Below are 144179 nucleotides of genomic sequence, written 5' to 3'. Positions count from 1 at the left end.
CATTGAATTTTCTCCAGTCTAATTTTTACCTAAATGTTAGTAAGGATGAAAGCAGCAAGGCATCCTCTCTTCTTTGGCTAAAATGTGAAAGTGCACAATGATGTGAACAACTCATTTTGGTGTTTATAAAGTCACTAGAATAAGGGGAAACAGTTAGCCTGGAAATCCAGACCCTGATATCTTGAACGATAGAGGGTCTGGCCACGATCAATAGTAATTTCCAACTCAAGGGGCGGCTCCTACTCGTACATTTCAAATGCCACTGCACGAAGTTGGATAGCACTACAACCAATCACAGCGATGCACAAGGTGACGTAAGCCCCGTTCGTTTAGCAAACAGCTGTTAAACTGTTAAATTAAACGTTTGCCGTTGTCAGTCGGCAAAACAGAACATTCCACTTACTTGCTAATGAAAGATTTGAGTGCCGTCTTCCAAATCGTAAAGGGTCGAGGCCAAAGCAGTCTCAAACTCACACAACATATCCGCAGCCATCTTTGATGTTTACTATCACGGCTTCAACGTCGCATGCACGTCACTGTCGTCATCCGGTTACGTCCGCCCCAGAGCACCATACAAAGGCCTCTGGGCCGCCCATATTAGATAGAACCAATTGAAACGTGAGCCCAGATGTCTGGTCTTTTTGAAAAAGCTTCAACGGAGAGTGTCCAGACCAACAGGTGCGGCAAATTTAATTTGCCAGCGCCTAGTGGCAGGTCTGGGAATGCCAGGCTAGGAAACAGTGTCTTTGAAGCTACATTTTTTATAGGGGATGGATCCCCAGAACCCCCTTTTAATTGTAGGGGAGAGTGGCCTAAGTTGTGCATTTTGGAAGTTGTGCCACCCCTTGTTTCTAGAAAACCGTGGAAGAAATTGGAAATGTGACCACATATTTAAGAAGAGCCATCCATTTGACTCATCCTGTAAAGAAGAGAGACACAAGGAATAAGATATAAGCACATTTAAGCTCAAAAAACTGTGTTTTGCCTTTCAAAGTAAAATTTCCATGATCAAGGTTTTTTGATTATTGTGTCTGAACAATTATAGACAAGTTTGAAAACATTTGACACATGTTTTAGTGCTTTGGTATGCTACATTTTGAGTCTATACAGTTAGCACGATGTCAGCCCTAAATTGCTGCATCATGCTTATTATCCAAATTTCTGGGATTGGGGTGATTTGTGCCAAAGGGCCTGGGTGAGTTATAAGTAAGTAAGTAAGTAAAATGTATTTATAAAAGCACATTTATGACAGTTTGCACTGTCCAAAGTGCTGTACATAGTGCATTCAGTAGGTAAACAATGAAGGTAAAATAACAATAACCAAAATAAAAGACGTAAAGCCCATACATCCACATAAACACAGATAGTAGTGCAGAGGTAAGATAGTTAATGGGGAGGAAACACCAGGGTGTACATATGGGTTTTGAGCCTTGATTTAAAGGCAGAAATGTAGGGGAATCACATTTGTCAGGTGGCAGTTGGTTCCACAAGCACGGAGCAACTAGTGCAAAGTACATTTCTGAGAGTTGTGCCAGTGGCATGGCTGTATACGCTGGTCACCAAAAAAAAGTGATTGTCTACAGTAGCTCAGAAGAGAGTGACATCTCCATTCCACTTAACGACACCACTGATGAGAGTTCAGATGGCCAGAAAAATGATTATGGTGACTTTGTCATTGTGAGCTTTGCAGGTAAAACCATTAGATCTGCTAGGCCTTGTTTAAGAAAATTGTCCTTCAATCTTTGTCAACTATTTACTTTATTTACTTTAAATACACCTTAAATAAGTGATTGTCTAATGGATTTGTCTTGCATTACAGTTTATGAGATATATAGCAATGGCACAATTGACCCCATGGTATTCTCTCCAACCGCACAACTTACACCACACCGGGGGCAAGTTGTGCATCAAGATAACTTTTTTCTGAAAGCTATATTTCTTCAATAGTTTATTCCAGATCCAAAGTTTTTATTGCCAGGGATGCACAACACCCTGAAATATATGTACATATTTGAGTTGGAGACTTTACTGTCAAGGCCTCACTTTAAAGTCACTTTGAGTGAAAAGTTGCACAACTTAGGCCACTCTCCCCTATGACCCCAACCGTTTTTTTTTTAAATCTACAAACACAGTGTTTGGTGTTTGGTTACATTACATTTCATTTAGCTGACGCTTTTATCCAAAGCGACTTCCATTAAGTGCATTCAACCATGAAGGTACAAACTCAGAACAACAAGAATCACGTAAGTACATAGCTGCAAATAAACCAAACTACAAAGTGCCATAAGTAACTGCTACATGGAGATGTTACAAGTGCCCCGAACAGGGCCTTCACAGCAGCGCTTGCTAAGGTAAGGGGATAGGGCCTTCCAGGCAGCACTGCCTTTAAGGCTCCGTTGGGGGAACTAAACACCATTGAGTTAGAAAAGCCACTGTGCGCTGGTGGGGCCCCATGTTGTCCAGAATGTGCCCTTTTTATTTTTTCGCCCCTGTCTGAGTCCGCCACTGCAATGAGTTGTGTAAAAATGTGATCTGCATATCCAGACCATGACATAATACAGTAATGTCCCTGTCATGACGTTTTTTACAGGAGACATATGGTCATGAAAAGGAAAGAGTTTAAGTCAGTGGGTCTTATGGTGATTTGACTTCATGGCAATTGATTATGGTTACACACAAATTATTAATTTTAAATTAATAGGAATATTTTCAATGTGATATTCAATCATTAAAAGATGTTATTTTGTCTCCTTTAAGCGTTCCTAATTGTACATTATCAATCTTACAGCGACACAGGGCCATTGGGTATGTGTGTAGGGGATTTCTGTTCTTCCTGGCAAGTTGATGAACCAGTTATATTGGGGTTTTAACAATGCTCTTTTTCTTTCTTTCTTCCTCATCAAAGGACTGATTTTGTCGGGAATGTGACATATACATGTTAGATCCTTTGACCTCTCCGTGGCTTCCTACCACATCATCTGATAATCTGAAGTGTGTGTGTATTTGTGTTTGCATGCTGCCGTCTTTCAGAGTAATGTTTAGAAAATGGAATGTGCTTACTAAAGGGTGTATTGTAAGGATATGGTGCTGTGTGTGTGTGTGTGTGTGTGTGTGTGTGTGTGTGTGTGTGTGTGTGTGTTTGTGTGTGTGTGTGTGTGAGTGTGTGTGTGTGTGTGTGTGTGTGTGTTCTCCAGCTGGAGACATTAGAGTGTCTATGCTTGTCTATAAGTGTTTATGAGGCAGGGTGTAGCATTTGGATGTAAATGTTGTTGAGGAGACGTTAAGGGCCCTAGAGAACAAGTGTCCTCTTTTTTGTCTGTTAGATGTTTAACTGCTCCAGGGCTCATGATGGTGCGGCCACTTGTAAAGTTCATGGATGTGACCCTCGTGACCTCCTCACCAGCTCTTTCGTGTCTTTCAATTCAACTTTAAGATTATATTCTGCGTGGCCTCTATTTCAAGGAATCCTGTGTTCCGTTCAGGTTTATGGCAGTCAGTGAATATAAATGTCACTTTTTTAGAACATTCATTTGTATAAAGTGCAGTCAAGCCCGAAATTATTCATACCCCTGGCAAATTTTTACTTAAAGTTAATTTTATGAAACCAGCAAGCTTTTTCTTGATTGGAAATGACACAGGCTTCTCCCAAAAGATAATTAGACGATGTACACATGAGGCATCATTGTGGGGAAAACAAATTCAGCTTTTATTTACATTTGAACAAAAAGTGGCATGTCCAAAATTATTCATACCCTTCTCAATAGTCAATAGAAAAGCCTTTATTGGCTATTACAGCAATCAAATGCTTCCTATAATTGCTGACTAGCTTTTTGCATTCCTCCACTGGCTTTTTGACCATTCATCTTCAATGAGCTCCAACTCTTTCAGTTTGGAGGGTCTCACTGCCGTCACCCTGATCTTTAGCTCCCTCCACAGATTCTCAACTGGATCCAAGTCAGGTCTCTGGCTGGGCCACTGTAAAACATTCATGTGTTTGTCCGTTAACCTTTTCGTCACCACTTTTGCTGTGTGTTTTGGGTTGTTTTTGTATTACTAAAAAATACAAGACGTTACGCATGGTGGGAAATCTCAGAGGACGTGTTCGGAAGCCAAAAGTTACACCTGTACTGGCCAGGAGGATAGTGAGAGTTGAAAAATAATCCTAGGATCACCACCTATACATATAGCTGCCAAAATAATTGGTCTCCCCATACCCACACTGTCAGAGCTGAATCTCAAGGCCATCTCACGCATTGCATGCACAATAGCACAGGACAACTCACACCCACTCAACTGCCACTTCACCATTATGCCCTCTGGACGCAGGTACAGGTCCCTGTTGTGCAGGAGGGCTCGCTATGGCAAAAGCCTGGTACCTGCAGCCATAGCAGCCCTCAACAAAAGGCCAAGATAAATCACCCCAGTCCCACCCTGTTTATATATTCTGTATGCGTGTTATTTGTTTCTGTCTATTGTCTGTCGGCGTGCGGCTCATAAATGTACTGTACCTGTGGCGTGAAGAAGAATTTCCCCTTGGGGACAATAAAGTCTAAAGTCACCAAGGCCATCCTGGTTAATCTTGGCTCTGCTGGAGGCAACGTCTCATGGCAGACAATCCAACGGACACTGCACACTGCTGGGTTCCACAGGTGCAGACCAAGGAGGATACCACTTCTCCAGATAGGCACACAAATGCCTGCTTGGACTTTGCAAATGCCCATCTGGACAAAGAATAAGACTTCAGGGGCCTCATTTATAAAGCTTTGCGTAGGATTCACGTGGAAGCTGGCGTACGGAAGAAATTTAGGATATACGTCCGAACAAAAATATTTGGATTTGTAAAACAGTGCGCACTCATGTCCTACGCCTGTTTCCCTTTATAGATCACAATCAACTCTAAATGTGGCGCAGCCTTTGCGGGCTTCACGTAACGCCCATATTTACCCATACATAGTCATTGACACGCCCAAATATATATCATTTACTGAGTGCATGAAGGCGGTAGTGGCAATCACCGACTGAAAGGGAAATGGAAAAATAGACTCCACACGGTGTGGATCACTGCGGTCACGCCGAAGTACCCGTTGGAGAAGTGGCGACCAAGGAAAATATAGTTTGGTGGCACAGTGTGAGCGTAAAGGCGTCAGAGTGCAGCCTGTGGCGATCTCTGTGAACGCTGTAGCCGAAATAAAAAGAAACGATCCAACATAAAAGTGGACGCAAAAAAGTGCATATCCTCACACAGCAGTGATTGTGCCACGAGCGGGGGACACTGAGACCCCCCATGAGATACAGATTCGGAGAATTCATCCCGTTGCAGTGACGGGCGGGAGAGGGTTAATAATACACTTCACAGTCCCTTTCAAAACACAGTTACGACGTGCTTAAACACAAAGAAAACACATAGATAAAACGGACTAAAAGCCGCGAAAAATTATCACAGTATGTGATGTACAGTAGGCCTATGATTAGTGTATGAAACAGTGCACTCCTGTCTGCCTGACTGAGGCATCGAGAACAGCGTCAGTGTAAAAGTAATAGACTGTATTCCACCTCAATATTATTAGAATGAATTCAATAAAATGCAGATAGGTTATTCTTTAATAACATAGAGCTTATTCAAACGTTGCTGTTTTTTAATTTGCACTCATATATCTCCGTTTGTAGGCTATTTAAGATCCTAATTCGTTTTGTTTTGTTGGTATCACTCCATGGAAAAATCCGTGGAGGCATTTTTTTTATTAGTTGTAAAAATGGCTTCATCTGTTTTGCAAAGGAACTCCCAATATATGATAGGCCTACATGGCTTATAATAGGCCTATCTGGATTCATTTTACACAAACACATTCATTCTCGCACTTCATACATGTGCCGACGGAGTCGCCGTTTCTTCTTTCTCCACTTTCTGTTCGTACGCATGGGTCAGAGTTTGCGTGGAGGACCGCACATCTTCCCGTCAAGTTTGGTTTTTATAAATCCCAATGTTTGCGTAGAAATTGGCGTGCGCCCTCTCCATAAATCAGGCCCCTGGTCTTCTGTTTTATGGTCAGATAAAGCAAAATTTAATTGCTTGGCCACAATAACGTATAGTAGTAAGTAAGTAAGTAAGCTTTATTTATATAGCGCCCTTCACAGACCAGGGTCACAAGGCGCTTTACATATTTTTACATTTCATACACACACTCAAACACCGATGGCAGTAGCTGCCATGCAAGGCGCTTTCTGAACCATCGGGAGCAATTTGGGGTTCAGTGTCTTGCCCAGGGACACTTCGACATGTGGCGGGTATGCGAGGAATCGAACCTCCGACCCTGTACTCCAGAGGCAATCTTCCTACCCACTTCGCCACTGCCGCCCGTATCCTTCATTTGGCATTAAAAAGGCCAAGCCTTCAACCCTAAAAACACCATCCCCACTGTCAAACATGGTGGTGAGAACCTAATGCTTGGGGGGTGTTTTTCAGCCAATGGAAAACACACGTAGACCGGATGAGCATACTCCCAAGCCCCCTCTAGGATCCTTGCGAGAGTGAAAAGCTGGTATGTTGTTCCATGGCAGGACGGAATCCGCATTGTTCCTCTTCAATCCGAGTTTTGACTATCGTCCGAACCTTCCTTCCCTGCACCTCGGAGTAGACTTTGCTAGAGAGGCTGAGAAGTGTCATACCCCGGTAGTTGGTACACAATCTCTGGTCCTCCTTTTTGAAGAGAGAAACCACCACCCCGGTCTGCCACTCCCTCGGCACTGTACCCTACTTCCACGCAATGTTGACGAGACGTATTATCCAAGACAGCCTGTCAACACCCATTGCTTTCAGCATTTCTGGATGGATCTCATCAACCCCTGGGGCTTTGCCACTGTGGAGTTGTTTGACTACCTCAGTGACTTCCACCAGGGAAATTGACGATGATCCCCCATCAGCCTCAAGACAGCCTAAACTGTAGTGGAAAAAAGTTTCCCAGATGAGATAACCTGCGCATATAATCCGTGCTCCGGGAAGTTATGGTCCAGGCAGGGAGCCTATGTAGTCATGCACCTGCTCCTGGGTGATGAATCACTTCTTGGAGCCACTGTGGCAAACCTGTAGAGTAGCGGGGAAAAGCATTGCACACAATATCCCAAGATCTTGCAACCGCTGCTTCACCGCATTGTAGGCCCTGCATTTCTCCATCACCGTCGAGGAGAAGTCGCTGTAGAATGAGAGTCGGGCTCCTTTGTGCTTTAGATCGCCGTCTTGACTGGCATCCATCACCCTCTGTTTATCTCTGAACGATTGGAGTCGCAGCAGCAGTGACCTGGGGCTAGCCACTCACCAGTGGTGTGGAGCTAATCAGCAAACTTGTTAATAGTTTCGGTCAGTGCCCGGTTATAAGCAGGATAAACAAAGCAGCGCAGAACTCTCGTTTACATGTCTGCTCACCTCGCCGCCATCACTTGACCGCCAAAACTTATGAGAAACTTACTCTTCCAATAAGGCAGACAAGATATTCAAATTCAAAGTGCTAGTAAATAGTGAATCTAGCAGAAGCTTTACTCCACATAAGGAAGTATTTGTACCTTATCTCTACACTTGTCATCTGCACTTGTCCTTGCATTACTTTTGTGTTTATTTGTGTCTCGGATGTTGCTATCTTCACTTGGTTTTTTTCTTCTATCTTGCATTGTTGAGAGCAGCCTGAGGCATAAGAATTTAATTGTCAATGACTTTTGCTGTAATTGTTGTGGATAGGGGAGAACGGGGGAATGTGAGGCATCGGGTAATGTGAGACACCCCCTGTATCTAGGCAATGGAACACATTTTTGTTCATGTGAGATATATGTTTTCAAGCCCCTCTCATTTCCACTCGGCCATCAAAGAGAGGACCTCATGCTTACAACATGTAAGCATGTTTTTTTTCACAAAAATTAATTTTTTTATGTAAAAGTACATTTTCTTGCTGTCAACTTAATCGATTGTTGTGCCAAAGCAAATTGATTTGGGTAGAAAAACTTCTATCATATATGTTAATGAACTACCAACATATGAAACCATGTGATGATGATAACTGAAGATTAGGCTGATTTGCTGAGAGAGGTTGTTTTTTCTCAAATTGTGGCAGTGGGGTAAAGTGAGACAAATGCTGTGGGGTAAAGTGAGACAGTGTCTGTGCCCTCTTTTGGAATGAATCCATTATATTTGAGGTAGCAAGGAGACTAGTTTGAATATGACAAAAGACAATGTGGGCTGGAGGTGGGGGTTGATGGTTGAAGGGGTGTCAGCAAGGGCATGGTTTGGCACGTATGTATGTCGGGGACAGGAGAGTGACCTTTAACATCAATAGACTAAGTAATATGTCTTTATTTAATGAATGATCCCAATAAAACAAATGCAGAAAAAATATTAATCAAAGATGAAAAGATGGAAAATGACAGTTGGGTCTAGTCCTGTGTTCTGAGTCCCAGGCTGTTCTAGCTGGTTCTGATTGTTCTTTGCTCTGACCCCCAGACACTAGCTGGCTCTAAGGGTCCTGTGTTCTGACCCCCAGACTTTGTTTTAATCTAACTGGTTCTATCTGTCATTTGAATGTTAATTATTGAATATGAATTATATCTTGTATTTTATCAGTTACTTTCAAGTTAGAAAAATGTTTTGCTTAATTGACCAAACCCCATGATTCTGTTACTAGTCCGACATTAGTTTTGGAATATTTGGTTTTGAAGCTAGCTGTCAGGATTGTAACTGTTACAATGAGGTGGAATAATGAGATATTACCGTGGCCGAGTGGGCCATTGATTCCACGACATTTGATACTAGGAAGGAGACACCTCAGCAGGCAAGGGAAACGCGGAGAGCAGAGGATCAGGTCTCAAACAGGTTCACTTTATTAAAGGTTGACATCAAGGTTACAAGCTAGTAGACATAGCTCCTTCTCTCCACACAGATGTTACCTACATTACAAGAGCTAGGCTCTTGTTCAGATCTCATCCTATCTTACATACCTAGCCTATTTTTTAACTCTGAAAAAGGGGAACCCCAACAGCAGCCATCTTTCTCGGGCGAGTGAGCGCGCTTAGTGGCAAAGCACTATAGAGACAGTGCATGAAATAGGCCACGCCCATCGTGGGGGAAAACATTGAACAGCGCTCCATCCACTTTGTATTGAAGGAGACCTGTCTTCTGCAAACAAACTTAATTAAAATGTAATCAAACATCCATTTAAGAAAAAAACGTTACTTTCTTGAAAGCCACGACTCTTGTTTGTCTATATGAGCTGTTTTTGTGAAAAATAATTGAGTAGTTTTCAATATTGAGGTGTTTTTGTCCGGTCGGACCGGGTCGGACCCATCGTGGGGGAAACCGTTGAAAACCGTTCCATTCACTTTGTATTGAAGGAGATATGTCTTCTGCAAACAAACTTAATTAAAACGTAATCGAACATCCATTTAACAAAAAAACTTTACTTTCTTTAAAGCCACGACTCTTGTCTGTCCATACGAGCTGTTTTTGTGAAAAATTATTGAGTAATTTTCAATATTGAGGTGTTTTTTCCCGTCCGTGAGGGTTAGCCTATGGTTAGCCTACAGCAGAAGGCTAACATTAGCCTAGCATTCAGCATACATTAGTTAAGAGTTTTGTCTCGATATTGAAAATTACTCAATACTTTTTCACCAAAACAGCTCGTATAGACAGACAAGAGTTGTGGCTTTAAAGAAAGTAACGTGTATTTGTGAAAGGCATGTCGTATTACGTTTTTATTAAGTTTGTTTGCCGAATACGGGTGTCATTCAATATAAAGTGAATGGAGCGCTGTGTATTGTTTTCCCCCACGATGGGCGTGGCCTCCGATTATGACGCGTTCCGCACTGTCTCTATGGCTTATATCAGGCAGTTGGGTGTGTGTGTCTGTGTGCATGTGTCTACCAGTGTGTGAGTGAGAGTGTGCATGTGTGTATGTGTGTGTGTAACATATTAGAACCTAGCTGCTTCTAATAGATTATAGTCTATTCGTAGCAAGATGTTGCAATAGTGTTTCTATCTTTCTGCTGTGATTGCAACAGCTGTTGTTGTTGCAGTTTGTGGGCTAAGGTTATTCTGGCCTGTGTGGCTTCTCTGCTTGTCTCAAAACTTACTAACTTCTTTTAAAATGATAACATAAATGTTGCAAATTCCTTACAACAACATGTGTTGTTATGTTAGTTTTAGAGAGGAAAAAGTAAGTGGATCAGTTTACCCCACAGCTGGGGTAAAGTGAGACACAAGACAATTTTTTTTTAAACAATCATATTTTCACTGCCCTTTGTCTTGAATACATTCTGCTAATGCCCATTTCTAGGAGACATCCTGAATTAATGGGAAATGTGTAAATTTGACTGATAAATCATTTTAGCTCGCTTAGAGGGGAACAAATGTAAAAAGTGTCTCCCATTACCCCGTTCTCCCCAATGACAGTTAGTTAATCACTAAAGGGCTCATTCAGTGTTTAATCATTCTGTACGTGAGGAAGTTTCTGACTGATCAAAACATGTATTAGTGACTGTTTAAAGACTCAATTAAGGGATCACTGTGTATTAATATGATTAATACAAGTATCTCATAAAGATACAACTACCTGGGTGTTTATTACATCTCTCTCTCTGTTTGTGTCTCTGTGTGTGTGTGTGTCTCTCTCTCTCACACACACACACACACACACACACACACACACACACACACACACACACACACAATTATTTCGTAATTTGGTTGTTGTGCCGTACTTTTGAACCTCAGCTGAAATTATTCTGGTAGTGTTTATACACAGCCTAGGCTCTGTAAACAAGCATGTTGCTAGCTTTGGTGGCCCCTTTGTTTAAGTACCAGTTTATCAAGCCTAGGACAGGTTTTAGGGGTAGGGGTTAGGGATTTTGGGGCACAGGCAGGGCGCTCCCATGGCATGGTGGGTGAGCCCATACCATATAAATTCAGTCCTTGTCGCAGGTTGCATGGTCGCAGATTGCATGTCCTCCCCCTCTTTCCTCCATTCCCACTCTGCACTCTCAACTCTTCATCTGTCAAATAAAGTGTCAAAGTGTTCTAAAATAAAGGATGTCGTTGCTGTTGTAAAAAAGTGTGCTGCCAAAAATAAGTTCATTGTGATTTTTACACTGAGTATTCATTCAGCAGAAATAGGCACTGGAGGAACTACTGTGTGTGCCTGCGTTATCGCTGCCTCCTGGATGACCTCTTGCCTAAGTCGTTAGTGTCCACCCTAACCTTGGCTTTAAATTGTAACTCCCCTGGTATTCTAAGTATTCCCTGAACTCTACTGAGTATAGCTGTCATTCGGAGAAATAACTATCTCAGAAGAAAAGAGTCCCTTGCTGAGTTCAGAGCTGTGCTGAACTTTTGAACTTGGTAAAGTACGTTTGAGGGCAATAGACATCCAGGAAAAGCAGCACACTGTAATCCCTGTGGACTTTGACAGCAGTGACATAGATATAGGATTTCCCCATCTGAGAACAAGAGAACTTGTCCTGTTCCACTGAGCTCCCAGCACAATGTGGTGTAAATGTCTCAAAGCTTACTCACTACAAACCATGCCAGTGCCAATGGAATACTTAGATAATTGACACAACTGCTGTATATACTGTATAAAAAACAATACCGAAATAAAAGCAAAGTATAGTGTTTGCCACAAGAAATGCAAACAAAACCATGTGTTGTTTGTAGCCTGATATAATTTGGTTCACATATTTTAAAAGTGTGAAAACGTATAATGTGGTTTATGGTGGGCTCACAGTTGGAAAGTAACTAGGCTAACTGAAAAATCTTCAAATTCTGTAGAATGTTATTTGGTCAAATGCTCCAGGGGCATTTTAATACTACACGATCGCCCATGAAGTTGGAATAAAATATAGTTGACCTCTTCTCATGAAATGATTGTGATATGTGAATTATTATTAAATAGATAAAGTTTATTTCCATGGCGTGAGATTTCTTGCATAAGTTTCACGCGCAGAAAAATGCATCAGCGAGTGGAAAAGCTTCACCGTGAGTGCACATAAACTGCGAGGGAGCTTTTCAGCAATGCGAGCGTGGACCTTTTAAAAGGAGCATTTTGAATTAAAACATGGCGCCCATTCATTCCTATGAAAGTTGCTCATTGGTAGCCTGGAAATCCAGACCCTGATATCTTGAACGATAGAGGGTCTGGCCACGATCAATAGTAATTTCCAACTCAAGGGGCGGCTCCTACTCGTGCATTTCAAATGCCACTGCACGCAGTTGGATAGCACTACAACCAATCAGAGCGATGCACAAGGCGACGTAAGCCCCTTTCGTTTAGCGAACAGCTGTTAAACTGTTAAATTAAACGTTTGCCGTTGTTGGTCGGCAAAATAGAACATTCCACTTACTTGCTAATGAAAGATTTGAGTGCCGTCTTCCAAATCGTTAAGGGTCGAGGCCAAAGCAGTCTCAAACTCACACAACATATCCGCAGCCATCTTTGATGTTTACTATCACGGCTTCGACGTCGCATGCACGTCACTGTCGTCATCCGGTTACGTCCTCCCCAGAGTACCATATAAAGGGCTCTGGCGCACCATAGCCAGATTTCTGGCTTTCTTGATAAAGCTTCAACGGAGCGTGTCCAGACCAACACGCGCAGCAAATTTAATTTGCCAGCGCCTAGTGGCAGGTCTGGGAATGCCAGGCTAGCTCATTGGTGCAGAGCGGATAGAATTCTGAATGTTTTCTTCCCCGTCAAGGGGCCCTACAAGACATGCGCAGTGACAGCGAGCGCAAGTGAGTCCGCACGCGAGCAACTTAATATAGTTGAAAATGCTTCACTGTGTGTTTTTATTGCCAGATAATAAACTATTGTAATCTTAACCAGGGTTTGGAACAATTGCAATATAGATGAATTACAATTTTCTGCACACTGGTGCCCTTTATAATGCTTTTCACTCCTGGATGAATATAGCTATAATTATCTGATACAAATTCAAATGAGCAGTTTACCATGCATGTGTGGCCAATGTGACTGTCGTCCATGGAATTGGATATTCCAGTGGAGCCTGAACCCTCTTACCAGCCAATCAAGTTCCTGACATTGCTATTTACAATAGGTTATACAATTTCTTGAGAACCTATTATACTACTTTTCTGGTCTTAATTTCTTGTTTTACACTGCTATAGAGCAACCTGACACGAATCACATCACAAAAAACTATGTAGATTTTCGGGAAGCTCTTTCTCTTATTTTGGCGATCCAGCATGCCCTGTAAACACTTTGCTTTTGACATTTCCGGCCCCTCCCCTCTCTTCCTGAAAACCCAACTTCGTTGTGATTGGTTACCTTCCTTCCGGAACACTTTCAGTGGCGGGAGGTGCGAGCATGGACCTATAAGGGCGCGTGGCAGACGCGAGTAGGAAAGTGGCAGCATTACCATACATGGAAACATCCGCGTGGTGACGACACCAAGTTACATGCGACGTCACGATGTTACAAAGCGTCAAGCCGCTTTGAACACGTGACTTCTCGACTGGCTAGAATAGTGTCTAGTGCTCTGCACAGACACCCCAGACGGTAAGCAGGGAATAAGTCGAAATGCATGTACGTCATTATTTGATAATCTAGTATGGTTAAACATGACTATAAATCATCATAACAATGTTTATAGGTCATAAAAGTCAAAAAGTATCATAGGTCCGCTTAAAGAACACCTTCTACAACATAAACCAACCGGTCCAGTTGCAACATACTTGATTTGATATCCCCTCTTCTCAGACCCGCACAGCACTCCCATTGGCATTGGTCATCTCCAGTTCCTACAATCATACCAACAGGCCCTATCACCCCAGAAGAGCTAATGCCACTTAAGAGGGCTATCTGCTCTCAAATCTATGTAAGGTCACTTTGTTATAAATTATTCTGCTAAAAATTTTAACTTTTTTGGGTAACTCATGCATGGTCGACTCTATCTGGCTCCACTGCCTTTATACAAGAATTATTCAAAGGTCCTCTTATTATATACTCTCTCTTGTTACAGGACCTGTTACATTGATTTGTATTCTTGTTTATGGACCTTCCAGGTACACTCCTTTTATTGCAGAATTTTCTGAACTTTTGTCTATTATTCAATGAGTACTTACATCTAGTGGGGTAATTCAATCTTTTTACATACTACTTGCTACTACTACTGGACTTTTTATATCTGTGGATGTCTTTTTATACATATTGTAGAGCAGTGTTGGAGAAAGCCTGATAACTAAGCATTTCATTGCCATCAATTGCTTCACTTTAATTGTTGTGCATGTGAAAAATAAAGACTTTGAACATTTAATAACACAAGAAGCACCTATTTTTACAACCCCACTGCTCGCATGTCAGGTGATACATGGACTGATAGATATTCAGGGTGTTCAGATAGAAAGAGTATTTGGAGTTTCTAAACACCAGTTTGAAGATCAAGGAGGGGCGAGGTGAAGGCTAATTCATACACCTGAGCGCAGAGGGTGGCTCTGTGTGTCATCATTGTTGAAATAAACGCATGGTACACCACTGCTTCAAGCCTCCTGTGCTACTAAAATGTTATCTTAAATACTTTCCAATATGATGGTGAGATTTAGATAAAGAGACTTCTACAAAGAAACAGTGTTCTGCTGTTTACGATCAGAAAAACAAACCCTTTCTATCTGGCTTTACAGTTCTCATATCTTTGTTGAAACCTGACCTGTGGATTTCTTAGAAAGTGTACTTAGATTTATTGCTAGCTAATGGTTGCCTAAATTACATCAATTCTAGTGCCAGTTACACTGTATATCTGTGAGAAGAGCGCTACTTCCTATCATTAACTTTTCAAAATGATAATTTTGAAACTAACAGTTTGAAAATGTTCCATGTACGGTTGGTGCATTTATGGCAAATGTGACACACAAAGATTTACAAGAACATAAGCGTTAGCTGTTTAAAAGCATTGCATTTAAAGGTCAGGGAATCTGGAGTCACAGCCTAGGCCCTGTAAATGGGTATGTTCACAAAGAGTATGAAAACAAAGTGGCCGGACCATAGCTAGCAACATGGCTGGTTACAGGGCCTAGGATGTGTATTGACACCAAATGTTTTTTGTTTTTTTCAGAGCACACACAGGACATACAGGTAGTGGATTGTGAGGAGATATTCAGTGATTTTCACCAAAAGGGATTTTGACAACAAGCGTTCTCCAGAACCGCTTCATTTAATACAATGTCCAAACCATCGACAGGGGCACTCAGCTCATTATGGGGAGTTCAACATGGTGTCATGAAGCTGTGGCAACATTTAAACAAAATATAAACCTATTCTAACCAGAAAAAGATTTTCAGGGGAAAGCCAATAAAAACTAAGGGCCATTTCACAAAGAATGGACTGTGCCCTCTAATAGCACATTGATTTGTAGAATGTAGTCTCGCTCAAACAGGAATGTAGTGCCTTAAGGTTTTTAAAAACTTTAAGCGTTTAGACCTCAGTGATTTGTATACGCTCCACATGCACACCAATCCGCAGAAATCCCTTAATAGCTGTAGTACACATGCCAGGCCAGTAGTTGGTGGTGACACTTTGTAGTGGATAGCCCTTCTGGTGCAATTTGGCGCATGAAAATAATCTGTCTCCGATGATCACAGTAAATGGGGCAACACATCTGCACTCTGTTGTCAGAGCATTGATATCCGTATCAAAACAAACACAGCTCGGTAATCCACAGTTCGGTTATTCACTGATGCATTTGGTTATCGTCTAACTCTCCCCCAATAAAATGTATTTCTCTTCAGTAAGTTGATGGTCTACAGTCATGATAAATTATCCACTTTAACATTTAAAAACAGATTCACCTCGACTATAAAGAATGTTGATGTGATAAGCACCTCTCTTCCCATGGTGCTGAACTCCATGTGACCTGCTGAATTTGTCAACAGTCTCTCTGATTGTGAATAATTACAGTGAGCTACCAACAGCCATGCTAATGACTCCATTAGCATCCTTTATTGGGCTTAACAGCAGGGGCTGATGGGCCAGCAGACCAAGTGCAAACGCAGGTTGGGGAATTAACGCTCCTATTGACTTACATTTACTTCTTCAACCAATTGACTATCAATGACCTTGGCCATTAGACCAAATGACTGCCCATTGAAGTCAGTGCATCTTCACTGTGCCTGATCAAGAACACATGATAGCATTAAGAACTGGCTCTTATAGTATTTGAAAAGATACATTTCTTTTCTGTTGGCCATTTGTATGATGGCCACAGTTTTTTTTATCCTGATCAGAGTTTATACTGTTACAAGGACTTTTCTTTGTAACTGGGGTAGGATTTGACCTCTAGTTCCATGTTGATTTCACCAGTAGATGGCATCACCACATGTGTTTTATGTTAAGACGTGTAGTCCTCACGAAGAGGTTTTCTTTATCTGCAGCATAGCACAGCTGGCTCTGAAGCTATGTTGTATTCTTTCCATCCATCAGTATTGGCTCTTTCATGAAGAGGCATGTGTCGGAAAGCATTGCAGTTAGAAGATTAAAAAAGAAAGAAAATAATATAGATACGCTCTGCGCTTGCGCGGGACGTAATGTCTCCATAACAGCAGTCGGCGCTAATCTGTATTGTGGCCCAAAAAAATACGGAAGCCGGAAATGATGGGACAGCTCTCTAGACCATAAACATAGATAGAAATACGTATTTATATTTATGGACCATAAAGAGCACCATTTTTAGCAGAGAGTGTCGAGCATGGTGTCGAGCAGTCAACAAGGGTTGATGCATGTGAGTACTCGCTGAACGAAACAAACAAACACATTAAAACAATGGCTAGCTGTTGTTAGCTGTTTGTGCTACCCGCCTCACTTCCGGACTTCACTGATTCGCTAGCCCTCCACCAATCAAATTGCTCCGACTGAAAGACTGCCCGACGCCGAAAAGAAGCCTGACGACATCTACGACGGCCGACGTCACCGAACACAGATTTGTGTCCCGGCCCCCTCCAGACTCTCTGACCATGTCCCGTGGCCGATTATCGGGCCGGTGTGTCCTGGTCTTAACAGGGACATTAGTCTTGCAACCGAATACAGACCCAACCTTAAAAGCAGGCTAGAGTTTGTATACCTTTTCACCTCTCCTTTCATTTCTGTGGTTGTGTGATGGTGTATAATGGACGGTTGGTGGCAAAGTGCTGCCTTCCATAACACTAGTTCTGTAGCTATTCTAATGATTTACCTTTGACCATGTTCTGGCCCAAGGATCTAATTGAAAGCAAGCTGGATTCAAACCTCTTTCAACATTGCTGTAAATTCACTGCAATGGTCACACATTTGGACCAAAATGGCCTTGGCTGTGCAGCGTGGTGTCTAGGCTGGGCGAGGGGGAACAATGGAGGGAAGCAGACGCTCTTTAGAACCAGGAGAAGGAGGCAAAGTTCAGAAAAGTTCATTCACATGGTTGGAGGGCTGGACCGGCAGGGATAGGATGGCCCGACATTAAGGTGTCAGCTGCAATTTACTATTACAATTCATGCCATTAAGCTGAAACTGTTATCAACGGTGAATTACAATAAGTGCAACAGTTCAGCATTTGTGGATCCAATAATCCCAAGTAGAGCACAGTAATAAACAAGGACCGGGGACAACAGCACAATGCTATGAAGTTGAGGTGGAGGGAGGGAGGCTTGTTGTAAATCAGAAGGGCACCAGAGAGAGAAACAACTTGTGAAAGAGGCCCGGGCACATCTGCCCTTAAAGCTACCATTGCACTGCAGAAAGCAAAGACCTTTAGTGGAACAAATACATGCCATCAAAATGTTTGACTCTGCAGAATAGACTGGAAACACTTTCACTGTCAATATTTACTGTGACATGCACTTCAGTTACCAGGTTACTGTGATCTGCTTATACATGGAACAGACCAGTATCTAACAATCTCCTCTATAGCTGCTAATTTGAAGACCTACTTTACTGGTGGAAATATGAAGGTGTATTGAACTCTGAGATCCTATGTAGTATAAATGTGCAAACATTTTAGAAATTGGTTCATCCTAGCCTGAGAGAAGGCAGAAAGAGTGTTTTATGGTCTCACTGTCTAACCCTACATTTTACTAGTGACATCACACTAGTAAAAATGTAGGGTTAGGATTAACAGGACAGCTGGACAAAGGGAAGACTGAGGAAAGGGTTTTTTACAATAGCGATTTTATAATGATAGAACGCCGGTTCCGTATGGGTGAAGTAATCCTTGAAAGTAGCTATGAAGAACTTTGAGTTTCTGTTGATTCCAAAAGCAGTAGGTTTTATATTATTCATATTTATATGTGAATTTGTCAGATCAATAATGATAGTATGAGGATGGTGAAACAGATATTAGATAGGGGGGAGGGGGGGGGGTTGAGATTTGCCACTTTTTACTGAAAGTGATTTTAAAGTGAGGCCTTGACAGTAAAGTCTCCAACTCTCATATGTACATATATTTCAGGGTGTTGTGCATCCCTGGCAATACAAACTTTAGATCTGGAATAAACTGTTTAAGAAATATAGTTTTCGGGAAAAGAATTGTCTTGTGGCACAACTTGCCCCCAGTGTGGTGTAAGTTGTGCCACAAGAGAGAATACCATGGCGTAAATTGTGCCAGTGATATGTATCTCATAAACTGTAATGCAAGACAAATCCATAAGACAATCACTTATTTAAGGAGTATTTAAAGTAAATATTTTACAAAGATTGAAGGTCAATTTTCTTAAACAAGGCCTAGCAGATCTAGGTGGTTTTACCTACAAAGCTCACAATTGGCGCTTTTCCACCGCACATGTAGCTCGACTCGACTCGACTCGGTTCAACTTGGTTTGGTAGCAGCACGGGTCGTTTTCCACCGCAAATAGTACCTCCTGAACGTGGGCGGGGTTGTCGTAAGGGGCTGAAAGCCTACTCCGGAGCAAAGTAGCAAAGCAGAAATTACGAGCAGTTGTTGCACTATTAACTGAACCAACCGCCAAAACCACGAATGAAAAATGTTTAAGAAATACCCCCCTTGTATCTGTTTGCTAAAAGAAGTAGAAGAATATTGCTACGGGCCATTACAAGGGATGGTTGTTGTCCCGATGTGTGACTCAGCCACACAGTCAGCTGTAGGGATGCGTCACGTACATCCCTATGCACGTAAACACGGGCATGATAAAGTTGACTGTTTAGTGCTTGTTTCAGGATACGTGTTTTCAAATGCAAGCCATGTCTCAGCCTGAATATTTTATTGAGGTAATCAGTTCAGTCCGAGGCTTGTAATGTAATCGCTCGCTATCATGTCTGTCCCAGCTGGCTACTATCTATTTAGCCTAGCTGCTAGCTGCCCTACATGTCTCCTCTCGTATGTTAAAAGTAACTTCCCCAACAACCAACACTGGGTGAGCTTAGCGAATATATGGAAAAAAAAATCAGATCTGTGATGCAAATCAAATGAAAGAGAGCCAGAGAAGGCTGCACGCTGCGTAAATACACTCAAAAGTCCCGTAGAGTTGGGGAGAATAAACAACAGAATGAAGCCGGTAGTCTCTGGCCAATCAGAAGCGTCGGCAGACGGCCGGCCACTGATTGGCCAGACAATAGTCTCTGGCCAATCAGTGGCCGGCCATCTGCCGACGTCACCTTTTAGCATCGGCTCAGCTCGCTTGGAACCTAGAGCGAGGCGATACCAAAAAAGCAGCCGCTACCAGGTACCAGGTACCATGAAATTGCGGTGGAAACGCCAAAAATGCGAGTTGAGTCGAGTCGAGTTGAGCTGATACCATGCGGTGGAAAAGCGCCAAATGACAAAGTCACCATCATCATCTTCCTGGCCATCTGAACTCTCATCAGTGGTGTCGTTAAGTGGAATGGAGATGTCAGTAGACGATCACTTTCTTTTTGATGACCAGCGTATATAGCCATGCCACTGGCACAACTCTCAGAAATTTACTTTGCACTATTACTACTATTTGCTCCATGCTTGTGGAACCAACTGCCACCTGACAAATGTGATTCCCCCTCTATTTCTGCCTTTAAATCAAGGCTGAAAACCCATCTGTACACCCTGGTTTTTCCTCCGCATTAACTATCTTACCTCTGCACTACTATCTTTGTTTATATTTGTGGATGTATGTGGATTATATTATGTCTTTTATTTTTGTTATCGTTATTTTACTTTTATTGTTTACCTACTGAATGAACTATGTACAGCACTTTGGACAGTGCAAACTGTCATAAATGTGCTTTTATAAATACATTTAACTTACTTACTTACTTATAACTCACCTAGGCCCTTTGGCACAAATCACCCCAACCCCAGAATTTTGGATAATTAGCATGATGCAGCAGTTTAGGGTTGACATCGTGCTAACTGTATAGACTCAAAGTGTAGCATACTAAAGCACTAAAACCTGTGTCAAATGTTTTCAAACTTGTCTATAATTGTTCAGACACAATAATCAAAAAAACATTGATCATGGAAATTTTACTTTGAAAGGCAAAACACAGTTTTTTTTTTAGCTTAAATGTGCTTATATCTTATTCCATGTTTCTCCCTTCTTTACAGGATGAGTCAAATGGATGGCTCTTCTTAAATATGTGGTCACATTTCCAATTTCTTCCACGGTTTTCTAGAAACAAGGGGTGGCACAACTTCCCCACCGGCACAACTCAGGCCACTCTCCCCTACTAAGATTTAATATTATATTGCATTAATATAAAAATAGGATTATTTTCACTGATGGTTTGGTTTGCTGTTCCAGGTCATTTTTGATCATCAGAGGAAAAATTTGACTGTTTAATTAACATTTAAAAGTTCATTGTAGAAGGTTTAGGTACTTGTTATGCAATTATTGTTCCAATAACATGGCGGTTTACAGCAGGTAAAGAAAATATGGTGTTTATGATTTTAAATGCAAAAAGGCTTCTCTAACCAATTAAATGAGATGGGATAGTAACCAAGATGTCCCCAGCATGACTTAGCATAAAGAGTGGAAGCAAGGGGAAATTAAGATACACAAAATAATATCTCTAAAGTTAACAAATGAACAGTATCATATGTTGAACATGTATGAGTTGTAACAAAAGCTGGGGGAAGTGACCATGTTATGATTCCTTAAGGCCTCTTGTCACATTGAGGTTTGGTAGTAATTGTTTCAGTATGCTTTAACCAGATTGTCTACCAGTATATAAACCCTTTTCCCCTCAGCTAAACTGGGGTGAAATTAGCCTTTCTTTATTTTATTTTTATTAATAGTTTGAAGCAACCACTTTTTGAACTTTCAACATTCATTTTAATTCTTGGTAGATGAGTGAAACAGTAGGATGAGACACTCAAAACAGCTTCTGCCTAAAGCTATGTTGTTTGACTGAACACTGCAACATAAAGCTGTTACAGTAATCCATGAACTGTTTGCCCATTATTTATGTATGAAGCTAATCTTATCTGTTATGGTGCAGTAAACGGCTATCCATGCTACTGGCATAGTTCCACTGTTCCAAGCCCAGGTCTTTACTGGTTCAGTGGCTTGAAATTGAACTGATCACTATGAACTCTGTTTCACCCTGTGGAACACTCATCTGCCAGGGTCATCAGCCCGTTGCTTTCCCTCTGTCTATGCTTTCCACATTTCTCTCTCCTATTTTTTCATTTTCTCTTCACGACGTATTGATTGTGTAAGGAATGTGTGTTTGAAGACCACCCACTTTGTGTGTGTACAAAGTAAATACATGAACTGTCAATGTCAAACTTCACCGCATGTTTTTCAAGTAATCCATAGAGAGCTGTGGACTACACAACACAAATGGCTATCTGGATGTTTGATCATTTTCTGATGATTATCTGTTTGTTCAATCATTTCTCTGATCAATATTCTCAGCCCTCTTAACGTGCTTGTAACACATTGTGTACGTGAACTCATTCTTTCAGTTGCACCCCTTTTGATTTATCTGTGATGCTGAGAATGGTTCCAAGGCAACCGTGCATTTGATTGCAAACATTACATTTTGTCAGCCTCATAGCATAATTGCCTAAATCATATTTACTTTACTTTTACTCTATTCTACCCTACATCTACTTTTGGTTAGCCTAATAGCATAATTGTTTAAGTCATATTGTAAGGGTTATAGAGTAGGGTAAAGTAGATGTAGAATAGAGTAAAAGTAGAGTAGAGCAAATATGATTTAGGCAATTATGCTATGAGGCTAACGATATGCACTTGTGTGGATTCAGGGCTGACTCCATTTCTCATTAGATCAATCTTGATCATTTCCACTCACTTTTATATAAATGGCTTATTAGTGTGTTTCTCAAACAGTTCTCAGACATATTCCCTTTATACTTTACAGTTTGACCCTTTCATTTAAATAAAATGACAAATACATTGACTGTTCTCAAAACCATTTTATTAAATAAAAAGTCCATACAATACATCACTTAAATAGGTTGGGGTACGATACAAAAGTTATATAAACAGACTGTACATTATATATTTACATAATTCTATACATACACCTCTGAGCTGATTAAAGTGTTCCTGTCTGTGTATAGTGCCTCTTGTTCGTTTTCTTCACAAAAGAAAAATAAAGATATATATATAAATATATACACACAAATCCAATGTTTTACATTATATTATAAAATGTAGAAACTGTTCTTAAGCCATCTACAATATGTAAAGTTTATGTCATGCTAAAAATATCAACATTGACACAGGTCCAAAACTACGATCATATATCCGCTCCAATAGCTTCCCTGTGGACATGGTTTAAAACACACATGGTGAAACTTTTGGGAGCCACACATTTCACTCTAAACTGCTTTTAGGACACACTACCCCTCTTCAGTTTAATTTTGTGCATAGCTGGAAAACTTGGTTGGCAGATTGTCCACAGGGTAAACAGTAGGTCCTGTTTTCATGGTGGGTGGCCCATTCAAAAGAGTCCAGTGACACTTTGTGACCACTTCTATCAGGAAGATCTTCAGCAGGACCTTAGCGAACTCCTTCCCCACACACATCCTGGAGCCCCCTCCAAACGGGATGTACTGGAACCTGGAGGAGTCACTGGAGGGCGGGCTCAGGAAGCGCTCTGGCTGGAAGCACTCCTTGTTGGGGAAGATCTCTGCCACGTCATGGGTGTCACAGATGCTGTAAATTACGTTCCAGCCTTTGGGGATTTGGTAACCCTGAAGAGTGAAGGGGTGAAATGATAATTAAGAAGACAGTTTGATACTTGAAGTTGTGAATCTGCAAATCTCCTGCATAGAGATGTGTTTAGTTCTTTATTCATTTGTTAACTTACATTGAGTTCAAAAGTCTTGAGGGCCACTCTGAAGCCTCCAGGAACAGGAGGGTTGATCCTTAGAGTCTCTTTGATGACACAGCCTGTGTATTTCAGCTGTTCCAGGGTCTGGATGGTGGGATTCTGGAGGTCCAGCCCCTGCTCCTGCTGAAGTCAGATACACAAAGTCCTTGAGATGTGGTTGAAAGCCCACAAAAAGCTAAAAGTAGAGTCTGAATAAGGGCCTTTTTTTTGCAAGGCCAAGAATGGCCTTTTTATACGGATTGTTCATTGCAATTTGAATAAATGAAATTTTCACATGATTGAGAGATTTATTTGAAATTATACCACACCTGTTAGTGTAAACACTAAAACATTGCAGCCTCTATTTACAAAAAAAAGGTACTGGAACTTGAATTTACAAAATGAAAACTTGTACTGTGTGTTTACCTTGTCCATCAGTTCCTTCCTCAGTTTATCCACAACTTGTGGATTGAGCCCCAGGAACATGAGCAGAGAGGTGGCTGTGCTGGCCGTGGTCTCATGGCCTCCAAACAACAGTTCTGTAGCAGACTCCTTAAGGGCCTGAAAAAAGAGTCATGTTTGGTTAAGACCCTGACCAAAGCAACCACTTCTAAAGAAAGGTATTAGACCGTTGAGATGTTTGGTTTGTGTGCGGTGTGGGAGAGTGAATGTACCTGCATGCTGAAGGCTTCTCCATTGTCCCTGCTGCTGTCTATCAGCTGCTGCAGAGCATCCCTGTGTTGGTGCACCTTGTCTGAGTCCTGGACCTTCTTCCTGATGTTCTCCTCGATCTTAGAATGGATGAGGTTCCTGGCCTTCAGACCCTGGAGAAACAGAATGATGGATGGTGAATGGAAGGGAGATGGAGATAAGGAGGGAACCAACAATAAAAGGCAAAAGGAGAACAGCAGACTAAGATGATGACCCCTGTATTCAAAGATACTGTATACTGTTTGTACACACAGACGGATTAATTCATCAACTATTTCACTTTACCGCTTGCCTCATGTAATGCCTTTCATTCAAAAAAAGTCTCTCTCTTACCCTGTAGAGTCCACTGAAGGGCACGTCTATGGGCAGGGAGAAGAGGTTCTTGGTCATCTCCTCAAAGGCTTCCACCAGCTCCTGCTCGTGGGTCTTGATCTGCTCCGGCTCAAAGCCCAGGAGGATCCTCATGGAGATGCGGAACATGAGGCGCTTCATCTCGGGGTAGACCAGCACACAGGAGTCCTTCTGCAGCCACTCCTCCACCGCACAGCGCACCTCCTCCTGGATGACTGGGATGTACTGCTCCAGAGCCTCCCTGGAGAACGCTCGCATGATGGCCTGATGGACAAGCACAACCAGGGTCTACGTGTTATTTTACAACCCAAACACACTTTAAAAACAAATCTTCTAGAAAACAGCACATACAGAATTTGTCACTTTTTTTTAGGAACCCATATCACAAACTATTATGGCTACTTAATCAGTTTGATTAATAGCCAGACACAGTAATGATAAGAATGTGTATTTAAGTAATTCAAAAACAAAGATTTAAGTTCCACTTTATGAAGCAAGCAACATCACGGTTGCAAGAGAAGGAAATAATGATTCAATATGTTCACCTCATTGAACATATAAATATATCAGCTCGGGCAGCTCCGTTTAGAATGGACATCATGCATAACAGGTTATTTGAAAAGTTAAACGTTTTGAACTGTAGGCCACTGAGCAACTCAAACGTATGCCACGAGGCTTCTCATCCATTTAAACTAAAGCAAGGACGATTTAATAGATACATAATGAAATTTACCTTTTTCTTGTTCTTGTGTTGGGATCCGTGGACGTTGGAGAGTGTGTCCGAACCCAGGATGGTGCGCACAGAAGCGGGCCACTGCACAGACACGAGCCGGTGCTCCCCCAGCAGAATGCTCCGAACGTTCTCCGCTCCGGTCACGCGCACCGTGGGGTTACCGAAGAGGTGCGTCCGGTAGATGTAACCGTACTTCTCCCTCTTCATCCGCAGAAACTTTCTCCTCTGCACACGCACACCAACGCAAAGCAATGATGAATAAACTAACACTAATACAGCAACTCGCAGCCCACCATACACACCAAGCAAAAAGTGAATGATATATTTAAGAAAATATATAGGCAACCGACATTAAATAATTTGACAACAATGATAGAGCCACAGATAAACTATGCCTATACATTTTGAAAACTGAATTAAGCCGTCTTATGATTGAATCCTAACTGTAAGCCTATGTTTTCATGTGAAAGTAGCAGTCAGCAGCTGTGTCTACCTGGAGGATGAGTTGCAGCGTCTCTCCAATGAAGGGTAAGCCCATGGAGCCGGGGGGCAGCGGGCTGGAGCAGGACGGGTCTCTGCCTCGGATCATGTAAACCTCCCAAAGCTTCACCGCCACCAGGAAGAGCAGCACGGGCAGCACGATGGTGCACAGGAGGGTGGCCAGCAGTGTACTGAGAGCCATGTCTGCAGCGGGCAACAGGGACAAAGCAAGCAGCCTCTGGTTGGAGTTCAGGTGAAGTTCTGTCAGCTCTGCGCTGCTCCTCCAGCCTTTTATAGGCTGCCAGGACTGCGGGCAAGCCTGTTACCTTCTCCTCCCTCAGATCATTTAGTTCACTCAAAGTTCATCTTTAATTGTGGGTGTCGTTCGGCCCCGCCTCCGGCCTGTACTGGCCGACTTGTCTCACCATTTGTTCCAAAGGGCCGCATCTTTAATCCCTACCTCCCGTTGCACGCAGACAATCCGCGGCGGATTTCACTGAGAAAAGGTGGAGGCTCGTCCCAAGACGCCTTTTGTTAGCAATAAGGCAGCTAGTTTACACACTCATTACCTTGGCTTAAACCCTCGCTTGTCGGATCAGTAATCATGCCTGCAGGGCGGCCTGCATTCAAGAGCAAAAAGCTTTTAAGCAGCACATTTTCAAGTGCTTCAGAAAATGGAAAAGAGGCTGGAAGGTTGAAGAATGTCTTAATCCCTTTCTCCGGGTCTTACTGGTGCCATTCAAAGCTCACCTTGGCTACTTCTGAGTGTGTGTGTGTGTGTGTGTGTGTGTGTGTGTGTGTGTGTGTGTGTGTGTGTGTGTGTGTGTGTGTGTGTGTGTGCGCGCGCGTGTGTGTTTTAGTTATTTTCGGAAGATATGCCTGCAAACAATCCCACTTTTTATAATTGGATTTTGATGCACCTTGTGTTTGTGACATGTTGTATTCAACAGACGTCAGAATGTGTGTGTAATTCTTTAAACCTTGCCTCCATGATGTATCAGTGTAACTATGCAGCAGGGAGCTGACTAAGGAACCTCACCTCACTGGAAAACAGCTCTGTCCTCTGCTTGACTCACACTCTACTATCAATCTGCTTTCAGGTTGAACATCATCCTAATCTAGAAGAAGACTTTAACCTGCTCTCTCTCTCTCTCTCTCTCTCTCTCTCTCTCTCTCTCTCTCTCTCTCTCTCTCTCTCTCTCTCTCTCTCTCTCTCTCTCTCTCTATCTCTCTCTCCGGATGTGTGTGTCATAAAAATGATATCTCCCTCGGTGGGTTCAAACTTGGGTCAGAGGCGACAGGCGTGGGACACACACACACACACACACACACACACACACACATACACATTCACTCTAAGTTATCCCCATGCTACACTTCATGCAGTGTAAACACAGAGCAGAGAAGGCCTCCTCTCCCCACATCCTCACACTGCATTTGTTCTTTACGACCTGCCATAACTTCAGGACGTGTGTGTGCGTGTGTTTATGCAGTAGCATTGGGTCAGTCAGAGGGAGACAGCTTGGCTGCTGCTTTTACAAGGACACATTACATGGATGGATATCTGTGCTCTGGCTGACTGTGTGTGTTTTTAAAGAGGGCGCCCTGAGGTTGACCCCAGTGTGAAGGCACGGCCACTATCATTTTTACAGTCACACAAAACCTGGACATGCAGTCTGATCTCCCATCATGATCATCTGCTGAGGACAATGGGGACCTGTACTGTATTTATTTTTCTTAATCTAGGGGGAGGTGCCTCCATTCTAATTTGAATATTCCCAACACCAACACCAAAAATGAGACAAGTCAAGTCTAAATTCACCTGCTATAGGTCAAGAAAGAGCTACTAGCTCTTAGCCTGACTGACTCCCACTTCCTCAAATGCTCTGTGCAATGAAGTTCATTTTAGACCTAGTACAATAAATGATAAAGTAACATTGATCAGCGTCTCCCTGGCTTCCATACTGCTCTCTGCTGTTTACTACACTCTTTCACGACATCACCAATGTCATGACGTCAAACGTGACACATCACATGGTCTGCCGGCCATCAGACCTGGGTCTGTTTGCAGTGAGAAACTCTTAAGAGGTTAAACCCATATTTTACCTGCATCTACACACTCCTTTTGGTGTGAACATTGTATTTGTAATATGTGAGGAGCTCAGTATTTGTAAAATCCTGGCCATGGCTCTGCTTTCATTCCAGCGGGGTATCTAATGTGATGGTCATTTCTTAAACTACCAGATTTTTCCTGGCTGGGGCATTATGGGCCTGAAAGACAGGAGAGCGTTAACCACTCTTAAAGGCTAATGATAACATGCCATGTTTTAAGACATTACTGTATATTCCAAAACAGTAAGCCTATATACGTCACTAAACACCATCAGCTATAATAACAATGTACAAATGCTTGTTTACTGTTGAGACAGGGGGAAGCATGTTGAGGGTGAATGGGTTTCCAGCTGCCCATGCTGTAGCTGCTAAGTTTTTCTCATCACAATGTGAATGTGTGAAATAGGATTCTGCTGTTCAGGTGTGATAAAACAGGGAGGAGGAGGGGTGAGTGGGTGAAGTGAAGTTCAAGACCAAAGAATGATTATTGGTCTATAGATTGTATTATCAATATTTTTGTATTTGAATGATTTAACCGTGTGATGTATTCTTTTTGTCTGTTTCGGGGCATAATATACACACGATTAAGTATCAGTAAACCAGTAGTGGAACGAATTCTAATATCGTTTACTCAAGTAAAAGTAAAAGTAGAAAAAAAATAAGATTCATAGGAGGTGGTTGAGTGGGGAGCACTAGAATACATACAATAAAAACACTGATGATAAAGTCACTTAGACATCCGTTAATGTGTTCACTGTTGTTACTGACTGAACGAGCCAAACCTCGCAGTTCGATAAAACACACACACAGGCACACATACACACGCACGCACACGCACGCACGCACACACACACACACGCACGCACACACGCACACACACACACACACACAGGCAAACACACACAGAGTGTGTTTGTATCTCTCCTCCCTCTGACCTGCTTGTGACCCTGACATCTCGGTGAACTCTCGTGCGCACAACCAAGTTCACTGGCCATCAAACAGAGGGAGAGGGAGAGGGAGAGAGACAGAGAGAAAGATAGAGAGTGAGAGAGAGTGAGAGAGGGAGGGAGAGAGCGAGAAAGAGAGGGAAACGGATATCACTTCACAATAGGAACACATGAAATAGAAAACTGTTTAGTTACGTATATAATTATTAAGGCATGGAAATAAGTTCCACTGGATGTTTTCAATCCAGCAGCCATATGCCTGAGAGAGAAAGCACGCAGGGCTCTTTATGCAATCAAAAGACAAATATAACTCCAAACTAATTGGGCTCAGCAATGAATCAAAGCCCTGCAAAGCCAAGATATAAAGCACCTCACTCAGACCACAGGCCAGCCTGAGAACAGATCAACCAAAGTCTACTCAGTTATAAAACATCAAAAACAAAACTACCCCACCTATTGGAACACTCCTAAATATACGCCTGTATATATGTATATACGAGGGGTGGGGGGGGGGGGGGGGGGGGGGTGATTGGACATTTATTATTTGTAATATATGTTATGCTTTGGGCAACACTGTTTCCGATAATAGTCATGCCAGTAAAGTTTTTTTAATTTAATTGATAGGGAGTTAGAGAGACGGGAGGCCTTTAGATATTATTCAACCTGTATATAAATGAACTTGCAGAGCATTTGGAGCATTCCGCCTCACACTCTTTAGACCATCCGGATACAGTTCTGCCAGAAGGGGGCCTTGGATAAAGTACATGTTGGAGGGCTGGATGTTTTATCATTTCCTGGTGATTTTCTGTTTGATCGATCATTTATCTGATCAATATTCTCAGCCCTTGTATCGTTCGCATGTCACATCGCAGACATACTCTATCCCTCTATCTATTGAATTTGATTTCAACTTTGATCACTTTGATCGCTGAAGAACATGGATTTGGTTAAATGAGTCAGACTCTTCAATGAATATGGTTGTTATTGGTCTGATGATAAAGTATTTCAGGAGTTCCCCGTATTAAAGGAGCAACAGCCTGTTTACTTTACATTATTTAAGAACACAGTGGAGCCCAATAATTTTTAAAATTATTTAAAAATTAAAAGCGCCATATTACATTATATTTTTTAAATGTGCCACGGGCCAATCAATCAGTGTTTGACACCCCTGCACTAGTGGGTTAACTAAGAAATGCAAAAAAAATAAAAAAATTCAAAGGGCCATATTACATTATATTTTTAAAATCGGCCGCGGGCCAATAAAAAGCGGGCGGCCCGCGGGCCGTAGTTTGGGGACCCCTGCCTTACAGTATGTAGCCTAACTGTTTAATGCTTTTCTCTCTACGAAACACTTTTATTTAGAATAGGGGTGACGTCTACAGTCACCTGCTGACACCATGACAGTTATTTATTTTTTAACAATATTTGTATTTCTTTTTTAAACAAGATGTATTTTAGACAAGACAAGACATACCTTACATAGACCTACACATAACAAGACAGAGGCAACAAAACAACCACACAACAATAAACAGAACATTTGTAAGTTAAATAATAAACAGTTGGGCAGGAGCAACATTCCCTGTGTTCCAATTCCCATACTTCCATACTATTTAGTATGCCAGAAAAAGATTTAGGACGACATGCACGTCAATTGTGGTATGATGAAAATACATAAATGCCCCACTAACTCCAATAGCATTTTGGAGTATTCTTCTTGACATTTCTCGACATAATGAAAAAGAAAACTTCCTTATCTGATTTTTTTTTCTGATTTTCTCTCTACTGTGGCTCTAAAATTCTTCTGTACTTTAGTATGTAGTGAAGAAAATGTTTAAAGTATGTGATTTGGAACCCAGGAATGATCTTTATTATCAGGTCACATTAATTATCTGTATATCCTGCAGAGGGCAGACATAGAACCAATGATCATGTGTGATAGTCTTCTAGTTAACCAGAACTATCCACAAGTCCTCTGACAGTTATTAACGTGTATTCATCACAAGCTAAGCCTGCCCACTACATACGTAGTTCCCACAATGCCGTTTGGCGGCCGTCATCAATAACTACCAAAACACACTTTATTTCTCAATATAGGGGTCGTGAGTTGAAGGAGGATGGTCCTGTTTAATTATGTTCTCTTATTCAAAAGACGGTTATTTTAGAGTAGGGATGACGTCTGCCAAAATCTATACTGGGTGAAGTAGGGGGACTTTGCCATATAAAAAGAATACTCTTTTGGCTAAAATATTTTAAATAAAAGAACGTAGGGGAGAATGGGGTAATCTGAGCCACTTTTTACATTTGCTCCCCTCTAAGCGAGCTAAAATTATTTATCACTCAAATTTACACATTTCCCATTAATTGGGGCCGAAATTATTCCTGCTTTACATAAATGATATATGTAAAGTTTCAAAGGTCTTAAAGTTAATTTTATTTGCTGACGACACAAACATCTTCTATTCGGGGAAAGATCTGAATAATATGGTTGAGATTGTAAACATTGAATTGACTAAGTTACATGGGTGGTTAAACCGAAATAAGTTATCACTAAATTTAGAAAAAAATTAATTTATGATGTTTGGTAGGAGAGCAGCAGATGTTTCCGTGAAAATCCAGGTAAATGGGATAGATATTGAAAGGGTCAAGCAACACAAAGTCCTAGGGGTAATAATTGATGATAAGTTAAGTTGGAAACCACAAGTTAGCCATTTTAGGGGCAAAATAGCCAGGAGTATTTCAATACTTTGGAAATCACAAATTTGTTTCAATCAAAAGGCCTTACTTGTATTATACTGGAGTTTAGTTTCCCCACATCTGCATTACTGTGCCGAGGTGTGGGGAAACACTTACAAAGGTAAATTGCACCCCTTGGAGATTCTTCAAAAAAAGGGCACACACTAATAACTTCTTTATTGAAGGTAGAATTCTCAAATTACGTGACGTGGTAAATTACCACACCGTACAAATGATTTACAAGGCTTCAAAAAAAAGCCTTCCTGTCAGTTTACAAGTAATGTTTGAAGAAAGAGGAGTTCACATGATTTAAGAAGAAAAAGAAAATTCACTGAGAAAAATATACGGACCACACTTAAATAATTTTTCGATTTCTGTAAAGGGTATTAAATTATGGAATAAACTTGATGAAGATGTCACAGGGAGTTGCAGTTTGCGCAATTTCAAAAAAAATTATGTCTAAAAAATTATGGAAAATTACAGGCTGAAAGCTGAGCACATTGGGCTTACTAATAAACTGAGCACAAGGTGAATGTCACTATCATAACATTATTGTAACGAATAATAGAGGTCAGCAGACAGACTTGTATGGGTTTGAATACTTTTGCAGATGAGTTTAGACTACCAGATAAGAAATTGAACAGGCCACAATACAAGGGCAAAACAAACTCTGCATTGTCACAGAAAATCAGAACTGAGCAGAACGGATCTTAAAAGCTGAAGCAAGTAGATTGGTCATGGAACTGCTAAATTGGTCTCTAAATGCCATTGACCGCATGTTTTCAACCAGAAGAGCAGGAGCTGGAGAGGTACTGTGTCCAGATGGCACCTTCCTGTCCAGTTACGCACAGGATAGCTGGAAAGAATGGAAAGTGGTTTGCCTGGCTGCATTGGACATTGAGGATGTTGAAGATGTATACATTTTCACTGGCATGACGGTGGGGATGCTTGCTTTGGGATTTGCTTTGTATGTTCTGTATCGCAAACTGAAGAAACTCATTGTTGCACAAGTGGAAGGGAGAGATGGAAGATGTACAGCGTCGAAAGATATGGATGGAACAAAACAGGCTATTACTGCTGTTCGGGAGGGGATAGCAAAAATTGTATCCGGTATTGCATCTATCAAAGGAGAAATCGCTGGAATCGCTGATATCAAAGGATGTATGATGTGAAAGAGATAATTGTGTATTATGTGGAATTGTCCAAAAGAATAATAATAAATAAATAAATAAAAATTCAGGATGTTTCCTAGAAATGGGAATTAGCAGAATTTTTTAAAGACAAAGGGCAGTGAAAATATGATTGTTTAAAAAAAAGTTGTCATGTGGCTCACTTTACCCCAGCTGTGGGGTAAACTGATCCACTTACTTTTTCCACTCTGAAACTACCATAACAACACATATTGTAACAGTTAGAATCCTGAAAGATATCCACACATTCCAGAACTAATGTCAGACTAGTAAAAGAATGATGGGGTTTGGTCAATTAAGCAAAGCACATTTTCTAAACACATTTTGTTCAGAGTTACTTAACTCTGAACAAAATCAAATACAACATATTATAATTCAAAAGGTTTTAATAAGATTCAAATGAAAGATAGAACCAGTTAGATTAGAACACAGTCTGGGGGTCAGAACACAGGACCCTTAGAGCCAGCTAGTGTCTGGGGGTCAAAGCATAGGAAAATCAGAACCAGCGAGAACAGCCTGGGACTCAGAACACAGGAGAAGACCCAACTGGATTATAACATCAGCCTGTCATACTCTACAACTAGGCCTACTCTACATTCCAGCCCTGAAGGTTACAGGGAAAGATGAGAAGGTGCTCTTTCTGTGTGGTTGCCCCAGGTCGTCTTCGTGGTGTATTTCCTTGGCACGATGGCTTTTCTACAATGTGTATGACATTAAAATAAAACATATGTCATGTAATATTACATTAAAATATGTTTAAGACTAAACTTAACTTGTGCCTCATGGTGGGCATTTGGCTCACTTTCCCCCACCACCACAATTTGAGAAAAAACTACCTCTCTTAGCATTTCAGGCTAATCTTCAGTTATCAGCATCACATGGTTCCATATGTTGGTAGTTCATCAACACGTTTATAGAAGTTTTTCTACGTGAATACTTTTGCTTTGGCACAACAGTTGATTAAGTTGACAGCAAGAACATTTACTTTTACATGCAAAATACCTATTTTGGTGAAAAAAACATGCTTACCACAGCACCATGAGGTCCTCTCTTTCAGGGACATGGGGAAATGAGAGGGGCTTGAAAACATATATCTCACATGACCACAAATGTTTTCCGTTGCCTAGATACAGGGGGTGTCTCGCATTACCCGATGCCTCAGATTCCCCCGTTCTCCCCTATTTACATTTTCTTCATAGAAATCATCACCATGGAGTACGATTACTAATTCGGCTGCACTAGACCTATGCTATAGGCCTTTATGTAATAAATATATTTATATCTCTACTTTGCAAATAAGAAGAACAACTAAGACAAATACTCTATTTCTAGATTTATAGCTTAAAGAGGACCTATGATGCTTTTTGACTTTTATGACCTATAAACGTTGTTATGATGATTCATAGTCATGCTTAACCATACTAAATTATCAAATAATGACTTACATGCATTTCGACGTATTCCCTGCTGACCGTCTGGGGTGTCTGTGCCGAGCACTAAACACTATTCTAGCCAGTCGAGAAGTCACGTGTTCAAAGCGGTCTACCCTTTGTAACTTTGTGACGTCGCATGTAACTTTGTGAAGTCACCACGCGGATGTTTCCATGTATGGTAATGCTGTCACTTCCCTGTTCGCGTCTGCCTCGCGTCTGCCTCGCACCCTTATAGGTCCATGCTCGCGCTTCCCGCCACTGAAAGTGTTCCGGAAGGAAGGTAACCAATCACAACGGAGTGGGGTTTGCAGGAGGGGGGGAGGGTAGCGGAGATGGCCGATGCACAGGCGGAGGGAGCGGAGATTGCCGAAGCACACACACTCAAGTGTTGACAGGACGTGCTGGATCGCCAAAATAAGAGAAAGAGCTTCCCGAAAATCTACATAGTTTTTTGTGATGTGATTTGTGTCAGGTTGCTCTATAGCAGTGTAAAACAAGAAATTAAGACCAGAAAAGTAGTATAATAGGTCCTCTTTAAATCTTAATTATTTTAAAGACTTTTTTTTTAAATACAAATAATATTGATTCGGTGTCATAAGGCTGTAGGCCTAGAACTTAGGCTGTTTCATATATGTAGTACATCTTTTGAAACCCCAGTTTGCCATCTTGGAAAACTATTATTGTGGTGAATTGGACTTTACTTATATAGTGCATTTTAGCTGATATTCTCAGACCCAAAGCGCTTTACATTGCTTACCACATTGTTATTATAACAATATATATTGGGGCGACCGTGGCTCAGGTGGCAGAGCGAGTTGGTCAATGATCCAAGGGTTGGCGGTTCGATACCCGCTCTGCCACCTGTGTCATGGTTGTTGTGTCGTTGGGCAAGACACTTCTTGCCTGGTGTGAATGTGTATGACTGCTGTATGTTGAGCTTCTGTCAGCTTTGGCTACTATTGTAGTTTACCACCACCAGTATGACTGCGTGAATAAAGGGAACCTGGAACCCTGTAAAGTGCCTTGAAAAGCGCTATATAAACCCAATCCATTAATCTATTATATGGAATACAAGTTCAGGGACTATTGAGGGATGTGAAATGGAAAGGCAAGTTTGATAACCTGGTCTTCAGTCCGTTGATATGCCATGTTATAAGATGTGATGCATGCACACACACACACACACTTTGACACCCATACAGTAGACATACTGATATACAGTATATACAGTCATATGAAAAAGTTTGGGACCCCCTTCTAATTTTGGGGATTTTTGTTCATCATTAGCTGGGATTTCAAAGAAGCAAATTCCTTCTCATATATGACATACCTTAGGGAAACAGAAGCAATTCAGCAGTGTCATTTTATTTATTGGAATAATAGAAAATATGCAATAGGTATCATAACAAAATTTGACTGGTGCATAAATTTGGGCACCCCAAAAGAAAAATGACATCAGTACTTAGTTGAGCCTCCTTTTGCAAAAACAACAGCCTCTAGACACCTCTGGTAGCCTGTGATGAGTGTCTGAATCCTGGATGGAGGTATTTTGAACATTCTTGCATACTAAAGCGATCCAGTTCAGTTAAATGTGATGGCTGCCGAGCATGGAAAGCCCGCTTCAAATCATCCCATAGATTTTCGATGATATTCAAGTCATTGGACTGCAACGGCCATATCAGAACATTGTACTTTTCCCTCTGCAGGAATTTGAGTTAAGAGTCATTGTCTTGTTGGAATATCCAACCCCTGGGCAACTTCAACTTTGTGACTGATGCTTGAACATTATCCTGAATAATCTGTTGAAACTGGGTTGAATTCATCCGACTATCCACTTTAACCAGGGCCCCAGTCCCTGAAGTGGCCACAGCATGACCAAATTTGACAGCAGGTAGCAGGTGTTTTTCTTGGAATGCAGTGTTCTTCTTTCGCCATGCAAAGCGCTTTTTATAAAGACCAAATAACCAAATTTTTGTCTCATCAGTCCAAAGCATTTTCTTCCAATATGAATCTGGCTTGTCTAAATTAGCTTTTGCATACTCCATGCAACTGTATCTGTGGCATGGGCGCAGAAAGGGCTTCCTTCTCATCACCCGGCCATACAGATGTTTTGGTGCAAATTGCGCTGAATTGTTGAACGATATACAGATACACCATCTGCAGCCAGATGTTCTTGCAGGTCTTTGGAGGTGATCTGTGGGTTGTGTGCAACCATTCTCACAATCCTCCACCTATGCCGCTCCTGTTTTTTTCTTGGTCTGCCAGACCTGGGTTTAACTGCCACTGTGCCTGTGTCCTTCCATTTCCTGACAACGTTCCCTACAGTGGAAATTGACAATTGAAGCCTTTGGGAAAGCTTCTTGTAGCCTTCCCCTAAACCATGACAATGAATAATCTTTGTTTTTCAGATCTTTTGGGAGCTGCTTTGATGATCCCATTCTGTCTCACTTCAGCAGAGAGTCAAAGAGAAGAGCAACTTGCATTTAGGCACCTAAAATACCTTTTCTCATGATTAAACAGACATTGCTATGAGGTTCAAGGCTTAACAACATAATCCAACCAATTTTGTGTTTAAAGTCATCAGTTTTACATGCTGTTACAGGCAGTAAAATCAACAAAACCACAAGGGTTCCTATATTTTTGCACAGCCAGTTTTTCACATTTTATTTTATTTCATACAACCGAATACTGCTTTTCAAAAAATCTTTGTTTGGAAAACATCCCAGTACTTAGCTGTCCCTGGAAAATTAAAGACATACCACTTTTATATTTTTTTTTGTGAAAGCAGAGTCAATTATAATGCCGGCTGAGAGGGGTTCCCAAACTTTTTCATATGACTGTACTGGTATAAGAAGAGATGTTTGTATATCCAGTGTCTCCTTCTTGTCTTATTTCTTTCTTTTCAATGTTCACCTGAAAGCAATAGATGATACGGCTACATGTGCAAAACTCTAACTACAGTCTGCACAGCAGCAGTTCATGTGGACTACCAACATATGAAACCATGTGATGATGATAACTGATGATTAGCCTGAATTGCTGAGAAAGGTAGTTTTTTTCTCAAATTGTGGCAGTGGGGTAAAGTGAGACAAATGCTGTGGGGTAAAGTGAGACAGTGTCTGTGCCCTCTTTTAATGAATCCATTATATTTGAGGTAGCAAGGAGACTAGTTTGAAAAGACAAAAGACAATGTGGGCTGGAGGTGGGGGTTGATGATTGAAGGTGTGTCAGCAAGGGCATGGTTTGGCGCATATGCATGTGGGGGACAGGAGAGTGACTTTTAACATCAACAGACTCTAAGAAACATGTCTTTATTCAATGAATGATCCCAATAAAACAAATGCAGAAAAAAAAGACTCAAAAGATGGAAAATGACAGCTGGGTCTAGTCCTGTTCTGAGTCCCAGACTGTTCTGGTTCTGACTGTCCTTTGCTCTGACCCCCAGACACTAGCTGGCTCTAGGGGTCCTGTGTTCTGATCCCCAGACTGTGTTTTAATCTAACTGGTTCTATCTGTCATTTGAATGTTAATTATTGAATATGAATTATATGTTTTCTTATACACGCCTTTTGGCATTGTATGAAAGTGAACAAAGGTTGGAATGAAATCCAAGAATGGATATCAACCATTTGTAAAACAAAAATGCAGTTCTCAGCTCAGCTGTGCATTTTTCAGAACCCTGAGGGTGTGAGGTACCCTACGGGATGGCAAATTATGTTTTCTTCCCTTGTTTACAAGAAACTAATTTTAAAATACTGGAAAGATGCAGAGGCTCCTACATTAAAGAACTGGAAAGAACTTATGAAATATTATCTGACCATAGAAAATACATTATCCGAAGACAACAACAAAACAAATCAATTTAATGAAGTATGGAAACACATCTATGAGGCACTATGAGAAATAAAGCTTGTAGCATTGCTAAGAAGGGAGGGGGGAACTACAGTGGAGATCACAGGACATGGATTTTTCTTTTTGTGTCTTTAAATGTTACGTGTGTGTGTGTGTGTGTGTGTGTGTGTGTGTGTGTGTGTGTGTGTGTGTGTGTGTGTGTGTGTGCACGTGTGCGTGCAAAGGGATGTCACATATAGATAGCAGAGTAGATGAATGGATGATGACGTCTTGCAAGACTGATGTTCGTTGAAAAGTGAAGTATAGTTGAAGTCTCTGTGTGGCTTTGCTTGCTGTGTGTCTGTTTCCTCTGCCTCACACTGTACATGAATAGCAGCCTATAGCAAGATAGCACTGAATCTACTACAGGCAGGAGATCAGTATACGCTTCAACATGACAATGGGAATGAGTCTATTTGGAGTCTCTACATGTTCTCTGTACATGAGAATGTCCAAGATGAAGGTGAAAATCATGTTGCCTCTCAAATGATTTGCTCTTTTTTTGTATGCACACACAGGACGGAAAACACAACACTTTAAATAATGACATCTTTTTACAACAACTCAGTTGTATGCATTGCAGGTCAGTGCAGGTTGTTGTACTGGATTGTATTTGATTATTAAGGTAGACACATTGTAGAGCAAAAGCTGCCAAGGAGCTGATGAGGATTTTGGCTTGGAGTGGTATACTGACCACTGAATGAAGCACTCCATATGGGACTTTGCATATGATGTCACCATCCCAGAAATTGACTACAGTCGTCGAAAATTGACACTTTGTAGCATGTATTTAACAACATGTATCTGGATATGTTTGGTATAACATATCCAACACACAGTGAATGTGCACATCATTATCTATATTCAGATGACATGCTTATACCAGGTAGAAATCATGCAATAATGAACAACATACACATTTGTCCTTTTTCTTATTTTTATTTTTTTCTCTCTTTTCTTAGTTTGTATGTATTGTCTGGTGTTGTTTGTTTGTTTGTTTGATTATTGTTACAAAAAAAAAAAAAAATAATAATTATATGTTTTCTTTGATCAGAGTTACTTTACTAAGTGTTTAGAAAAATGTTTTGCTTAATTGACCAAACCCCATGATTCTGTTACTAGTCCAACATTAGTTTTGTAGTATTTGGTTTTCAAGCTAGCTGTCAGGATTCTAACTGTTACAATTTGTGTTGTTATGGTAGTTTCAGAGTGTAAAAAGTAAGTGGTTCAGTTTACCCCCTTGATTTTTCTGGTCCCTTTTACACAGCCAGTGAAAGCCGGGAATATGCCGGAATTTCGGCCCTCCGCCCTGCTGTATAAATGCGACCGTTGCGGAACGGGGGAAGAAAGGTGCGAGAGGTTGTTCCGGGAATTTTACTACCTCGGGGGGTAGTAAGATTGCCGACACAATCAGTTCCGCCTCTCTTTATAAATGCGGCCAGCTTGTTGTTGCGGAACAGGGGGGCGTTTGACGTTCCATAGCCTACGTTCTAAACATGCGACCATGTTAGCAGTTGAAGGACGTGTGTTTAACATTAACCACGGCGGCCTGATGTCCCGTAAAAATCACCAAATAAAAGGAATGGCATATAATCTAGCTGGTCATAAGGGCCGCTGCCCGGGGGAAGTTGTACAATGGGAAAGCTAGGCTAGGCTAAGCTAGGCTGCGACTGGATCGCCGCCGCTATTATTATCCTAAGTCTGAGCGTATATCCACACTTTATTTCTGTCTACAGTAACGTGACTTCACACACTGTGTGTATGTGTATGTGTATGTCAGATTGGCAGATCGCTGCCCTCACAAAGAGACTCGCTCACAGCCAACCTGTCACACAAACACACACACACACAGACACACAGGTGAAGCAGTGAGCGGAGTGATTTTGTCAGTTTGGTTAACAGTCCCAGTGATGTTGGACTCAGCGCGTAGCGAGATCAACCGGCACATCGTGGGGACAGTAAAATACGACCCTCTTACTGCAAGCTCCAGCACTTCTGCTCTCAATTCACCGGTCAGTGTTGTTGTTGTAAAGCAGCTGACCGGTGCAGCGCTAAATGTTTACGTCACACCTGACACTGTTTACAAGCACCTCTTTCATTCCGGAACGCTGTGTAAAAGGGGCTACTGATGCGCCAGCAGGCCGGCGTTGCTTGGTTCTGTGTAAAAAAAAAAAAAAAAAAAAAAAAAAGAAGGGGTGGTAGAGGTCCTAGAGGAAAAGGTGGCCGACCAGTAACCATGAGGTCGCTGGTTCGATCCCCGGCACCGGACAGGAGGGTGTTAGTTGTAAAACTAGCAGAGGCTGGTATTGCGTCTACGGTGCCCACCATCTCTACCATTGTGTCCTTGAGCAAGACACTTAACCCCAAAACTGCTCCAGGGGCGCTGTACTGCGGCTGACCCTGCGCTCTGACCCCCTCCGAAGTGTGGTAACTTGAGAGGGGATATGCGAAAAGACGAATTTCAATGTGCCTCGTGTACAACTGACAAATAAAGATAACTTAACTTAACTTAACACAGAAGCAAGCAAAGCCGGCATATTGGAGTGATGTTGTTCCGTCAATATGCCGCAATCTCTGTGTAAAAGGGGCCTCAGTTTACCCCACAGCTGGGGTAAAGTGAGACACATGACATCTTTTTTTTTTTAAATCATATTTTCACTGCCCTTTGTCTTGAAAAAATTCTGCTAATGCCCATTTCTAGGAAACATCCTGAATTAATGGGAAATGTATAAATTTGAGTAATAAATCATTTTCGCTTAGAGTTGGGCAAATATAAAAAGTGTCTCAGATTACCCTGTTCTCCACTATATACATTATATAGGGAAAGCTCAAAAAAACTTTTTTTTTGGAAATGGACCAATGAAGACAGGTTTTTGGAGGGAGAAAATGGCAGTGAGAGTGTGAATGCTTGGAGGAAGACCTAGTAGACATAGAGCTGTAATGTCTGATGAAATATAGTCATGGCTACACTGATAGACCCTGTTGTGAATCATGGTCTCTCATTGAGAGAGGCAGGGTTGAGGGTGCAACCCAATCCGCGAAATCTAAAGTTGCATCTGTAATGGAAGTTTTCCACTGAACAAACAGGTGAGAGTGTCATCCTTACAGTAAATGACAACATTACAGGAATTGATTTCTACAATTATAGAATATTTACACAAATATTTACTAACAGTTTGACTGTAAATCATATATGTACAATTGGATCCAAAGGCTGACCCAAACAGGAGGAAGAGGAAGGATATTTTCAGATGAACATTCGCAGGGAAATGCTATTGATGACATGGTTGTTGGCAACAATGCAATAAAACTGCAAGAGATGTAAAGATAGAGTGGTGACTGATTATGATATATTTGGAAATGTTATAGATAAAATATACAATAAAAATATATATCTATTGTAGCAAACTGCTGATTTCCATTCCTTTTTATTCAAGTCACTCATATAATTCAAACTGTAAAGATTACAAGTTTGTCATTTGTGTATTGGTGATTGATGCTAGGAGTGTTTATACTCTGAGTGAAAGTGTGTGTTTGTGTTTTGAGACTGTGTGAAGACTGTGTTGCTCTGAATGAGTTTTGCAGATGATGTAGGATGGCCTAGAGCAGTGGTTTTCAAACTGTGGGGGGGGGGGGGGGGGGCGCGGGGTTATGGCAGGGGGGGCGCGGATGAATATGTTTTTTGTATTAAGATCACGGCATAGCTGGACAAGAGTTCTTCTGCTTCGTTCCTCTCACTGCATTTAAATTCATTCACTATATTACAGAGAAATAGGTCTCGTTATAGAAAAAGAGCACCAAGCCCAACCCAGAGGACCCTGCATACATTTTTTTATTTTAAATTTTAAAAATCCATGTGTCTTTCTTCAATAGCTTCTAATTCATCAGACCCAGTGTCTCCAAATTATTTGTTCACACAAAATTCCTCATATTTAGCCTCTTAATTTTCCTCTCAAAGTGCACCAGGTTCATGCATTTCACTTTGAAAAGGTGAAAAAAAATCTCACAGGGGGGCATGCCCCCGGACCCCCCTAGGAGGGTCTGGTTCTCCGCTGGCTACTATTTTCCTCCAGCAGGACATTGGAGGCACTAGCGAAAAAACACTGGGTGTGTGAATGACATTTAACTAGTCAATCATTTGGGCAAGTCTGTCTGCCTATCTTTCTCACTCCGCTGCACACTCAGTCACTACTATCCGTTCTTAAAGGAAGCAGGATTAAAACACTGGATTAAGATGTTAAAATGTATTAAAAAATGTGTTTAAAAACGCACACAAATGTTTAGAATGTTTAAAAAATATGTTTAAATTTGTAAAATAATTAAAAGATCTTTCACTCTCTCACACTTTGAAAACCCCTGTCCTAGAGGAAAGGTGGCCGACTAGTATCTACAAGGTCCCCGGCACCGGACAGGAGGGTGTTACTTGTAAAACTGGTGTTGGCTGGTATTACATGTATGGTGCCCAGTGCCCACCATCTCTACCATTGTGTCCTTGAACAAGGCACTTAACCCCAGAACTGCTCTAGGTGCGCTGTACTACAGCTGAACCTGCGATCTGACCCCCTCCGAAGTGTGGGCACTTGAGAGGGGAAAGACGAAAAGACAAATTTCAATGTGCTCTTTGTACATTTGACTAATAAAGATAACTTAACTTTTGCCCATTGTCGTTCAGCAATTGAAAAAAAAATGTATGGCGAGACACTGCAGGTGAATAGGGTAAAAAAAATGAACTTATAGATAGGATATCATCAAGCAACTTTGCCAGTTGATAACTGACATTAAAACATTTCATTTCTGTAATCATTTTCGTTTGAATGAACAAGTTTGGTAATATCTAACTAACAATGTGTACATTTGCATTTCTTTAAAAATCTAAAAATCTTCTATGGTTTAGTTTACATTTTTATTTAATTTATACAACATATTAGTGTCCACAGTTTTTACAGAACATATTTTGGATACAGCCTTTTCTTCATTTAAAAATGATCTTCCAGGGGAAAAAAGTGTGTGCTCACTGTGGAAGTGTTACTTGGACATGTATTTCATCACCGGGTCTGTCAAACAGTAAAGATGTATGATGAAAGGGGATGTGATTCTGTACTGCACTTCCAGAGCGGGGAAAGAAAAGACAGAAGAAAGCACCTATTGCCGAGATATCCTGACGCCAGTCTTTAGTGCCAGTTTCTGGATCCTACAGTTTCCATAGTGACTGCTATTCAAAGACCATACCTCACATTTTTAACACAGGATTTTCAAACATTAACAATCCTAAGGAATATAAACGCACACTTTGGAAAGCTCCAGAGCAAGCCACGGACAATATGATACCGGCAGAAATGTACTGACCTTTTGACCAAGTCCATTTAAACTTGTGTGTAATTGGTGGAGTTTCCCTATATTTCTATTTCTCAATAAATAGAGTGGAGAACTTGCAACCGAAGAGATGAGACTTCTGTAGTGTAAAACAATATTAATATTTAGGAGGAATAATGTTTGCTAGCTTTGAGATGATAAGACTAGCTAATGTGACTATACTGCCAAAGTGTGTTAGGAGGGCGGGGCATGGGAAAGTGTTCCTGGGTCAGTGGAGGTAGCGTCTCCTGGGCCTCTGCTGTCTGCCTGTTGTATTGTTGAGGTGAATGTAAAAGCTGTGAACGGCCTCGTTAAAGTCTTTGATCCCTGCACTAAAACACGCCTCACTCCTGTTGACATGCAGGAAGGAAACAGTGGCTCCCCTCCCTCACTGCATTGACACAGGAATGCAATATCTGCTGCATTCTGCCACACACACACACACACACACACACACACAATTAGTTAAGAGTGCAGTGAGGTTGTTTTTTTGAAAATTAAAGTTTAAAATACAGCATCTCAAAAGCCCACAAATAAATTGTGCTTAGAGCGAACCTAGGAATATAAACACTAAGTGAAAAAGCTTCTGACTTTCAGTATCAGAGGGACTACCTTGGAGAGGTTGTATGTGCAAATAAGTTACTCTAGAAGGCTGTACAATAAATAAAAAAGTCAAGGTATTTTAACATTGAAATGGTAAATAACATATAGGGGAGAGTGGGGTGAGTTGTGCCAGTGGGGAAGTTGTGCCACCCCTTGTTTCTAGAAAACCATAGAAGAAATTGGAAATGTGACCACATATTTAAGAAGAGCCATCCATTTGACTCATCCTGTAAAGAAGGGAGAAACATGGAATACGATATAAGCACATTTAAAGGGACACTGTGTAACATTTTAAGTAATTTATTTGCTAAAATCAATATCCTCATTCATAAATATATCCTCATTGGTGTAAAATCACCTCTGCCAATAATCTGAATTATCCTCCTGAGCGGAGAGTTACAAATATTAATATTACATTTTGTACATTGAGCAGGCAAGTCTTATGGAGGCATCCATGTTTTTGGAATGTCATCAGGTGCATTGCTTAGAATTTAGAATTGTTCTTGTCCTTGAAGGCCAATGCAGCTTCTGTTATTATTCAAAAGGGGTGGGGTTACCCAGGGAGTGTTGCATTCTAGAACTTTCTTCATGAAGTCATATTACACAGTGCCCCTTTAAGCTAAAAAAAACGTTTTTTTTGCCTTTCAAAGTAAAATTTCCATGATCAAGGTTTTTTGATTGTGTCTGAACAATTATAGACACGTTTGAAAACATTTGACACATTTGAAAACATGTTTTAGTGCTTTAGTATGCTACACTTTGTGTCTAAATAGTTAGCACGATGTCAGCCCTAAATTGCTGCATCATGCTTATTATCCAAAATTCTGGGGTTGGGGTGATTTGTGCCAGAGGGCCTGGGGTGAGGTATAAGTAAGTAAGTAAGTCAAATGTATTTATAAAAGCACATTTATAACAGTTTGGACTGTCCACAGTGCTGTACATAGTGCATTCAGTAGCTAAACAATGAAGGTAAAATAACAATAATAAAAATAAAAGACATAAAGCCCATACATCCACATATAAACAAAGATAGTAGTGCAGAGGTAAGATAGTTAATGGGGAGGAAAAACCAGGGTGTACAGATGGGTTTTGAGCCTTGATTTAAAGGCAGAAATGGAGGGGGAATTGCATATGCCAGGTGGCAGTTGGTTCTACAAGGGCGGAGCAGCTAGTGCAAAGTAAATTTCTGAGAGTTGTGCCATTGGCATGGCTGTATATGCTGGTCACCAAAAGAAAGTGATTGTCTACAGTAGCTCAGAAGAGACTGACATCTCCATTCCACTTAACGACACCACTGATTAGAGTTCAGATGGCCAGAAAGATGATGATGGTGACTTTATCATTGTGAGCTTTGCATGTAAAACCATTAGATCTGCTAGGCCTTGTTTAAGAAAATTGTCCTTCAGTCTTTATACAAAATATTTACTTTAAATAAACCTTAAATAAGTAATTGTCTTATGGATTTGTCTTGCATTACAGTGTATGAAATACATATCAACTTACACCACACCGGGGGCAAGTTGTGCCACAAGACAACTTTTTTCCGAAAGCTATATTTCTTAAACAGTTTATTTCAGATCCAAAGTTATTGTTGCCGGGGATGCACAACACCCTGAAATACATGTACATATTTGAGTTGGAGACTTTACTGTCAAGGCCTCACTTTGAGTAAAAAGTGGCACATCTCACCCCACTATCCCCTATTGCTCAACTCGCACAGATCACACTGTTTTATCACATCTATAACAGTTCTGCATCTTGCCAATATATCGCAATATAGCAAAAGCATGGGAGATGTGGCTGTGCACCTCTGATTCATAGGGTTCCATCTTTCTACTGTTTAGAACCACATTTCTATATTTCATACATTTTATATGAATAATTGGTTTATGTTCCGAAGTAAAATTGTCCAGTAATTTACAACAAAGAAATCCGGGATTTAATAGAAGGTATGAAAAAATAAGCACATAAGAAACACAGTTATGTTGTTCAGTCACCCACTGTTGTAAAATACACAATATATAGTATATCTTATCGAGTCACTTACACCATCTATACATTTAAATAAACCAAACAATTTCTCAAATGCAGGAGGAACTGTTGGAGGCAGAGCTTGAGGCCACAATGGCAAAGCCCCAGAGATTGATGAGAGAGTAATGCTGAAAGCTCAGGGTGTGAAGAGGCTATCTTGGATGAAACATCTCTTTTACATTATGTGGAAATCGGGGACAGTGCCAAAGGAGTGGCAAACCGGGGTGGTGGTTCCCCTGTTCAGAAAGGGGGATCAGAGAGTGTGTGCCAACTACTGGGGTATCCCACTTCTCATCCTCCCTCGCACAGTCTCAAGGTTGTGGAAAGGAAGGTCAGCCGATAGTCGAGCCTCGGATTAAAAAGGAACTGTGGATTCTGTCCTGGATCAACAGACCAGCTCTTCACTCTCTCAAGGACCCTGGAGGGGGCCTGGTTGTATGCTCATCTGGTCTACATGTGGTTTGTGGATCTAGAGAAGACGTATGACCAGGTTACCCGGAAAATACTGTGGGAGTATGGGGTGAGGTGGTCCCTTCTCAGGGCCATCCAACCTCTGTATGCTCAAAGCAAGAGCTGTGTCCGGGTTCTCGGCCATTGGAAAGGGCATTGGTCATGTATTAGACTATTAGGTGAAATACCTGAGCAGGAACCCTTGTGTTGGTCACCAAAAACACAGGTACAGACGACTGCCGCGTACCTTTCGTCCCATGGCAATATTAAAAAGAAAATGTGTGGCCACGACATAATGATCTTGTTCCCACACATGCTGCAACCAAGCAATATTGTTTTTTCCCCCAAATGTTACCATGACAATGTATAGGATACATATGGATATTTGCAGGGCTGTACGCTTATTTTTTTAGGTGGTAGCACTGGTGCTAGCAAGCAAAAAAAATTCAGTAGCACAAAAATAAATTTGGTAGCACACAAAGTATGATCGAAAACTTGCATAACCTTAACCCTTGCATTTCGCTCTAATTACCTTTTGAGCATGTTATCTTGGTCTCATTTGAGATTCTCAATTAATATTATATCCTAGTGTGTGCAGTAATAATTATGGAAAAATTAATAGGGTTGCACTGATTGCAATTTAGACAAAAGAATCTAACCTGCCAATTGCAATTTTTTGCTGATTCAGAATGATTATTATTATAATGTCCTTCTGTTAATTAAAACCAAACATTAAACATAGCCTATTAAATAAATAAGTATACATATTGGTACAATTTAGGATAAATTAAATAGGTTGTTGTGAATGTGTTGGGAGTAGCTTTTCAGTGGCTTATTTAAAACTTTGTTTAAATAGACTAGGCTACTGTTGACTGCTCTCTGCAGCTGAATGAGTTGCCTTTCAAGCTAGAAAAAAGCGCTAACTTCCTGTTCTTACCGGCTTCAAAATAAAAGTCAACTCACATTTGGCTAGTAACAGGCTTTTAATGTGAAGGCGCACAGGAAATGTTGTTTGTACAAGCGCTAACTTAACTGCGGTAATGTGCCATCTCCTTCCGGTAATTACCGTTGGTGAAGTTTTTATACCTAGAATCGCTGCACGAGCACAGATCCCGAGGACACATATCTTTCACCAGCCAAAGTGGAGGTGGACTCAATAACTTACTTGCCTAACGGCCCCCACACACATCCTACCTCTACTGCGCGTCTACCTCGCGTCTGCGTCTGACTTTTTGTCACTGACCGTGTAATCAACCTAGAGCGGGCACACATCCAACCTCAGACGCACTGCTGAGGCGCGTCGGAGGCACGTCTGCAGCGACGCTCCCCTTCACCTCAGGAGGCTCGCCTATTTTTTTCTGAGAGCCGCGCGTCTCTTTCGGGTCTCTGTGCTTTAACTGATAGAGAAATACTCTGCTGACAGTCATACCCAGAGCCGGCCCAAGCCTTCAGGGGGCCCTAAGCGAAATATGATTAGGGGGCCCCTCTCCAATGTTAGCGCTGCTGAAACTATAGATCTTTGTTAAATATCATTCACACACCCAGTGTTTTCCGCTAGTGCCTCCACTGTGCGGCTGTGCAAAAATATTAGACAGCCGAGATTCAGACCCTCCTAGGGGGGTCCGGGGGTATGCCCCCCCGGGAGATTTTTTTAACCTTTTTAAAGTGAAATGCATGAATCTGGTGCACTTTGAGAGGAAAATTAAGAGGCTAAATCTGAGAAATTTTGTGTGAACAAATAATTTGGAGACACTGGGTCAAATGAATTAGAAGCTATTGAAGAAGGACACATGGATTTTCCATAAAAATATTAATATAAAATAAAATATTATGGGTTGGGCTTGGAGCTCTTTTTCTTTTACGGGACATATTTCTCTGTAATATAGTGAATGCATTTAAATGCAGTGTGAGGAACGAAGCAGAAGAACTCTGTTGTCCAGCTACTGTATCTTTTTTTCCACAGACAAGGCTGACATAGGCTATAGACTATACACAGTGCATGGGCAACTGAGGGCAGCCCCATTTCCAATGTTTTTTAAATAAACTCAATACACACTGTGCATGGATGTGAACGTGACATGATCAGATAATTTCGGATTTCCTCCCAGATGAACTGATTACATTTTTAGGCTATTAATTATCTACACCAAAACATTTTATTCCTTTTTTTGTATGATAACTCACATTTGCATAGTATGATGTTAATATCAAACACACAAACTAAAAAAAAAAAAAAAAAAAAAAAAATTATTATTATTTTTTTTAGGGGGCCCCCCAGGCAGTCGGGGGCCCTAAGCGGCCGCTTAGTTCGCTTATGCCTCGGGCCGGCTCTGGTCATACCAACAGCATTCACTCTAGTTACACGATTTCCCGGTGTGTTTCTTTCAAAATAAAACATCCCTGTCTTATACGCAAATAATCCCTTTATTTCACGATTTAATTGTGCAATCGGCTGTTGGCGCAACTGGTCTATCTATTTCCTCTTGAGTGCTTTTATTATGAAGGGGCAGAACGTAAGTGTCAGCCGTGTAAATGTGTCTGACTAAAAGTTTGATGTTGTGAGCGAGAATAAAGTGCAGTTCAGTGAATGGGGTTCCCGTATCTTTATTTCTACAATGACAAAGTAGGACACACTATACACCCTCGGTTACAATGTGAACGAGAATAATCAAAGGGAAACAACAGAGAAAGACAGTGATTTTGAAGCAGCGCTGCAGCAGCAGCAGTAGTAGTAGTAGCAGCAGTTGAGACGTTCCATGTGTGTCCGAGAAAAGTCCGAGAGACGCAGCAGTAAGGTAAGGCGACGCGCTCCAGAGGTAGACGCAGGACGTGTGTGGAGGCCGTTAGACTACATTTACCCCCATTTGGAGTGTTAATGTAGAGCCCTCTAAGCAGTGTTGTGCAGCGCTCCTCTGTGTTTCAAAGACAGCCTCTCCTCATTAGCAGCCTGTCGCACGAGTGCGAATGGATTTGTATTCATCATCGCACACACGTGATCAATTTCAGTAGCAAATGCGATCAAAACTGTCACACTGTACAGCCCTGATTTGTAATATACCTTATATTGTAAATATGTCCACTTCCAGTGAAGATATCCACTTGGCTCAGGTTCCAATGTCCCTTAGATGTCAGGATAAGGAGATAACCGATAATCTACAATAATGCAAATTAAAAATCCAAGATACTGACCTAAATGTGTGCCAATGATCAACTGTGCCAATTCTTCTGCAGCTATCCCAAATATCACCACAGACAAGAGTCATTCACTCAATTCAAAAAGTTGACAAAATACTTTTACTCAAATTGACCTTGATGTATGCTTTGAGGCGTCCAAGCAAACAGGTGAGTGCTGAGAAATGAGTCCATCTTCACTTTGTAGATGGAATGGTCACAGTGGTAAAGAATGTTGTCAGAATGTAAAGATAGCAGAGGAGCAAGTGCACAGTAACCCTGAGAAAAAACAACCGTGTGTGTGTGTTTGTGTGTGTTAACAGGGTGGCTGCTCCCCAGTGATAATAGAGCGTTCCAAATGTCTCTCGCCTCATTACATCTGCGGCGACAGAGATCCTTGCTTTCAAACGCTGACCCAGGCCAAAGTTCACCTGCTGTTTGCCAGTTAGCGTATATGTGTGTGTGTGTGTGTGTGTGTGTGTGTGTGTGTGTGTGTGTGTGCGTGTGTGTGCGTGTGTGTGCGTGTGTGTGTGTGTGTGTGTGCGTGTGCGTGTGTAGTGGGCTACAGCAAGGGGCACAGACAAGAGGACACAAACGCTCACACAAGTGAGAGAGATGTGACGTGGTAAACAAGTAAAAAAACAACATATTTTACTTTTTTTTTTAACGTGATGCAGGACAAGACAGGTGAAAGACATAAATAACATTAGGTGAGGGACATGACAATTTAAGTGTTCACATTTAAGACAGAACGGACGAGGCAAAAACAAGCAGGAGGTCATTGCATATTTTTACATTGTTGTTGACAGGCTGTGTGTGTGTGTGTGTGTGTGTGTGTGTGTGTGTGTGTGTGTGTGTGTATACATACATATAAACAACAAAATTAAAAATAAATTAAAAATTAAAAATAAAAGATAAATCAGTACTGTTTTATGTATTTTAATCTTGCCCCTGTAAAGCACTTTGAGTGGCCTTGTGTTTGAATTGTGCTATATAAATAAACTTGCCTTGTCTTGCCTAAGAAATGAATAATCATCATAATAAGAATGTAATGATAAGAATGGCATTTTCGGTTGTTCAAATAGTATTAGTTTCCATTATGGTATTTTAGACTTTTGATCCACAGTTTTGAATGTTGTCATAAGGTAATTAGATGATTGGGAGAGAGAAATAAATAAAAAGAAACGAAGAGAAATCAATAAAAAAACAAGCATAGTAAATGATATGAGCAGTTATAAGGGAGACCGTGTTGAAACATGGCTATCGTTATCCATATTGACAATACTGATAAACAAAAATGATAGAAATAAGAGTCATAATCATAGATAAATAAGAGCAGAAAAACAAAAAAATAAAAGTTATCTTGTGTTGTTATTGTGTAAAGGGGAAAGGGAGAGAGAAAGGGAATGTTACTGGGTTGATATGTATTTTGTATTGAAGATGTTATTAGTGGTCGGGCATGTGGTTAGTGAAGACAGAAGAGTTATATAGTTAATCAATAATCAAGCACCCAGTTGTGATCATCAGGCTTACCCCCGATGAAGTCCCGTTTCCTCAGTCTGCCCCTGGATGTTACTGAGACATCTGGCCACACAAGCCCAATATCTCTATCTGATACATTTTGAGCCAATTCTGATAGGTCTGCCAAATTTTGTACAATTTTGGGTATCCAAAGGCCTTCAAAAATGTGTTCTAAAATAGCTCAAACATAAATACACAAATATAAACAAAAACCTTTTATAGAAAGAGTACAATGGATTGAACAATGCATATGTGAAAGAACATTGCTGCAGGACAAGCCGGCGACACTTTACAATAAGGTACACAACATTGTAGGTAGCTTATGAGTAACAAATGAAAAATGTATGAGTAACAAGTACATAGTTATGTAGTAACTACTATGTACCAATATCCAGATGACAAAATAGAACATTTGGGACTGACCAACATGTAGCCCAGTCTAGCTAAATTGGCTAATGAGTTTTCAAGATATGCTATGGCTATGGGGGCACTCTAAGATGTATAGGTTTTCCTTGTGTTGTGCAACATACTTTCTTTTAACTAATTTATGAGTGAAGGATATGAATCCCCTAAATTATTGTAGTAACTTGTGAAAACTGTCAAAGTGTACCTGAAGATGGTGATGTGTTACTGTGCCATGTAACTGTTGCGCTGTATGTCGTTTACTAGATGTAACCATAGATTGTATATAAAATGGATGTAGCATCCGGGCCGACCAGTTATTCCAACTGCACCCAATTCTGCACTCCCATCTTGTGAGATTTTTACTCCGCCTCACTCATCATGCCGAAAAAGGGCATTGAGTGAGGCACAATAGGCGGATAGCTGTCACTCAAGAGATCGCGCCCCTAATTATTCATACATTTTAACCTCCAAAAGAATAAAAACTAGCTAGCTAGAAAAAAATGTACCCCCCTCAGTGTTGTCATGGAGATATAACCTAAACATACGGACTAGAATGGTTTTGTGGACAAGCCCATAAAAAGGTTTAATAAGACTGTGAAAACGGCCTGTTTATCAAGTGAGTCAATGAAAAATTGCTCACTTTTGGTACCACCTCGTAGTGCAATGGTTGCCACTTCCGCATTGGATGCTGATAAAACTCGCTGTGGTTGGGGCTTGGATGTAACGTATTGAATCTAATATATTTATCATATTGCACACATTGCTATCTCGTACAATTCCATTCCTGGCGGCAGTCATGCAATGTGTTGCTGTTAAATATTATCTAACTTTCTTATTAGCTAGCTATGCTGTGGTATGTTTGAGTTAAAGCTAGCTAGTGCTATTGAGACAATTGACCTGAGTATGGGGCTTTCTCTTCCTATCCAACCCCTGGCCATCTGAAATGTTAGTAATGTTCTACCTCTAACAAGCGAGGGGAAACCAATCAACTCACTATGGGCAGAAAGATCACACAACCAGTACAGAACTTGACCGAGAGGGGGGCAAGCCAACCTGGTCCCGACCTCCAGTAACAACACTTTCCCTTTCTCGTAGTTACAGCCCTAATGTTAATAAAATATCGGTAAAAAAAATAAATAAATAAGATACCAATTGTATAATAAACTGGAATTATCCTTTAAATTCCACGGCATATTGCATGACATCTGGACTTTAGTTTTTGAGATGACTTGTCATGGACCAGTCTGATGGTAAGACTAGAGAGAAGGTCATGGCTCTATGAATAACCAGAAAGATATTGGATGTAAGCCATAAAGTGTGTTCTTAGTGGTGAGGGAGAAAATAGTATTTTTTAACAAAAACACAGACATGACTGTTGAATGAACTTTTATTACAGCACACAAAATAAAAACAACAAATGTAGGAAAGCAACATCTGAGTCAGGGTGTCTGAGAACAATGACAAAGTTAAAGCAATGGCTCCTTTGGTTATCAGTGTACCCTCTCTCCACTTTAGAAAGGCAAAAAAAAAAAAGATAATTTGGAAGTGTATGCAGTCTTAACATCTTCTATTAATATAATGATGAAACATGTATTGATCAGTCAATTAAGACATCAGGTAACAGGCAAAAGTTGCTTGAAACATTTTCATTGACAATACATTTCATTTCTCAAAATTCCAGAACTTGAACAATAAAATTTGCTTGTAGCAATTACGGCATTATTAATTGCTCCAAGTCTTTTTTAAGAGAATATAGGCTAAGGTGGACATGAATGCATGACACAAGCCCTGTACACACCTTACAAAGCAGGAGAATCTTTTTACACTCATGACATTAAAACCCAGACCAATTTGTGCATTTTCCCCTTTGAACAAAACGTTATTGGGAACTGTCCTTTATCTTGGATAGTTAGTTGAAATCTTTAGGACTAGTATGTACATACTTTATATTGTCAAAGTTAGAACGTTATATAGAATGTGTAGACCTTAACCATGCAAATGAGTGGAGAGAAGGTACCAATGTACACTGACTTTACTCAAATTGTAAGAAACGCAAACGCAAATTCTAATTCTTATTAATTACATATTTACTTAAGGTGTTGATTGAGCTGCATATCACAATGTCAATCTCATTGTTTGTAGCAGTCAAACTGCCATAATGTTGTCTTTACAAAATCTGCATTATATACAGTGGCATTTACAGCAACATTTAAAAAAGAAAAAAAATCAAATCAGTTTCAGTGCAAAAATGCCACCTGAAAGTAGAGCACAGGCCCAACACACAAACAGAATAGAAACAGTCTCATTAGAAATCAGGAGTCATGTGCAGGTGTTAGCTTAGCCTCAACCTGCCTATGAGGCTGTGAAGGAACCACGTCATTATTGCTGTGCTTTGTGGATGTATGTGGGTTATCAGATTCTAAATTCACCCTGAGGTAAAGAATAAAAGAATTTAGAAGGCCAGTTAATCAACTGTTTTATATGTACAGTATATATAATTACTGATAACATAACTATTCCCCAAGGGGGAAGCCTTGTAAGCATGGATCAAGTCGTGTGGGTGGCTTGGAAGAAAAAGCTGTAGTTAACGTCACATAAATAATGTCCTTACCCTACGACTCACAGGATTTACAGAGGGGGGAATAGGGCATGCACTGATGTCAACCTCTACATGATAGCACTCTCACCATGGGACAGCCAAACAGCACTGTGGCTTATATGAAGCAGTACAGCTGGAATAATGGGAGCAAAGGAAACATTTGAGTAAAAGCCTTGCACAGTAAAAGGTTATTAGATTTAACAAAGCATCGTGCCAGTTGCTCTGTGACTCCATTTCTACCTGGTATAAGCATGTCATCTGAATATAGATAATGATGTGCACATTCACTGTGTGTTGGATATGTTATACCAAACATATCCAGATACATGTTGTTAAATACATGCTACAAAGTGTCAATTTTCGACGACTGTAGTCAATTTCTGGGATGGTGACATCATATGCAAAGTCCCATATGGAGTGCTTCATTCAGTGGTTAGTATACCACTCCAAGCCAAAATCCTCATCAGCTCCTTGGCAGCTTTTGCTCTACAATGTGTCTACCTTAATAATCAAATACAATCCAGTACAACAACCTGCACTGACCTGCAATGCATACAACTGAGTTGTTGTAAAAAGATGTCATTATTTAAAGTGTTGTGTTTTCCGTCCTGTGTGTGCATACAAAAAAAGAGCAAATCATTTGAGAGGCAACATGATTTTCACCTTCATCTTGGACATTCTCATGTACAGAGAACATGTAGAGATTCCAAATAGACTCATTCCCATTGTCATGTTGAAGCGTATACTGATCTCCTGCCTGTAGTAGATTCAGTGCTATCTTGCTATAGGCTGCTATTCATGTACAGTGTGAGGCAGAGGAAACAGACACACAGCAAGCAAAGCCACACAGAGACTTCAACTATACTTCACTTTTCAACGAACATCAGTCTTGCAAGACGTCATCATCCATTCATCTACTCTGCTATCTATATGTGACATCCCTTTGCACGCACACGCGCACACACACACACACACACACACACACACACACACACACACACACACACACACACACACACACACACACACACACACACACACACACACACACACACACACACACACACACACACACACACACACACACACACACACACACACACACACACACACACACACACACACACACACAATTAATAACAGTTGAAGTATTGGGACAATGAGTTTAACTTGGTCTTGGCAGAAGCATTAATGGCTACATTTCCATACCTATAATTCAGTTTAAGTAGACTGATGGTAAAAGCCAAATGGAAGGAGTGAGATGTCTTCACGTCAGAGTAACCATCTGAATATGGGACAGAAAGGACGTTGGTGGTTACCTGGATACAGGTAAAACCAGGAGTCTGAGAAAGTGGCACAAGCTAACCAGGGGCCTCATTTATAAAGCTTTCTACGCACAAAAACCTTGCGTAGACGGCAGAAATGTGCGGTCAAATGTGCGGTGGCAAAACGGTGGTATTTATAAAAGAATTCTTTGCGTAGAAGTGTGCGTATTCCCACGCAAACTTTTGACCATGCGTAGAGCTCACGCAAGGTTTTGCTGACTCGGGGAATCAGCGACACTCAATGGCAACACCACGAAATAAAGCTCTGTCATCGGAAAAACACACATATCCTTGGCACCCAATATATTTCATCAATTATGTGCGTACCTATTGTTGCAAATATAGGCTACTGTTGTCTATGGCATGCAGTAATGATGTAGGTTGATTTACTTATCAAGTAGGTCTATACATATTTTGATTATATTTTGAAATTGAATCTTATAGTTCTACTCTATAATAATATCATATACGTCGGGAGGTGTGTCCCTGAGTGGCCAGCGGGAGAGCAAATAGTCTATATTTTAGGCTGTGTGTAAAAAGTAGTTTTGTACAAAGTTAAGGCCAACCATATTAATTAAAACTATATATTTCGTTAGATAAAATCATGTTATGAATTTAGCAAATTATTTTATGCATCTCTTTCCCATAACAATTAACCCTCGAAGTTTAAACTAGCCTATAATCTGACGTTGTTGGAAATGTGTTGATCTATGGAAGGGAAACAATGCTTTGGAATATACTATAGGCTAATGCATTATTTCACTTCTCACAACACATTTTATATAGTCCTACATATAGGCTAGTCCTACAGTTTCGCTAATACGTGATATTTCATACAGTACAAAGTTGGGCAAAACATCTTAACAAAGACTATAACGACTGTGCCAATCATGATATGTGATCAGCGCGCGCGTGTGTGTTTGTGTTTTTGAGGCAGTTACAGCGACGCATGGCACGGGCTTTCTTCCTTCCCAGTCGCTTTCTTTGTGGCCGGTTACCTCCCTTTTTTCCTCATGTCAGTCAAAATGCTGTGCTTATTAAGTGCGTCATCATATTCAGGAGCTATTTAGCATTCGCCATGTATGGTAGATTGTGGGATGAAACTGGGAGGTGTAGTGGGATGACACCGGGCGGAGATCGTCCGCGCACAAATCACCGCAGGTGGGTAATTATAAAGGGAAGATTGCGTGCAACTGTGCGCAGCACAGTTTTATAAATCTCAACTTTTTTTTTGCGCAGCACATTCTTGGTTTTGTGCGAACGCAATGTTTTGGGAAGGTTTCTACGCACACCGTTATAAATGAGGCCCCTGGACTCCATAGCTGCCACCGTTTTCTTAAAAGGTATTTTGGGGCTGTTTGCAAATTGTCCATGGTCCAAATATATGTGTTGTGTTCAACAAAGTTGTACTGGACTTAAAAGTCTCAGCGTAAAAGTATTGTGACTCATTTGATGGCAACAAATCCATTGAAAACAGTGTGAATGACAGTCATTTAATGACTCAACGTGACTCTTCAATACAACCCCAGGTTTAAAGTTAAGTTTTAACAACATGCACTTAATACATTGGGTTATAGTAATGTTTTTCTATGATGTCATTCACATGCTAGAGGTGCATGTGTAAAAAGGTTTCACAAAGGTTTGGAACAGTTTTTCAAATTCATACATATCTGAATCTTTTTGAATGGAAGACAGACAAACAGTTCCCTCACTACAAAGCGTATTCTCTCATTGTGCTGTAAGCCCTCATAATGACTTGACATTAAACAGGTTACTATTATGAGCTGGGATTACTGGCTTCCTCAGAGTAACCGCTTGCTTCTGTGTGTTCATTTACTATTTCTGTTTTAAATGAATGCTCATTGTTGAGCTTCTGCCAACTCTTTGGCTTAAAAATGATCATAGCTCCATTAAATCTACAAGACATCTATCTCACACGTGACAATGTTTAAAAAAATGATAACTTGATTAGCAGATTACCAATAGCGTGATGTTGGTAAATGAACAATGAATATGTTATTCTTCACATTGATGCAATAAAAGCCTTCTGCATTCAACTATGGAGGACAGAAATATGTTTTCAGTCAAGCTGTTGTCATGTTGTATTTGTAAAGTAAGAAACATCTATTCCACAACAAGCTGTGGTCCATCCAGAGTTGACCTTTGACCTCACTGTCCCAGCACTTCAGTCAGTGTCACTTCCTCTGCTGAGCCACTTTCCCTCTGTAGCTACAATCACTCTCACAACTGTACAAAACATAGTGTGTCTCGTCATCATAGCCATCAAAAATACTTTACAAACATTGTACTGTTTATTCCCCACACAACTGTTTAGTACAAGTGTGTGTTTGTGTTATTTACACTGAGTATTCAGTGAGGAATAACAGTAGGAAAAGGTTATGCTATCATGTCTTTGTGTGTGTGCGTGCGTGCCTTGTATAGTGTGTGTATTGCTGTGCCTTTAAGGTGTGTGTAGGCTGTCCATCTGTCCCTGTGTGTGTACATTCCCTGTGTTGTCCTTCTGTATGTCATTCTCATGTGGAGTGTGTGTGTGTGTTGGCAGTTGAGTGTGTGCCTGTGAGAGCCTTCATGCTTGGTGTTTAGGAGGACATGCCGTTGACCAGGCTCCTCAGCTGTTTGACCACCGTCTCTATCAGCTTCTGCTTGTCTCGCTCGTTCTTCCTGAACTGAGAGAAGATGTTGTTCTTCTTACTGCTGTCCTTCATCCTGGACACACAGACAGACACACCAGTGAGACTCATTCATTCTCTCTCACTTGGCACAAACTAGACCTGACTGTTATTCATGTTAGCATTTACTGTAGCTAGGATTGTTCACTTACTGCTTTTCCATCATTGACATTAGAATATAAATCAAACACCAGTTAGTATTTGTGCCAAGCTTAAGATGAGACAAACTCTATGCTATAGAGCAAGTGGAACCATGTTTAGATGAGTGGTACTACTTGTTCTGCACATACCAGAGCATGCATTAAGGGCGCACGCACACTAGGATATTGTACAGTGCCCAAGCACGGTTGAAGTCAAGTTAGTTTGACCAGTGTGAGTGCTCCGTACCGTACTAAAGCACGGTACACTTCCTTGGCCCTGGCCCGGTTGGATGAAGTGAGCTCAGGCACGGTACGGATGCTCATGTACCAGCATGAGAATGCAGAAAGACTGCGGTCCTAATGTCAATTTATGAGACTGGCAAACTGACATTTTAAAAGCAATTTGCTGAAGGGTTTGCGTTGGTCTGATGTGGACTGTTTGGCCGGATGGAAATATTCTAAGAACTATTGGATTCAAATACGCTCCAAATCCCAAACCTGTGTGTATTAAGAATGGTGACGAAGAAGCAATGGTGCCTAGGCCCGGATCTTTAGGAGCAGTGTGAGTGCAGGACGGGGCAAGTGTGAGTGCGCCCTGAGACTAATGAAAAGCTGCACCTACCCCCTGTAGACTCTGAACAGCAGCAGGTAGCAGCAGAAGACAAGGAGAGCAACAATCAAACCAACACACAAGAAGAGGAGGAAGACAGCAGCCACACTCACATCTAAGGTTGTTAGAAGTTCTATGTAAGAATGAATGTGCTTCAGTGCTATTAACCTGACAGAAAATATTCAAATAAAAATTGCTTATAAATCTTCTGAATACATGTTGTGTTAGCATATTAACTAGGGCTGTCAAATTAACGCGTTAATTTTGATTAATTAATCACAGAAAAATTAACGCAGATTAATCGCACTTCTATATTGCCCTTTGACCCGGTGCAAAAGGGGTGAGACGATAGCGCAGCTGCACCTGTAGTTTGTGGACCCGGCCCGCACGGGATTAAAGAGTAAAGAAAGAAGCATAGAGAGGGCTCTATGGACGTTTTATGGGAACCTTCGGGCAAATAAGCATGAAGGTAGGAAGATATCTTGTGTTATTCTCTGCAGTGTCTGTGCATTATTGATTTAGTGGGTGCCTACTTAACAATGAAGGTTCAAAACTCTCAGTATCTCTCAATCTTTCGTCTCACTTTTGTTTGCTAGCTGCCTCGTCTCCCCCATAAACGGACCCCCCCCCCCCTGTCACTCTTTCTAGCATATGCAGCCTGCCTTTTTTCCTCTAGTGTGTGTGTGTGTGTGTCTGTCAATATTTTTGGCTATGAATAGGACGATGGTGAATAAATCGGCATACGCTATGCGCACCTGTGGCAGTGCAGCGCTGTCTGTTGTGGGAGATAGACAGTCTTCATTTAGCCTGCTTGTTTTTTTGTGGTTTTAAGTAAAAAATGTGTCGAAGTTCCTAATTTTATTTCATGTAGAAATCTGACTGAGGGGAGGAGACATGTTACGAGAGAGAGAGAGAGAGAGAGAGAGAGAGAGAGAGAGAGAGAGAGAGAAACAAACTGTAAACAGGCATAAAAGTGTCATATAAGTAAGTAAATTAATAAGTATTAATTTAGATGAATTAATCACAGAGCCTGTAATTAATTAGATACATTTTTTTAATCACTTGACAGCCCTAATATTAACATTTTTCTTAATACTATAGGAAGTAACGGTTGGTGTTTGCATGTTTTCTGTTGTTTCTCATTCATAATCATTCAGACAAAACCCAATGGCAAACTTGGAACCTGTCACCAAATGTTGTCGCATTAGTGTCAGAAATGAATGGGGATTAACCATCTACAGAGATCCTTATATGGTCAAATGTTATGGTGAAGCTGCTGAAGTGTTTTTATGTGCATTTAAAATGCTGGAAACTCTATAGATATAGATATTAAAAAAAAGTTTTTTATGCCTGGCTGGGTTAGAAATGTTGGTGTATCGATAAAGACCTGGTACCTGGCCTTTAAAAAGTGCTGTTGCAATATGGTAAACATATCAGATGCACTCACTTTTCTAGTAGAGCCAGGGCAGTGGCTGGGTTGACTCTCAGGTATTTGCAGGTTGGTTGGCCGTAGTCTGCCAGGTAGGTGGACCAGTCCCACACCATGAACAGGTCCAGAAGCTTCAAAACACAAACAGTATATACAACAGTCAGATGGAGCGCACTCTTTTTTTTTTAAAGATAATGTTTTGGCATTTTCAAGCTTTATTAGATAGTACAGAGTTGAAATGGGGAGACAGACAGAGAGAGAGAGGGGGGATGACCTGCAGTAAAGGTCCACGGGTCGGATTTGAACCCACGACCACTGCAACGAAGGCCGGAGCCAATATGGTACGCGCTCTATCCACTACACCACCAGAGCACCCTAAGATGGAGCGCACTCTTGAAGCTCACGTCAGACACAAAGCTCAGAGGAAGCGTGAGGTTGGCGGGTGAAAGTTTGATGTAGTATCAAGAGACACACATGATTACTTTCACACATTCATCCTGCAAGTATATTTAGGAAGTGGTCAAAAGTCTAGGCTGGTAACAAGCAATAGTGTCAAAACTGTACAAACAGCTCAACAAAATGATATTTAAATATATGAAATATTGAGAATAAAATGCACAATACGCTGAGTTTAACTTTAGTATATGATTTGTAGGGATCCTGTTGGCAGCTCTCAGCATCACTTTGCGTACTGCGCTAACGTTACAATAGCTACAGTTATAGACATTTTAACTTGTGCTCAGCTCTCATTGGCCCAGAGGTCCTTCAAATATGAATGCTATTGTTACTTTCTTAAAAGTAGAACTGACGGCTCGGAATATTGTTCACCATCTGCTGTGGATAAGCAGTTGAGAGCGGTCGTCCACTGTTTGAAGGGTTGGCAGTTCTATTCCCAACTCCTGCCCCATGGCAAAGAGACACTGAACACCCAATCAATGGTTAGCCAGCACCCTGCGTGATCGCTGCTGCTATCGCGTATAAGTGTGTGTGTGTGAACCGTTGAATGAGAGGCAAACAATGCAAAGCGCTTTGGAAAGAAAACTATTAATAAGTGTAGTCCATTTACCATTACAACTTGCAATCATTACCAGGTATCAAAGATTCAGAAGAAGAGAAGTGACTGCCGAGAGGACATAAATCAGCCGTGCTATATCCTGCAATGTTACAGTAATCCTTAAAACAATGCAGTAGTCACTCTGTGTGTCTGTACTTATTACATAAATGTGTGTGTGTGTGTGCAAATATGTCTTCCGTTCAAAAACCGAGCAGTGTGATAGCCATGTCAAATGCAGGTCAGATAATGAGATAATGGTAAACACTTTGTGAGACAATGAGAGCAGACAGAAGAGTGAGAGTTGCAGAGTGAAGGGAGGGGCTTCTGCTGCTACATGATGTGAAGAGGATGAACATTAGAGATGACCTCCCCATGACCCCTGCTTAACCTGATGGAGATTACGAACCCCCCCACCCCTCCACACACAGTGTATGCTAATGTCATAGGGTGAGAAAGCTGGCTGTTGGGCTCATGTTGAAAGAGCAGCTTAGTGATAATAGCATTATTCAGCTGACTGACACTCAGAGAGAGGCTTAGCAACAATGCTATTATGCTCACCTGGAGTAAAATTAAGAGCCATGAGGAGCCATGTCACTCAAACCCCTTTCACACCAAAAAGAACCATGAGTCAGTTCCGGGCTGGTGCTGGGGCCAGTTCAAAACTGGTTACAGCCTTATACCAGTTACGAACCGGTTGGTTTCACACCGACCAGAGCCAGCCATGGAGCCGGCAAGAGAGCAACGTCATGACGTCACTGTAAACGTCTGTGTACGTCGCCCGACGTCACTGCTCTCGTGGCTAACGCTAAAGCTAGCGCTAGCTTCAAGCACAACAACAGCGGCGGAAACGTCTTATTTTTACACGTGTTGGCTCTCGCTTTGCTCTGTTAACCCATACAGCGTATTTTCGCCGGTCAATTTGATCGCTACGTTCGGTAATTATGTTATGTTTACGTCTCGTAGTAGCGGTGTTTTTAAATATGGCGGGCATGACGTTTGAGTTGGTCTGGTTGGTCAGGATAATCCCTCCCCTGGCCGCTGGCGCAGGCAGTTCTCACTGCAAACCCAGCTCAATCCTCGGGTTGGGATTGAACTGGTTTTTACAGCCCGGAGCCGGCTCTGTGGCGGTGTGAAACCAAAACACTGGCTCTAGCTCCGATCACCAATTTTTCGGCGGTGTGAACGGGCCATCACTGATCTCTACACAGCTCACACCAACCAACACTGATTTGGAACAGTCCAGTTTATTCCAACTTTTATTCTCTCTTTGGCAATTGGTTCCATCAGTTATCATAAAATAGTTGTATGCACTGTGAGGGATTACAAGTGACATTTAATGTGTTCTCACTAGAACCTGATAAACTCTGGGTGTATGAAACATATACCAATGTTGATATTTATCAATAATAAAAGATATGTGGAGAAGGTTTGTTTATCAAACTTTCAGTTTGACGAGCAAGTTACAACTGAAAAAGTTGGGACGTTATGTAAAATGTGAATAAAACAGAATGTGATCATTTCCTAATCCTTTTCGAAGTGTATTCAATAAATGACAGGCTCATAATGTAATAATTTCAATGTAATAAAAGTTCATAATGTAATATCGGCTCATAATGTAATAAAATCACGGACGCATAACGTAATAAGGGATTTGCGCATAATGGAATAACTTATTACATTAAGAGACTTATTGACAGCTCAATTTGAACACCTCTTATTAGATGCCTTTGTCTCATTGACTTGTATTTTTTGGTCATTATTATTGAATTGAAAATGTTTTTATTTCGAACAAGTAAATAATAAAAAATAAAAAAGCAATAATAAACAATAAAATAAATGAAACAAGTGGACAGTTACAATAAAGTAATATTTACACACAATGAAAACCACAAATGAAAATAAACTGTCTTACACTTGCTTTACCTGTTCGAAAAGGGGTGAGAAGAAGAAAACTTATTTAATCTCACCCCTTCTCCCTGATTTATATATCTATAATGACTATTGGCTTCCTTATTAATGATATAATAATAATTTAAAAATAATAATACATATTAATATATATTAGTTTTCAATATGATACAATTTGTTACCAATTATCATTATCATTACATGTCATTTATATTAGCAGAGGAAGGCAGTTAGCATTGAGGGTCTAGCCCAGGGACACTCACTGGACTTGCCCGGCCCCGCCCTGACCGGGTATCCAACAATGGTTGTCTGTACCAAAGTCAGTGGTGTTATCTCCTGAGCTATCCAGCTGTGAAAGATGACAGTTGATTATATTCTTTGTCACTATTGGCTTGGCAGCAGAGGCTGGTGCTAAAGAGGTCAATTAAAGGTTTACTCCTTTAAAAAAACTATCAAGGATAATGGCCCTATGTTGATGGTTGGGAACAATAAAGCTCTAATTGCATACATTTCATTTTTCATTTAACTTTTATTTATCCTCGAGAGACCAATTGAGGGGTGACCCTCATTTTCAATGACGTCGAGTTCAAACAAATTCAAAGGAAAAACAACAATACATTAACAATATTCAACGCAAATACATCAAATACACAACAACAGGTGAAGAGAAAAACAATTGAAACATTTACACAGTGGTGAAATTAAGTGGTAGCAATTAAAATTAAATGGGTGAGAGTACAATATAGCCTAATTAAAACAGTTACAGGTAGAGTTTGGCAGATTTAAAATAGTTTGTTTAAATTGGTTAAAGGATATGAAGTTATTTAGTTTAATTTGTTGCTGTAAGTTGTTCCAGGAGTCAGGGGCACTGAAGCTAAAAGCTGTCTTTCCTAGCTCAGACCGGGCTTGTGGGACATAAAGCATAAGCATGTCAGTGGAGCGGGTCTGATAAAGCCCATCTGAGATTTGCAGCAATTCAGTTAAATAACGAGGAAGCTTCCCGGTCAAGGCTTTGTAAATTAAAATATGCCAATGTGCGTCACGTCTCTCTTTAAGGGAGGACCACCCAACCTTTTCATATAAAAGACAATGGTGTGTGTCATAAGCATCTCCTGTGATCCATACATGTGTAAGAAAGCAGCAGATTGTCTACTCAGAACCGTGTATAATTCCTGTGAATCTTCACACACCACTAAGGCGAAATAGTTACAGTTGCATACACAGGGTTATATGACATTCTTAAGGTGTGTTCACATACAGACTGTTGCTTGCCTCTTATGAGTGTGAACTGTGTAATTTGTATACTCAATCTGAATAAAAACTAGTCCAATGGATTTCTGTTGGTCTTGTTGTGTTTTACTTCTAATAAGGATCTAAAAAGCCACAATTGCTATGCAATCAGCCACCATAAGATAAAGGGATTGTGAAATAATGACCTGTGTGTAACCTCAGCCTTTGGATTCCCCCCAAAAACCCTTTACCTAAGGCTAGGATTAACGTGTCAACCAGGCAGCATGGACACATCTTGCCTAATGAGCTGCATCACAGGAAACTAAGCTCTACTCAAAGAGACCCAGGATTGACAATTATGTCCAGTGTTTCCCCCAGGATTTTTTTCAGCAGCGGTGGCGTGGTCCCCGAACCCCCCAGGGGGGCCCGGGGCCCCCGGCCTAATTTTTTTGTACCCTTTATATTTGAATGCATGGATCTGCACTTTGAGAGGAGAATATGCACTTATAACTATTTAGATAGATGGGATTATTGGTGTTGTAACTTTGCCTTTTGTGTCTTTATTTACAGATTTTGACATTTTTGTATAAATTAATATTTAAACACAAAATGCCACAATGCAGAAAATTATTTGCACAATTTATTTAGAGTTTTTGCCTAATGCTTAAACCAGACCTGCAAACTCTTAAGAGGTGAAAAAGGTGAAAAACACCCGACCCCTCTGGACGACTCGTAAATATTTTTTATTTTTTCCTTTATTTGATTTTTGGGGACATGGGACTAGACAGGGACGTTGGGCCTATTTTCTTAAGGGGGAGGGGGTGCTGTAAATGGGAAGAGGTTCAGTAATGTCCAGAAGTAGACCTACTGGTTATTATGAGCAATTGACAAGCAGGACCTAAGACTTTAAAGCCACTACGAGTAACATGGCACGTTGGCGTCCCCTTTGGACAAAAGCGGTAGTATTTTTACGACGCCCGCTGTCGCAAAGCGCGTGCCAGGCGCGTGAGTGTGAACTGAGAAGGGAGCAATATAGTGCATGTCCGTGTGTTGAAAGTGTGAGGACTCTTTTCGGCTCCGTGAGAGTGGTTTTGACACTGCATCAACTAATGCCAGTCACTGCCACACACACCTGATTGCAATGAGTTGAGCAGTGTCACCTAACTACTCTCTCTCACGGAGCTGAAAGATTACGTGTCCGACCGTGTCCGACTCCTCACAGAAAGCGAATGAACGATAGACGGCAGTTAGTATGGATCACGATGAGGTAATGTGTTTATGTTGTTGTAAATAATTACTATTTCAGATAATGGTTATCTGATGATGGTGAAGCAAAGCAAACTTTGCGTTAGTACCAACCGCTCATTCATTTAGGAGTAAACACTGCAGTCTAGTTTCGCTCTCGTGAAATTGTATACACGTTGCTTGGCAACGCCCTCGTCCCCCGAGGTGAGTATTAATCACTCTCCCTTTTAGCTTTTCTTCATTGCATTCTCTTTTCTTTCTTTGATGGTTCAGCCCCGTTATCAGTCATTATGACGACAAATAACTGTATCAAACAAGGCTCCCGCTCCCCTTCCCTCACCTGGAGGGATAGGCTTCTCAATTCACGTTGCAGCGCCACACTGAAATCTGCGACCAATACGGATATGTGACCATAGAGCCTGCACGAGCGAACCGAAAATCGGACTGGGTGTGAAAAGCAGTAATAAAAACTATATAAAAACGTATTTCTTTGCACTGATGGTCTCGTTTGCTGTTAAAGGTAATTTATGATTATGAGAGGAAACATGAGGCTGTTTAAAAGATATTTAAATGTTACTCGTAGCTGCTTTAAAGATATGGGATATAAATGAAAAACTATCGTAAGACAAAAATTGGTGCAGTAAATGAAGCTGTCGTAAGCGTGCGCTGGCTGGGTCAGTGTACATAATTCAATGTATTTCTTCTGTGCTGCTCAGTGAGATAGTTTACCTGTCGTAGGTCGATGAAGGCCAGCTGGAGTGTGTCTCCTTGGAAGCCTGGGACTGGCTCTGAACTGGCAAACACTGAGAAGAAACAAAAACGCCATCAGACAACAAATCCCTTCCAGGGTCACGGGCCCCTTATCCTATAACAAGCAAAACATCTGTAAGAAGCTGTGCACTGATGTTGCTGGGAAATCCTGCCAGGCGACTTCAATTAGGAATACAGTTGGATGCCATCCGTTGGCAAGAACCAAATTGATCAAATCCTGGTACTTAGCTTTTTTTAAGCTGGTGAGCAATAGCTAGCCTGTTCTCAAAAGGAACTGTGATTTTGGCTACTATAATATTTTCTGCACTCCTGGATAGAAGAACAATGTCTAGTCAGAGTATGGTTACTGCCACCTCTTTTAAAAAAAGAGACATTTATTCTTTAGGTCCACATGAATCTCCCAGTCAGAAACTAGATGCACAATGGGGGTAAAGTTTTTTGGAAGTTTTTCTCGCCCTAGGACCCTTATCTACACCCCTTTGGGAATGGACAACTTTGATCTTTATTTGGAGTTGAGGTCAGTCACAGCATGCAAGAGGAAGGTCAAATTGCCCAGTTTGGTACATCAGAAGTCATTTCCAGAACAGAGAAGCACCACACCTTACACCTCCCAAGCAGATGGCTGTTGCCAATTGCCTTCAGCAAGATATTTAGTTTAGCCATGTTTTTTTAAAGTAGCCTCTTGTTAAAGAAATTCTTTTATCAAAAAACCCAAGTGTTTTTAATAAAGAGATCAGTCAGGCATTTTCAAGGCAGTAAGTAAGTAAGTAAAATTTATTTATAAAAGCACATTTATAACAGTTTTCACTGACCAAAGTGCTGTACATAGTGCATTCAGTAGGCCAACATGAAGGTAAAATAACAACAACAACAATAGAAAAAATAAAGATAAAAATACAAAATACATATAACCCGGACTTCCACACACAAACATATATAGTAGTGTAGAAGTCAGATAGCTAATGGGGAGGGAAAGCCAGGGTGTACAGATGGGTTTTGAGCCTTGATTTAAAGGCAGTAATGGAGGGGGCATCACGTATGTCAGGTGGCAGTTGGTTCCACAAGCGTGGGGCAGCTACTGCAAAGGCCCGGTCACCTTTTTATTTTAGTCTGGATCGGGGGACAGTCTAAGGCACACCTGTGCACTAATCATGATGTCAGATCAGCATCTTGATGTGGCACACCTGTGAGGTGGGATGGATTATCTCAGCAAAGCAGAAGTGCTCACTATCACACATTTAGACAGATTTGTGAACAATGTTTGAGAGAAATGGTACAATTGTGTATCTGGAATGAATTTTAGATCTTTAAGTCCATCTCATGAAAAATGGGAGCAAAAACAAAAGTGTTGCGTTTATATTTTTGTTGAGTGTATAAATGACCTAAAGTCTGTTTGTTCTTGTAATCTTTTTTTATAAGCAGATGACTCTGCGCTGGTAGTTTCTCACAAAGATAAACATTTTATTGAAAGAACTTTCAGAAGAACTTGTAACTGTTAGCAGGTGGATGTCTGACAGCAAATCTATCCATACAACCGAGAGGATTATTTTAGATGTATAACTCAAACATCCACCCCAGGACTACTCATTTTTGGACGCTTGGGTCAATGCACTCATTGTATTGGTTAGATGTTAGTCTCTTGGCAATGATGGACCGGAATATTATCCCTTCAATATTTAGCAGGAAGATATCTGAAAACTGGTCAGATCCTGATGAGTTATTTTCTTCATGGACAAAGCAGCCATGTCCACACTCCAGAGCCAGGGTTCCTGCTTCTTCTTTCAGAGTGTCTTTAAAAGATTTGACAGCATCTTCAGAGCCTGATCACTGCATGAGCTCCTCCAACAGCGACCTAATAAGGGGCCATGTCCACCAAACGCGCTTTTTCAAGGCGGAGTGCCTGTCTGCTATGCATTCTCAATGGCAGGACTCGCTATCAGCGCGCCTATTGGAAGGCCCTAATGGTTCTAAAATCTTGACTTCCTGAAATATGACTGAGCTTATTCTGTCCTACCAGGGGATCTCAGGCAGACAAACTCAGTGTGCTCTTTTAACTCTGTTCTTAAGACTACCTTTTATCTTATTGATGTTATTGAATAAATGAAACATACTGTATATAAAACACATTTTGTATCACCTACTTGTCAACAGAGATACAACTCACACAAAACAAGACAAATGATAACAATTTGTTAATTTTTTCAGTCTGAAAAATAAAATGTATTTATTTTTATATATTGAAAATGCATTTTTTTTCAGACTGTCCCCAATGTAGAAGATGGTTTCTTATATGTTTCCTTTCAGTCTGTGATCAAACTGAACACAGGCTTCCTTTTTTATTGATATGAAGACTATCCTGACCTGTAGATAACATAAGTTTATAATATTAATAGAAACTAAAATGACATTAAGTGTTTTACTTACATTCACACTGAATGACATCTAGGTTGAATTGCTGAATGGCTCCCATACTGATCTGTTTGAGTTCTGTGTCCAGCAGCATCTGCATCAATGATGTGGACAAATGCTTGCAGGCTGACATACAAGCTGTCTGGGCCACCTTACCCTGCAGAGAGAGAGATAGTGAAGTGTAGGAAAGATCAAGATGGGGATGAAGAAGGCAATGGTTAAGAAAAAGGCAATGACAGACGTGATATTATGTCATCTGATGGGGTGACCATGAATACAAATAGTAGAGATCATGCACAGAAAGGATTGGGGTAAAATTAAATGTTTAGGATGGACTGGTGAGGCGAGCAAAGAGGGTATGAAAGGCATTGTGAAAAGATTGTCAGAGAAAGAGTAAAAGGTTATAGGGTGAAAGAAAATGAGGTGTGGGAAGAAGATAAGGGAGTAAAATAGATATGGGGGATGATAAGCAAGAAGGCTAAAGGATAAATAATTGACCATTATGTCCATGTTGAATTCTGGATTTAAACAATAAAATGGGGGAAATCTGTATCAGGCAAATAAACAAATACTTCACACAATCAACTCAATCAACCAAAGGAGTCGGGGATCTATAGGTTGAGTGAAAAACTTCTTCAAAGTTACTCGATTATTCAATTATATTCCTTCAAAATCTTATTAAATTAGAATTTAATGTATTTCTGCATTGAGAAAGGACAGCAAGAGAGCCTCAAAAAGAGGAAGCTAGCACTCGGCTAACCAGCTACAGTAGTTCACCAACTAGTTCTGTGTAGTCGTTATTAACAAGCTTTCAGCCCTAGAAATGTCCTAAGGCTTCCCGGATTAATTGACCTGGACAACTGTCTAATGTGTCCAGGCCTTTAAAATGTGTTACTTGACTTGCATGGGATTATCGTAGACCGATGTACAGGAGCATAGTGAACAACAAGACGGGTCTGTTTTAAAACCACGACCAAACCCAAATGGGGATTTCGGCTGCAAATATAAAAAGAGGCCTATCAGCCTCAGCTGGAGCAACACAGTACTGAATGCAGGCAAGGTAACATTCACTGCATTCACAGGCTACCTTTTACGCACAATATAGGCAGAAAGGTATCCATTCAATTCAATGCATAAAAACAAAAGGACTTAAGAGCATGTGGGTGTTGGTTTGACTAAATGTTTTATGTCATAATGAATTTCAGAAGCATGAAACACTTGTAAAGACCGCTTGAACACCATTTTCAATAACAACATCCTTGTTAGACTTACGCCCTGTTCACACTAAGAGCCGAAACAGTGCATCCGCCAAAATACTTTGGCGGATGCAGCCTATCATCCACATGATAACAGAAAACGCAGGCTTGAAACCGCAAACTTTTGAAACCGCAAACTTTTAAAACCACCTCCCAGGGTGGAATCTTTTGAAATCACAACCGATTTGGAATCTTGTAAACTGGCGAAACCATTTTCCCTGGTAACGCTGACGTCACGGCTCCACTTCACACATGCTCCACTTCATTACATTTGCTGTCAAAATACCCACACGCGAGTTATAAAGTTAGAAGACAACATGCATGGTGTTTCGCAGCACCATCACTGTCATCAGCGTAGAGCAGGGGTGTCAAACTCATTTTCACAAAGGGCCGAATTACGACATGATAATCACACGAAGGGCCAGACATGTCGCTTACTGACATGCCTTCTTTTTATTCCAAAAATCAAACAACATATCTAGGTATATAACCTGCGTACATACGGGGCATAGGCTAGGTTTCGTTTACATATTTTGGGGGACAAATTATAGGTGGGGGGTATGGGGGTGCTCCCCCAGAAATGTTTGTGCGTCAAACACTTAATTTCCTGTATTCTGGTAGATGTTTCTGTTTTCTGTGCCTTTTCTGCATCAATTTATTGTGGAAATGTCTTTATTTTTCTAAAGGAAAAGACAACATTCAGGTTCCTGGTGAAACAATTATAAAGGACTATAATGCAGTAAGGCTCTCAGGCATTCTGGATTGAGCCACAATATGTTTTCTCTTGGATTTTTCAAAACTTTCTGCACTTTCAAAACATATCACGTTTTTTTATTTTATTTTTTTATAGGAATCATGACCCAGCACCAGTGTTAACTATTTATGACACTTTACATTGGTAATGAAATGCAAAGCCACCATTGGAAATGAAAGGGGTGGGCTATCAGCGGCTATCTAACGTTAGCTAGTGAGCTATATTGTAACTTGAGGCAAAAGTTAGAAACCAGATAATGTTAGCATTCATCCTTAGATAGTTGACACAATCAATCATCATATTAGCATGCTATTTAGCCACATAGATTGGCCTATTTACAGCCATTAGAAAACTGACATCTTTTCTTCAATGCAAGTTCATCAATTCATGGCTTAAAATCCTGAGCTGTGGAACTTTCAGCAGACATTCCTAGTGGTAAGCTATGCGAGTGTCCTAACGGTTGGGAGCGTGTGCGACGTGCGGATATGGCACAGGCTCCGCATGAGAAAAAAAATAAATAAAAATAAAATATATATTTTTTTTTTTTGCGGGCCGAATTTAATGGAATTACCGAATTGGTTCGCGGGCCAGATTAAATATTGAAACGGGCCAGATTTGGCCCGCGGGCCAGAGTTTGACACCCCTGGCGTAGAGTGTCCTGCAGGGCTCAAAAATAACACTCGCCAATTTAGTCTAAAGGCCAGGACACACCAGCCCGAAAATCGCCGTCGTTGAGTCGATAGGGGGTCGGGAGACGAATCTGTTTGGTGTGTGCCGTGACGTCGGCCGACGTAGAGGTCGTCGGGCTTGTTTTGAACATGTTCAATCGGCAGCCGACCGTCTTTCATTTGGAGCAATTTGATTGGTGGAGGGCTAGCGAATCAGTGAAGCCCGGAAGTGAGGCGGGTAGCACAAATAGCTAACAACAGCTAGCCATCGTTTTAATGTGTTTGTTCGTTTCGTTTTGAGAGTACTCACATGCATCAACCCTTGTTGACTGCTCGACACCATGCTCGACACTCTCTGCTAAAAATTGTGCTCTTATGGTCCATAAATATAAATACGTATTTCTATCTATGTTTATGCTCTAGAGAGCTGTCCCATCATTTCCGGCTTTCGTATTTTTTCGGGCCACAATACAGATTAGCGCCGCCTGCTGTTATGGAGACATTACGTCCCGCGCAAGCAACAGAGCGTACGGAAAGTCAGCAGTCAGTTTGGTGTGTTCTCTGGCCGCGACGGGAAGCCTGGAGCTTCCTGAAAAGGCCGACTCCATTTTTTGCGTAGTCGGAACAAGTAGAAACAAGTCGGACTGGTGTGTCCTGGCCTTAACCGAGTAGTAAGTTATTGAGACCACCCGCCACTTCGGCCGGGGGAAGATTTGAGCTCTGCCGTTTTTTCTAGGAAAAATTAACGTGTGTCACCACCTGTAATGCCAGGGACACGGCTTTCTACATTAAAAAACACTATCTATAGATCAGCGCGCAGCGGTTAAGTTACTGTTCAAACAAAAAGAGCATTAAGGCTGTGGTTTCACATTAATAGCATTTCACTGGACAAACGTGAGCTGATTTTTATTTTGAAGTACGCCTAACAGGAAGATAGCCGCTCACACAGCCCCTTCACAGCTCTGCAGCGCTGCAGTCACTAACAGCATGTCTTCTGTTTTCACGAGTTCAACGCGGTGAAATAAGAGGACAGAAAGCTTGTCATTTACCATACTTGTAACCCTAAGCTTACACCAACCGCTTCATGAACGTTAGTGGCATTCATTTTCGGTTACAGTAAGGTTTTATGCATCCAATTGTACCGGATGAGCTATCTACTACGCTAATTGTCACCGGCAGCTACTGGCTTGGCAAGTCTACTACAGCGATTTCTGCCCGTTTTTCTCCGAAACCATGTGCACGAGTGAAGTTTTCAAATCAATTGTGTCTTCACGTGGAAACTTTTGAAAACGTAATGGGGAAAACCGTTACGTTTTCACCGTGTAAACTGCCCCTTAGGGTTCCCCTTGTTGGCTAAAGTTCAGTCGTTGGACCAGTGAGAGTGCTCCATTCAATTATTTGGCTCTGGCCTGGTTGGAAGAGGTAAGCTTCACGAGGTACAGAATCTGTATCAGAATACTTTATTAATCCCCAAAGTGGCAATTAATTTCTACAGTCTATCCCATTCATGTATGGATGCACATGTACGAGCATGAGCATAGTGAGTTGGACTCTTATTTGAAAATAATTGATTGATTTGAGAACTTGGTTGTTTGCAGCAGTATTTTATTTTTTATACTGAAAAAGACCTACAGTGCTGCTCGAAAGTTTGTGAACACTACAGAGATATTCTGTTATTTTCCTAAAAAACACAAAACTAAACTTATAAATAGTGCTGTCAAACGATTAAAATATTTAATCGCGATTAATCGCATTAATGTCAGTTAACTCGCGATTAATCGCATTTATATTCATTCTAGCCTGAATGTCCCTTGATTTCTTTTTGTCCCATTATTTTTTCTCATTTTAATGCTCTTATCACACCCATTCTAATTATGATATTTAAGAAGAAATACACTGAATTACAATGATGTCTACACCATTGTAATTCAGTGTATTTCTTCTAAAATATCATAATTTGCAATTCAGTGCAAATAACAATAGCCTATAGACCCCCCTCGAGGCTCGAGTCGCCCTTCGTAGCGAAAATTAAAGTTAAAATTAATGACTGGCGGCTGCCACTAACATTCATGGAGGTTTTGGTGTGCACGCAGGGTTATAAGTAAGACTTTTGCAAATGACAAACTTTCGTTTACTGTTCTTTTTCCGCGTAGACCCGAGTCACACACGGAAGAAGCTACTAGTGAAGGTCGCGCCGTTGAGCTAGGAAGTGCTAGGTTCCGGTTTCTGCTTCAAAATAAAAGTCAGAATTGACTTGCCGTTTTGCCAGTTAAATGATTTTAATGTGAAATTACGCGGTAGGACATGTTCCGTTTGAATTAACAGTAACTTAATGACGAGCCATATGTATAGTTTGTGGTGTTTCAGTTGTTCTAACATTACTAGTTGATAGAACAGCATGTGAAAAAAACACAACGTTTGCTAGGCCAAGACGAGCGTTAATCGCGCGATAAAAAAATTGACGCCGTTAAAATGGGTTTGCGTTAATGCCGTTAATAACGCGTTAAACTGACAGCACTACTTATAAATGATTATTTATACACCAATTCATAACATTGACTTTTCACATAATGGATTCACACAAAAGAAAAGTACATGTTTGTATTGTTTATATAACGAAAGAGATTGAGTCACGAAAAAGTCAAATTTCATGGGTGTAAAAATATGTGAACCCCTTCAGTTAATAGGATATTGCCCTCCTTTCGCTGCAATAACCTCAACCAAACGGTTTCTGTAACGACTTATCAGTCTCACATCTCTTTTGGTCGATCTTTGTCCACAAAAAAAGTTGAGATTTCTAAAACTGCACTGTTGCACGCAATCTTCCCTCTATAATTATCCACCTGCGGTGAATTGTGCGCAGACGATCTCCGCCCCGTGTCCTCCCACTTCACCTCCCAGTTTCATCCCACAATCTACCATACATGGCGAATGCTAAATAGCTCCTGAATATGATGACGCTCTTAATAAGCACGGAATTTTGACTGACATAAGAAGGGAAAAAAGGGAGGCAACCGGCCGCTAAGAAAGCGACTGGGAAGGAAGAAAGCCCGTGCTATGCGCCGCTGTAACTGGCACACAAACACACACGCGCGCACTGATCACATATCATGATTGGCACAGTCATTACAGTCTTTGTTAAGCTGTTTTGCCCAACTATGTACTGTATGAAATATCACGTATTAGCGAACCTGTACGACTATATGTAGGCCTATATAAAATGTGTTGTGAGAAGTGAAATAATGCATTAGCCTATAGTCTATTCCAAAGCATTGTTTCCCTTCCGTGAGATCCACACATTTCCAACAACGTTAGATTATAGTTTAAACTTTCAGGGTTAGTTGTTAAAAAATATATAGTTTTAATTAATATGTTTGGCCTTAACTTTGTTCAAACACAGCCTAAAATATAGACTATTTGCTCTCCCGCTGGCCACTCACGGACACACCTCCCGACGTACTGTATATGATATTATTATAAAGTAGAACTAAGATTAATTTAAAAAAATATAACCAAAACATGTATCTACTTGATAAGTAAATCAACCTACATCAGTACTGCATGCCAAAGAAAAGACAACAGTAGCCTATATTCGCAACAATAGGTACGCACATATAATTGATTAAATATATTGGGTGCCATGCATTTCACAAGGATATGTGTGTTTTTCCGATGACAGAGCTTTATTTCGTGGTGTTGCCATTGAGTGTTGCTGATTCCCCGAGTCAGGAAAACCTTGCGGTAGCTCTACGCATGGTCAAAAGTTGGCATGGAAATACGCACACTTCTCTGCAAAGAATTATTTTATAAATACCACCGTTTTGCCACCGCACATTTGACCGCACATTTCTGCCGTCTACGCAAGGTTTTTGTGCGCAGCAAGCTTTATAAATGAGGCCCCAGGACTTTGACTGGGCCAATCCAGAACATGTACAGTGCATACACAGCGCTTCACTTAACTAACACAATTAACAGGAAAAAAAAGGTTCCCAACCTATGATCAAGCCTGAAAACAACTGTGCACTTTTTAGGTCATTGCTACTTAGAACTACAGTAGACATTTTTTTAATTCAAAATGTAATTTTAAGAGCTGTTTCATCAATTACATTTTTAATCTCAAGAGATGTTTCATCAGTAAATGAGATGAGAGTTGATGGGGGTCATGAAGTCTGTAACTGATGGTACAAGACCATTTATAGTGCTATTAATTTCCCACTGTATGTTCTTTGCAAAACGTTGCACATAAAACAAAACACACAGGAAACCCAACACATGCAGGTAGGGGAAAAATAAGCTCAATCGAGGTATTAGAAATAATTTAGGATGGATCTGTAAAGTACAGTTTGTGTTGGTGGTAAACAAGAACAGGACATCAGATCACAGTCCATTCTCACAGAAACTCATGCTAAACCCCTCCAACCCAGGTAGGATGTGTTGAACCCAATGCCAGGCATAATGCATTCTTAATAAGATACATGTACATAAGGAAACATCCTAATTAAAATAGAGAGAAAGACAATCAGTGATCCTGTAATTAAAGGCATGTGAGGTAATAAACAGAAATCACTGATGGCCTTTTTTTAACCCCAGAGAGCCACAGAAGTTTGAGAAGAAAGTCAAAATGAGGGTTTTTGGTTTGTTTTTGGAAGCTAAACACAAACAATTTGGGGAGATTTGACTACAAAATATTTACAACACACAAGCAAATTGCGGACTCTGCATAGAATAAGCGCTGTTCACAAAAAGATGTTCCATTAAGCAAAGGGGTCTAAGACTAAACATTAAACATTCATTTGTTTTGGCCCCCTATCAACACCAAGGCATCCTTCTTGAACCCTGAAGACTGGTGAAAATGTTCAACAGAAGGCAAGCTTGTTTTTTGGTATAGTCGTGGAAAATGAAGCTTTAAATAAACAATGAGGCGAGCCTGGTTGGGGCAGTGTTCCGATAAAGTACACAAGGTAACTAACTATATCATTTCTAAAGGTTTGGGTATGCTTCAAATAAATGTTGCATGTATCATTCAACCACATCTAAAGCCAACAGTGTTTTTTTGCTGTTTTAAATTGCCAGACTCGAAGACAGGGAGGAAAATGCTGTCATAAATTGTAGATTCCTTGTCCTAACGCCATGTAGTTTCATACCTCAAAGTGTAACAGTGTAGAAAAAATGTAAATCTATGTTTAAAGGTGGAGTCAGCAATTCTGGAGAACACCTGAGTGTGTGCTGGAAAACAAGGGAGATATTCCCACTACGCTACAACAAGCGTTCTACAGAATCTATGAATCCACCGTTAAATTTCTCAAGCACACTACTGGACTCATGTAGGCAAACAGATATGAGTGATACAGATGGAATTATCAAGGTCTTTGAACACAAGACATGTGACTTCAGTTGAGAATGGAAAGTCGTTCTGGAACATAGAAAAGTACGTGTGACAAAATAACTGAAGACGATGAAGAGCATAAAGAGCTGGCTAGCGGAGCTTTGAGTTGAGATTTTATAAATAATGAAACCATGAGTCAAAAGATTGACTTTTATTTCAAGTGTGATATTGAGATGAGTAAATAAGTTCTCTTGGTCCTCTCTCACTCTAAGTCCCCCTGAATAAAACACATATGCAAACAGCTCCCTTTAATGTCCTCACAACAGATGCCACATCAACCAACAAGCTTGGAGATTTGGAGCTTCCACAGTCAAACATAAACATGCTATTTTCATGTCCCGTCTGCCTGTCGAATGGCAGTCTAGTATTTTTAACAGCCAGGAAGGAAATACTCACCGACATTGACGCATGTTCATTGTTGTTATTCTGAGAAGAGACACCCCACCAAACCAAGCAAAAAGTGGAAGAGGGCAAGGGAAAGAGGGAAAGGACAGGAAAAGAAATGTGGCAACAATAAATGGACAGGAGGAGGTCAATTCAACTAGAGATATGTTGCATGCTTGACAAGTCAAATGAATCAAGAAAAATAAAACTGCTAGTAAAACAAATTAGCGCTGTTTATTACAGGGGTTGTGGTGGGGGAATAGAGGAGACTTGAAAAGCAAAACAAGTTGGAATTCATACAAAACATGATGAGAGATGTTGAAGAGAAAAGCAGGCAAGTGGGCTACTGCTAGTGGGAGTGAACAGCTATCTGAGTCAAAATACATATTTACTGACCAAGCCATTCAAACTTGATATCACCAAACACATGGTTTTGAGGATGATGTCAGTATGTGCCAAAGCAGTTAACAAAGTCAGGAACAACAGTGTACCGTGCATAAGGACCGGCGATCACGCAACATGTATTCAGTTCAACTTTAAATTCACAATGTATAAAATCTCCCTTTTTAGAGAGAGTGCAAACATTTTAAAAGGAATGTCACAAAACATATAGCAACACTGCAGAAAACTTCAGTGTTGAGGATAAATAGAAAAACACAATAAAGGAACTATCACAGAAACAAAATCCCTGTCTCACACACACACAGAGACACCACTTGAAAGCAGCTAAAATGAGTTTAAATCAAAGAGACAGGCAGATGGTTGACTGGGTGAAAGGTTAGCGTGTGAATATGAGACTCACCGGGAGATGGGTGAAGACCTGAAAGGTGGAGCGCAGGAAGTTGATGAGGTCCATGAGGTATCCAGAGGCCCGGCCGTCAGACTCAGACATGCCCCACTCGTAGTCCGCTAGCTGGATGAACTCATCGATCTTCTGGTTCAGCTTGGTATAGATCTCTCCTTCCGCAGCGTGACGCGCATCCTGGAAGACAGCTTTGATAAGACTCTTTGACGAGACAGTTTTGGACTAAAAAAAACTGTTTCAACTACAGTGTGAAAAACCTTCACACACACAACCACATCTCTTCATTCCAACACAGATTCAAACATTTGAAAAGGTGCAGAGCTGCAGCCTGTGCATTCACAGGGTGTAAACTTAGGCTAGTCTTGAGAACAATCACATGATCAGAATGCAGCCGAAACCGACAAGAGCTGATTAAGGTATTTACTTTTACCAGTATGATGCATATATTAAGCATAGCATCTCTAAAGCTACTTGGCAAACAATCTGATATGGCTGAGGTGAGGTCACAATGCTTTGAATAAGAACAGACAATACTGCAGCAAGAGCAGGACAGCATGTCACTGAAGTCCTGGGGCCTCATTTATCAACCGTACTTAAGGAGGGCGTAAGTACATTGCCACGCAAAGTATGGAATTTACCAAAATGTACTTAGACTTATGAATGTGTGTAAATTTAAGCACAGCTCTGACCATGCTTACGAACAGAATCTAGTGGTAGAATAGCGATATTACAAGCACAAAGCAAAGCATTTAAGAGTTTCAACGTCTGCATTAACACTAGAACCGCCAGCGTTCTCTTTATATCTATAATCGCCACACGCGTCAAATCTACCCGTGCATTTCTAGTGTCATACAGTTGTTTGTTTAATCATCATCTGTGTTTTGGACCTCTTGTTTTATAATCGAAGTATCTTTAAGAACACTGATCACTGATCACGTTGGCGACTCAATAATGAAACTGAAAGTAGATATAATATCGCTAATATATCAATGAAAACAGACGGTCAAAACAGCGTCCAAATGAGCTAAAATCCTGAATACAATAAATAGTTACATGGCACACTTATTTTTAGGTAAGCTCTAATTGATTATTCATTAAATGTGTCACATGTTTACATGTTTTGAAGTGGAGGATCCCTCCGATGCTCTCTGCGTCTCATCTGACAGCACTCAGCTGTGAGCTGGACGAGCCGCGGTGACTCGCCAGACTCGCCAATCACTCATTTCACTTAGTAACTCTAATGTTGTTAGGAACTTATCTTCATCTCTTATTTATTGAAAGAGTTTATGAATAACGATCTGACACGTAAAGTTGTCAGATCGCGGACCCCAAACAATGCCGTTGCCTTACAACTTGCTCAAAAATATCACATTTTCCCATGCAGCAAGCTTTCTTTTGTTTTAATGCCTGCACTAAGTGAGCCAACAAAATATGTTTTGCTTTGATTCAACCTCGTTTACAAGGGTTTCCATTTATGTGTTGGAGAAGTTTCTTTTCGTTGCCCTCTTTGCCATTGTGGCGGAGAGGGGTAAAACACATTCACATGGTAGATAAAGGGATGTGTTGTGACCATATATGGTTAATTGGAGGCGTTTCTGAATGCAAATGGTCTGAGCGTGAACGAGCATGGTACTTAAGAACATGTGGGATTTATCAAGATTGATGACTTACTGGTGTGCGTACGATAGGCCAGCGCACGTTTGATAAATACCGATTTTTTGTACTTAAGCACATATTACATTTTATTCGTAAGAGAGAACCTTTTCTACGCTCTGTTGATAAATGAGGCCCCTGGAGCTTCCAGCACCAAGGGACAACTGACATAACATGTAGCGTAGCATCTTCTGGACTAGTGTGTTCGAATTGGAAAGAGCAGTAACACATCACTCCAACAACAAACTGCATAAGACAAAGAACAATCCACAATACATTCACATTTACCTTAAATGTGGACAAGCCATAGAGTCGTGTGGTGTGTACTGTTTCCGGGGAGACATTGGTGATGTTTGTTATGAACTCCTCTAGATACCTGCAGGCCTGCTCGAGGTGGGTGGTGTTAATGATGATCTGCACCAGCTACAGAGAGAGAAGGTTAATATGCAACACTTAATGGCAACAGTGTTGGTTTAGAACACATGATGTGTGATTAGAAAGAGCAGAGTACCTCAGTCAGTCCTATGTGAGGCTTCTTGATGAGGTTTTGCAGACAGCTGCTGAGTGTTCTGGTCAGCAGCAGGTTGGTGGATTTTCGCAACATGTCGTCAATCTCTGTTGAACTTGTTGAACAGACAAAGTTTAAGTTTAACAAGTCTAAATATTGTAGTTGTTTTAAAAAAACATGACAAAAAGCCAAAGGTGTGTCCACCTTATACTGAAAAATGAACATAAAGACTTTGTTCAGACTGCAGAGAAATTGTCCAAAGTTTGATTTTCTCTTGCTCATGTGTTTTTTTTTCATGACGTTGTGCACAGCTCAAGTCACATGGAATCTGATATTTTCCAATTCTGATTTGTAAATCCTTAACAGGTCTGATGTCCTGCAATGCGACCTTAGGTTTACCTGTCATACCAGAATTCATGCGTCTTTTCCTTGACCCTGGTTGCCATCTAGCTGCTGGACTCACTTAATGGTCCAGAAAAGGCCATTGTTACAAATGTGGCTCTTTTTATTTTTATCAGCACATCAATGTGCAGATCCATTACACATGACCTTATTATGTATTATATCATAATATATACAGTACATGAAAGTGTAAGCACTGACTTCAGCAGTCTCCTGGTTGTCTTCCGTATGACAGCATCTTGTGTGTGACTGCATGTTTGTGATGGTTCTTTTGCACATGGGGGTAATTTCAGAGTCATGCCCAGTTAACATTGGACACACTTAAAAATCAACGTGAACAGCCAAACTAAAATATGGGATTTTAGCATTAAAGGGATAGTTATTTATCATTGGAGACAGTTTTCAACACATTTCATTCAGTCCTTCTAGTTGCAGAGTTTGCTCGTGCTAGGCTAGCGCACGGGATTGGGGTCAAGCAGAGCTGCTACTAAAACAGTTTTACCCACTCCACAGTACACCCGAGGATAATCAATAATAACGCTAGACTACAGATGTAAATGTCTGTGCTGATAGAATAATTTTAGAAATAAAAACAATCTCGCATTGCATGAATTATCGCATTTTGAGGGACTACTTTCTCAGCAGAAGCGGAATTTTACTTTGCTATGTAACCGAATCACTACAGCAGAAAGTAAACAGAGCAGCGTGGGACAGAAACTGAAACGAACGACTAGGCAACATGGTGCGTCAGTGTGCATTCAGGAATTGTACAAATAAACCCTACAGATGGACACCACACAGTTTCCACAAATTTCCAGTGCGAGATCCAGAAAGGACGCAACTGTGGCTTGTTGCTGCTGGCTTGGACATCAATACACCGGCGGAAACTGTTCGCGAACGGTGTATTTGTAGCGATCATTTCAGACCGGACGACTTCGAGAAAACCCGCAATAAGAAATCCCTGAAAACGAATGCGGTGCCATCCATCTTTTCAGATGCACCAACAGGCACTGATGAACAGGTAATAACTTTTCGTTGGCTGGGCTAATTGCAAACTCCCGTTGTTCTGTCCCGGTCCTCTACTGCAGCTCCAGCGGGGGCTGTCTCTATAGACGCTCTTTCTCTTTTTCTTTTTTTTTTTTTCAAATTTATTTATTGGATTTTATCATTTTTATAAACAACAAGAACAAACACAAGGAACAACTGTCTCTGAGTCCAAAAGGTATCAAAATATATCATAAGAAAAAAATAATAATAATAGGCTTTCATACAAAAATGTGTAGAAATATACATGATAAAAAAAAACAAGCATCGACTAAATAAAGTAGGGAACACAAATACACAGTTAAAAGAAAGTATAAAAATAAATAAAAGAGGGGGGGGGGGGCTCAGTTTTGGGCCAGAGTTGATAGCGAATTGAAATAATTTATAAAAGAAGACAATTTTTTTATAAATTTGTTAGTGCAGCCTTTCACTGTTAATTTAATTTTCTCGAATTTAAAAAAAAACATAACATCTTGGAGCCAGATTTGAATTGATGGGGGATTAGGGGATTTCCACATGAGTAAAATACGGCGTCTTGCCAGAAGGGAAGTAAAAGCTAATGTTTCTGATTGTAAGGCTGTGATATGGGGTTGTTGAGATGGGGTTCCAAATATTGCGATAAAGGGGTCTGTTTTAATTTGGGCTCCTAGAACCTTTGTCATGGCCATAAAAAAGTAATTCCAGAATCTATTTAATGTGGGACAGTAAAAAAACATATGGCTCAAATTACAAGGGGAGGCGTGGCATCTGTCACATTGGTCCACAACATTTGGGTAAATTTCCGATAATCTAGATTTGCTAAAGTGGACTCTATGTAACACTTTAAACTGTATAAGCTGCAGCCTGGCACAAGGAGATGAGCGTATACTATGCACCAGAGATGGGGGTAAGTCACTAATGTGCAAGTCACAAGCAAGTCTCAAGTCATAACCTTCAAGTCTCAAGCAAGTCCAAGTCACTGTGGTGAGAATCAAGCAAGTCACAAGTCAAGTCATTGCTCAGGTCAAGCAAGTCACAAGTCAAGTCATACAAAAATCATATTATCTAACCCAGTTTCTACATTTAAAAGACCTGCATTTCACAGTTCTCTTCTTCATACCGTCATCGACAACATCATCCTTGAACTACAATTGAATTATTCTTGGTCTGACCGAGGGGTCTTCAACTAAAATTGAAATGGGTCCAGTTGACAACATTTTCTTACAGCAAAGGTCCGAATCTCATAATGTCTGCATCCAATAGCGACCCCTTATCTATCACATATGATCAACACCGCACATTTCCTTTTCTTTCAACCACATTTAGGCTACTTTCAATTTTCAAGTAGCTTACTTTTAACATGGAAAACAAGAAAGGCAAATAGTAACAGATAGCCTACTACTTAGGCTACACAAAACAGACACTTAAACCTGCAGTGTGTAGAATTTGGGGTTTTATTTCCTAGCAGATTTTGTAGAAAGTAATTATAATATCCATAAGTACATTTAATTTAGTGCATAATAGCTGAAAAAATGTTTTGAATTATTTATTTTTCTCTTAGAAAGGGTCTCATATATGTCCATATTTCTGCATATTTTGGACCAAGGCCTAGTGCCGCCATCTTGAAAGTGTCATAGTTGGAATGTCATCAGGTGCATTGTTTAAAATTTAGAATTGTTCTTGTCCTTGAAGGCCACTGTAGCTTCTGTTATTATTCGAAAGGGTTGGGGTTACCCAGGGAGCGTTGCATTCTAGAACTTTCTAGAACTTTCTTGATGATGTCATATTACACACTGCACCTTTAATCCCCATAATGCATTTAGAATAAAACAGGGCAAGGATCTGCGCTATGGCAAAAATATCATATCACCTTTTATTTTATGGCAGGATCACATTTTGATTTATCCCGATTAATTAATTTTTCATACTGGGGGGCGAACTGTCATAACGGGCAGTTTGCTGTGCTGTCGGTGCGGGTGCGGCGGCTGTGAGCTGTCGGAAGGAGCCGGTGAACGTGGAAGGTTGAACTGCATCATATTAATAACCGCTGTTTTGTCTCACAGAGATGCTTATATAAAGCCTACAGTCCATGGAGGTAGGGCGCTCGATAAGGAAGCGTGCGTTATCAAGGCAGCAGCGCTGCAGGAAACGCTCGTTATTTTCGTTTTCTTTTACAAGACTTCCCGGGGCCGTTACAACGTGAAAAGGGAAGGGAAGAAGGCGCTACATATTTACTGTGATAAGCGTGTGGGAGGCTCACGTGAATTACTCTTGGTCTAGCCCATGGACATATAAAGAAAGGTCTAGCCGCCTCCATGACTGCTGCTCCTGTGTTGACCTGCTGACGCTGTTTGTCCGTGCAGCGCGCTGCGTGCATTGCACTGTAAAATCACCCGATCATGTTTCAAAATAAAACATAATTTCTAACGTAATCTAACTTTTAAAAATTCAAGTCATTTCGAGTCATCTGTCTCAAGTCTAAGTCAAGTCTCAAGTCATGAAGACCAAGTCAAAGTCAAGTCGAGTCTTTTATCAGTGTTAGTCAAGCAAGTCTCAAGTCCTCAAATTTGCGACTCGAGTCTGACTCGAGTCAAGTCATGTGACTCGAGTCCCCCATGTCTGCTATGCACAGCCTTATCCCACCATTGATCTGTCAAATCTACCACAAGCTCACGCTCCCAAGCATTTTTGCATTTGACAGTGGAATTGTTTTCCAGAGCCATGAGTTTGTCATAAATCTTAGATATTAGTGATTTCTGCTGAGGTTTTAAGGTCAGAAGGTCTTGCCATGGTTGGTTAATAGAGAGGGAGGGATAACATGAAAAAAGAGCGGAGGCACGATGCCTAATTTGAAAATACATAAATAAATGGGATGTAGGTAAATCAAAATCTTTAGACAAGTCTGAAAAAGTAGCAAAAGTACCGTCTTTATAAAGGTCTCTGAAAACTTTAATGCCTCGATTCTGCCATAACACGTAGGAGATATACCCAACAGATGGGGGAAATAGATGATTGTTCACTATGGGCATCAGAGTGGATGCAGAGGAAAACTTAAAATGGCGCCTAAATTGGGACCAAATCCTCAGTGTAGATAGCACAATAGGATTCTTAGTGAAACTAGAAGGGTTAATGGGCAATGAAGATGTGAGTAAAGCCGGTAGTGCAGAGGAGAAACACGACTGGGTTTCAAGCTTACACCATAATAGTTCTGGAGATTGAAGCCAGTAAGTTAATTTATGTATTTGTGCTGACCAATAATATAGAAGAAAATTTGGTAAGGCGAGGCCACCGTCAGATGTGAATTTTTGCAGTAATGACTTTCTTACCCTGGGAGTCTTACCTCCCCACAAGAAGGAAGTAATAGTACCATCCAAAGACTTAAAAAACTTTTTGGACAAAAATAAAGGAGTGCACTGAAAAAGAAAAAGAAATCTTGGTAAGACATTAATTTTTACCACATTAATACTACCTATTAATGACAGAGGAAGAGAATTCCACCTCTTGAAATCTAGTCCAAGCTGGGTAACCAAAGGGGCAAAATTGGCAGAATAGAGAGAAGGCAAGGTCACATTAATCCCTAAATATTTAAACCCTGAGGGGCTGAGCTTAAAAGGAATATCGGACTGTTTGAGTTGTAAAGCTAGGGTGTTTATGGGATAGCATTCACTTTTAAGTAGATTAACTTAATAGCCTGAGAAAGAGCCAAATCTCTCCAGCAATGATAAAATTGGCGGGATAGTAGTCAGGGGGTCCGATATATACAAAAGAATGTTGTCAGCATAAAGAGACAATTTTAAGTCAATGCCAGAACGAGGAATGCCGTGAAAGTGGGGGAGGGATCTTAAAGCAATTGAGAGGGGTTCTATGGCCAAAGCGAAAAGTAAGGGGGAGAGGGGACAGCCCTGTCTAGTACCGCATGACAATGTGAAATATTTAGATCGGGAATTATTCGTGTGGACACTGGCTTGAGGGTTAGTATACAGAAGCCGAATCCAATAAATAAACCTGTTCCCTAGGCCAAACTGTTGTAGAACTTCAAAAAGATAATGCCATTCTACCCAATCAAATGCTTTCTCAGCATCGAGCGAAATAACAACTTTGGGCGTTGAGGCGGAATGACCAGAGAAAATTACATTTAAAAATGTTCGGACATTGAAAAACAACTGGCGCCCTTTGATGAAGCCATTCTGTTCTTCTGATATGATGACAGGAAGAATCTTTTCAAGACGAGTTGCTAAGGTTTTAGCTAAAATCTTAACATCAACATTAAGAAGTGACAGAGGCCTGTACGAGGCGCAAGAAGTAGGGTCTTTTCCTTTCTTCAAAAGAAGGGATATGGACGCTTGGGTTGGAGTAGGGGTCAATGCACCACGTTCTAGGGATTCGTTAAAAACAGAGTTGAGGAGAGGGGCCAACTTATTAAATCATTTCTTAAAAAACTCAACTGGGAATCCATCGGGGCCGGGTGTTTTATTGTTTTGCATGGCTTTTAATTTCTTCCAAATTTAAAAGGTACATCGAGCTCATTAGCAGTAGTGGGATCAACTTTGGGGATATCAAGATTCTGGAGGAAAGAAGTCATTTCTGTCTTGTCTGATGATGATTCTGATTCATAAAGGGAGAAATAGAAATCCCTAAAGGTGTCATTTATAGAAGTGGGATCAGAGACAAGTGCGCCAGAGGAATCTTTAATTTGTGGAATTAATCGAGAAGTAGTTTGACGTTTCAATTGATGAGCCAGGAGCCTACTCGGCTTATCACCATGCTCATAATAAGTAGCACGAGAACGTAGTAAAAGTCGCTCAGCGTCGCTTGTTGTAAGGAGGTCCAACTCTGCCTGCAGATCATATCTCTGTTTCACTAAACTCTGGGATGGGTTACTGGCATTTTGGCCATCAATATCCCGGATTTTAATTAGAAGTTCATTTAGCCTGGCCCTACGGGTTTTATTGCGATGAGCTGAGTAAGAAATAATTTGACCACGCAAATAGGCTTTGAGCGACTCCCATAGTAATGAGTAAGAGACAGAGTCATCTTTGTTAATAGTTATGAAGTCATCAATTGTGGACAATATAAAGGTGTTGAATGCATCATCAGACAGAAGCAGAGTGTTAAACCTCCAGGGTGAGGAGAAACGAGGTTGGTCTGAAAGTTGTATATTGAGACTAAGAGGAGCATGATCAGATATAACAATTGAATGATACTCGGAGGTCACTTTGGGGACCAGGGAACCATCAATTAAAAAATAATCAATGCGGGAATAGGATTGATGGACTTGGGAGAAAAAAGAATATGCTTTAGTTTGGGGATTATGAAATCTCCAAGGGTCTACAGACCCATTTTGGAGCATAAAATCAGAAATGTATTTAGACATGGAAGATTGGTTGAGAGTACGGGGATTCGAGCGGTCCAGTGTTGGATTCATAACACAGTTCAGGTCCCCAGCAAGAATTAAAAGATGGGTGTCTAGGAAAGGCAGGGTGGCAAATAATCTATTTGTAAAATCTGGGTTATCAAAATTTGGAGCATAAATGTTTACTAATAAAACCGGATTCTGGTATAGAAGGCCTGCGACAATCATATATCTCCCATTCTTATCAGCTATGATCTTAGAAGCGGTAAAATGTACCCTTTTATTAACCAAAATAGATTTCGAATCAAAAGTTGAGTGGAAGACATCACTGACCCATGGACTCTTAAGTCTAACTTGATTCCTATCACGTAAATGCGTTTCCTGTAAGAATACAATGTCGGCATTCAATCTCTTCAAATGAGAAAGTATTTTAGATCGTTTAATGGGGCTGTTCAGACCTCTCACATTCCAGCTTAAAAATCTAGTAGTGGATCCATTGTCTGAGTTTGGGCAAGTTGTATTAATCATCTAAAGGTTGCATTTTATCAGGAATGGAGATGGTAGAAGAAAAGAGGAGATCCCCCAGGGCAAAAAAAAACACAAGTAATGATACAGAGACATAACACCAGAAACAACCACAACCCACCCAAACCCACCCCCCTCCCGCACATCAATTGAACCCATCCCCAAACGATGGGAGCAGCAGTGCAGACTCCGACAGGAGCCATGCTCTTTCTCTTTCTGCCCTTTGAGCATCCATCTCTCTCAGTTCTTCATCAGTGTATTCCGGCTCGTACAGGTACGGTTCGGCGGATACAACAAATTCCTCATAATCATCTTCAAAAGCAGATGCATCGCTAAGTCCTCCAAACGTGGCCATATCTTGTTTATTGAATAGGCTAATAAAATTCCTTCGTGCACTGTAGGCTACTCTGCGTCTGTAGCAATGACAGCGGCAGGTGAAATAACTATTATAGATCCGGTAACCTAGGTATCAGTCCGCCGCTGCCGCATATAAACACTGCTGCTGAGACACACCAAGCCTCTCAAAATGCAATATGCAAGGTTGTTTTTATTTCTAACATTATTCTATCAACACAGACATTTACATCTGTAGTCTAGCGTTATTATTGATTAGCCTCGGGTGTACTGTGGAGTGGGTAAGACTGTTTTAGTAGCAGCTCTGCTTGACCCCAATCCTGTGCGCTAGCCTAGCACGAGCCAACTCTGCAACTAGAAGGACTGAATGAAATGTGTTGAAAACTGTCTCCAATGATAAATAACACTCAGGCTAACTTGGGAATCAGGCCCTATGTCCAAAATTCCAAACTATCCCTTTAAATGGGAATGGAGCACTTGGCCTGCAGTCTGAACGTAGCCATAGTATGTGTTGAGTGAGACCAACCTGCGGTGTAGCGACTCAGAGAACTTGAGGCTGGCGTAAATGAACTCTTTGACCTGTGTGTAGATCTGAGGGACAGACTGGGACATCGGAAGTTTCTTCGGAAAGTCTTGCTGCTTACACACACACGCACACACACACGCACACACACACACACAATTTAATTAAATGACTGACATATCATCCACAGGTTAATCATTTCAAGTCTTAATCCTTTGCAGAGAGATGTTTTAATGTAAACTGGAAGGCCCTCGTGACATTTTCTTCAAACGTTCTTTAGAAGGTAAATGTTCCATAAGATGACAAGTCATACTTAACTTCAAATGTTATATGTCTATATGCATGCGCAATCAAGTAATCAGAACTCTTGCTTTGGATAAACAAGTTTGTGAGTGTATGCTAGTCAAAGCTGTTACCTTCTCTATCTCAGCATCGTGGAACGGAAAGCGGCTGACCACTATCTTATACTCTTCCTCTGTCTCCACTGGGATGGGACTGTAGTTGTCCAATTCAAAGATCTCCCTGTGAAAAATAACACATTTAAGTGTTAGCGCGCATTTACATTTCTGTTATGAGTATTAGAGTTTTAAGAATCACTCACTTAGACAAACATTTTTAAAGTACAGTTTGTTTTTATACATTGGATTTCTTCCAAAGATGACAATATCGATTGTAGGTATATTGCTATAAATGGATAATAATAATAATAATAATAATAATAATAATAATAATAATAATAATAATAATAATAATAATAATAATAATAATAATAATAATAATAACATATTTTATTTAGCAACTCAAGAAATCCTTACAAGTACAGATAGGACAATAAACACATGATAAAAATGTATAAATGTTAAAAGACAAAAGAAAAAAAACACATGATATGCACATTTTAATAACTAGAAACATCGACAGCATAAGGGAGTTAATAATAGCTGTATTACACAGCAACAGGAAAGGCTCATTTAAAAAGGTTTCAGTTGTGACTTTAAAGAAGAAACAGAATTGCACTGGTGCAGACCCTGAGGGAGAGCATTCCAGAGGTTAGGGCCAGCCACAATCTTTGCCCTGTCAGCCACAGTGCACAGCCTAGGGGAAGGAGTGATAAATGAGCCTCAGTGGAACCTAATGGACGGCTAAGTGTGTAGGCTTGGAGAAGATTAGAGACGTAGGGAGGCGCCAGGCCATAGAGAGATTTGTAAACAAGTACTTTAAATTGAATACAGTATTTGACTGGGGGCCAGCATTGTTACTGATGTGCTCAGAGAAGTCTTGCAGCTGAGTTCTGAACATATTGTGCTCTCTGCCATTCCAGAGTGGCTCCAGCAAAGAGAAGGCCAGTAAAGTAGAGTAACCTGGATGAGATGCATTTTGAATTGTTTCCTCAGGTGAAACAATTCAGTTTTGGTGATGTTTGTGATCTGTGTGTCAAAGCAGAGGTTGGAGTCCAGAGTTCCACCAGGGATTCTGACCTCAGCAACAGGTGAAGCAGGAAGGGACCGATAGGAGACTTTATGGAGTGTGACTGGGGAGGCAATGAGGATGACCTTAAACAGATCCTCATTCAGTCAGTAGGTTAGAGAAGGGTCTCTGGCCCAGGACTCAGTACTATCAGTGTGCTGTGCAGCAGGTAACAACTCTGAAGTCACAAGTCCCTCATGCATAGACTGTACGTCATCTGCCCATCCACCCCCCCCCTCCCCCATTAAAAAGGCTTAAACGTGTACACGAACAGATTTCCGTCCTGTAACTGTTTTGTGTCACTCTTATGTTAACATTCACAGCCCTAGTACGATTGTACAGAGCTTTGTTATTTATCCATACCACTGCTCAACATGGTACCAGTTTGCCGGTCACAAACCGTTAGATGCTCAATAACCGGTATCCACTCGCCAACAGTATATTGCTAACTGTTAGCGGCGGGGTCGGACATAAGACGGTCAATAACTCGATTCTCCTCCCATGCTTGTATACTGGATCAAGGACAGCAGTCCCATTAAATGGCCTAGTCGAGCTATAACCGTAGCTCCAGTTACCTGTGAATGAAAAATGTACTGTTTGTGAGGTTATGTAGATAGTAGGGCTGTCAAAATTATCGCGTTAACGCAAGGTGATTAATTTCTGGAATTAATGCGTTAATTTTTTTTAGCGCAATTAACGCATGTGCAGAGTGATCCGCCCCGTACATCCCACCGGCTCTGTACTACAGCCACTCAAACGTTGCGGCTGACCCAGGATCAGTAGCTGCGCGCAGCCAAACATAACAGCACGCTAGCCCATGCCGTGTTTTAAACTGCTAACGCTCACGTTTTTGTCGGGGGCATAGATAGTATATAAAATCAACTGCCGCGGGTGACAGTTGATGTCGGGAGCAACAGGAGGAGAAACATTGTCTGCTCTGTTCAGAGCCCGCGAAGACACAAACGTCTGCAGTTTTCAGAGGTGTGTGTGAGTAGACACAAATGAACAGTCCCCTAGGACGTGTTCGCGCGTACACACACACACACACACACACACACACACACACACACACACACACACACACACACACACACACACACACACACACACACACACACACACACACACACACACACACACACACACACACACACACACACACACACACACACACACACACACACACACACACACACACACAGTAATCAAGTTGTATTCAAGAATTCACAACCTATAGATTCACCAAATAAATGCCATTATATAGCCTATATTTGCCCAAAGACATAGTAAAGAGACAGACCAATTGAATTATGGTGTGGTAGGTACTAGGTATATATTTTTGTTTGATTTAAATTTATTTTCAGTATTAAAACCATCATTTGGATTTTCAATTAATAAAAATTCTAATTTTAAATGTACATCCACCTTCTGTCATTTATCTTTCCGTTCCTACAACAATATACAGAGAAAATTCGAATTTTTCGGGCATATTTCGAATGGTAAAATTAATCGTGATTAATCGTGATTAATCCACAGAATCCTGTGATTAATCTGATTAAAAATGTTAATCGTTTGACAGCCCTAGTAGATAGTGAATAGTAATGGACCAAGAACAGAGCCCTGAGGAACACCATGGTAAGCGGGAATGTGGGAGGCCAGAAGCCATTCACAAAGCGGTTTTCTAGCAAGGTAGGGTTTGAGCTATGATAGTGGCCTGACTGTAACACAGAGTGGTTTTGAACTGGTCCATTAGAGGATTATGACAGACTGTGTCGAGAGCAGTAGTGAGGTCTCAGATTACAAGTCAGTCAAGTTTGGAAAGGAATGGGAGAGTGGAGAAAGGTCTGTAGCCTGGACCAATAGTCACGAGAATGGACATGTGAATATATTAGAAGCAATTACATTAAAAAAAAAAGTCCCAAATCAGCGAAGCCCACCTGAAAACCAGCGCCCACTTCTTCAGCAGAGTTTCATTGTACTGGTCTCTGACCTCAAACAGCAGGTCAAACAGCCGATTGACCGGGAAACCATAACCCTGTTCACATATGCGCAGACATGACAAAATACAGAAAGTTTGTTAACATCAGTCCTTCTATAAACTTAAGAGCCATAAACTGTTGATATAAAAGCAGAGCCCTGAACTAACCTGTAGTGTGTCAGCGAAGATGACTATGAGATTCTTTAGCTCCAGGACCAAATCTGGGTCATCACAGTATGACTGGGGAGAACAAAACATCTGAATCAGCCAAAAACATTTTTTTAAAGTTGCATGTGAGGGAAAATATAAGGCAATAGGACTAACAATAATCTGGTTATCACTTATAAAGGAGAGTTCTTGATGGCAGTTTCATGATTTGTGAAGTACTGTTTTGTTTAATTCACAATTTAGACTTTGTGTCCGCCCGGTGTGCCAGATGGTGATGGTGAGAATGCAATCATGATGGAGGTGTAGGACTGTCTTTGGATAGGTTGAACTTATTCAGATGCGACACAGACGGTATTTCCTCTGCTGTGCTGTCATGGTGAGGACTAGGGATACAGTGCATAAACCCACAGTACAAAGCTGAATGCACATTTGGAAGTCAAGTGGTGCAAAAACCAAAGGCACTGGTCTATGTCCGCTCTCACCATATTGTTTACAAGTAGGCGATTATCATCTGTGGCTACACCAGGAGAACACACATTCAGTTGTGTGTGTGTGTGTGTGTGTGTGTGTGTGTGTGTGTGTGTGTGTGTGTGTGTGTGTGTGTGTGTGTGTGTGTGTGTGTGTGTGTGTGTGTCTACCTGAATGGTTTGTGTCAAAATCATTTGAATCATGCGTGTGTGTGTGTGTGTGTGTGTGTGTGTGTGTGTGAGTGTGTGTGAGTGAGTAATAGACACACGTAATATAATGTTCATAATGTATATAATTGTCATATGTGTTTTGTCTGTTTTATTGGACTTATTGTATCTTACTGATACTTTGCTTTAGCAACATTGTTTTTCTATTTGAAACTTTCATGCCAATAAAGCCAATTTGAATTTGAATTTGAATTTGTGAGTGAGTGAGTGAGTGAGTGAGTGAGTGAGTGAGTGAGTGAGTGAGTGAGTGAGTGAGTGAGTGAGTGAGTGAGTGAGTGAGTGAGTGAGAAATTTATTTTTTTGGCTTTTAAGCCCAAATACCATTATGCGCCCTAAAAACTAAAAACACAGACTAAAAACAGTCAAGGAAGAGCCTGTGCCTTTTGGAATATTAACAGTGCTCATTTGCACTTGAAACAAAATTCAACTGAGCATGTTTGCCCTCTCAGGAAGGATACGCAATCTTTAATGTATCTTAAGTGTTATTATATGATGCGCCCTTACTCTGAAAGGGCAACGTGATGACGTCACTACATTCAAGTGAAGGAACCCTTTCTTTATACAGTAGGTCCGTGGAAGGAGCGCCTCAGGTCAAACTGTCATGTTGTACGTTGTTGTTGAACTGACTGCACAGTAGTCAGTCATGTATTCAAGAAGAGAATAAATACGCCATAAAGGCTAAAAGAGAATGTATCGCTTTGCTTATTCTTCACTACGCCAGCGACGAGGAGTCACCGCTCCATCTCAGCTTTACAATGTACGCTGTTCTTATGTGCAGCGCGCTGTTTATTATTAATATAATGGCCCGTCATCAGACACACGTAGCGGATGGTTTTATACATCGATCGCTCCATCAAGTAATCCAGGGCAGAGCTTTTTGTATGGGCAGAGATCGTTATTTTAAGTGTATCTTACTGTCTTTATAAAGTGTCTTGTTAAACGTTTCCTTATCACCGGACCGCCGAGTCCCGCTGTGTGTTGTTTTGGGTTCGTCTCCACCGCCGTGCGTAAAGGCAGCATGATAACAGCTGATGAACGAGAGTAAACAGCAGGCCTTAAGGCAGCGCGCAATAAATCCTTTTTTTCTTTGCTTTATGCTGCTCTCGCCTTTTTATGTATCTCCCCCTTTTATCAGCCCACACCTAGGCCTACACACACGTTAATTCTCATACATTTTATGTTCAAATCCAAGTGATGGGAAATTCTGGTGCCGACTAGTAAGACAGCGGACGTTTAAACGCTTAACCGTCAGGATCGCAGTCTGCGCGCTTGCTTATGCGTGTGTCGTTTGACGAAATGGAAACTTTACAATTGCTGCAAGTGGCCATATTGCGCCACTATAGCGCTTCTGCCTCAACGCCATGTTTGCTGCGTTCTGAACCAAAACAAAGCAGCATGAGTATGAAGTCATGACGCATTTGCAACGAGCGGAACCGTTAAGCAGGACCGTTAAGCAGGCATGTTAACGATTCCAAGGAATTGGTTCACTAGGCACCGGTTCTAAACAAGAACCTGTTCTCGATTCCCATCCCTATGTCTGCATGTAAAAGTGTTTTCTCTTGTAAAGGCATAACATTACATAGTAAAATCGTCTCTCATCTGCAATTAGGCAGTTATCATGGTAAACTGCGTACATGAGGTGCTAGAATAGAAAGCCTGGCAGGTGAGGCAACAGATACTAAGGGGGAAGGGGCTTTCCCTCCATTTTTCTAGAGTGATTTATGACCCTGAAAGCAGCACAGACCAGTCTCTTAACACTGACACAAGGATCCTGTCCATCACAGGAGTGTATAAATCAACAGAGTACACTAGCACAGCCTGGGATTTGACGTAAAGCAGCCATCGCATTGTTTACGTGGACACACACAAACACACAGCGACAACAGCAGCAAATCAAAGAAGTGGCAGCTATGTAGGCGGTTTTATTAGTCTGTATATCTACTTTGTTCTGATCCATGCTATATCCTAGGTAAATATAGCATGATGTTTTATTCATGCAGTGTTTACTATTAAAAGTAGGTATTTTCTTAATAATGTCAATGAATATATTTGGAAGGGAGAAGTGAGGGAGTTGGTTTGTTAAACATTTTAAGAACAAAACAAAGCACCCTGTATGTATCATTTAAAGTGTGGAAGTTTTGACACTGTATTTAAAGTGAACTGGCTGGCTGTAGGCTGAGCACGCAGCAGTTGTAAGGGAAATACAGTGTTAGGGGCCACTCACACTAGGGCCGCGGCCCCGTGCCCGAGCTCATTTGCATACTAAGTCTAGAACGTTTGGCTAGTGTGACCACGCCATCTGTATTCCAGCACAGAACAGCCCCTTGGCCACGGCACACTTGGGAGAGGTGTGCCGTGGCCAAAGTACAGATGCTAATGAGATGACACGCGCACAAGCAAGCGCACAGGCGGTGTTCCTGGCGTGAATTTATTAAGGATGCATAGTCCGTTAACGTCTGCTGCCTTACTAGTCAGCACCAGAATTGCCCACCACTTGGACTTGTAGCTACATAAAATGTGTGAGAATTAACGTGTGTTGGCCTAGGTGTGGGCTAATAAAAGAGGGAGAGAGCTAAATAGGTGAGCACAGAAAGCAAAGCAAAAAGGTTTTCGTGTTTACTCACGTTCGTCAGATGATTTTTTTCTTTTTCCTGCCGTCAGCTGTCATAATACTGCCATTACACACGGCGGTGGAGACGAACCCAAAACAGTCGTATAGCCTACAAGTAGACTACGCTCCAAATCCTAAACGCGCACGGTGACGTAGCAAGGAGCAATCGTGCCCAGGCCACGAGCAGTGTGAGCACAGGCCAGCAGGGGAGAGGGGAGGGGGTGAATCATGCTGGAGCACGGAACAGGCAAATTTGCCTAGTGTGAGTGCACCCTTAGTGTGGAGCTGCTTGTGTCGGGGCTGGAGGCCAGGGGGGAGACCAGGGCCTTTGTTAGTCTGCTCAACCCACGCTGTGCAGCCCATTCTCCGGCCTGTTAGCATAATCCTCTGGCTCATTTACAACTGACTGGATCCCAGCAGTCAGGAATATGCCCTCTTAATCTGCTCTTATTGTTGCAATCTGTCTGTCATTAAGGCCACCTCTTTGGCTGCATGCGTATGTGTGTTTTGACCTCTTCTCTCAAGAGTGACATTATTAGTGTGCTGTGGGTTCACTGACCCCTACAGTGCTGTGTGTGTGTGTGTTTATCAGCCAGTGAATAAAGGTTCCTTCAAGATAAATAGAATCAAAACAGGCTCTATTATCTCTATTAACTCCCAACACTTTCCTTCTCATCACAGTCCACGCTCTGCTGGCTGGCTGGCTGGCTGGCTGGCTCTGTGTGTGTGTGTGTGTGTGTGTGTGTGTGTGTGTGTGTGTGTGTGTGTGTGTGTGTGTGTGTGTGTGTGTGTGTGTGTGTGTGTGTGTGTGTGTGTGTGTGTGTGTGTGTGTGTGTGTGTGTGTGTGTGTGTGTGTGTGTGTGTGTGTGTGTGTGTGTGTGTGTGTGTGTGTGTGTGTGTGTGTGTGTGTGTGTGTGTGTGTGTGTGTGTGTGTGTGTGTGTGTGTGTGTGTGTGTGTGTGTGTGTGTGTGTGTGTGTGTGTGTGTGTGTGTGTGTGTGTGTGTGTGTGTGTGTGTGTGTGTGTGTGTGTGTGTGTGTGTGTGTGTGTGTGTGTGTGTGTGTGTGTGTGTGTGTGTGTGTGTGTGTGTGTGTGTGTGTGTGTGTGTGTGTGTGTGTGTGTGTGTGTGTGTGTGTGTGTGTGTGTGTGTGTGTGTGTGTGTGTGTGCCTACAGAGTGTGTACGGAGTACAGCGATGATCTTGGACAGGGCCATGTTCCATAGTTCATCAGTGAAAGCTCTGGTCACTAGCCCCCGAGTGGCATGGAGGATGTGGTCCTCCACTACAAAGAACCTAATGGAACACACACGGAACACCCACACCACTCAACACCTTTTATGTATCTTCACATGTAAATGAACAAAACTGACTTACTAACTAGATTAGACACACTAATGTGTTTTAAAGTTCAGAAGATTTGCATATCAAAGATTAAATTGTGGGTTATGACAATGCTGTGACAATAGGAGGAACATCTTACCCTACAATCTGATTGAAGTATTTTCTGTAGCCTTCCACTGTCTCATGCTGAAAACCAAGACACACACACACAAACATGTTTACACACTGTGTAAAATAATTCCGATAGCATAACAAGTCATTGTAAGCTATCCAGTCAGAAGACAATGAAGTTCATGTAAGTGAAAGCGTGTACTGCAATTTGCCATGTTGTCTTTTTGATACTACCAGGGGAAACAAAGACATTTGTTGACGATAATGCTACTATATTAGCCACTGGTTACAATGCAGTGAGTGTTGTTCATGTGTATCTCACCATGTTGCCCTGAGGCTGCAGTACAAGTCGGGCCTGTTTCTTCCTCTGCTTTCTGTAATAGTTCTCAAATGTTTCTCGGTCACCCTGAAGACACAGACAACAACACATTTCAATAACTTCCCCAAACGTTACTGACAATGACCAGTAGCTAGATCACTGACCAGTAGCTAGATCAAGATTCTTTGTTGCAGTCAGAAGCCAGATGGACTTTATATTTATGTCCAGTTTACAGTATGTGTATAGGAGAAAAACTATTGTTGCATTGTCATAGAACATAAAGAATTAAGGATGCTCGAGCAAAATGGATATGGATATGTCCAAAAATGTATATGCAAAAAGGGAAAATATACCTTTTCCAAATCATGTGAGTACAGCACCCTCCACTGGAAAAGCTAATGTGAGCAGTATATGTAATATTCACTGAGCTACTGTATGAGCAGAGCTGAGGGAAGCAAATCAAACTCAAATAGAGGAACTAGTATTAAGTATGATCAACTTGATGTGACTGTGCTGGAAAAATCACCCGTCCGTTAAAAGTGAGTGAGTGTGTTGTGTTGTGTTGTGGTGTGGTGTGTCTGTGTGTGTGTCTGTGTGTGTGTGTGTGTGTGTGTGTGTGTGTGTGTGTGTGTGTGTGTGTGTGTGTGTGTGTGTGTGTGTGTGTGTGTGTGTGTGTGTGTGTGTGTGTTTGTGTCAGAGAGGCACCTACCAGCACGGTGTAAATGTGTAAACACCTGTAGACAGGTGAAAAGTCCACCAGGTCCTGAGCTGTGAGAATCTGTCAGACACAGATGGGAAAATATTATTACTGTCAACTTTAGTCAAATGATATGACATACTTTCTGTTTTTATGCTTGCAGTTTTATTATGTAACATGAAATCAATAGCTTTGATATCTATTGCCTAGTTTCCACTGAGTGGTGCGGTGCGGCTTGCACTGTCAGAAGTTGGGAGGGAACCAAAATAAGTGAACCGTGCCGATCCTATTTTTTGTAAAAGCGCAGTTTGTAGATTGGTCAACAGAATCATCAGTTCAGTGCAATAGATAAACCGCTTTGTGTGATCTCCATGGCAAGAGTGGAGAGTCTTGTGTGCGCAGCTCTTTGTTCATGTGTTAGGTTTTTCTCTTCATTGAGTGAACCAGTGGCCTACATGGTCCTTTTACTATGATGTCACCATAGTTACGTAGCTGCCACGGCCAGTGCCGTTCAACACCTGTGACTCATAGACTGTTTATACTCTGACTGTGGCTATCAGCGTCTGGCATAAACCCCACCTACCAAGTAAGGGTGCTGTCTGCAGTGGAAACACAAGCCAGGCCTAGTGTTACTGTGCCCAGCTGAACTACATTTTGACACAGAAGGCTGAAGGCATACATCGTGTTCCAAATTATTATGCAAATTGGATTGAAGTGTCATAAACTTTACATTTTTAGTTTTTCAATTAAACTCATGTATGATATTGTGTCTCAGGACGCCTTGGATCATTGAAATTAATCTCATACACCTGTGATAATTAGTTTGCCATGTGAGCCCAATCAAAGGAAAACTACGTAAGAAGGACGTTCCACATTATTAGGAAGGCCAGATGTTTCAAGCACTATGCGAAAGAAAAAGGATCTCTCTGCTGCCTAAAAGCGTCAAAGTGCAATACCTTGGACAAGGTATGAAAACATTAGATATTTCACAGAAACTTAAGCGTGATCATCGTACTGTGAAGAGATTTGTGGCTGATTCAGAGCACAGACGGGTTTGTGCAGATGAAGGCATAATGAGGAAGGTTTCTGCCAGACAAATTCATTGGATAAAGAGAGCAGCTGCTAAAATGCCGTTACAGAGCAGCAGACAGGTATTTGAAGCCGCTGGTGCCTCTGGAGTCCCGCGAACCTCAAGGTGTAGGATCCTCCAGAGGTTTGCAGTTGTGCATAAACCTATTATTCGGCCACCCCTAAACAATGCTCACAAGCAGAAACGGTTGCACTGGGCTCAGAAATACATGAAGACTAATTTTCAAACAGTCTTGTTTACTGATGAGTGCTGTGCAGCCCTGGATGGTCGGATGGATGGAGTAGTGGATGGTTGGTGAATGGCCACCATGTCCCAACAAGGCTGCGACGTCAGCAAGGAGGTGGCGGAGTCATGTTTTGGGCCGGAATCATGGGGAGAGAGCTGGTAGGCCCCTTTAGGGTCCCTGACGGTGTGAAAATGACCTCGGCAAAGTATGTTTAGTTTCTGACTGACCACTTTCTTCCGTGGTACAAAAAGGACAGTGCCTTCCGTAGTAAAATCATCTTCATGCATGACAATGCACCATCTCATGATGCAAAGAATACCTCTGTGTCACTGGCTGCTATGGGCATAAAAGGAGAGAACCTCATGGTGTGGCCCCATCTTCCCCTGACCTTAACCCTATTGAGAACCTTTGGAGCATCCTCAAGCAAAAGATCTATGAGGTTGGGAGGCAGTTCACATCAAAACAGCAGCTATGGGAGGCTATTCTGGCATCCTGCTAAGATATTCAAGCAGAAACTCTCCAAAAGCTCACAAGTTCAATGGATGCAAGAATTGTGAAGGTGATATCAAAGAAGGGGTCCTATGTTAACATGTAACTTGGCCTGTTAAGATGTTTTTGATTGAAATAGCTTTTGATTTTACTAAATATGACCTTCACATCCTGCAAATTCAACAAATGACCATTTTTATTTCTTTACAACCTATAAAATGTTTTGAAACTCTGTTGTGCATAATAATTTGGAACGGTGCATTTTGAGTTTTTTATTTTTGAAAAAAATACCGTAATCATTTGGAGGTTTGTTCAATACAATTTGAATCATACTTTAACGGTTGATGACTTAAATTATACTGACTGTCATTTGCATCGACTATTTAGGAAAATCTGAGAAAAATATCATTTGCATAATAATTTGGAACGCACTGTAAACTGTATAACAGTACAACTCACATTAGAAGGAACTCCACATCCAAACTACACACAATGTTTCTCTACCTCTTCATCCCCCTCCTCCTCCTCGTCTCCTGTGTCGTCGTCTATCACCAGGCCGTTGTGAGAGTGAGCGTGTGTTCGTCCGTTCAGCGAGTACAAAGACTTGGTGTAGTGGTCTGTGTGGGCCTGCTTGGCTACTGCACTGTTAAAGGTCCTGTGCTGCTGGGCCTAGGAGGGACACAAACAAACACACACTCAATAAGCTGATTATTACCTTTTCAGAGCTCTTAAGTGAATTGTGAAGAAGCCCGTTTGTCATACCTGTCTCATGGCAGTCTCTCCAACCTTGTCGGAGTGTTTTCTGATGCTCTCCAGGAAGTCCTTGAGGTCGGACATGGAGACCTCCTTGATCTCCTCTCTCAGTCGAGGCAGGTTTTCAGCCATGATCTGGCAGAACCTGTAATGGCTGACCCTGCACGCAGCAAAATCCAGTCCGCTTATGTCCACTTCAAAAAACTGCTATTTCATCTAATCAGCAATACATTATTTCATAAGAAAAGTGTGACGAAAAGTGAAAACTGACAAAGTGTAAACAATCATGAAAATCTTTCGTACTGCAATCATGTTTATAGTGATTCTGAGCCATCAGCAAAGAACAACTGAGCGTCATAAACATCTGTACAGACCGAGTCTGAGTGTAAAATATATGTTCTATTTCGTACCTACTGACCGCCAGAGGTGGTGCTTTCAGCACTGGACGTTCCATCGCGCGCATGCGCAGGTCGAGATATGATACCAAAAAAGTCACCTGTGACACCTGGGTTACCCGGGAATATGTATATATTCCGGAAGTCACCAGAGGATCTGTTCCTTCTATCTTCTCGCGGAAGCAATCAGGTCGACGACAAACAGGTTTTGTCGTGTAAGGATTTGTGTTAGCTCGTCGCTTGTAGCCTTGTAACCTAAGGGTTGGTGCCTCGATTGGTTGTATCACTTCGTCCACCAGAGGCTGCGACATGCTGTTTTGTTTCGATTTGCGTGCTGGCTCGCGTCAGTAGGACTACCCTTATATTGCGTCGGTTGAGTTAAGTGCATGTTTGTTGTGTCTTCGGCTACCGCGGCAGCTAACCTCCTTCCCCGCCATTGAATCCCGGTGGCGTAGTACCTTTCTTTCTATGTCCATGCGTAGTACTTGCTTGCTAGTAGCGGCTTTTCACCGTCGCCTTATTCTAGCAGCTGTACGCTGCTGTTTTGCTCGCCGGTTGGAAGTCGGTCCAGAAGTCGCTTCACTGTTGTATGTTAGAGCTGTGTCGCACCATTTGTGTGCCCTCACCTAAGCCTTGCGTAGCATTGCCTACTTTCTTTGCTTGCCAGTGGGTGAGCCGTGCCACACACTATGCATGTGTATTGCTCGTGTTATTTTAGCCGTGTCACACTGTTGTGCGTGTAGGCTACTGTAATGTGCTCGCCAGTGGGCAGCATAGTTTTACACCGCCACTGTATTCTAGCGGTGTCGCACCGTTGCTCTCGCTTAAGCACGGTTGCATACATAGTTTGCTCGTGAGTGAGCGTCTTGGGTTTCCAAGTGTGCCGTCACTGTGTTATTTTAGCTGTGTGAGTAGGCTGCTGTAATTTGCGATTGCCTAGCCTTCGTTTATTCACTCCAGTGTGCTGCTTGGGTTATTTAACCCATTGATGACTATGGCAATCTAGGATGCATGTCCTTAATGCCTGAGGGTTTTCTGAAAAAATAGTACGAATTGTCAAGTCTACCAAAACCTTAATATCTAAGCCTGTGTAGCACATAGAAACATGAAATAAAATACATTTAAAGGTTAAGGTTCACAGGTTTTATTTAAACATGCTCCCGTAGCGCTTACAAACCAACAAATCGTCAAAATTAGATGAATTAGAAAATTATTAAATATTGTTAATAAATAGATGCAATGTGTTGTGTGATTTTCGTCAGTAGTCTATAGTAGACCTTGATTCTGCGCACCAAACGCCACTAACTGTTCTGTCGCCGACATAGCTGGCGTATTTTTATTATTATTTTGTTTTATTTTTTTATTGACATGATTTTCGGCAAACCACACAACTTTTGGGTGGTCACGTGGTCTTAAAAAAATCAACAAAACCCACCTCATGTGTATTTGAACCAATGACAGTGCATTCTATGCTGGGAATGCCATGAAAATTAGATAAAGTAATAATGCTGCGCGACGCAGCATCAGGCAGGAGAGCCAATGTGGCATCGCGCAGCAGCCGTCATCAATGGGTTAAAGCCGCTGACAGTGCCATGGGACTACAGATGAAAAATTTACATTTTCAACCCATGTATGATCAGGTGTTTTATTAACTTGCACTGTCCCCTTCTTAAATAAACTGAATTGAATTGAACTGTGTTATTTAAGGGGCAGCATTGTTGCTTGGGTGTGCTCTCGCCTGAAGCTTGATTGCCTAGCCTACTGTAACTTGCTCGCCAGTGGGCGGCATAGTTTTACACCGCCACTGTATTATTCTAGCTTGGTTGCTCTCGCCTAAAGCACGATTGCCTAGCCTACTGTAATTTGCCCTCCAGTGGGCGGCCTGGGTTCCCCATGAGCCGCTGTAACTGTTTTATTTAAGGGGTGTTGCTTCGTTGCGTGGGTGCTCTTGCCTGAAGCTCGACTGCCTAGCCTTCTTTAATTTGCTCGCCAGTGGGCGGCATAGTTTTACACCGCCACTGTATTATTCTAGCAGTGTCGCACCGTGGCTCGGTTGCTCTGGCCTGAAGCCCGGTTGCTCTCGCCTGAAGCCCGGTTGCATACCTTAATCGGATGCATATTTTAATTGGCTCCACAATGGGCAGCTTAGGCCTTCCTAAAGTCGCCGTCACTGTTACTTTTAGGGGTGTCGCTCCATGCTCTGGTGCTTGCGCTTGAAGCCCGGTTGAGTAGGCTACTAATTCATTTAGTCTAGCCTGCTAAATTGCTGACATGTTAAACAACTATAATTGTGACGCCCTCATGGCCTCCCTACAGTGGAGAATGGCCATGACAAGTGCCCTGCAGGTCTCAGGGTGAGCACCTGAGGGAAGCACTGTCAGATAATCCATGCATGAACTGTAGTTTCATGCCTCAGGCACTGAGGCTTGCTAGGTAGAAGCTCTCCTACTAGCCTCCAACCAGCTCGGGGTACCAGCGGCAATGAGTAGCCTTGCGGCTGTGCATCCTTCCTACTCAGGGGATGACAGGCTGTCCACAGCTGCGTCCTGTAATCTCTTACAGGTGGACAGCTCAGCTAGAGGGTCAGTGTCCGTCCATGACTTGCCAAGTATTGGGTTAGATGAAGCTCTGGTTTCATCTGCACCTGCAAATGCCTTTTTTTCGGCAGGCCCTCAATTCTCCGTTTTCTCTGTGCCTCCCTCTGAGCCTTACTTCACAGAGCTCCGTATATGCTGGCCAGATTTAAGGGCTCTCTCCCATCACAGAGCTCTGTCAGCCATGCACAATGCTGATAGTTAGGGCTTGGACTGGTTAGCTCCGATTGAGCCTGCTATAGCATCCCTGGTTGTTTCCCCAGACGAGGCTCTGAGAACCGTTGTGCGCTGCCCTTGGCCCCAGTGCCGGATTACAGGCTCTGAGAACCGTTGTGCGCTGCCCTTGGCCCCAGTGCCGGATTACATACGATCTCCTTACTAGGAGTTACGACATTGCTACCCGTGTGGGCCGTCTTGGGAGTTTGCTTTATCACATAGTCCTGGCTCTGTCGCAAACCATACAGGGGTCAGGTGCTGGTCACTCAGCACAGACCCTCAGGGATGCTTCACTGCAGACTTTGCATTATGACTAACGGAGCTAGGCAGGTTGATGTCAACTGTGACGTTGGCGCGCCGCCAGGGTTGGCTGGCGCAGTCGTCCCAGTCGGAGGTGTGTCAACTGACCCTCCGTTCTCTTCCAGTGATCCCAGGCCAGACGTTGGGCCAGCTGCTCTTCAGGCCCCAGAGCGAAGTGTTCAGTTTGACCAGGCTAGACAGTAGTTGCACGCTGCGACGTGTGCCTCTGCTTGATTCCAGGCCGGGAACCTCGGTGGTACCCCGTGCCAATAGCTTCAACCCCGTTAAGGTGGACAATCAAGGGGCCAGTACTTCTCAGCACATTCTGAACAGCGCAGTAACACCGCGCTACTATATGGCTCTATGCAAACAGGTGGAAGTGGTTTTCACAGTAGTGCATGGCACATGGCGAAGTCCCAGGGACTTGCTCATTGATATTGATACTACACTTTCTGCAGTCTGTGTTGGGCAACAGGAGAGCTGCTTCCACCCTGCACATTCATGTGGCTGCGATATTGGCCGCACATGCAAGGGTGGATAACCAGACAGTAGGGGCCCACTACCTAGTCAGGCAGTTTCTATAGGGAGGCCAGAGGCTTCATTCAGCCACCACGACCCCTCAGGGCACCAACATGGGACTTGCAAGTAGTCCTGAGGGCCTTAGGGTTACCCCCATTTGAGCCGCTGAGTCAAGCAGAGCTGACGCGGCTGTCTTTGAAGACGGCATTCCTCCTTGCCGTTGCGAATGCAAACGGTCGGTGAACTCCATGCCTTGTCAGTGAGCCAGGCGTGCTTGCGCTGGCATGTAGAAGGGTCAGGAGTGGTGCTCTCGCCAAATCCATCCTTCCTATCCAAACGATTGTCTCCCCACCATGTAAACCAATCGATCGAGTTGGCTGCGTTTAATCTCCTGGGCTCACCAGGGGGTGCAGAAAGAATGTCAGACCCACTGTGCCCGGTGCGGGCGCTTAGGGCATATGTTGTGGCAACAACCAGCTTGCGTAAGACAAATAACCTCTTTGTCTTTTTGTCATAACTCTACCCCTTAGTCAACATCAAAAGTGTCTCAAGAATGGGTTGAAAATTGACACATGCGCGTGAACGCAACTCTGTAGCAGCTGTTAATACCGTTCCCGTTTTTTCAGAAATGAAGTGCTTTATACCTACTTTAGATAAGGAATACACAATATAAAATAAATAAATGGACCAAAATAAGGGAGAAAACATGCAATCAGAAACAAGTAATAAAATAAAAATATGATCAAAGTTTAAATGACTAATGATATGAATAATGATAAAATTATCAAAGCGTAACATATAGAGAATAGTAGTCAGCTTAAACAGATGAGGTTCCAAATAATGAAAACTAGGTTGCAAAATGTAGATACATATGTGTATTCGTGCCTTGTTATTGGTGCATATGGTCAAGAAGATGGACTCTAAAAGAAGCTTCAGGTAGCCTTGAAGCAGCTGACACTCGCGCCTCACTGGGGTGGTGAAGACAGCTGCTTAGATTAACATGGGCTTTGGAGACCCTCTCGGTACAGACGGGGAACGTCACCAATGGAATTATATTATACTTGTTGTGAAGCCAAGCTGTCTAAAAACACACTGCTGACTTTACAGAGGAATGATTAAAGTGTTGAAAGGACCTGGACAGTTATCCTACCTGGGAATGTAGACCTTCTCCAGCTGCTCCATGGTTTTCAGTGCAGCATAGTATCTGCAGAGACAGCTTCAGTTAGAATACAATCATGCATGTCTAAGTTTGGCCATTTTTTTCAAGTCTGAAACAATACTAAGGTGACCGTGTACATATTGAAACTGTTTTTGTTTGCTCTACTGTTATTTGCTGTTTTTACTGGGCCATTGGAATATCTAAGGGCGCACTCACACTAGTGCCGTTTGCCTGTTCCGTGCTCAGCACGATTCAGCACGATTCCCCCCCCCTCCCCACTCCCCCCGCAGGCCCGTGCTCACACTGCTCGTGGCCTGGGCACACTTGCACCTTGCCTACGTCACCGTGCGCGTTTAGGATTTGGAGCTTCTACTTGTAGGCTATACGACTGTTTGTGAATATTTTCATCCGGCCAAATTTGCATCAAATATTCCACTTCCACATTAGAGCAACGAGAATCCTTAAACTATTGTTTTTTTTTAAATGTAGCCTTGACGTAATAGGTCGCGGTGGACAGTCTCATATTTGTGCAGCACGGCCCGTCATCAGACCATATGTATCCGGATGGTTTTGTACACATCGATCGCTCCATCAAATCCAAGTCAGAACTTTTTGTATGGGCAGAGATCGTTTTTTTAAGTGTCTTTATAAAGTTTCTTGTTAAACCTTAGTGTAGGCTATACTGTTTCCTTATCACCGGGCCGCGGTGTGTTGTTTTGGGTGCGTCTCCACCGCCATGCGTAAATGCAGTTATGACAGCTGACGGGAGGAAAAAGAAAAAAAATCATCTGACGAACGTGAGTGAACACGAAAACCTTTTTGCTTTGCTTTCTGAGCCGACCTAATTAGCTCTCTCCCTCTTTTATTAGCCCACACCTAGGCTTACACACACGTTAATTCTCACACATTATAGCTACAAGTCCAAGTGTTGGGCAATTCTGGTGCCGACTAGTAAGGCAGCGGACGTTAACGGACAATGCATCCTTAATAAATTCACGTCAGGAACGCCGCCTGTGCGCTTGCTTGTGCGCGTGTCATCTCATTAGCATCTGTACTTTGGCCACGGCACACCTCTCCCAGGTGGCCGTGGCCAAGGGGCTGTTCCGTGCTGGAATACGGTTGGCGTGGTCACACTAGGCCAAACGTTCTAGACTTTAGTATGCTAATAAGCTTTGGCACGGGGCCGCGGCCCTAGTGTGAGTGGCCCCCAATGCCTCGTTTCCACTGAGTAGAGCGGGTCGGGTTGGATACATATATTTATATATATTCAAAAATATTTTTTATCGATTTTGGCAAATTATGAATGGTTTTCGCAGCATATAGGAATCACGATTTTTACATGAATGGATTTTTTTCACCACCCCAAGTCAAGAGCAAGCAAAAACTATTTCAATGTACATAGGTACCTGACAAAGGTTTCAAAACACATCTATACTTTAATGAGAAGTTTACTTTTGTACGCACCAGGGCTTGCAGAGAAGACAGTGTGAGTTTGTTCTCTATGCCTATTAAGCCACACGTGTCAAATAGATATTGTGGTCTTTTATAACGTGCAAACATCACAAGGGTTCAGCCCTGGGTCAGTATGTTGAGCTCCCATCATTAGGCTGATAGACAGGCTATGAAGGGATCTAATTGATCGGTCAGTGAGTGTAAAATGCGTTTTATTCACATGAACAAAAGAGGGCCAAATAAACTGTAGAGTGAAAAGCTTTGTCAGTACAGAGCATCGGGACAAAGGACACACAGGCTGAAAGTGGCACGCCATTGGACAGAATGTGACCTGGGCATCAGCACATAAAATAATGGAGAACTTGTGGCCAACAAACTCATTCCAGCTTATAGTAGGTGTGTATAGGCCAGGTCATTAGACAGCATCGTCTAATTGCCTTGTGATTGGCTGTGGGCCATGACCGAGCTGCAGTGAGGGGGCGTTGTTGTGAACAAGGGCCACTGAGGGTCAATTGTCCTGCCAGTGAATGGCCTTTTCCTTTGGTGCACAGTAATGAACAAGAAAGGGTCATTATCTTGCTGTCACAAAAAGGCATGTCATCTGCAGCCAAACATCAAGTTCATGGGGTAAAGATGAAGTTCAAACAACCCTCATAGCACTGGATGAGCTGAATGAACGAGTAGGAAATTCTAGGAATCCTTGTCAATACTGGTTGACTGGTTTGGTACTTTTTTAATTACTTTCTCCTTTAAGCTAAAAGGAAGCATGCTTATTTGGATTGTACAGCATTAAATGTATAGCTTTATTCATTGTTAGTTACACTCTCATATACTTCAAAGTAACAATTGAACGGCCATTATCGATGAAATCCCCATGATCTGTTCTTTTCTAGAAATAGATAAATGCTTTGCAATTTCACAATGGAAGTAAAACTACGTTTCCACCAAAACTACCAGACTGGTGAGATGAATAGTGGCGCTGGCGAGGTGCGCTATGTGGCTGCTCTGGTCTGTTAACATGGGCAGAGGACAGATTATTTCTCTGTATATGTTAGTGGAGAACAGCGGCCATCTGACAGTAAAAAAAAGAAGAAAAATAAGAGGCAAGACTACTGAGCTGAAGTGTTGTTTCGCTGCCGAGCACACTGTTTGGCTGCTACATAGACTGTACAAATGCCTGCCGGGGGAAAAAAAGGCAGACACAAGAGCAGCATCTGCATGGTGTGAGGCCCGGGCGATAGTGGAGTAGGATCTGTTTCTGTGGTAATCATAGTTGTGGTTAGCCTGGTCCTACCAGACCATCATACTGCATTTGTACTGAAGGTCTGGAATCGCTCAATTGACAAACATTAACTCACTTGAAGGCGGGTGTCTGTTGAAGTTTAAAACTATTGGATCTGCCCAGTGCCACTCTGGATCTGCCAACCAATCGCATAATGTTTTGGGCTTGGCGTTATGCATCGGCTTCTGAGACACTCCCTCTGTTCGCTGAAAAAACTGGCTGGAGAAAACCTAAGAATATACCGCAGACCCAGACTGACTACTGAAGGGAAATGAAAATTGAGCGGAAGTATGAAGGCGGGCAATGCCAGGCTAAGTTCTGGTAACTACAAGTTCCTAAATCTGTGCAGCCGTATTGTTCTGTAGTGCTATAGTATCATGCTACATGACAGGGGGGTGTGGTCAGCTGTGGTCTGAGATGTGGCATAGCTTTACAGTACTACGGTCCATCATATACAGTATGTACAGGGTGAGAAAATAACGCTGGCGAGCAGGGACACAGCCAGAGAATAAGAACCTTTGGAATGAATGAATGTAAGGATGTTTTAATATCACAGTCACACAATGATATCAGTGACAGATGAGCTACTTTGTGAGATGGATACCTTTTGGATTCGAGCTGCTCCTTTAGTTTGCTGTACATTTCAAGCACTGAAAAGGAAAAAGAAGATGTGGAAACACAATCAGTAGCTGGCTTTGTTTGGTCGAAAGTTTCATAAACAAAAATGTCCTTATTCAAACCCAAGTATGATGTCATTTTTTGGAAAACAAGAAAAAACAAATTCTATTTGTTATCGTTGGGCTCATTGGCCCTCATTTATCAACCGTGCGTAGACCAGAAAAGAGGGTGTACGCACATTTCCACGCAAACTTCGGCATTTATCAATATGGACGTGAGCGTAGGGTACGCTCAAATCCCACGCCAGCTCTCAGCTCGTGTACGCAAGTTTGTAAACAGCATGGACTCGCAGTGCAGGCTGTGCCGGGTAGCCGATGAATTTGTTGGACAATTATTAGAAGATAATACAAATGCAGTGTTTGCTCAGACCGAAATAAAGATATTAATCACTTAGAAATGTGCAGCTTATGGTGTGCAACTGAGTAGGAGCACTGATTCAATAGTGCGCACACCGGCCACTTAGGAGCGCTGCATGGGACTGCGTAAGGGCAGTTGTCTCCGTCTGGAGCAGCTGGGGGGACACTGAGGCACGGGGGCTGCATTCATTCAAAATGTTAGCCTAAGTATTAAATATGTAGGCTATAGTCTACAAGTAGTACGCTGATCTTTATGATAAAAAATACACGGCACAACATTCAGCTTAACATTTTATTTATTTGACGCACTTTTAAGATGGTAGTTCCTCTTTTAATGTGTCATTGATCGCTTAAGCGAGCGATTTATTTCCACCGTTAACCGGCATGTTTTTCCGATCTGCTGGTGGAGCAGGACGGTCGGCGCTCTCACAGCTGATCGTTGCCGGGTCGGCTTGTGCAGCTGACGGCCGGGCTGACCACTCGTGCCAAGCGCTTGCTGTCATACAGTAAAACGCAAAATGTGTTATTTTTAGTTTTTACAACCCTTTTGAGTAGTGCTATCTAAAAGGGCCAATACATTCTAATCATTCAAATCTCTGCATACGTGTATTTCTTTCATGGGGACCATCATCGGACAGTTGGTGCGTCTTTTTCTCCTCTACCACTTAGGCTATATAATATTATGCCCGCACCTCCAGTTGGTTGCATTTCAGAGCAGCAACATGCTTTTTAAGTGGCGATGTTTGAGTCAGACCACTTTTTCTTCATCTATGTAAAGAAATGGCGACATATAATTGTACAAGCTGTTTTATAGCATTTGAGCGATACTGAAGTAAACCTGAAATGCAAAATCCTCAGCTGGAGATCGTTTGTTGTCAACACCAACGCTGTTGACCGCAGCAGTTATTTCCTTCCTAACTGCTGCCTTCTGTTGTTCTTTGATGCCGCTTGTAATGCTCCGAAATGAAACTCTTTTTTTTCTACTTTCGCTGTTATTCTGTCAATTTCTACTTCAGAGAAGTTCCTCTTCTTTGCCGTAATTCACATATCCATGTCGTAAAACCTCTGGGCGAGGCCTCTAAACAGAAAAAATATAGGGGCGTGATACAATTGTTTTCAGCCGCCGCATTTATCAATAATGGCCTGGCGTACGCCGAGATTGGCAAGATACGACTGTTTGATAAATCCCACGCGATACCTGGCGTAGGGAGGTATTTGCGCCAGAATCTGCACCAGTTTCCACGAAAGTTTGATAAATGAGGGCCATTGGAACTGACTGGCCTCCAATCATCACTAATATCCCTCATAAGAAGCTTCAAAAGCTTATGTTATCTGACTGTTGAATGATTGAGTTGTCTTGGTTGGGAGAGCCTTCATAAGCTTTCCTTAAAGGCCTACTTCTGTGATGTCACAGAAAGAGAAATGTAGGGTTAGACAGTGAGACCACAAAACACTCTTTCTGCCTTTTCTCAGGCTAGGATGATCCGATTTCAATTTTCTTTGCACATTTATACTTCATAGGATCTCCGAGTTCAATACACCTTCATATTCCAACCGGTGAAGTAGGCCTTTAACACTTAAATAATTGCAAACGCTTCCATCGTGGCAACCACCTAAATACCTGGGTGTCTATTCAACTAGTTAGAAAGACTTCTCACTCAAAATCCCCAAGGTTCCCTACAAGGTGTAAAGCTGTATGTATTATTGGAACAAGTACATGTTAATGTACTCCAGTGGGACCCATATCTTATTAACACTGGACTCAAAGTGAGTATTGCATTCACACATGCAGTGATGCTACCTGGTATACAAAGATGGAGCTTCTCCACAGTGGTGGCCATGTTTCTCTGCTGGATGCGACAGCGAATCACTTCCTCTGTCTGGGCAGTCACCTGGGGGAAGGAACACACAATTACCCCTTTCACACCAAAAAGAACCATGAGCCAGTTCTGGGCTGGTGCTGGGGCCAGTTCAAAACTGGTTACAGCCTTATCCCAGTTATGAACCGGTTGGTTTCACACCGACCAGAGCCAGCCATGGAGCCGGCAAGAGAGCAACGTCATGACGTCACTGTAAATGTGTGTACGTCGCCCAACGTCGCTGCTCTCGTGGCTAACACTAAAGCTAGCGCTAGCTTTAAGCACAACAACAGAGGCGGATACGTTTTATTTTTTACACGTGTTGGCTCTCGCTTTGCTTTGTTAAGGAAACAAAGCACAGCGTATTTTCGCCGGTCAATTTGATCGCTATGTTCGGTAATTATGTTGTGTTTACGTCTCGTAGTAGCGGTGTTTTTAAATATGGCGGGCATGAGGTTTGAGTTGGTCTGGTTGGTCAGGATAATCCCTCCCCCCCGCCGCAGGCAGCCTTTTTATTTCTCACACTGGCATTTCTGTATAGCCTCTCTGAAGACGTTCTGTTAAGAGCCTAAACAGAACTCTCTTTAGGACCCCCAGTCTGTCCTATGAATGTTTAGCAAGTTTACGCTGTGAGAAAGCTGCTGGGGCAGAGCAAACACACCAGAGGGATACAAACTTACATCTGTGGCCATGTGGAGATGTACAGATGTCCACAAAATTAATGGACCACTCACTACTATACCACACTGTCCCACAGGCAGATATCTCATCTATTGACCTTAGCTAATTAACGATTGAAAAGAATGATGTGATATAGTGGCGGGGCTTTATCTACGTGTTCTCTGTATGGGTACAGATGGCACACTTTTACACGTTGGGATTTAGGATGCTGATAGGGTCAAGTTGAAATATGTATCCCTGAAGACAGCATTATTAGGCCATTCAACATACAACGTGTCCGCTCGGCACACTGTTGGCACTACACTGTTCTGAGCAGCTGTTTACGGGTCTCAGTCCCGTGGTTTGGCTCTATCCAGTGAGCGGCTGTCATAGCATTAGCCTATTCCTTTTTGGGCTCCCCCAGATCTGCACCCTTAGCACAGCCCCTTCAACAGTTCTGATAAACCCAGGGAGAATAGGGCTTTAGCTGAACATTCAGAAGCGCACATGACTGCGGTCATGCCCCACAGGAGTAGGTTAAGGACCAATTTTGTGTAATGTAACGGAAAGTAACGAGTAAAGAGTAATAAGTTACTTTAGGCATGGAGTAATAAGTAAAGTTATAATAGGGGAAGGTGGGGTGATTTGTGCAACTTTTTACTCAAAGTGATTTTAAAGTGAGGCCTTGACAGTTATGTCTCCAACTCAAATATGTACATATATTTCAGGATGTTGTGCATCCCTGGCAATAAAAACTTTGGATCTGGAATAAACTGTCTAAGAAATATAGCTTTCGGAAAAAAAGTTGTCTTGTCGCACAAATCACCCCACTATGTGGGGTGATTTGTGCGTCATTGTGTCACAATGACAAAGTCACCATCATCATCTTTCTGGCCATCTGAACTCTCATCAGTGGTGTCGTTAAGTGGAATTGAGATGTCACTCTCTTCTGAGCTACTGTAGACAATCACTTTCTTTTGGTGACCAGCGTATACAGCCATGCCACTGGCACAACTCTCAGAAATGTACTTTGCACTAGTTGCTCCGTGCTTGTGGAACCAACTGCCACCTGACAAATGTGATTTCCCCCTACATTTCTGCCTTTAAATCAAGGCTCAAAACCCATATGTACACCCTGGTGTTTCCTCCCCATTAACCTCTGCACTACTTACTTACCTCTGGACTACTATCTGTGTTTATGTGGATGTATGGGCTTTACGTCTTTTATTTTGGTTATTGTTATTTTACCTTCATTGTTTACCTACTGAATGCACTATGTACTGCACTTTGGACAGTGCAAACTGTCATAAATGTGCTTTTATAAATACATTTTACTTACTTACTTACTTATAACTCACCCAGGCCCTTGCGCACAAATCACCCCATCCCCAGAATTTTGGATAATAGGCATGATGCAGCAATTTAGGGTTGACATTGTGCTAACTATATAGACTCAAAGTGTAGCATACCAAAGCACTAAAACATGTGTCATATGTTTTCAAACGTGTCTATAATTGTTCAGACACAATAATCAAAAAACCTTGATCATGGAAATGTTACTTTGAAAGGCAAAACACAGTTTTTTGAGCTTAAATGTGCTTATATCTTATTCCTTGTGTCTCCCTTCTTTACAGGATGAGTCAAATGGATGGCTCTTCTTAAATATGTGGTCACATTTCCAATTTCTTCCACGGTTTTCTAGAAACAAGGGGTTTTGCAACTTCCAAAATGCACAAATCACCCCACCTTCCCCTATTACTTTTGAAAAGAGTAATATATTACTTTATTTTTATCAGGAGCCCAACACATCTCCCCAACCTGTTTCCATCCTCTACAATAAAGCATCAACAACTGAGAGAAAATGAGCACAGAAGAAAATAGGTAGACTTACCTCCCTCCCAGCCTCTTGTAGTCTCCGGTTAGTGTCTGTTACTTGACCCTGTAAGACAGACATTACTTAACTACACAGCCTCAATATCACTCTTTTAAACCCTTCTTTCTTCTACCCGTGGTTCCTACACAGTTTTGATATATTGGCAAAAAATCTCATGTGTTTTCCTCTGTGCCATAGAGCTCCACTATTGTCACCCAGGCGGATTTCACCTCAGCCCCCGATGCACACCCATCTACTGCAGCCTAGACTCCAGTTCAATTATAATACTAATAATAATTATTATTACCACAACACTATTTGAATAGGTTTCTAGAAGAATGAAGGCCACCCTGTCACATGTCTATCATTGCCTCCACTCTGGTGTCTGCTCCCCCTCTCTACCTCCCTCCCTGCAGTTGCTCAGCCTTGTAATCAGCTCATTATCCATGAAAGGCCCAGGACAAAGACAGGCAAATTTAGATTTCCCCGGTAGTGGGGACCTAAACCCATGGCGGGTGCAGAGGACCTTTTCTTGGGGTTTAATGGCTTGTGACAGGCTCTTTTCTCAGATTCAGTGACAAACTTGTCGATTCTGGATAAGGATTTTTGAACTCTCGGCTCACGTCACACAGCTCAGAGCCATGACCCAATTGACCAGTCGGCTTTTTGGAGACACTGCTTTCAACAGGGAAGCTTTCAAACAAGGGGGGAAAGACTACATAATACAGGCATAATGCCTTTCCTTTCATTCAGCTAGGCTACAGAATCACAGCAAACAGTGCAAACTCACCCATAACGGTAAAGAACAGACAGGAATATTATATTCACAAGCATTCCTTAACATGTTTTTAAGAATAATAATAAGTGTAAAGTTGTGCACTTGTATAGTCTAAGCTTATAGCTGCTGTTCATCACACTGGACTAATGGGTAGCGAATAGGGCTCTAACAATACAAAAACTCACGATTCGATTTGTATAACGATTTTTGACCCACGAATCGATACATACAATGATTTTTAAAATTTGAAAAGCATTTTAATTAAATAACATTTATAATAACATTTAACTTAATGTAACATTTAATAACAAATAACCTGAACAGATTTGAACACAAATAAAAATATAAGCAACATGAATTAATAAATGACCAAAGATATAACATATCTCTCTTCTCTGTAACAAGATAATACTGTTGAAACATTTAAAATATTGAACTGTGCAGTAAACCAAAAATCAAGTTAGAAAACCAATTAACAGCTTCAGCTTCCTTCACCAAACCTGTTATCCAAAACTTAAACCTAAAAAAAAATGTATATATATATATTTTTTTTTAAATGCTAACAAGATTCAAGATTCATTTTATTGTCAATCATTCAGCGAAAAAACAGAAACATGTTTAGGCCAAACAAAATTGCGAGCATTGCTCCTCTAAAAACACAGGGAAAAAAACCATCACAAAAATAGAGCACTATGAATAAATATGTATAAAAACGAACCAATTAATAATACAATATCATCCAACTTATTGTGATGTGTAGCACTTGAATGATTAAATAATATTGCACATATTCCATCATCAAGTTAGTGGCGTTGTGTTTAAGGCCTGGGACACACATCTGCATCTACCTCTGGAGCGCATCTGCGTCTGTTACTGTTGCCTCTCTCTGCTTCTAAAGTCTTTCTACACAGAGTTTTCATATATAATTCTCATTAATATGAAGTTGTTTCATGTCATTTTATGATGCATATGGTTAATATTGAGTTTCGACAGTTATCCGTGTGCCGCATTGCCTTTTTTTTCCTTATATATATATATATATATATATATATATATATATATATATATATATATATATATATATATATATATATATATATATATATATATATATATATATATATATATATATATATATATATATATATATATATATATATATATATAAGAGAGAGAGAGAGAGAGAGAGAGAGAGAGAGAGAGAGAGAGGTGCGTCTCCGAAAAAAATAGGCTCCGTCTCCTGAGGTGAAATGGAGCGTCGCTGCAGACGCCTCTAACGGTCATCAGCTGGGCGTTGGAGGTTGGATGTGTGGAGCTGTAGTCACAGTCGCCGGAAAAACTGTCAGACGCACAGTAGACGCAGGAGTGTCCCGGGCCTTTTACTTTCATGCCGCTCACACTCCCTCTCTCTTGTCCACACACACACTCACTACATTACATTACACACAGCTCTATTTCTTGAAGGAGCTACAAAGTGGAATAACGGCTCCCTTTTAGTTTGGTGCAAACAACTAGCTGTAGTGGATTATTTCAGAATGAATTATACTCTAAAAATGCCCATACTCCCAACTTGTTGGAGATGACCTGGCCACTATACTTTGAGATTGGTCAGCCGATGTGGACCAAACTGTCCCCTGTAAAGCGCTGTCTCTTACCATTAGTTTCTCTGCATCTGCGCGGACTTTGAGGAGCTCAGTGATGGCGTCCACAAAGCCTTGGTGGTGGAAGTTGCACATCTTTTCAATCTCCCGGTCATGATTCCTTATCCTGGCGTCCAGCTTCTCCATGAAGCGCTTGTGGGCATTGGGCTGGTCATCGTAAATAGACCTGTGAGAGACAATGGATAGAAAGAAGAGAAGAAGAGAGAAATCAATAAAACAACTGTCCAACAACCACTTTTACAATGAAATGACTCACTCATATGCAAATGACTATCTGCATTCTGCAGCCTGCTGAAGGTTCCTTACCACAGCAAGTCCACAAATCAGCTCAGAAAGATGTCAGCATGTTTGCATGGGTTACTGCTTTGTGTTATCGAGAAGTGGTGGATATGTGTGTTGACACAAATCTAGACAAATTTATACTGTATATCATCATGTAGTTGTTGTAGCTATTATATGTGGATGAACTCTGTGAGGATACATCATGAAATCTAGGCTTTAACCTTGTATGTACTATGTATGCATCCATCCATGTACACTAATTACTTAATGTGCAATAATGTTAAGCAACTGTCTACATACACCACACGCATGAGGCTTTTTTCATTTCATTTGACTGTTTTAAGTGGCTATCAGGCCACTACTATATGAACTTGTTCTTGACTTGCCTGTAAACAAAGGTGAAATAAAATGAATATACCAGGGTCCAGGGCCAAATCATTTCAAATGTTTTGATTAGTAGGGCTGTGTGCGACCTGTCACACTGAAACTCATGTGTGTATAACAAAAAACAGCATTGTAACGATACTGGGAAGCAACATCACAGTGCGAGTGATGAGGCCTATGTGGCCAGTTGTTTGCACATTACTGTAAAGAGCCCTGCTATGAATCACTACCCCAACAACCACACAAACTTCTCTCTGTCTCAACCTGGCCTGGCTTCAACAGGCACAGATGGCCGTGTGTGTGTGTGTGTGTGTGTGTGTGTGTGTGTGTGTGTGTGTGTGTTTAACTATGCCATCATTTGTAATTCATCAGAAATTGATTTATGGCAAGTGTATTAAAGAAGGACTATTTCTTTTTTTTTAAAGATTATTTTTCTGCATTTTCAAGGCTTCTTATTTTATTTTATTGACAGTGCAGAGAGACATAGATGAAATGGGGCACAGAAGGGATTGACTTTCAGAGCCCACGGGTCAGACCCCAACCGGGTAGCTACCAAGAGGACTGAGCCTTGTGGGGGACGCTCTCACGACGACACCACAAGTTTCCAATTTATCCCTGCTTTCCAATCCCCATGCTTCCATACTATTTAGTATGCCAGAAAAAAATTTAGGATGTCCCAAATACATGCACATCAATTGTAGCATGCTGAAAATACATAAATGCCCCACTAACTCCAATAGAATTTTGGAGTAATCGTCTTTATTTTTGACATTTCTTGACATAATAAAAAATCTTTCTTATCTGATTTTGTTTTCTCTCCCGTGACCCTAAAACTCGTGTGCTTTAGTAAGTAGAGTAGTAAAATTAAAAAGTATGTGATTTGGAACGCAATTTATATCTGAAGCTGGATTTCAGAATATGTTTGCCTAAGCTGTCCTGTCAGCTATAGATTATCTTCTCTTAGGTGTATCACTGGAAGAGAACCCTTTCATACGTCACATTGTTGTTTGATTGTCCTATGATTTGTAATATAAAAAATACCTAATATAGAGTTTTTTTTCCTTTTTTAATAATGAAGGTAGAAAAAACTAAAACATTTGACAACATAATTGTATAGTTGCCTGGTTGGACCGAATAGTTTGTAAAGCATCTTTAAGGCAAATCTTTTGAGGAAAATGTGCACACTCCTAAAAAAGGTTGCATACAGTGGCTTGCAAAAGTATTCATCCCCCTTGAACTTTTCAAAAAAAATTCATGTTACAACCACACACGTACATTTATTTTATTGGGATTTAATGCATAAAATCCCAATAAAGACTAACACAAAGTGGCACATAATATAATTGTGAAGTAGAATGAAAATGAAACATGAAAACATAAACATAAAAAACTGAAAAGTGTGGCGTGCAAATGTAGGGGATAACGGGGTAATATGTCACACGGGTAGGTTGTCACAATCGTTATATCTCGGAACCAGAAGGTGCTGTCTGTTAAATTTTGGTATACTGAGGAGCCAAATATTTTATTTACATGTAAATAAAATATTTGGCTCCTCAGTATTTATCTTCTAGGCTTTTACACATTGGGTTTATAACAAAACACTTGTTACCGTAAAAAAGTGTGAAGGGTAAGCTTATAGTTTAGATTGTTTTTAGCAAACTAGACCAGTTGCCAAGGCTACTGCACCCCAGTGCACTCCAACCCAGCTGGGGAAGAAGAAACAGAAGAGAAAGAGACAGGAGGAGGAATCTTCATCAGATGAAGAGGATAGTTTGTGTTTGGTTTGTATGGAAACGTTCTCCAGCACCCGTTCAGGGGAGGTATGGGAGAAGTGTTGTATGTGCAACCAGTGGGCACACAATCTCTGCTTAGTTAGTAAGCAGACCCTACATTTGCCATCACTGTAACTCACATAGTGAATGTGTGTATCGTGGTTGAGTAGGCTATTATTGTTAGACCTATTTGTTTTGTTCTTTATATTGTTACATACAGTAGGTTGGTCTTAATATGGATTTCCTTTTTGTTTATTCCTTGCTCATTTTGTGTTAAGATGCATAAAGTTATGTAGGCCTATTTTTCAACTTCAAATTTAGTTCTGCTTTCTTGCCTTCTTTTTAAGATTTTTCCCATTAAAATAACATTGTGACAAACAACCCCATAGTGTGTGACAACCGACCCCTTGATGGGGTTGGTTGTCACAATGTGTAAGTCTTTGATGGTAAATTTCTTCTTTATTACAATAAGTTAGAAAAAGTGAGGGGTTCACATTTCAAGCCAACACCTTAAGCTTCAATTTAATGTAGGAATGACTATTGAAAGATGTTTAGGTGATGAGCAATTCTCACTAGAATAAAAAGTGTACCTACTTACCCCGGTCTCCCCTATTGTAGAAACACCTATCGCTGCAATTTCATCTAGAAGTCTTTTGGGGTATGTCTCTACCAGCTTTGCACATCTACAGACTGACATTTTTGCCCATTCTTCTTAGCAAAATAGCTTGAGCTTCATATTCAGCGTCGATTGGATGGAGAGTGTCAGTGAACAGCAATTTCCAAGTCTTGAGAAATATTCTCAATTGTTTAGGTCTGGACTTTGACTGTGCCTTTCTAACACATGACTATGCTTTGATCTGAACCATTCCATAGTAGATCTGGCTTTATGTTTAGGGTTGTTGTCCTGAATGGAAGGTAAACCTCCACCCCTGTCTCAAATATTTTGCGGACTCTAACAGGTTTTTCACAGTGGGGATGGTGTGTTCAGGGTGATGTGCAGTGTTTGTTTTCCGCCACACATTGCGTTTTGCATTCAGACCAAAAACTTCCTTTTTGGTCTCATCTGACCAGAGCACCTTCCTCCAAGATGAGACCAGACTTGAAGTTTTTGCACATCACCCTGAACACAGTATGAATTCTTTTGCACGCCACACTTTTCAGTTTTCTATCTATGAAAAAAAAATTAAAACCATGTTTCAATTTCATTCCACTTCACAATTTTGCGCCACTTTGTGTTGGTCTATCACATACAATCTCAATAAAATAAATGTGTGTGTGGTTGTACTGTGACAAAATGTGGAAAAGTTCAAGGGCCACTAAATGTTGTAACTTAAATTGCTAAATAGAAAAACTTCATAATTTAAAAAAAAAAACCCATTAGACTACTGTCGATGATTACATGACTACACAATGTGACAAGGGTATTCACCAGCAAGACTGTATGGGTCAGACAGACAACAACCTCAAGAACAAAAGATGTTTCAACAGTTCATTCCAAAGGCATTAAGCCATACTTTAATATGCTGTGTATGAAGAGGGCTAAGGGAATAGTAAATGAGGACGGACATAATATGAGCTCATGGCCTACACTACCAGCCATTGCCATATATTACAGGTGGAGTAACAGCTCCATCTAGTGGATTGTAGTAAAATGCTAAATTCATAAATTGAAGGATTTGTTCAATAATCCAAAACCAAGTATCTCAATGGAAAGAGCATTAATTAGCTTATGGAAGTCAGAAGACAAACTTAAAACAGAAATGTGAAATTTAGCATGTACATAACAAAGGCAGGGCTAAAATACTAAAAGAAAGTGAATCCCTTTATGACAATCTGAAAATGCTTTGAATCATAATCATTTTGTTTGTATTCACCATTGAGAAATCCCACAAGGAACACAAAGCTGTTTTAATCGCTTTAATAATTTTTACAAAAGTGAAATTTAAATATAAACCAGACTTGGCAATAACAAAAACATTAAAGGTGCTGTAAGCGGAATGGTTCTTTTAGCTAACTTCCTGTCACTGACTGCAGTTAGCAGTCCCCTCCCTCGTCCCCACGTCACCACATTAATGCACTGCGGTCTTCAAGCAGCGAGTTATCTAGCATCATCTCAGATCCATAAGTGTGATAAAACATGATAAAAACCATCAAAACAGACATTGGGAAGGATTTTTACCTGCTCCGCCATTGTAGGCGCATACACATTCACCCATCTGTCGCTCTGGCGTGCACCGGCAGTGAGAACATGAGTGAGACGGGTGTTGGTTTGTAGCATTCTCTCTTGTGATTGGATATTAATTTCGGGATCCCCGAAAAGTTTATTTGCCGATTACATGCAGAGCAGCTGACTGAGAGATCGGCTTTATGAAACGCGCACATTATGTAAGGGATCACTGTATGAATAAAGACCGATTTAACACTTACAGTCCGCTCCAATAGTATTGGAACAGTGAGGCCAATTCCTTTATTTTTGCTGTAGACTGGAAACATTTGGGTTTGACACCAAAATATGAATATGAGACAATAGATCAACATTTCAGCTTTCATTTCCAGGTATTTACATCTGGATCTGATTCACAACTGAGAAGATAGCATTATTTGTAAAGGAACACCACATTGTTAGGTGAGCAAAAGTATTGGAACAAATATACATAAATTAAATTAAAGTGAATAAGACTTAATATTTTGTTGCAAATCCTTCGCTTGCAATAACCGCATCAAGCCAGTGACCCATTGACATCACCAAACTTTTACATTCTTCTTTTTTGATGCTTTTCCAGGCTTTCACCACAGCCTCATTCAGTTGCTGTTTGTTTTGGGGGGTTACTCTATTCACTCTCCTCTTTAGCAGGTAAAATGTATGCTCTATAGGGTTTAAGTCTGGAGATTGACTTGGCCAGTCTAAAACCTTCCACTTCTTGCCCCTGATTTACTCCTTTGTTGTTTTTGCAGTTTTTTTGGATCATTATCTTGCTGCATGATGAAGGATCTTCCAATCAGTTTGGTTGCATCTGTCTTTAAATTGGCAGACCGAATGTTTCTGTAGACTTCTAAGTTCATTTAGCTGTTGCCATCATGTGTTACTGTGTTGTTGTCAAGATGAGCCTTTACCAAAGTGATGGAAAGGCTAAAGTTTGGAGAAAGAAAGGATCTGCACGGCTTGGGCTTGCGTGGCTTCTTCTGGGACGGGCTCATTCATCTTCATTGATGATGTAACACATGATGGCAACAGCTAAATGAACTCAGATGTTTACACAAACATTTTGTCTGCCAATTTAAAGAAAGATGCAACTTAACTGATTGGAATATCCGTCATGATGCAGCAAGATAATGACCCAAAAGATACTGCAAAAACAACAAAGGAGTTCATCAGGAGCAGGAAATGGAAGGTTTAAGACTGGCCAAGTCAATCTCCAGACTTAAACCCTATAGAGCATGCATTTTACCTGCTAAAGAGGAGACTGAAGGGAGTAACCCCCCAAAACAAACAGCAACTGAATGAGGCTGCGGTGAAAGCCTGGAAAAGCATCACAAAAGAAGAATGCAAAAGTTTGGTTATGTCAATGGGACACAGGCTTGATGTGGTTATTGCAAGAGAAGGATTTGCGAGAATTGCGACAAAATATTACGTTTTATTCACTTTAATTTAATTTATGTATATTTGTTCCAATACTTTTGCTCACCTAAAAATGTGGTGTTCCTTTACAAATAATGCTATCTTCTCAGATGTGAATCAGATCCAGATGTAAATACCTGGAAATGAAAGCTGAAATGTTGATCTATTGTCTCATATTCATCTTTTGGTGTCAAACCCAAATGTTTCCAGTCTACAGCAAAAATAAAGGAATTGGCCTCACCGTTCCAATACTATTGGAGGGGACTGTATATTAACAAAATAAATCGCTTACTTCACCTTTAACAATTACTGGGGGGGAAAATTTAACCCCTTATTAGCCACCTTTATGATAATGTCAGAACTGGGGCGACTGTGGCTCAGGTGGTTAAGCGGGTTGGCCAACGATCCAAGGGTTGGCGGTTCAATCCCCGCCCGGCCACCTGTGTCATGGTTGTTGTGTCCTTGGGCAAGACACTTCACCCACCTTGCCCTGTGTGAATGTGTATGATTGCTGTATGTTTGAGGTGGTGGTCGGAGGGGCCGTTGGCGCTGAATGGCAGCCACGCTTCCGTCAGTCTGCCCCAGGGCAGCTGTGGCTACTCTCGTAGTTTACCACCACCGGTATGACTGAGTGTGAACGAATTGAACCAGGAAATGTAAAGCGTCTTTGAGTGCCTAGGCAATAAAGCGCTATATAAAACCTATCAATTATTATTATTATTATAACTGTGGTGATTTTCAGGAAGACATCTGTTTGGAGTAACTGAGGGGCCAGGGACTAGGTCAAAGTGCTGAATTATAAAATCTATGGAGGCCCATATTGTCAAGTACGGATTGTTTTTCTGATAAAGCACATCACCATAGGCTTTCAGAAGTTATGACTAGGGGTGTAACGATACACGTATTTGTACCGTACCGTGACAGTACAGGCACTTCTTGGTGGTTACAGAGGTGGACCGCGGTCCGTTTGTGGCGTACATAGCGTTAATATAGCGAATGTACAGGCTTGTTTTGCGGTGTGGAACTTAAAACTTGTCGTCGGAGTTCCCCCCGGACCATTTAGCCTCCGGCTCGGCTCGCACGTGCGCAGAAGCAGCCAGCGATTGAGAGTCTGTTATCTCTATGGTGAGCACAGCATGAGGGTGCAGTGTTGCCAACTAAGCGACTTTTTGGAACCCCCTGGCAACTTTTTTTCAAAAAAGCAACCAGCGACAAATCTAGCTACTTTTTCTGGTGTTATTGGTGACTTTTGGAGACTAGGTCGCTAAAGCATGTATAGCTCTTAACTTCTAAACGAGCAGCGGGTGCCTCCGCGGCCACTCCCCCCGTCCCAGAGCACTGACAGGCGGCCGGGTCCTCATGCAGCAGTCCCTCCCAGCTGCGGTCAGAGCAAGAGATATACACCTCTCCGCTCTAGTGTTCAGTTTGCATCACTATTAGCAGTTGTAATAGGCTACCCCTCTTTTCTTTTAAAGTCTATGAGTAGTGCAAATCAAAATGTTATACAGTGCTATCGAACAGAGAGCGAACTGCATGGCGAAAGACAACAGGAAACCGGAGCTCGCAGGCGCCCCCGTCATTCAAATCCCGTTTGAGGGATAACTTCGGATTCCAGTAGAATTATGAAAACAGTGATAAACGTGTGGAACAATGTCGGCACACAGGTTATTGTTTCACCGCGATCGCCTATGTAGGAGCCAACCATGGACATATAAAAGGGAGGCAACACGTCGAACATGCATGTACGCATTTGAAAAGGCACCATCCAGGTCATACTATCACCGTTACTGTGAAGAAAAAACGAGCTGTGCAAACCCAGACAGTATTTTCTTTTTTTATACTGAACATACATAAGCTGTCATTTAATTGATGCTGCAGTTGTAATCGGCAAAACAAATGTTAGGGGATCCCACTACTGATAACCAATCAGAAGAGAGAACGCTGCAAACCGGCACCCGTCTCTCTGCCTGTGCATGTACAGAGCGACAGATGGGTGAATGTGTATGCGCCTACAATGGTGGAGCAGGTAAAAATCCTTCCCTATGTCTGTTTTGATGGTATTTCTCATGTTTTATCACACTTATGGATCTGAGATGATGCTAGATAACTTGCTGCTTGAAGACCGCAGTGCATTAATGAGGTGATGTAGGGACGAGGGTGGGGACTGCTAACTGCAGTCACTGACAGGAAGTTAGCTAAACTGACCATTCCGCTTACTGAACCTTTATACTGTTCATTAAAAGCTGAATTCTAAAAGCTGTCTTCTAATTCTCACTTTCCAATATGTTTTTCAGTTGGCAAAGTGGAAGATTCTGTACATTTTTGGTTTATTTACCAACTGCCAAGTACAGTTGGCAAACTCTTCAAACTGTCTACAATGTTGTCAGGTGGTTTGCCAGTAACTCACACAGATGAAAAAGGATGTGAAATGATCAAATTTTCAAAACAACTAGTCTGTTATTGCTGCATTTCCTTTCACAAGATTCTGTGGTCTGGGAATGACCCTGCTGCCATCTAGTTTGATTGACAGCTAAAACTTGTCGGCTGGGGGCACCCTTAGCTCAGTTGGTAGGGCGTCCCCCCCCGGGCCCGGCCCAGCAGCAGACCCGGGTTCGATTCCTGCCCGCAGTCGTTCTCTGCATGTCACTCCCCTCTCTACCCCATTTCACCGCTGTCTCTCTGCACTATCAATAAAGCATAAAAATGCCCAAAAAATACCTAAAAAAAAAAAACTTGTCAGCTGAATAGTCAATAAGAAGAGATAGGCAGTGAGCTAGTATCTTATCACTTTACTATGGCAAATACACTTTGTATTGCTCTGTGTGCAAATGTGATGTGTGTTTTTACAGCACAGGTGATGAACAAAGACATTGGCCCTCATTTATCAACCGTACGTAGACCAGAAAAGAGGGTGTACGCACATTTCCACGCAAACCTCGGCATTTATCAATATGGACGTGAGCGTAGGATACGCTCAAATCCCACGCCAGCTCTCAGCTCGTGTACGCAAGTTTGTAAACAGCATGGACTCGCAGTGCAGGCTGTGCCGGGTAGCCGATGAATTTGTTGGACAATTATTAGAAGATAATACAAATGCAGTGTTTGCTCAGACCGAAATAAAGATATTAATCACTTAAAAATGTGGAGCTTATGATGTGCAACTGAGTAGGAGAGCTGATTCAATAGTGCGCACACCGGCCACTTAGGAGCGCTGCATGGGACTGCGTAAGGGCAGTTGTCTCCGTCTTGGAGCAGCTGGGGGGACATTGAGGCACAGGGGCTGCATTCATTCAAAATGTTAGCCCAAGTATTAAATACACTCAACAAAAATATAAACGCAACACTTTTGTTTTTGCTCCCATTTTTCATGAGATGGACTTAAAGATCTAAAATTAATTCCAGATACACAATATTACCATTTCTCTCAAACATTGTTCACAAATCTGTCTAAATGTGTGATAGTGAGCACTTCTGCTTTGCTGAGATAATCCATCCCACCTCATAGGTGTGCCACATCAAGATGCTGATCTGACATCATGATTAGTGCACAGGTGTGCCTTAGACTGTCCACAATAAAAGGCCACTCTGAAATGTGCATTTTTTTGCTTTATTGGGGGTCTGGGGACTCAGAACCAGTCAGTATCTGGTGTGACCACCATTTGCCTCATGCAGTGCAACACATCTTCTTCGCATAGAGTTTATCAGATTGTCAATTGTGGCCTGTGGAATGTTGGTCCACTCCTCTTCAATGGCTGTGCGAAGTTGCTGGATATTAGTGGGAAGTGGTGCACGCTGTCGTATACGCCGGTCAAGCACATCCCAAACATGCTCAATGGGTGACATGTCCGGTGAGTATGCTGGCCATGCAAGAACTGGGACATTTCCAGCTTCCAAGAATTGTGTACAGATCCTTGCAACATGGGGCCGTGCATTATCTTGCTGAAACGTGAGGTGATGTTCATGGATGTATGGCACAACAATGGGCCTCAGGATCTCATCACGGTATCTCTGTGCATTCAAAATGCCATCAATAAAATGCACCTGTGTTCTTTGTCCATAACAGATGCCTGCCCATACCATAACCCCACCACCACCATGGGCCACTCGATCCACAACATTGACATCAGCAAAGCGCTCACCCACACGACGCCACACACGCTGTCTGCCATCTGCCCTGAACAATGTAAACCGAGATTCATCCGTGAAGAGAACACCTCTCCAACGTGCCAGACGCCATCGAATGTGAGCATTTGCCCACTCAAGTCTGTTACGCCGACGAGCTGGAGTCAGGTCAAGACCCCGATGAGGATGACGAGCATGCAGTTGAGCTTCCCTGAGACGGTTTCTGACAGTTTGTGCAGAAATTGTTTGGTTATGCAAACCAATTGTTTCAGCAGCTGTCTCAGTGGCTGGTCTCAGACGATCTTGGAGGTGAACCTGCTGGATGTGGAGGTCCTGGGCTGGTGTGGTTACACGTGGTCTGCGGTTGTGAGGTCGGTTGGATGTACTGCCATATTCTCTGAAACGCCTTTGGAGACGGCTTATGGTGGAGAAATGAACATTCAATGCACGAGCAACAGATCTGGTTGACATTCCTGCTGTCAGCATGCCAATTGCACGCTCCCTCAATGCTTGTGGCATCTGTGGCATTTTGCTGTGAGACAAAACTGCACATTTCAGGGTGGCCTTTTATTGTGGACAGTCTAAGGCACACCTGTGCACTAATCATGATGTCAGATCAGCATCTTGATGTGGCACACCTGTGAGGTGGGATGGATTATCTCAGCAAAGCAGAAGTGCTCACTATCACACATTTAGACAGATTTGTGAACAATGTTTGAGAGAAATGGTAATATTGTAGCCTGGCATTCCCAGACCTGCCACTAGGCGCAGGCAAATTAAATTTGCTGCGCGTGTTGGTCTGGACACCCTCCGTTGAAGCTTATCAAGAATACCAGAAATCTGGTATAACGTTTCAATTGGTTCTATCTAATATGGGCGCGCCAGAGCCCTTTATATGGTGCTCTGGGGAGGACGTAACCGGATGACGACAGTGACGTGCATGCGACGTCGAAGCTGTGATAGTAAACATCAAAGATGGCTGCGGATATGTTGTGTGAGTTTGAGACTGCTTTGGCCTCGACCCTTAACGAATTGGAAGACGGGACTCATAGCTTTCACTAGCAAGTAAGTGGAATGTTCTGTTTTGCCGACCGACAACGGCAAACGTTTAATTGAACAGTTTAACAGCTGTTCGCTAAACGAACGGGGCTTACGTCACTTGTGCATCGCTCTGATTGGTTGTAGTGCTATCCAACTGCGTGCAGTGGCATTTGAAATGCACGAGTAGGAGCCGCCCCTAGAGTTGGAAATTACTATTGATCGTCGCCAGACCCTCTATCGTTCAAGATATCAGGGTCAGGATTTCCAGGCTAGTAATATTGTGTATCTGGAATGAATTTTAGATCTTTAAGTCCATCTCATGAAAAATGGGAGCAAAAACAAAAGTGTTGCGTTTATATTTTTGTTGAGTGTAATTATATATGCTGTTTTATAGCATTTGAGCGATAGCCAACTGATGTAAACCTCAAATGCAAAATCCTCAGCTGGAGATCGTTTGTTGTCAACACCAACGCTGTTGACCGCAGCAGTTATTTCCTTCCTAACTGCTGCCTTCTGTCGTTCTTTGATGCCGCTTGTAATGCTCCGAAATGAAACTCTTTTTTTTCTACTTTCGCTGTTATTCTGTAAATTTCTACTTCAGAGAAGTTCCTCTTCTGTGCCGTAATGCGCGTATCCATGTCGTAAAATCTCTGGGCGAGGCCTCTAAACTGAGAAAATATAGGGGCGTGATACGATTGTTTTCAGCCGCCGCATTTATCAATAATGACCTGGCGTACGCTGAGATTGGCGAGATACGACTGTTTGATAAATCCCACGCGATACCTGGCGTAGGGAGGTATTTGCGCCAGAATCTGCACCAGTTTCCACGCAAGTTTGATAAATGAGGGCCATTGACCGTGAAGGAGTAGTGCCACACCACCTAGTTTTCTTGAGGTGCTTAGCTTTTCATATTTGCAAAACGTTAGTGGATGGAAAGAACACATTTATTGCTTTGGGAAGAATTGGTGATGATTGAAGATGATGTGTCCCCTATGGCTGCAGCAGTTTGTTTCACAGATCAGAGGAGGAATGTTAAGGTTGTCATAAACCTCAGTCTGTTTAAACCAAGGTAAGAGTTGATGTATTTGGCAAATGTGTTTTTTGTGGACTTTACTGCATAACATTTTTATGGACAAAAGGGGAAAAACATTGCACACGCACAAACTATTTTGGATAAATTGACACTCTACTAATGAAACACAGCACCACCACAAAAAAATGAACTCAATAGTTTATCACAATTATTTGAAGGACAATTAATCATGAACTAAATGTCACATCATGTCTCCAACCCTGGCTGAGAAACAAGTCAGTTGTGAAAGACACATGACCTTTGAGATCATCAACTTATAGGGCGCACTCACACTAGTATAAGCAAACAAACTAGACTTTAGGGGGCAAAGGCACACGTACATAAGCACGGTAGGCTACAGTGTGAGTGCGCCCATAGCTAAGTTTCAACAGACAACATGCAGAATTTGACCATGAATAGTGATGTCAATTCAGGAAATAGATCAACACAAAATGATCCAATGCCCAGGCTAAAACACATGTGTCCTTTACCAAGAAATAGCCTTCACCATCTAGGTCAGCTGTCAACATAAATGATGAGCATGTTCATACTAGGAATCACCAGACTGGAACCAGCGGTAGCAGACCTGCACTGCTCTCCACCGGTATGCAGGGAGAAAACCACAGCCTGCAGCTGGCTGAAGGACAGGTGTGTGTGTGTGTGTGTGTGTGTGTGTGTGTGTGTGTGTGTGTGTGTGTGTGTGTGTGTGTGTGTGTGTGTGTGTGTGTGTGTGTGTGTGTGTTTATGGGCTACACATTAGCATGTAAGTCTAATGCCATTCGTTATGGTGTTGAAGCTAAACTGGTGGCTATCTAACATAATAAATGCAAAGAGCTAGTGAAGGCTAGCTTGAGCAATTAAACATCCTATTCGACTAAATATAAGCAAGCATTAAACAACATCTAGGAGTCAAGATGACACATAATGCAATGCTATAATAAAATGACAATAGCGCTCATTTCCAAGTTACAACTGCCCGAAATTGTTAGCCCTATTCGCTAACATCAGCAGCAAAATAATGATAAGATGTGTCCACAGCCACACCCACAAATGATGTTAACATTTTTGACAGGTCACCAGCCGTCCATCAAGACACAGAGCCGGACAAATCCCAAACCAACACGCTTTTACTTTAGCTACATTTAACTGACACAAACAGAAGTCCATGTTGGCCTTAAAGCTAACAGGTCAGCTAGGCTCATGCTTCATTTCAACACCATATAGTCTGCTGGCTATAATTGCTAATGTTAGCCTGCTGGTGGCTAGGGTAGCAAAGCTAGCTCATGAACAAAAGGTCAGATAATGTAGAAGATGCAACCAAACACATAGACATTATGCTTGGTGAGGCTGTCTCAGAAGGCATATATTCTTACCGAAGAGTGGGGCCAACACAAGCCGTGTCGGTGCTCTCTATTTCCTGTAGAATCCGCTCGTGCTCCGTTATACACTCCAGGGTTTCATTCTCCGCCATGATTGTTATGTGTGTATGATGGCTATCACTGCAGCTACAGTGGAGCATTGGTCAGTATAATTTCCTGCCGTTAGGGGACGCCCTACCATGGTCAATTCAGTGCGATTCAGTGTCGGCAGCTCTGTTTCCACATATCCTGTAGGCCTACGTTGGTCAAAGCATCCCCAACATTTAGCCCAAAACTCTATTGTCATCATGGGAATCATATTCCTTCATTGTTCAATTGTAGAATTATGGAATCAGAATCAGAGTGAAGTTAATTGCCAGGTAAGTTTTCGCATAGGATAAGGCATAGGTTAAAGTTATGAATGAAAGAATTGAATGGATATGCAGTCAGGATTGCATTGATGTAACATCTTACTGTAATATCAACCTAGCCAGTACAATATTATGATTAAATGTAATTAAACATTTAAATAATCATAAAGGTTATCATGTGTCCATAATAACACATTATTACAAAGTCTGTTTAATTACATTTCATCATTATTACAGCAATACATTACATAGGTTAAATCATTATTACGTTTATTGAAAACAATCTGATACTTAGACTATGTTGTATTTGTATTTTGACTAAACTTGAGCGCTGTAGACCTACACAATTTGTGGTGCCTCATCTTTGACTGGTATGCAGTTTAGAATCATTTTGGGACAATGTTGTTATACACATAGTCACCTGTAGCTTAATCAAAATATATATTCAATGAAGACTCATTTCTCCCAAAACATGCAGATGAGTCAGTGGTATTTATGTGTCTGCAGATTCCAATATTATTTTGCACATGACGGCAGCGCAGGAGAAACAATAGCCAGGGCAACAACAAAATAAAGATTTGAGCACTGGCTCAAATAATTCATTTGGATAGGAGTATTTTAAACATGCAATTACAGCTTTGGCAAATCCTAATCATTCTAGTAAATAGTGTTTTTTGTTGAATGTTGACATCTCTTGATGTAGCCTACATATTAGGATCAATCGGGCATTTTAAACCTCTCCCTTTGTGAGTCAGGTCAATGAGTATTGTGGCCTGCAAATGAAAAATAAAAATTGTGTCCTTTTCTATGGAATGAGTTTACCTTAGGGTGGTTCCCAGAGGAAGGTCCACAGATTCTAACTCTGCAAAGATATTCCCAAAGGCCTTCTCTTCTTCTTTGTTCTCTTCTTCATTCTGACTGGGAGGATCAGGTAAAAGAGCATAGACCCTGTCACTGGCCATTTCTCTCTTCAGACTACCAACAAAGACTCAATCTCTGCATATATGAAAAAGGAAACCAAGAGCTCTGTGTGTGTGTGTGTGTGTGTGTGTGTGTGTGTGTGTGTGTGTGTGTGTGTGTGTGTGTGTGTGTGTGTGTGTGTGTGTGTGTGTGTGTGTGTGTGTGTGTGTGTGTGTGTGTGTGTGTGTGTGTGTGTGTGTGTGTGTGTGTGTGTGTGTGTGTGTGTGTGTGTGCGCGTGTGTGTGTGTGTGTGTGTGTGTGTGGTGAATTCCAGGACACCTGTCAGCAGAAAAAGGGGGAGCAACAGGAAAAGGAGACCTTGTGATTCACTAGACTTTGAAACCCAACTGCTCCCTGTTTATAACATTTATGTCATCAACTGTAAACCTTAAAGGAGGGGTGTCAAACTCATTTTCACACACTACTACATGAGAATCACAGATATGTAGTTTACTGACATGCCTGCTTTTTAATCCCAAAAGTAAAAACAACATGATTTTAACTGGTGAACCCATGTAAAAAAAAATTGAATGAGGAGTGGTTAACTTTTTACTTTTTCAACCCCCAAAGAACCGTCTCTCAGCCAGGAAAACTTGTTCCAGAGGAACCAAGAACAGTTTATGTCAGGGACTGTGATTATCCTGGATTATCATGACAAACCAGAACAACTGAAAGTTTGTGACCGCCATATATAAAAACGGAGCAGCAAGACGTAATGGAAACATATATGGCCATCTGTATCAATGACATAGAGCAGCACATATGCACCGAACTGCTCATGTTCAGATAATTATGAATGATCACCAAGCTAAAACGGGAGCTACACAAAAATAATATAATGTAATTGCGGCTGTTGTTGTTGAAGTTGCCCTTAGCGTTAGCTGGGATAGCGAACACATATACAGACATATACTGTGCTTTACACTGTCATTGACCCTTATTTATTTGTGCTTAAACCGTGTTTACGAACGTTTCACGCACAAATCTGGGATTTATAAAGTTATAGTTAGGCTTATAGAGTATGTTTTTTTCAAATTTAAAATAAAAGCTGAGTTCCCAGTCCTAGCTCGCATTTCAGAATTATGAGAATGTCAACATTCAAATATAAGTTTAGTTTAGTTTTTTATTGTTTGTGTTGCTATTTTCTTTCAAATGGGCGACTGTGGCTCAGGTGGTTAAGCGGGTTGGCCAACGATCCAAGGGTTGGCGGTTCAATCCCCGCCCGGCCACCTGTGTCATGGTTGTTGTGTCATTGGGCAAGACACTTCACCCACCTTGCCTTGTGTGAATGTGTATGATTGCTGTATGTTTGAGGTGGTGGTCGGAGGGGCCGTTGGCGCTGAATGGCAGCCACGCTTCCGTCAGTCTGCCCCAGGGCAGCTGTGGCTACTCTCGTAGTTTACCACCACCGGTATGACTGTGTGTGAACGATTTGAACCAGGAACCCTGTAAAGCGTCTTTGAGTGCCTAGGCAATAAAGCGCTATATAAAACCTATCAATTATTATTAAATAAAATGTTACTGTACTTACGATTACAATTGAAAAATATAATCTTTGAATGACGTTTTTAAGTGACAGTCCTTGCTGGATTTCATCACTTTCGCCCTCATGTTTTGGCAAAATGCCCCTAATGGACGTTTGTCAAATAATTCCAGACATTCTTTCATTGGAATGACAGATCAGGTGGATCAGGTGGCACCTATCCTTCACTGGTTTCATTTTGTCGTTTTTATATCAAACCATCCCTGTGTTCCAATACCCATAATTCCATAGTATCCCAGAAAAAGATTTAGGATGTCCCAATACATACACGTCAATTGCAGTATGCCAAACATACCTAGAGGCCCCACTAACTCGAATGGCATTTTGCAGTATTCGTCTTTATTCTTGACATTTTTCGACATAATGAAAAAAAATCTTCCTTATCTGATTTTTTTCTTTCTCCCGTGGCCCTAATACTCTTCCTTACTTAGTATATAGTGTAGTAAAAAGAACTAGAAATCCCGCGGAGATTTGGAAAGTACGGGCCGGCCCCGCGCGAATCGGGGAAGGAAAAAAATCACGGCCGACCCCCGCGGTCCCAGAGGCTTTACCGTAGAGCGACGCGAGCCGCGCACGTCCGACAAACGACGAGTCGATCGGAGTCGGGGGGAAAGGGGCGTGGCCTGGCAAACATTGCGTCGTTGAATGACGGTTTTCGCATTTGTGGCGCCCCCTGTGGGTTAACCTCGACAAGCTTAGAGGGCCACGCCACCGCATGTCTTCCGCACGTATCCTGCGAGTTTCACGACGATAGGACCTACGGGCAACGAGTTATGGCCAATTTGTAATTAAGCCCCGCCCCTGCGTAAACGTTTTAGTCAATTGCGGCCATGTTTTCCAAGCTATCCTACTGATATTTTCCGGAGACGTGCTTCACAGTCCCCCGGGGTTTCGTGAGACATTTGGTGTCGATAGAGTAAAACGTGAAAAAGTTGTGGATTAAACCCTGTTTTTCAGTTTATGCTAATTAGCCGAAAATATTTCCAGGTTGACTTTTATGGTCCAAGAGGCTTTTTTGTAGAGCACCCTATCATACAGCCGTGTGAGAAATTTCAAGTCAATCGGACTTACGGCGTGCGGGGCGTGGCCTCTCAAACTTTCTTCAGTCTGGGTTTAATCATAGTGCCCCCTAGCGGAAATTACAAAAAAATTCTGAGAGGCTATAACGTAGAGCACCATGAGCTGTACATGTGTAATCGATTTCAAGTCAATCGGAGTCGGGTGACTTTTGTGGCGCCCCCTATGGGTTAATCGCGATAAGCTTCGAGGGACACGCTACCACATGACTTCCGCACATACCCAGCAAGTTTGATGATGATAGGACCAACGATTAAGGAGTTATGGCCAACGTGTTATTAAGCCCCGCCCCTGCGTAAACTTGTTGGGCAATGGCGGCGAAAAAAAAAAAAATGGCTGAACCCTATTGTCCGAGAAGCTATATTGTAGAGCACCATGAGCTGTACAAGTGTAATCAATTTCAAGTCAATCGGAGTCGGGTGACTTTTGTGGCGCCCCCTATGGGTTAACCTCGATAAGCTTCTATGGACATGCTACCACATGACTTCCGCACATACCCAGCAAGTTTGATGATGATAGGACCTATGGTTAAGGAGTTATGGCCAACGTGTTATTAAGCCCCGCCCCTGCGTAAAGTTTTTGGTCAATGGCGGCCATGTTTTTGAAGTTGTCCAACTAATCTTTTACGGGTATGTTTATTATAGTCCCCCGGGGCTTCGTGAGACATTTGGTGTTGATAGAGTAAAACTGGAAAAAGTTGTGGTTAAAACCCTGTTTTTCAGTTTATGCTAATTAGCCGAAAATATTTCCAGGTTGACTTTTATGGTCCAAGAGGCTTTTTTGTAGAGCACCCTATCATACACCTGTGTGAGAAATTTCAAGTCAATCGGAGTTACGGTGTGCGGGGCGTGGCCTCTCAAAGTTCTTTCAGTCGGGACTTCATTACAGCGCCCCCTAGCGGAAATTCAAAAAACTGTATAATAGCACACCCCGTGGGGTGGGGACGCACGTTGTGTGAAATTTTGGCATGTCTGCGTGCAACGGTGTGGGAGGAGTAGCAGCTAGAAAATGTGAGGCAGAATAAGAAGAAGAAGAAGAAGAAGTCAGAAGAAGTATGGTGGAGAGTAATAATTACGGGCCCTCAATGCTTGAGTGCCCGTACTTAAAAAGTATGTGATTTGGAACGCAGGGCATTTCTTTTTCACCTGAGCCACATATCTCAGGCGACCCAACTTTAAACGTTTAAAAAAAAGCCAAAGCCAAAAATCAATGATCAACGTTGTGATGGTCTTATTAGATATGCAGCTGTAAGGACTTCCGGTTCAGCATGTGAAGAAGAAGGACGTGTTGCGCCGGGGCTCCCAAGCGTTCATGCTTTTTTATATATCATAGCACCACACACTACTCGAAAGAGGTTTTTTTGCTTGGTTATTGCGACCACTGACTGTTTGGTGATGATGGGCCGCAGAAGGAGAAAGGGCAGAATTTGCCGGAGAAAGAGGCAGCCACGAGGTCGGACTGTCATGGCGGAGATGATCCCCTGCCGCTGGACCACTCCGCGCTGTGCTGCTATCCGACCTCACAACAACCCTTACTACAACCATGAAAATGGTAGTGAGTGAAGCCTTGAGGCCCATTTCTGCTGCTTTAGATGCCGTCAAGTCGACCACCAACTCGCTCAACCTGAAGATAACCGCCATGGAGACAGCACTGTCGGACCACAGCGACCGGATCACCGCCCTCGAACAGACATGTGCTCGTTTGCAGTCTGAAAATACACAGCTGATGGCTAAGACCGAAGACTTGGAATCACGGTCACGTCGCAATAATCTACGCGTGATTGGAATCCCGGAGAAGACAGAGGGAGCAGATCCAGTAAAGTTCATGGCTACCTTTTTCACCGAGGTCCTCGGCGCCGGCTTCTTTTCCTCCCAAACGGTTCTGGATAGAGCTCACCGCATCGGCCCAGCGCGCTCGGCTGAGGAGGGCAGGGGGTCCAGACCGAGAGTATTCATGGAGTAGTGGAAGTAGTGGAATCGGACACATTGTCCGATTCCACTACTTCAGCGATAAGGAGCGTGTTCTGAGACGAGAGAGGGACGCACAGCAGCTCAAGTACCATGGGCAGAATGTTTACTTTTTCCCCGACATGACCACCAACATCACTAAGAAGAGAGCATCCTTTGCCGGTGTGAAACGCTGCCTCTACGAGAAGCAAGTCAGGTTTTCCCTCCTGTTTCCGGCCCGTCTGCGCGTGGAGCACCGCGGAGAGAAGAGGTTGTTTAAGTGCCCGGAAGAAGCCCAGGCATTTTACGATTCACACTTTTCTGCTCGCTGAGGATTTTCAGACTACTGAACTCTCTCATCCTGTAAGGTAAAAACAGACTTTACCCTAGATATTGGCCACTTAAAGAATATTTTCCCAGCTGTTGTGTGTGGGGTGTTGTTTTTCTTTTGTTGTTTTTTTATTATCTAGGCTACTCAATCCCCACATGGGCTTTAGGATACTGTTATAAACCACTCTGTTTTAGTGTTGAACGTTAATAGGGTTTCCCAGCTGAGTTGCGTGTGTTTTTTTTTTTCTTTTTCTTTTTTTCTCTTGTTTGTTACACATCGTTTTGTGGATTATTGTTATCCGGCCCCATCCAGTCGCCCAGAGTTTAATTTTATTATATAGGCCTAGTTATTTTAAAACTAATATACATCCAGATTAAGATATCCTTTGCAGGCTACTGATATCTTTGCTCATCACCCTGTGGCCGAACACTGACCTTCTGTGCGTTCCGTGCCTCCCTTTTTTCTTTTTTTTTCTCTCTCTCTATTCCTCTCTTTTTTGTCGGGCTCTCTTATTGGCTGGATATGCTAGGCTAACAGTGCTTAAAGATGTGACTTTTTTTTCAATTGTGGTGTTCATTTGTGTTTTATATGCACCCACGGTGCTCTGTTGGAACACTCGGAGCCTCTCAGCATGAAGAGAGGATTGCGTTTTTTTTCTGTCGAGATGCAACGGAAGTTTAAAGCTGTATTCAACCTGCCGTCTTCATCGTTTGGGGATGAGGACATTGGGTTTGGGGGGTGGGGGGGAGGGTTATCCTTGGTGTTATTCTATCTTGTTTACATCTGTATGCAATGTGTGTTTTTATCATCTTCCTATGCTTGGTCTATTCATATCACTGTATTATCTTGTAGGACACCGTCTACACACGTACCCTAATGATGTCTAATAACTCAGTAAACTCTATTAGGTTTCTGTCATGGAATGTCAAAGGCATGGGACATCCGATTAAAATATCCAGAGTTTTGTCACACCTTAAACATTTAAAAACGGATATAGCTTTCATACAGGAGACGCATATGCGCAATACTGATCATGTCAGATTGCGCAAATCTTGGGTAAGGTAGGTCTTCCACTCTACCTTTAACTCAAAGGCTAGGGGTGTGGCTATATTGATACATAAGAGAACACAATTCATTCCCACTAGCTCGATCTCAGACCCCAATGGAAGATATTTGATTGTAACAGGTACCATTACAGCAGACACCTGTTTTACTGGTCAACGTATATGCTCCTAATTTTGATGATGCTGGTTTTGCAAGCAGATTACTTAGCAGTCTCCCAGCTCGATTAATTTTTGGTGGTGATTTGAACTGCATTATTAACCCCGAATTAGATCGCTCCAGCCCCAGACTACCTCAACCCTCTTCCATGTCAAGGGCATTTGCAGACTTTATGTTACAAAACGGATGCGCTGGCCCATGGAGGTTTCATAATCCACATAAAGCTAGAATTGATCATTTTTTTGTGGATGCTAGTCTCCTTCCTAATGTGGTTTCTACTGAATATTTGGTGATAGTTATAAGCGACCACTCCCCTTTGGTTCTTGACATGCTATTGACATCCCATCCAAGACCCCGTCCTTTGTGGAGACTGGACTCTCTACTTCTCTCTAACCAGGGTTTCTGTGATTATATTTCCTCCTCTATTGACGAGTTTGTTTCTACTGTATTAACAAAAATTATTCTACCTCTTACTCTCTACTATGGGAATCGCTTAAGGCATACCTTAGACCCCGTTTCCACTTGGCATTAACATCTGACTTTTGTAATAGGATCACATGAATAAAGCTTTAACTACAGGTGAAAACACTCTCAAGACGCATTGAGATCGGATCACAAAAACCACATTCGGAGGTGGTTTACGTCCGTTGTGACCGTTGTGTCCGCATTCATTTGGTAGTGGAAACACCAATGTGACTCTTGTCCACATTAGGGACTCAACTGCCGCCACCTGCCTGAGCGGAAATACGTTGAAAGTGCATCACTGGCGTTCATGCAGCTTTTATAGAAGCCTCATGAATGTTAGTTGCATCTGCCAGTATTGCAAATGACAAGCTTTCTGTCCTCTGGTTTCATTTCACTGCGTAAATCTAGACACCTTAGGAATAAATGCACAGCCATGGTCAGGAAAGCCAAATCTGAATACTACCTTGAATTAATCTCAAACTGCTACTCTAACCCTGCACTATTTTGGAAAGCTGTGAACTATAATAAAAACAATTCTAGCACAGTTCCCACTCAGATCAAATTAAATGGTCACACTCTCAATGATCAAAAAGAGATTGGCTTAGCTTTTAATAAACATTTTGTAGCTGCTGGTCAACTCTTTCAGAATGGAAGATATACGCCTTCTACCACCAGTAGTAACGTACCGCCTGTCTCTCAAACTCCTATTTTCAGCCATGATCTTCTTCCCACAAGTGTTGTTGTAGATGCGCTCCTCGCCATCAACCCCAAGAAGTACATGGGAGAGGACAATTTGGATCCGTTTTCAATCAAGCTTTCGACACATATAATATCAAAACAAATTACCCATATTTTTAATCTTTCCATCTCCTCTGGAATAGTTCCTAAAATTTGGAAAATAGCTCATGTAATTCCTTAACATAAAGGTGGTGACAAAAATAATCTTAATAACTACAGGCCAATTTCCAAACTCCCATGCCTGGCAAAAATTCTAGAATCACTTATTAATAATCAGTTAAAAACATTTCTAACTAGTGCTTCCATTTTGAGCCCATTCCAATCTGGTTTTAGGGCAGGTCACAGTACTGTCTCTGCTGTGACTTTGGTTGTAGACAACATTGTTGCAGCATTAGACAAGAAAAAGCACTGTGCAGCACTTTTTATTGATCTTTCAAAGGCCTTTGATACTGTTGACCACCATTTGCTTTTACAGAGGCTTTATGACATTGGCTTTGATCAGTCTGCATGTAGCTGGTTTAGGGATTATCTCTCTGATAGCAGTCAGTTAAACTGGGAAGATACCAATCTGAATTCTTAACTGTTACAAATGGTGTCCCACAGGGCTCAATTTTAGGTCCAGTTCTTTTCACAATTTATATAAATAACATTGTTTCATCGCTAAAAAACTGTCACGCCCATCTATACGCTGACGACACAGTACTGTATTGCATTTCCGATTCGGTGCACCAATCTATTGAGAACCTACAAAGCTCTTTTAATACTCTGCAGGACTGTCTAGTAGACCTCAGGCTTGTTCTTAATACAGACAAATCCAAATATATGTGTTTCTCCAGAGCAAGAACTACAAATTTGAATGATTTTAATGTTTTTACAAAGAATGGATTTTTAATTGAAAGAGTCACAGAGTACAAATATCTCGGCATCTGGTTAGATGATAAACTCACTTTTAATTTCCATATAAAAAATCTTGTTTGTCGACTACGACAAAAAATTGGCTATTTTTATAGGAACAAAACCACCTTCCCTTTATTTAGTAGGAAAAGGATTATTGAGGCAGTTTTTATGTCTGTCCTTGATTACGGTGATGTGGTTTACCGGCATGCATCTCATTCATGTCTTAAACTCCTAGACTCTGTTTTTCACTCTGCTTTAAGGTTCATCACAGGAGATGCTTATGACCAGTGTTGGGAGTAACGCGTTACAGGAAGTAATGCATTAGGCCTACTGTAATGCATTACGTTTTGCTGTAACGCGGTAATGTAAGGCATTACAGCAAAGAAAATGGTAATATGTAACGCGGTACATAGCTCAGAAACGCGCGTTACAATGCATTTTAAACCCGAAATTGACTGGTTTGTTGTTTTTATACAAATTGGCCAACACCGTGAGTTTCGCAGAGGAGAAAAAACCCACGCTAATGTTACTGCTAGAGGAGAAGAAAACTCGATTTGCTGCTACAATTGATTCCAAAGATGCGCTAGCCTACTGGCTTCCGTCTCACTGCCCAAGTTATTGAAAACTTTTGTAGTGTTTGGAGACTCTGTGGTCAACGAGCAGCGGGTGCTGCCGCGAGCCCCTCCCCGTCTAAGGGCACTCGGAGGCGGTCAGTCTCGGAGCAGCCCCTCGGAGCGAGTCCCAGCCTGCTGTCAGAGCAGAGAGAGCGTCCAGGCTGCAAATGAATCGCGCTGTTGTTAGGTGCAAAATCGGAGATAGTGTGCCACGAAGCTATTTATGCTGAAGCGGTATTGCTGGATTTAGGAGTTATTTAGAGATATGGCAAGCAAAAAGTTGACGAGTAGGGAGTTGGTGTTCACTCTTTCTACGGCCCCGGTCACGGTGCGTCCATGCGCAGCAGTGGTGCAGCCATGCGACGCAGCATTATATTAATATTATCATATTATAATGATAATAATGATGATAATAATATTAATGAAGAATAGAAGAAAAATTTAATAAAAATGGTGGTGGGTAAAAAAAAACATAAACGCCTACTGTTTAGCCTATATGAGTTTTGTGGTGTAGTTCTAGTTCTAGTTTACAACTGTTGGCTTACAACAAAGTGGACATCACTGCCAGGGGAGGCCTGTCTTCTTCGCCTTCCCCAGGGGCGTCGTCCTCCGTTCCTGTCCGAGGGGTCCCCTCCTCCCGAGGGGTCTCCTCCTCTGTTCCTGTCCGAGGGGTCCCCTCCTCCCGAGGGGTCTCCTCCTCTGTTCCTGTCCGAGGGGTCCCCTCCTCCCGAGGGGTCTCCTCCTCTGTTCCTGTCCGAGGGGTCTCCTCCTCCGTTCCTGCCTGAGGGGTCTCACCCCCTGCTTGAGGGGCCCAGCCCCCTGTTGCCGCCCGAGGGGCCCAGCCCCCTGTTGCCGCCCGATGGGTCTTGCCCCCTGTCCCTGCCCGAGGGGTCTTGCCCCCTGTCCCTGCCCGAGGGGTCTTGCCCCCTGTCCCTGCCTGAAGGGTCTCGCCCCCTGCCTGAGGGGTCTTGCCCCCTGCTCCTGCCAGAGGGGGACCGCCCTTCGCTCCTGCCTGAGGGGGACCGCCCTCTGCCTCGCCTTCCTCCGGAAGGGGTCCGCCCCCGTCACGGTAGCCGCTGGCGTCCTTGGGGGTTCCGCCTAGGCCGTTCTGCAGAGGGGGTCTGCCCTCGCCGTGGCCGGCCGCCTGAGTGGTTCTGCCTGCGCCGGTCTCCTGCGGGGGTCCATCCTCATCGATGCCGGCTACCTGTGGGCCTTCGCCGATGCCGGCCTCCAGAAGGGTGCCTTCGTCTTCGCAGGCCTCCAGAAGGGTTCCCTCATCTTCATCTTCGCAGCCACCGGCCTCCTGCAGGGGTTCGTCTTCGCCGTTGCCGGCTACCTGTGGGTCGTCACCGCTGCCTGCCTCCAGCAGGGTGCCTTTGTCTTTGTCGCCGCCGACCTCCTGAAGGGGTTTATCGTCGCCGCCGACCTCCTGAAGGGGTTTATCGCCTTTGCTGGCCTCCAGAAGGGTTCCATCGTCCTCGCCGAGGCCGGCCTCCAGAAGGGTTCCCTCATCTTCATCTTCACCGGCCTCCTGCAGGGGTTCGTCTTCGCCGATGCCGGCTACCTGTGGGTCGTTGCCGCCATCGTCCTCGCCGAGGCCGGCCTCCAGAAAGGGTTCCTCACCTGCATCTTCGTCGCTGCAGGCCTCCAGAGGGACGGAGCCCTCACCAACCAGGCCATCCGCCTGAAGCTCCCTGCCGTGTTCCTGCTTGCCCCCCAGGCCATCCGCCTAAAGCTCACGGCCGTGCCCTGGGGCCTTTTTCTGGCCGCCCGCCTGACACCCCTCCATTCTGCCCCACTCCTGTTCCCAGGCCAGCCGGTCACCCTGTGCACTTCCCCACTCCAGCTCCCTGGCCAGCCGGTCACCCCATGCTCTGCCCCGGTCCATTTTTTTTCTTTCCCTCCTCCTGGCTCCCCTCCACCCACCCTGTTTGGGTTTCACTTTTTGTTAGTTCCAGTTTAAGGTCGCCTGGTAGTCGACCTTTAAGGGGGGGTTCTGTCACAACTTCAGCCAGTTTTTAGTTTGTTTTCATATGTCTGTTTTCCTGGTTTACTTTCTACTCATGTCACTTCAGACCCCTCCTGCTCTGCACTCCCGGTTAATTACATTCACCTGGTCTGCCCCACACTCACCTGCTCCTCATCAGTTAATCAACCCCAGTATATATTTCAGTTCAGTTCCATCAGTCAGTGCCAGATTGTGCTTAGTGCCTTCACCCAGCTTTCCAGCGTTCTGAGTTTATTCCATATCATTCTGATCCTGCCTGTTCCCGTTTTTGACCTTGGACTTTCCTTTTTGCCTGCCCCAACTGGACTTGTTTGCCACGCTGTGTTACTACCTGGTTTGTCATCCACTTTCCATTAAATCTGTTTTTGAATCTAAACTGTTTCCTGTGTCGTGCAATTGGGTTCTTGTCTGTCTTTCCCGGAAACCTGACAGGGTCACCACTGGATCCAATTGCAGGGGAGTCCGTTGGAGAGACCTGCCCGGTGATCCTAATCTCATACTCTTTCTTTTTTCTATTCTACCTACTGCATTCGACGATAAAAATAATCTAGTTAGGATGCAGTAGGCATACTATTGGGACATACTTTTAATTATTTATTTCATCATAACATTGCGCCTTGATCTTGCCTCTTGCTTTTACATCCATCGCATACCTGTTTGTTTTCATATGGAGGCTCCGTCGATGTGACGTCACTTCACGTGCGAACTGGATTATGGGTCAGAATCGCCCAAATAGGATAATGTTTTTGAACACTCGCTACAATCTTGACCAGATGTAGTAGACATCAAACACAAGTGGACCATGTTTAAAGCTCCACTGCAGAGGTGACTGCATTTGACTTCATTTGTTTGTTGAATCAATGTAGAGTTCCAGCCCCTTAGGGAGGAATTTTTTTTATTCCTCCTCACCCCACTGCCGCTGCAGACTACCCTCTCTTTCTCTTTCTTTCTAGGAAGAGAGAAACATATTATTTACATTAAACTTGTTGTTTATTTCAGCAATTTACTATTTTATTTTAAATTTGTATCTTCCTCTTTCCTCTTAAGAAATACAGGATAACTTCCTCCTCTACATGACCGGACCTAGGCATGTTTCTGTGGAGGTTTCTGGGCAAATTCAACTGGTAGGAAACCTTATGGGAGAGAGTGGCAACACACTGAAGGAATGACTCTGACATTTTATCTGGCAACCACTTTCCATTTCCTGCTATTCTTCTCAAAATGACATGCTAGTTAACAATAAGCCCTGACTATGAATGTTCTTATTACACACACACACACACACACACACACACACACACACACAGTACTCAACAGTAGTGGCTTGGTGTTACACAATGGGTGAAAGAGAGATAGGAATATATAGTTATAACATGACAGATAGAGGTGTGGAAAAAGCATATACTGTAAGTGTTTCTCTCTCTCTCTTTTGCTTCCTCACTCCATCACACACACACGCACGCACACACACACACACACACAAACGGATGTATTAGTTGTTTTTATCTATCTGTTCTTTCTTTGTACTGGTTAGCTTAGCAGATAGCTAACATTAGATCCTTGAAATAAAGACCCAGAACAGCAGGATAGGGTTCAGAGCTTTCAGCAAAGTTTATTCCTTATTTTCTGTTAAACTGTTGAAACATAAAGATATAACATTACAAACTTCCCATGCACATATACATGAATGTACAACTCAAGTATAAGATGTACCCATCAAGAAAGAAGTCATCACATCATCTAAGCTTGTATGTAATGGCAAAATGCTATTAGCAATTGGCATCTATTACAACATTGTCTGATACCAAAATGGTTACACAACAGAAAATATATAGACTATATCAAAGTAGACATTAACATTCTTCATACAAACTTACACCTCCAGATGCAAACAGCATTATGCCATTTTAGTAGACATGCCATTTTAAAGAAAAGTGACAAACTGAGAGAGGGGAGCGTTAACTAAGTAGATAAGTGTCATACAATGTTACACCAGCAGGTGGTGATGGTATGCAGTGGATACCACACTCGAACAGTAAAGAAACCTCACACACAACCTGGCTGTGGGTGGGGGGCCTTGACCAGCTATGAGGCTACTCTCTCTCTCTCATTAAAGGTGGAGTCAGCAATTCTGGAAAACGCTTGTTGTCAAAATGCATAGATATTTCCTCAAAGCTGAAAAAAAATCACTGTTCAATGTTTTTGTTTTATAACATATTTTACT

The 144179-nt window shown here is 41.8% G+C and overlaps 2 protein-coding genes across 2 annotated transcripts; both read right to left on the bottom strand.

The window, feature by feature from the left end:
* Positions 1-22830: 22830 nt before the first annotated feature.
* cyp26a1 (cytochrome P450, family 26, subfamily A, polypeptide 1) lies at positions 22831-25765 on the bottom strand (the record flags this gene model as incomplete). Its single annotated transcript, XM_080048905.1, has 7 exons — positions 22831-23169; positions 23286-23432; positions 23715-23849; positions 23963-24112; positions 24333-24614; positions 25084-25308; positions 25577-25765. The coding sequence occupies 7 exons, from the start codon at positions 25763-25765 to the stop codon at positions 22831-22833; spliced, it is 1467 nt and encodes a 488-aa protein (XP_079905031.1).
* A 32017-nt stretch (positions 25766-57782) lies between these two features.
* exoc6 (exocyst complex component 6) lies at positions 57783-129919 on the bottom strand. Its single transcript, XM_080049069.1, has 23 exons — positions 129800-129919; positions 116129-116300; positions 113714-113761; positions 111105-111195; positions 108874-108919; positions 105527-105580; positions 100362-100512; positions 100104-100268; positions 97807-97875; positions 97101-97184; positions 96807-96853; positions 96499-96619; positions 92023-92094; positions 91814-91911; positions 88826-88931; positions 88413-88522; positions 80233-80344; positions 80010-80144; positions 78066-78245; positions 68831-68972; positions 66365-66438; positions 60217-60329; positions 57783-58056 (listed from the first exon to the last, which is right to left on the bottom strand). The coding sequence occupies exons 1-23, from the start codon at positions 129895-129897 to the stop codon at positions 57930-57932; spliced, it is 2415 nt and encodes an 804-aa protein (XP_079905195.1). The 5' UTR covers positions 129898-129919; the 3' UTR covers positions 57783-57929.
* Between the last annotated feature and the right edge of the window lie 14260 nt (positions 129920-144179).

Source organism: Ammodytes marinus (assembly GCF_949987685.1).
Source record: "Ammodytes marinus genome assembly, chromosome: 20".
NCBI classification, from domain to species: domain Eukaryota; kingdom Metazoa; phylum Chordata; class Actinopteri; order Uranoscopiformes; family Ammodytidae; genus Ammodytes; species Ammodytes marinus.
The sequence above is the reverse complement of the archived record's forward strand: the minus strand, read 5'-3'. Positions and strand labels throughout refer to the sequence as shown.

Excerpts from the sequence above, each read along its gene's own strand:
- exoc6 (XM_080049069.1), bottom strand. The coding sequence starts at position 129,897 with ATGGCGGAGAATGAAACCCTGGAGTGTATAACGGAGCACGAGCGGATT. Across the intron at positions 108,920-111,104 it reads GCTCCATCTTTGTATACCAG|TGCTTGAAATGTACAGCAAA; the intron begins GTAGCATCACTG and ends TTTCCTTTTCAG. Across the intron at positions 92,095-96,498 it reads CTGTACTCCGTACACACTCT|TCATACTGTGATGACCCAGA; the intron begins GTAGGCACACAC and ends TGTTCTCCCCAG.